Source organism: Chionomys nivalis, chromosome 15 (genome assembly GCF_950005125.1).
Source record: "Chionomys nivalis chromosome 15, mChiNiv1.1, whole genome shotgun sequence".
NCBI classification, from domain to species: domain Eukaryota; kingdom Metazoa; phylum Chordata; class Mammalia; order Rodentia; family Cricetidae; genus Chionomys; species Chionomys nivalis.
In genome coordinates, this window is record NC_080100.1 from 46580759 (window position 1) to 46724937 (window position 144179).

The 144179-nt window shown below is 39.1% G+C and overlaps 2 protein-coding genes across 3 annotated transcripts in view; both read left to right on the plus strand.

The window, feature by feature from the left end:
- The first annotated feature begins 10936 nt into the window (after window positions 1–10936).
- Window positions 10937–109817, plus strand: Fcho2 (FCH and mu domain containing endocytic adaptor 2). 2 transcript variants are annotated; one of them, XM_057789505.1, is made up of 26 exons: window positions 10937–11157; window positions 24560–24651; window positions 31120–31194; window positions 34162–34303; window positions 34389–34541; window positions 37280–37384; window positions 50457–50555; window positions 52219–52315; window positions 63646–63690; window positions 64542–64614; window positions 65273–65297; window positions 68541–68598; window positions 68865–69040; window positions 72459–72470; window positions 72853–72877; window positions 74411–74453; window positions 75963–76054; window positions 77991–78094; window positions 82750–82879; window positions 96292–96403; window positions 99829–99984; window positions 100318–100450; window positions 102608–102807; window positions 103446–103510; window positions 107056–107220; window positions 107502–109817. In XM_057789505.1, the coding sequence occupies exons 1-26, from the start codon at window positions 10975–10977 to the stop codon at window positions 107522–107524; spliced, it is 2583 nt and encodes an 860-aa protein (XP_057645488.1). In that variant the 5' UTR covers window positions 10937–10974; the 3' UTR covers window positions 107525–109817. The 2 variants fall into 2 exon arrangements, with proteins under 2 accessions (XP_057645488.1, XP_057645489.1); XM_057789506.1 differs by lacking the exon at window positions 72459–72470.
- A 33068-nt stretch (window positions 109818–142885) lies between these two features.
- Tmem171 (transmembrane protein 171) overlaps window positions 142886–144179 on the plus strand; it is a 7653-nt gene continuing 6359 nt past the window's right edge. The window contains exon 1 of the mRNA XM_057790132.1: window positions 142886–142923. The gene's annotated coding sequence lies outside the window, so the exon portion shown is untranslated. The remainder of the gene's footprint in view (window positions 142924–144179) is intronic.

Genomic DNA, 144179 nt, shown 5'->3' on the forward strand with positions numbered 1-144179 from the left:
TCGCCCAGCCATAACATACACTTCTATAATCTATTTTTCACATCACAGCGAAATGGTCCTTCTAAGCATTTGGTCATAACATTGCTGAAAATCCTCTGACTTCTCAAGGCTCTTAAAACCCCATCAGAAATATTCTTCCAGGTCCTTGGCCCTCTGGCCCTGACTTTATTGTTTGCCTCATTTTCTCCAGCTTACACTTGCTTTTCTGCCTGGCGGGGTCTTGCAGACACCACAGGACTCTTTCCTTCCCTCTCCTCCTATAGGTCTATGCTGGATACACTCTCTGAAATAGCCCCTTGCTCCCTGTTCTTAAAAGTACTGACCGCTTTCCATTGACATGCTTACATTACACAATGCAGGCACTATTTCAGAGCTTTACATGTTTTGATTCATTATAGCAACTCTTTGAAGTCAGCATTATCATCCCTACTTTACGGCTGTGCAGCCTGAGTCATACATGTAGTTAAGCAATATTCCTAAGGTCAGAGAGCTCACGAGTGGCAGCCTCAATATTAACCCAGGCAGTTTTATTTGACAGTCATTTCCTATCTGGTCCCTCATTTGCTATTTAAAAATCGAGACAACACAAAACAAAAACTTATTATTGCAGTGAAGGGGACTCAGGTCCTCACATATGCTTGGCGTGTGCTCTACCACTGATGCCATTTCAAAGCCCTCGACTCAACAGCCTTTGGAGACAGGTCTTGCTAGGTAGCCTAGCAAACTGTGATCTTTATACCTCAGCCTCCCAAGCACTAGGAGTGTGCACAGCAGAGGGGTGGTGGTGGCACAGGCCTCTAATCCCAGCACTAGAGAGGCAAAGGCACGTAGATCTCTGAGTTCGAAGTCAGCCTGGACTACAGAGAGAGTTCCAGGACAGCCAGGGCTATATAGAAAAACCCTGTCTTGAAAAACAGAACAAGCCAGGCGGTGGTGACACAAGCCTTTAATCCCAGCACTCGGGAGGCAGAGGCAGGCAGATCTCTGTGAGTTCGAGGCCAGCCTGGTCTACAAGAGCTAACTCCAAGACAGGTTCCAAAGCTACAGAGAAACCCTGTCTCGAAAAACCAAAAGAAAAGAAATGAAAAGAAAAGAAAGAAAGAACAAAAAGAACAGAGGGAAAGAGGGAAAAAGAGGGAGAGAAAGAAAGAGAGAGAGTATGTGTGCATAACATTCCTGGCCTACCTACATTACTTTTTATTTGAAAACTATGTATTTATCATTTATGTACAGTGTGGAAAGCCTAATATATGCATTACCTCACATTCTTATTTTCATGTGTCTAGTGAGAACAATTAAAATCTATCCCTGGGCCTGGGGTTGCAGCACACTTGCCTAACACTGATCCTCAGCACTGAAAGGCTTAGTGATTTTGAAAAGTACAGTGTATTGTTACCAACTGTCCCCACCCGGTAGGGATCACTATTCAATACAAAGCTATTCTGCTGCTGCCCTCTTATGTTTTAACATTGTACTTACTTATCAGCCTCCGAGGTATCCACTCACAGACATTATACTATGTATTCCCTTGTCTATTCCCTCTGGCTGGGAGAACTCTGGGAATAGGATTCACCTGTCCTGTCCACACAACTGGGATGTGAGAAATGTTTGTGGAACGAGCTGGCGGCTGGAGCTGAAAGTTGCACATAGTTTTACCCCTAAACACGGAAGCCCATGCATGAAGTGTAAAGTAGCAGATGTTGCATTTTTGTTTTGTAATTAATTTTATTTTATATGCATTGGTGTTTTACCTGTATGTGTGTCTGTGTGAGGGTGCTGGGTCCCTGGAACTGAAGTCACAGACAGGTGTGAGCTGTCATGTGGGTGCTGGGGATTGAACGCGGGTCCTCTGGAAGAGCAGCCAGTGCTCTTTAGAGCTCGACCCTGAGATGTTGAATTTTTAAGGAGCAAAGAAACAAGAACACCCATCAACATGCACACAGCAACACTGGTCAAATGCATATACATGCAGGAGGAGAGCATGAAGATATAAGCAGAGGCTATGGCTTTTGTCCCTACACTATCTATCCACTGAAGGGATGGATGCATCCATCGGCCACATACAGAGAAAAGAAATAGAAGGGACATTACAGCAAGAATGATGTTTCAGTGACATTCTTTTCTAGGAAGGCATATTTGAAGCCAACTTTGAATAAAGGAAAGAAGTGATTTTAGCTGGCATGTGGGAGGTAGGAAGGAAAAAACAACAACCTATATTTTATGGGCCTAAATGGAGAAAGGGAAAAAAAAAGTTGGTGACAGTGTATGTTCTTGAAACACAGTAAAGAAAAAATAAAGACAGATATATAAAAACTAGGACCCAAAATGTTATTTCCTTACTTTTCCTCTGTGTATGTGTTTGGTGTGTGTTGGTGTGTGTGTGTGTATGTGTGTGGTCTGTTTGTGTGTGTGTTCGTGTGTGTGTGTATGTTTGTGTGTGTTGGTGTGTGTGTATGTGTGGTCTGTGTTTGTGTGTGTGTTGGTGTGTGTGTGTTTGTGTGTGTGCCTGATAGGTGCTCTACGCACTAAGCTATACTTCAACCTTCCTGCATTTGAACCCAGTCTGGTTGACTTTGTGTGCCCCTACCTCCCTTGCAAAGGGTTATGTAAACAATGTGGTAGTTGTTCTTCAGGTTTTGATGAAGAGCAGCAGGCGCATCTACAGGCTGATTTTGTTTCCTTCCCTCAGTGCTCTGGACCCCACTTCCCAGCCTCCCACATGCTAAGCATCTGCTCTACGATGGAGCTGTGTCTCCAAAACAGGGACCAGTTTTCAGTACAATCACCAGATGTCCTGTTTAGGGTGGGTCGGCCCTATATTTTTATTAGACTTTGAGTTTTTGAACAATTACACTTTAGAGCCAACAGTAAGGAGACAAAAGCTTTTTAAACAGGATGTTGTAAACAAATGTCTTTATGAGATTCTTTTTAGCATTCATATCCACATCATATAACCTAGGTTTAGGGATAATAAAATTCAGAAATTAAAATCCCGGATACATGTTTAGTTTTCTCCCAATGCACCTTTTTCAGCCTGTTTTGGTATTCAAGGTCTCACTTCCCTGAGTAATACTTCCCCACTAACACTTTGCCTATGACTCTTTGTGTGTTCCTGTTGGGGAAGTGGTGTGGGAGTAGGGCACAGGTCATCCTTGGGTGTCCTTCCTTGGGCTGCTCCAGTGCTGGGCTTATAAACACAGAGCATCGTACACGGCTCTTTTTATGTGGGTTCTGGGGATCAAATTGTGGTTTATGTTTTGACAGCAAGCATTTACTGACTGAGCCGCTTTCCCAGCCCCTGTACTAGTCCTTCCTCACCCACATTTACTTGTCATGAACCCTTAGGCAACTCTTAATTTCCTGCAGCACATTTCTCAGTTCAGGAAGCATATGAAGCGACACACCAATATGAATTCTTGCCTCTCCCAAGGAAGGAAATACATTTAAAGATGCTTCCAGAAAGGAGCACACATTTATAGATAGTATTCTAATGGTGTTTACTTCAAGAAAATCATTAAAGACAAATACACTTAATTTTCATACTGAAGCTCAAGTTGCATGCCCAAATGTCTTTTTCTTTTGCGACTCACAGTGTAAGGGTTGTGAGTAGAAATGTGGGCTATAATACCAAGGAAAATAGGTCTGTGGAGGTGAAGGCAAAGAAACTCCAGGAGAGCGAGGGAGAAAGAGAGCACACATAGGTTCACGTGCCTGCATCTAAACCAATTTTCTTCCTAAACTCTTTGCTTCCTAATTCAAAAGGCCAGACAGAATTAAATGAAGGAAAATAGGACGTCTGTGCCACCACTTCTAAGGCTTGGGGATCACTGGAGAAGTGGAGCTGGAAGTAATGTAAGAGACTGAGGCTAGGGACGAGGGCTGGCAAATGCAGTCTTCTGGGCACAGTACAGTGAACCCTCAAGCAGCGGTGGTTGTCTGCAGTGGGACACAAGACCAGGCCTTCCAGCACTCGGAAGGAAGAGACAGGTGGACCTCTGTGAGTTCAAGGCCAACCTGGTCTACAGAGTGAGTTCCAGGACAGCCAGGGCTACACAGAGACACCCCCTACCCTGTCTAGAAACAAAACAAAACAGAACAAAGAAACAAATAAACAAGGTCCCACCCTTCCCACTGAAAGAATAGCAAGAAAGATTCTAGGGAAGGGGCAGTCATTGTTTTTGGCTGTGTATCCACTACTGAGGACTCTAGGGACAGCAGGGGCCTCACAGAATTCATCTGGATTTAATGAAGGATGGTTTTAATATGCAGAATTAAGATAGAACAGAAAGCCACCTTTCTCTGACTAATTATCAAGACCCTGAGATGCCGGGGAGAGTTTCAAACCCATGATCCTGGCTAAACTCCGTGGGAAAAAAAAAAAAAAAAAAAAAAAACAGCCGGGCGGTGGTGGCGCACGCCTTTAATCCCAGCACTCGGGAGGCAGAAGCAGGCGGATCTCTGTGAGTTCGAGACCAGCCTGGTCTACAAGAGCTAGTTCCAGGACAGGCTCCAAAACCACAGAGAAACCCTGTCTCGAAAAACCAAAAAAAAAAAAAAACAAAAAAAAACAAACAAACTTGAATCTGAATCTGGAAAAGGAACTTTGGGGGGGGTGGTACAGGAGTGAGGAGATATTAGAAAGGATGGAGTTACAGTAACCATAATGTACTTTATCCATGTATGGAGTTATCAAAGAATAAATTCAATAAAATGTTTTACAAAGAAAAACAGAAAACAAAGAAAAAGATCTGGGTATGGTAGTGCATGCCTATAATCCTAGTATGTGGGAGGTTGAGCCAGAGGACTGCAAATCTGAGTCCAGTTTGGGTTACACTGAAAGACCAAGGAAGAGCCTGGTGGTGGTGCACACCTTGATCCCAGCACTAAGGAGACAGAAGCAGGTGCATCTCAGTGAGTTCAAGGACAGCCTGGTCTACAGAGTGAGTTCCAGGACAGCTAAGGCTACACAGAGAAACCCTGTCTCAAACAAAACAAAAACAAACAAACAAACAAACAAAAAAACCCAGAGAGACAGGGAGAGCTAGGAAGGAGAGGGAGGAAAGGTTAGAAAGAGGGAGGGATAGAGGGAGGCAGGGAGGGCAGGCAGACCATATTTATAGCTTCCATCACAAGCCCTTGCGGAAGCAAGCTGGAGGAAGAAGGGTTTACAGAAAATCTGAGTGGGAGAGAGGAAAAGGAATGAAGCTAAAACAGTTCCCAGAAGCTGGCAGGAGAGAGAGAAAGAGCGCGTGAGCGAGCAAGCATCCATGTGCATCCCGCTGGTTAAATTAGGGTTGCTTGAATGAACAGGAGTTGGGGGCTGTTTTGGAGCAAGGGCAACCTACTAAAGGCTACAGCACTGAGGAAAACAAATCTCCTTCCCTTAGCGACCACTCAGCCAACAGTTCCCCAGGAGGAGATGGAGACCCGTGAGCCTTTCCCCCATCCATTATGGAATGTGGACAGGCTCCATCTCATGCCAGTAACTAGAGCTGCTGTGTGTTCATGACTGCATGATCCTGCTTAAATTCAGTTTCTAGCACTCCTCCTTATCCTCCGGATCTTCCTTCTTCTAACGCCCTGGTCCTCAATGCTTCCTGAGCTGTGCAGGGAGTGTTATCTCATGTCGGACTGAGCTTTCAGCCGTCACTTGTTCGCAGCACTTTGACCAGTTAGGAATCTCCTCAATACCCATTGCTCACTACAAACCAGAGTTCTCATCAAGGCCAAGAGAAGCTCTAGTCCATGGGAATAAATATAAGACAGTTGACACCTTGTTCATGTAGCAAAGCAATGGTAGGGTTGTCTCCCATTTACACCCAGGCTGCACTCTCCCTAGCCGAGGGCTTTTGCTGAGGTTTGCAGTATCAAGCACGGACTTCTTCCTGTGGAGCAGGCCTCACACCCAGTCAAGCCTAGATTTCTGGATATTGAAAATTGAAGCACGCGGCACAGGCAGCTGCTCCAATTAGTGAGGGCGTCCTGGTAGATGACACCCCAGTGATGGGGCGTCCGTCCTGATAGATGGCACCCCAGTGATGGGGCGCCCTGGTAGATGGCACCCCAGTGATGGGGCGTCCGTCCTGGTAGATGGCACCCCAGTGATGGGGCGTCCGTCCTGGTAGATGGCACCCCAGTGATGGGGCGTCCGTCCTGGTAGATGGCACCCCAGTGATGGGGCGTCCGTCCTGGTAGATGGCACCCCAGTGATGGGGCGTCCGTCCTGGTAGATGGCACCCCAGTGATGGGGCGTAAAGGAACAGTAAGCAGTATTTGAGGAAGGGGTCACAGAGATACCTGCCTGGCTCCTTTATAACATTCCTCTTTTTGTATGAACTAATCCAATCCCATGAGACCTGCTTTAATCCCTTCCAAGGGTAGTGCCCCATGGTCTAATTATTTCCACGAGGTCCACTTCTTAAAGGGTCAAGTGTCTTGACATCACCATACTGGAGACTGAGCCTTCAGACATGAACTCATGGGGCAGGACCCGTATCCAAGCCATACCAGCCAGACTCAGATCCCTGTCCAGATCTGTAAGGACATCTAAGTCATCATAGTTGAGCCAGTGGTGCCTCTGGCTCGGGCTGTTCTAGCCTAAGTCCTAGCGCTCTCCACTCAGCTAGGGAGTGAGCCCTGAAAGTCACTGTGGCTTCCACTCTTCACGAATCCCCAGTCCTGTGCTAACAGAGGACAACCTTAGTGAATCCGGGACAGTTGCTTGTCGCCCCTTTATGAAAGACAGTAAGAGGCGGAAAGACTGAGTTCTGTGAGAGTTGAAACATGGATGCGCTCTTTCATTCTCTGAACACACAAGCACTGTTACCAGCCGTGCGCCAAGCACTGCTCCACATACCTTAGTGGAGCCCTTCCACAGTCTCCACCACATCGGACGGTGACTTTCTCTTATTGTACAAATGCTGGGTAAGTGGCTACTGCCTACATAAATGAAGGAAAAGCGTGAGCCAGTGAAAGACAATAAAGAACATTAGGCCAAGTTACATTAAACAAAGAACAAGAATAGTTCTTTACTTTGGATATCGTCATTATATCAAACTAAAATTAAGTATTTAGCAATTATTAGTCTAAATGTTTTTTCATTTTTATATCTTATTCTTATTTTTTTCCCTTTTGTGAATATTTGTGTGTATTTGTAATTTTAATTTGCTTACCGTGCCATCTTCTGCCTGTCCACCTAATAGAATGACACCTGTGGACGTCTTTAGGTTTTTATCGCCTCTGTGACTCTCTGATTCCCCCTTAGTTGTGAAAGTTCTGTTGGGTTCTCTGTGGCCACTAGCCGTGTAAGTCCGAGCCTGTAGAGTGTTTTACACGTCTTCCACAGACAGCAAGGGATCCCTTGGGGAGAACAATCTCATTCTAGAGGGAGGGAAGGTGCTGCATCTAATGGCTGCCAGTCCCAAGTGCCCCGGAGAGAGAAATGTGCCTGGCTGTATTTTCAGAACAGAGGCGTCTCTGCAGAGGGTTGCATTTAATTCTCTTCTGCCATTGGATCAGCTTGTTTCTACCTCTCAGCCGTCACGGTGCAGCCTGCCTGGCTACCATCTGCTAAATCTTTGCTTTTTCTGTTTTGCATAAAGCTTTTGCTTTCAATATGCTTGTTCTTGAGCAGGAAGAAAAGAGAGACATAGAGAGAGAATTCCAAATCTCGGAGATCTGTCTTTTTCTCCTCTGCAGTGGGCTTAGCTCTTTTGCTTCTTGTTATTATTGAGTATGATATTGAGAAGGATTCCTGCACCTGCCACAGGACGCTGCCACATGGGGGAACAGCCGAGGACAGGTCCACATGAGCCTTTCCTGTGCCATTCTCATTGAGGAAAATTAAATAGAGAACAAATGGGGAAGTGCTGCTTTACTTTATGGCCATTCCTCTGAAATGAAACTAGTTTTCAACATGATTATGAGGAAATAGACTTTGCAACCGAATGTTGACTAACGTGCTTGGAGTTGTAAGCCGGATGGGAAGGTCGTATTCATACCAAGGAACGCAAAAGTGGGCGTGTTCTATTGCCTAATGGGTCAGGCCTCTGAACTTGATATCTGCCATTTTTATAAACCCAAGTATGTAGACTTATTTTATGTAAATCTTCCCATCTCTCATTTGCTACCACTCATTAAGTTATGATTTAACAGGGCAGGAATGCTTTGGGCTATGTCTATGCTTGGGTAAGAATTTAATGGAGAACAACAGCCTCTCCCCAGAAACCAGCATGGCAGGTGTAATGAAAAATCTTAAGTGGAAGGTAAAGCCGCTGAAGATACCTCAAAATGGGGGCGCAAAGCTCAAGCCCCTTCCCCAAAGGAGACCACCTGATAAAGCCTAGCTTGAATACTTTTTTCAATTTTAACTTAGTTTTACTAAAACTGGTACTGAATAAAAAGGATGATCAAGCCTGTAAGAATTTGCTTGGAAATATTTAAGCTAAGGTGAAAAGTTCAACCAAGCAGAACTTCATATTTTTTATAAGCTATAGGATTAGCATCAATTAAAGAGCAAGTGTAAAAGAATGGAGTTACTGCATAGCCAAGGACTCAGCCACCTTGACGTGTCTATGACAGGCTTAACGATCCATTTAGTCACCAAACATTAACTGAGTAACTGTCAGGTGGCTGGGGTTAGGTGGCAGGAAGAGCTGCGTATTGTTAGGCATGTTGGCTTTTAATAATTTCAAAATCTATTTGGAATAGAAAAAGCTAAGTGTGTAGATCAATAATACTTTAAGGCATACTACGCATTCAGAGCCTTAACTCTGCTCTGCTAGAATATCTCTGCATCCCTGGGAACATCACTGAAAGCACAGAAGGTGACTGATGCCACCCACATTCTTCTTCTATTATGCCATCTGCACTGAAATTCTGCCACCTTAATCATTGTTTATGAAGTTTTACAACTTAAATACCAGGTAATTGCAAAACAATGACCCCTATGAACTTGAAACACACCGAGGAGCATTTGCCTTCACGGCAGACATCCTTAAGAACAAAATGGTGGCCAGTGAAGCAGCTACAGCTATAGGGAACACTCTGCTAAACAGTCTGTGTTGTAACCACAAATTAGAACCTTGAGAGAAGGCAAATCTGCGCTTGACACTACTGGGAAACAACACTTTTTGTTATGCAAGAACCCACTGCATTCAAGCTGAGAGGAGGGATTTGACAAGTTAACCTCAGCTCTGAAAGCATTTCAGCTGCTCAGATCTGCCTGCCTGCTAAGGGCATTTGCAGTTTATTACAATGGAGGATAGAGGGGAGAAGACAGTTCTGTTGGGGCCTGAGTAGTAGTTTTGGTCATGGAAGGGGAGATTTATGGTCAGGGTTCAGTGTTAAACATTAGATCCCCATTAACAGTCACTGTGTAGGTTTCCTTTGGAAAGGACGTGTGGCTGTGGGTGACAGAGATACAGAAAGAGGAACACACACACACACAGATGTATGGTCATTTAACACCTAAAATTCAGGAGCCCTTCTAGCATCTAAGGGGGTAGCAATTAGTAATATTAGGAATTGGATGTCAACCTCTTTTGCGGGGTGCACTTTCTTACTCCTTTCAGCAGGATTTTCTTACATCTTCAGCATCAAAGATCATCTAACTAGACTGATTGTTTACAGAACCGAAGCAAATATTTATTTTGAAGAAACAGAAGAGTTAACATATAACATTTTTTTTTTTTTTTTTTTGCAGAGATGGCTCAGTGGTTAGGAGCATGACTGCTCTTGCAGAGGGCTCAGATTCAATTCCAACACCTACGCGGTGGCTCACAACTGTATCTTCAGTTCCAGAGGATTCCACACCCTCTCCTGGCCTCACCGGGCACCAGGCACACACAGGGAGTACACGTATAATAGGCAGACAAAACACTCTTACACATCAATCTTTTAAAGTAGTATATCAAACCAGCATTTTCACACCATCCAACCCCAGATGCCCAGTCTCGTTTCATCTGTACCCTAAGCCTTTTGTCGCACTCCTATGAAAGACTGAGCAGATCACAGATGTCTTATCCTTATGTGAATATTTATGAAGGATTATAAACGTATAACCGTTATCTAGTTATCTTTTACATTTCATCCATATGAAAAACAATGCAAGGTTTTTAGTTTCCGGGAGGAAAATAATTTCCCATGAAGAAAGCGACCTCGAACTCAGAGACCCGCCTGCCTCTGCCTCCCAAGTACTGGGACAAAAGGCGTGCATCACCACCCCTCGGCTGAAAAAACGATTTTAGGGAGGTGTGGTGTGCATACTGTAGCTAAAACTACACTAAATTATTTGTGGAGCTTGGCTTCAAACTTGTAGATTTTTGACCTGGCTTAATGAACTTGAGATCTCTATGCTTTTTTAAGCTTTTGGAAAGTAAGGCATGGAAAGGGATTTAGTTTCTCCATTAGGCCGAGGCATGTTAAAACTTGTGTCTTTTCCCTGAGTGTACAAGTTGGTAAGATTACCGTGGGTTTTGTGAGCGGGCCTGGAAGGGTCGCCTTTCGGGTCACGACTGCTCTCTGCAGGAGGTCGGGGCTGGCTGGCTCCCTTGTGACCCGCAGCAGAGCCTGAGTCTCGCAGGCGACACTGGGCGTTTCCTCCCTTTCCGGCCTTGGACAGTTTTGTTTTGGATCTTACTTCCCAGTCAAGGAAAGGCTCCCTGTTGACCAAAGGTTTCCCAGTCTCCTCGGGGTGGCCAGCGGCCAAGTTTCCTTACTCCCAGCCTTGCCAAGCCCTGGGTGTGTTGGAGATCCTCGAAGTCCCGGCCGGACGCTGGACTCACGAGGAGGAGAGAGTGGGCGGGGCCTTATTCGCTCCGCCCCCCGGGCCTGCCGAGCGCCCCGCTCCCGCCATCCTAGGCGACTCAGCTGTGCCCGATTCCCAGCGAACGCTCGGACCCCTCCAGGCCACGCGCACGCGCACTCGGGGCGCGGCGCCCAGGAGCCCGGCCCGCGGCGGCCGCTAGGTGGCGCATGCGCCTTGGAGGGGCGCGGGCGGTCTCTGGGAAGAAGGCGGCGGCGGCGGCGAGAGAGGCGGGGGCGCGGTGGGGGCCGGTCCGTGTTTACACAGCGGCGGGCGGGTGCGGACGCGGAACCCGGCGCGGCGGCGGTGGCGGCGGCACGATGGTCATGGCGCATTTCGTGGAGAATTTCTGGGTGAGCGGAGGCTGTCGGGAACGCCGGCGGGCTTCGGCTTCTTCCCGCGGCCTGCGTGCGCGGCGGGCGGCGGCTCTTGAGGCGTCCGAGCGAGAGTCGGCGGGGCCCGGGGCTGCCCGGCCGAGCTTCCCGCGGGGGGCCGAGGCTCTCCGGCCAGCGATTCTTCCGGGCTGGCAGCTGTGCGGGTCGCCGGGGCTGGCAGCGCGGCCCGGGAGCCGCGGCGAGGACTCCAAGGGCCCGCGGCGCCGGGCGGGGGGACAAAGCGCCGACGGGGCGTGTGCGGCGTCGGGCGCGGAGAGCCGGGCGCCCTGCGGGGGTCTGCTTCCCGCGGCGCAGGCCTGGGACCCCGCGCAGAGTCGGTGCGCGGCCAGGCGGGCTGGGCACTTCCTCCCGGGCGCGCGACTGGGCTCGTGGGTCTGCGCCCAGGACTTTGCCTCCAGGCCTGCTCACAAAGCCCGTGCAAGTCGCCTTGCTCGGACCTTCCTCATTCTCCCCACACCCCTCTCGCCTGCCCCGCGGTGTGCTTGCGTGCAGTCGCTGTGTGCGGGTAATGGCAAGGAAGCTTGACCACCACCCCCCTCCCCGGTACCGGAAAAGTAACGCGTTTCCTCAGGTAGCTTGGCCAAACTTGGCTTTTATGGCCCGACACTTGCAAATCCCGCGGTTTCATTTTGGTAAGGTGTAGAAGTGTCGAAAGGAGTCAGCTTCCAGTCACGCCAGCCACTGCTGCCTCAGAGCCTTAATTCTGTCTCAAGCACGGGCTTGCTCCATAATACAATAACTTCATAGTGACTTGTTTCGAAGGTTACTCGTTTCCCACAAACATCTGGACGCCCGCCGTGGTGTTTTTAAGAGAGCGTTTTTTTTTTTTTTTTTTTTTTTTTTTTACCGAGGTTCCCTTTCCATGTACACAGTGCATGCATGTACAGCGCATACTGTGAAGAGTTCCTCATTGTTTTGTGCAGACATCACCACAGTCAGTTTTAGAACAATTTCATAACCTCAGGAAGAATCCTGTGCGGGTCAGCAGTCACTCCCAGTTTGCCCCTTGCCTCAGCCCCTGGGCAACTGATCTCTCTGCTTCTACAGATCTGGCTTTTCCGGACCCAGCATATAAATGGAACTCTTATGACAGGCTTATTTCACTTGCCATAATATTTTCCAAGGTAATTGACGAGATAGCAGTGTTAATACTTAATTCCTTTTTATGGTCAAATAATATTCCAGTTCACGTTTTACTTACCCATTCATTGGTGACGCGTGTATGGTGCCTAACTATCCTTTGTTTATTATGAGTAATACTGCTATGGACACTTTTATACACGATAGTCAGAGCATGTGTTTTCTTTTGGGAATGGAATTTATAGGGCCACACGGTTAACTATATTTGCATTTGATTAGCCAAAGGGCCAAGAAGCAGAAACTAACTGTATTACTAGTTAGGTCTACTGCTAGCCTCTTCCTCAGAGAGGTAACAACATTGTGTAAATGCTCTACAGCGTCTCTGGATATGTTCACCAACATTTGGTATCTCTTGTGGTATAGTATTATGATGGTGGACATGGAGTAGCATTTTGTGGTTTTGATTTGTATTTTTCTGTGGCTAATGATGTTGAACTTTTTTCTTGTTCCTATTGCCCATTTTAAGTATTTTCCTTTGGGTAACTGTAGACCTATTGCCAGTTTTAAAATTGAATTATCTTTTTTGACTTTTTGCTGTTATTGAATTCTTTTTTATATTCTGGATTACCCCCACCCCCTCTTGGGCTCACTTTTTAAAGACAGTTTCCTGGTTTTCTGATCCTCCTGTCTCTGCCTACCAAACACTGGAAATATAGGTGTGTGTCATTTCTATCAGTCCTGGGTGCACATTTCTTTTTTGTTTTTTTTTTTTTGTTTTGTTTTTGTTTTTCGAGACAGGGTTTCTCTGTGGTTTTGGAGCCTGTCCTGGAACTCGCTCTTGTAGACCAGGCTGGTCTCGAACTCACAGAGATCCGCCTGCCTCTGCCTCCCGAGTGCTGGGATTAAAGGCGTGCGCCACCACCGCCTGGCTTTGTTTTTGTTTTTTGAGACACACATAGCTCTGGATGTCCTAGAACTCACTATATAGAGCAGGTTGGTCTGGATTCAGATTGCCTGCCTCTGCTTCCCAGGCACTGAGATTAAAGGCATTCACTACCATTTCTGGCCCATTTCTCCTTCCTTCCTCCCTTTCTTCTTCCTTCCTTCCTCCCTCTCTCCCTTTCTTTCTGAAGGATGCTTTATTTAATAAAGCAACAGGTAAAGTAAAACAGACATCAAGAAAAAAAGACAAGACAATTTATGTTTAACAACTTAAAATAACCTACTTGCAGTTGCCTTTAACGGAACTCTTGGCTGTGAAGAATACAGCTCATGTACAGGTATATATAAATAAGTACATTTTTCAAGTATTCACTTAATACTGCCTTATGTGCTCATATACATTAAATTTAAAAAAGATTAGGTGATCCCCGGTACTTCATTTTTGTTTGTTTTTTGGAGAAGTTGTCTAAATAGAAGAAAATGTGGTTCGTGAGCCATGTGATGAACCCGTTCTAGACTCTGGACACCCAGGCTCCTCCACTCCTCTTCAGACCTCAGATGAGTTTTTGATACTTTCTTGGAGAATTTTCTGAGTAGCATGGTAGCTTGTCAAAGTGCTTGCCCAAGTAGTAGGTCTGCTTGTAGGCCATCCTGCCATTGAGCTCCCTGGCCACCTAAGGCTGTTGCAACAATGCACAAGTAGATTCACAGATACATGGTATGGAAATAGCTTTTTGATTCTGAAGACTGTCTTTTTAGGGCAGTGGTGGCGCATGCCTTTAATCCCAGCACTCGGGAGGCAGAGGCAGGCGGATCTCTGTGAGTTCGAGGCCAGCCTGGTCTACAAAGGGAGTTCCAGGACAGGCTCCAAAGCTACAGAGAAACCCTGTCTCGAAAAACCACACACACACACACACAAAAAGACTGTCTTTTTATTTTATCAACAGCATCTTTTGTAGTCCAGTTTCTCACTTTGATGAAATCTTTGTGTCCATTTCCCCACTTCTATGCCACTCCTAAGAGTGTGTAATCTAACTTATTCCTATAAGATCATGGCTTAAGCTCTTTAGTTCCTTCTGTGAGCTATTTGAACTTAATCCTGGATGTTCAAAGAAAGGGTGTAGCTTCTTTCTTTGCAAGTATATGTTTATTTTGTTCTAGCATTTTTTTTTTTAAGAGTCTTTTTCCCTCCTTGTGCTTTAGTGACACCTTTTTCTGGTATCACTTGACGGTGAGTGTATGAGTTTATCCTTGGATTCTCAGTTTTATTCTATTGTCTACTTTGTACCAGCTGCTACTATACTGTTTCGTACAGCTTTGTATAATGAGTCAGGAAGCAGGAATTAAGCGAATCATACAAGTTTTTTTGTTTTTTTTTTTTTAAATTTTTGAACATTCTGGGGTCTTTTCCATTTCTGTATGAATTTACTGCATACACTTTAGACTTAAGTGGAAACTCACTAGAGGAGCAACAATATTTTGAATGTCTGAAATTTATGTTTCAGTCTTTGCCTTCATTTCCACTATTAAGGAACAGATAGTAAAATAGATTAAAAATAGATTGAATTTATTTCCCAGTATGGAATTGGGGCTGAAAGTTCTAAATTAGAACATGAAAGGCTCCCAAAGGAGGCAAAAGGACCTAGGAGAGCCTAGGAATTAACTAAGCAGCCAGCTTGTAAGGGTTTCAGTGTTCTGTGTTAAACATCTTGCAATTTTACATAGTTCAGGGCTATTTGTGAAGTAATTCCTTAAAGTAGAGAATTTAATATTTATTCCTTCCCAGTGTTCAGAGTGGTAAGAAAATAAAACTTGTTAAAGTTCAAAACATTGTATGTGGTAAACACACACACACACACAAGAGTCAGTGAGGTAATGGAAAACTGAAGTTTAAGTTTCTAAGCAAACAGCCTATGAATGGTTTCTCCCTACCTCTGTAAAGACAGACCTTCTTATTGTGGCGTTCTGCTAGAGGAAAGCTTGAGTCATTGAGACACCTTTCAGGTTCATTTGAAAGCAGCACATCTTCCTCCCCTTTTCTGTATAATTTTTCCTAACTGAAACTGCTTAATTAAAAATTCCTTAATACTGTAAAGAAAAAACATGCTCAAGACTTCCTACATAACAGATGTTTTGTTGCTGATAAGTCTGTTGCCATAAAGCGTAATGCTATTGATGATCAAGATGAAAATATTTTTCCTGTTAAAAATAATCCACACCATTACTCTTAATATGTAAAAACAAATGTTAGCTTTCTGACAGGTTACATAACTTTAAAAGGGTACTGTTCAGTGTTTTATTGTCTCTTAGGCTGCATATTGCTCAGAGGAAGAGTTAAGTACTAGTTTATGATACTGAGATTATTTGTAAAAACACTGCACTGTAATAATTAAAATGGCTGTTTTTGTATAAACCTAGATTATTCATCAGTAAAAACATTAAAGAAATAACTCCACAGATAATAATTACTTTCAGAGGAAATAAGCATGACAGACTTGTGCTTAGTATTTTACAAATGTCATTTTACACAGTAAACATAATCTGTATAACATGCCACGTATTCCTTAGTGTGTATCACTTTACAGTAAACTGGTGCTTTGAGTTAGGAAACTTTCTGCAGAGGGTATCTCAGTCAGTAGCAACAATGAACAAATAAGTGATGGTAGGTGTTTTGATCCCAAAGCTGTTCCTTTTAATCTTACTGTTTAACTTGGAAAGTCTCATCTCATTTACTGCTTCATGGGCACCATCATACTTTAGTTTATGTTGGAGCACTTGGTTATCCAGTCCCATCTATAGTTAATATGGATAAATATGGGAGGATTAAAATGCTTTTAGAAAATTTGTATTAGTCTATCAATAGGACTTTGGAGTGTAAACCATTATTATCTTTTTGTCAAATTTAAATCTAATATCTTAGATGAGTGATTAATACATTTTGGGTTTTTTTTATTCAGATTAAAATTTAAAAAATATGTATCTTTAGAAAAGTATTTGATATGACTGTGGAAACCCAAACTAGAGGCTTGTCTTTTCATTACTTCAAAGTTATAAATATTGAAATTTGGTATTCTTGCTTAGAATATGATCCCATCAGCTGATATACTAGAATTAAATATTTGTATACATATGTGGATGTGAATGTAGAAATATGTAGGTTTTTTTTTTTTCTTTTTTAAAAACTCTGGGGACCTACCACCCAGCTTCCAAATAAATATATGGAGATTTATTCTTACTTATGGGTGTCTGGTATTAGCTTGGCTTGTTTCTAGCCAGCTTTTAAACTTAAATTATCCTGATTCTTTTTAACTATGTTTGCCTCAGGCCTTTTTACCTTTCTCTATTTTATATATCTTTCTTTACTTCTTGCCCTGTGGCAGGATGTGTAACTGGGTGGCTGCCCCTGGCATCCTCCTCTCCTTCTTTATTCCCTCCTTGCTCTCTCATTGAGATTTCTTCTGTTTATTCTCTGCCCACCAGCCCCATTTGTTTACCTCTCCTGCTATTGGCTGTTCAGCTCTTTATTAGACCAATCAGATGTTTCAGGCAGGCAAAGTGACACAGCTTTATAAAGTTAAACAAATGCAGCATGAAAGAATTCAACATATCTTTGCATCGTTAAACAGATATTCCACAGCATAAATGACTGTAACACATCTTACGCTAATATTCCGTAACAGAAATATTTACTGTGTACTAACAGACTTGCAAATTGTTTTATGTCTGTTGATACTCAAAAGGTACAAAAGACTAAAATATAAAATCTCCTTTCTCCAGCTGTTATTATCTCTCTAAACATTGTCCCTTATTTTTAGCATTCCAAAGAAACTGTATATATGCAAGCATATGTATACACAAAGTGAAATGTTTTAGTGTATGACTGTTAACTAGTTATTTTCATGCAACAAACAGAATATCCAGCCACAGGTTCAATTAACTTAGTTCAATTAGGTTTGATTATTGGCATTCCAAAATTATAGTATGTTTTAAAAAGACTTTTATGTGTTTTGCATTGTCTGTTCACCATGTGTATGCAGTGCCCATAGAGGTCAGAATGTGTCAGGTAACCAACCACCATATGGGTATTGGAATTCGAACCCAGGTCCTCTTTAAGAACAGCCGGTGCTCTTAACTGCTGAGCCATCTTTTGAGCTCCATATTTAGTTTGTTTTTGAGATAAGATTTCACTTTTTTGCCCAGGCTCACCTTAAAATAAGATAAAACAAACAGAAAAAAGCAAACCTGACTCTCTGTAGCCCAGGCTGTATTGTAGCCGAGGCTGTACACAAACTCATGATCCTTTTGCCTCAACCTCTGAATGATGGGATTACAGATGTGATACCATGACATTTTAAAGTTATTTTAGGCTGCATTGAATTTTATTGTGAGGTACTTAGAATTTTGAAAAGGGCATTTTATTTTGTATTTTTACTTAATCTCAGGGGAAATTGGAAGTGAAAAGTTGATGGTGATTTAGTCTGCTTATTTCTAATTCAGAGGAGGAATTGTAGAACACTAACATGGAAGGATATAATTTTAATATGTTAGTTAATTTTTTTTTAGGTTTTTCAAAACAGGGTTTCTCTGTGTAGCTTTAGAGCCTGTCTTGGAACTCACTCTGTAGACCAGGCTGTCTCTGCTGTCTCTGCTTCCTGAGTGCTGGGATTAAAGGCCTGTGCCACCACTGCCTGTCTGTGACTTAATTTCTAGTCTATAGTCTCAGTGTGTAACCCTAGTTGGTCTGGAACTCACAGATCCATCTGCTTTTGCTTTTGGAGTGTGGGATTAAAGGCCTGTGCCACCGTGCTCAGTCTAAACTTTTTAATTAGAAATTTCAAAGTTACTTTGCTTGTTAACGCCATATTAGAGTAGAAGATGCCTGAACATTTTCAGTGACTTGACTTTATAGTGTATCTTTTAGCTACATTTCAGCTTAATTGATAATGTCAATCCAAAACTATGCATAATCAAGTCTTATTTTCACTAAACTGAATACCGAATAATACATGTCAAATTATTTCCTGCAGTCTTGGGAAATGTGTTTTCCTTTTAAGGGCTCGTATGATTCTAAGAATATCTTTTTAGGGTTTATCAAATGCTAGGCAGGCATTCTGCCAGTGAGCCACACCCCCAACTTGGTTTAAATACCTGCCTTGGTGTTTTTTTTTTTTTTTATTTAATTGAGTGTGTGTGTGTGTGTGTGTGTGTGTGTGTGTGTGTTTTGAGACAGGGTCTTTGCTTTGTAGCTCTTTTGCTGTCCTGGAACTCGTACAGATCCCCCTGCCTCTGCCTCCCAGAACTGGGATTAAAGGCATTGCTCTCCCAGCCCTTAGATTGGGCTTTAATAAATGTGGTTTCTCCCAGGACATGAACAGTGAACAGTGAGTGAATGAGAAGAGTACTACCTTGAGGACTATGGAGAGAAAATACATTTAAAATATTTACTTCGTTCTTTAAAAACAATTTTTTGCCTGTATGTCTACTTTTTGAGACAAGGTCTCCTGTTGCCCAGGCTGGCCTCAAACTCAGGATGACCTAGAACTTCTGATTTCCCTGCTGCCACCTCTCAGTGCTAGGATTAATAGGCATTTGACTTAATGCCCAGTTTATGTGATGTTGGGGATTGAACCTAAGGCTGGTGCATGCTAGACAAGCACTTAACCAGCTGAACTACATCTACTCCTCCCAAGGTGCTATTTATTGTTACGTAAAGTGACAGTTCTTGCAGAACTCTGAGTCAGAAGGCCTGCAATTGAATGACCAGTTCCATACAACCCTCCCACATAGATAATAAAAATGTGAGTAAATAAAGTGCAATTCGGGAGATTTTGGTAATATAGATGCATAGCTGTGCTGACTAGTTGTTATTGTCTGTAGTCTTCCGAGGGAAGAGGGAGTTTCAGTTGAGGAATTACCCAAATCAGATTGTATTGATTGGTGATTGATGTGCGAGGGTCCAGCCCATTGTGGAGGGCACCATCTTTAGTTAGGTGCTTCTGGGCTGTGTAAGAGCTAGCTGATGTGCTTGGTGGTGATGCACACATTTAATCCCAGTACTGTGGAGGCAGGGGAATCTCTTTAAGTGTTTGAGGTCAGCATGGTCTACAAAGAGAATTCTAGGACAGCCAGGGCTGTTACACAGAGAAACCCTGTCTTGAAAAACAAACAAACAACCCAACCAACCAAGCACTAAATAAATAAATAAATAAATAAATAAATAAATAAATAAATAAATAAATGATAGCAAATACTGGAGAGTTAATTGAGCATGAGCAGAGAGCTGGCTAGTAAGCAGTGTTCCTTTATGGTTCTGCTTCTGTTCCTACCCTGACTTTCCTCAGTGAGGGAGTGTGACCTGAAATAGACCATTTTGAGTCGCTTTTTGTCATGTATTTATCATCAGCAACAGAAAGCAAACTAGAGCAGCAGCCATCCTCTCGTATAATTTCAGAACATTTGCATCATCTCAAAAGGAAACCTTCATGCATTTGTTGTTCACCACACTGCCCCCCTCTGCGCCCCCAGCACCTATTTGTCTCTATGTAGCCTCTCCGCTTTGCTATAAATGAAGTCCTGATAGTACATGTGTGGTCTTTTGTGATCAGCAGCGTTCACTTACTGTAATATTTTCCTTTTTCTATTTTTATTTATTCATTTTTTTGAGATAGGGTCTCTATATAGTCCTGACTGGCTTGGAACTTGCTATTATAGACCAGACTGGCCTGGATATCCACCTGCCTCTGCCTCTGGGGTACTGGAATTAAAGGCATGTGTCGCCAGGCTTAGCTCTTACCATAATATTTTCAAAGTTCACCAGTTCACTGTTTCTTTCCTTTTTATGGCCCAGTCATCATCTATCATGTGAATATATTGATTTTTTTTTTTTTTAGTGTTTCTTTTTTTTTTTTTTGGTTTTTCGAGACAGGGTTTCTCTGTGGTTTTGGAGCCTGTCCTGGAACTAGCTCTTGTAGACCAGGCTGGTCTCAAAATCACAGAGATCTGCCTGCCTCTGCCTCCCAAGTGCTGGGATTAAAGGCGTGCGCTACCACTGCCCGGCTAGTGTGTTTCTTAGATAGACATTTGGAGTGCTTCTACCTTTTGGCTGTTTTGAATACTGCTGCTATAAATGTACATGCAAATATTCCTTGTGGACATAAGCATTGACTTAACTCATAAGAGTGAGTCAGATTATATAAGCCTGCTGAAAATGAGCTTACCAATGATGAGTGAATACTTATTTTTAAATTTAGCCGCTTGGATATGGATTTATTTTGGAGAACAAAAACTGATTGCTCTGAAAATTGGTTGCTACTCCAAAACTGATGGTGATATGCCTGTGTAGTTACTAAACTGTCATTGCTTACCAGGCCAGTACAGGAACTTTGTTTGTTGAGACAGTTTTTTTTTTTTAAAGATTTATTTATTATGTACATAGTATTCTGTCTGCATGTATGCCTGCAGGCCAGAAGAGGACACCAGATCTCATTACAGATGGTTGTGAACCGCCATGTGGTTGCTGGGAATTGAACTCAGGGCCTCTGGATGAGCAGCCAGTGCTCTTAACATCTGAATCATCTCTCCAGCCTCCTCTTTTTTTTGAGACAGGCCTTCTCTGTGGCCCTGGCTATGCTGGAACTCTTCTGTAGACCAAGCTGGCCCCAAGCTCAGGGATCTGTCTGCCTCGACCTCCTAAGTACTGGGATTAAAGGCATGTGCCACCATGCCCAGCTGTGCAGTAACTTTTTGGTAGCGTGAAAAGAAAACCTGTGTGTTATCTGTTAGACATCTCAACTTTGAAAAGCATGCTTGCATATATATGTATATCCTGTACTTAGAGACCCATTTAAACTATTTACAGTTTTGTTTAGTTTCTAACAAAGTGACAGTTCATGACCAATAAATACTGTATTAATAGTTTTGTGAAATTAAAATGGTTGGTCTGGAATTCTCTGGGCTGGCCTCGAACTTGCAGAGATGTATCTGTCTCTGTCTTCCCAGTGTGGATGTGTGCCACCATATCTAACACCACTACCTTTTTTTTTTTTGTAAACAAAAATAAAATTTGATATTTTTTATTTCTAAATAATTTTTTTTTATTGAGCTGTACATTTTTTTCTGTTTTTCTCCCTTCCTCCCCTTTCCCCTTGTAGCCTCCCCCATGTCCCCCATGCTCCCGATTTACTCAGGAGAGCTTGTCTTTTTCACCTTTCTGTGTAGATCCATGTATGTCTATCTTTGTTGTCTAGTTTCTCTGGGGTTATGAACTGTAGGCTGGTTTTTATTTGCTTTATTTCTAAAAGCCACGTAAGAGTGAATGCATATTATATTTATCTTTCTGGGTCTGGGGTTATGTACATGTGCAGCCGTTCTGACTTTTTGAATGGGTGTTGGAGATTCAAAGTTAGGTCGTGCAGAGCAAACACTCTTACTCTGGCCCACTTCAGGGACTTTTCATTTGGAACATAGATTCTGAATGTAACTCAGCAGCCTTTTATTTTATTTGCTTATTTTTGAGACCGAGTTTCGTTATAGAGCCCAGGTTTTCTTTGGCGTAGAGAGCCTTCTGCTCCAGCCTCTGCCCTAGTAGGAATGCATGCCATCACCATCACATCTGGGTCAGTCTTCTGTTTTTGTGACAACTAGATCAAATTCCAGGACTTTATACATATTAGGGAAGAACTCTACCCATGAGCATTGCCTTGATTAATGTTTAGGTGCTGTGTTGTTTAGGGGCTTAGCTTACTAGATGGTCTTCAAGTTCTTGTTCCCTTTACAGCGTGAGAGGTTTTTGTTATTTTCCTTGTGAGTCTAGTAAATATTTATCATAATAATCTGTGTTTGTTTGGTAGTAGCCCTTTGCTTCCAGCTCTGATTTGTCTTTCAAATTTGTGACACAGACATACACACATTTGGAGTGGGGGACTAGGAATTGAACCAAGGGTCTTATACCCTCCACTGAGCTTACATCTTCTGGCTACCTTTTAAATATTTATAGTACACATTGAGGACTGGGTAACCAGTCTTATGTATGAATAAGAACCTTGGGGCGTGAGGTCCTCAGACTGGGTTTTTGTGATTTTGTATTTCAGTAGTTTTGTTTCTGTTTATTTAAAGGTTTCTAACTCAGCTGTAAGCTGGTAGGTAGCTTTGTTAAGCACAAGTAGTTTATGTCAGGTGATGGAATCCCTTGGAAGATTTAGATCCTTTGCTTTTGTCTGTTGCTTCTAAATCTTGATGCTGTTAGGTTTTTCTTGTTGCAGGCTACTAACAATGATTAGCTGAAATATTCTCATTTTGACTGGAAAGATTGTTTGAAAACAGCATAAGTTTAAAAACCCCCACAAAAATCTAAAGTTAGTTAATAACATTGTTAAATATGAAAACCTGTTGAACCAGTGGAGATGTTGTATTCATAAACGGCAGTGATGTTTTATTTTTCTTAGATAAAAATGGATATTCAAAATGTATAGTGTTTCACGTAACATTTCATTTGTTGTATGTGTGACAAAGTACTTGATGTTACAAGCTAAGAGCTTATTAGAGATTACTTCAGCTTGATTTGAAGTTCCTGTTTCCTGTTTTTGGTGAGCTGTTGAAAACAGATTTCCGATCCTGTGATACTTGCTAATAGTATTACTTTTATATCCAACAAATATATTTAATTCTTGATTTAATTTTTATTCAAGGAAATTAAAAACTTAAGCTATAAATGTGGGACTTGTTTGGCTTAGTTTATTGGTCTTTATTTTACATGTTAAATAGACATTTTTGGGATTTCCTTTGTGATAATTTAATAATATAGAATTTACAGGGTTACATAGCTTAAAGATTTTCAAGACTTAAATATTTGCGGAATTCTATTTACATTCTATCCAATGGAGATAAAGCCAATAGCCTATTTCTTACCTTTCTTTAAATTGTTATATATGGAAATAAAAATCTTGGGGTTGGAGCTATGACTCAGCAGATAAGAGCACTGATTGCTTCTTGAGGACCTGGGTTCAATTCCGTGCACCTACATGGCAGCTCACAAACATCTGTTTGTAACTCCAGTTCCAGGGGATCTGATACCCTCACACAGACATACATTCAAGCAAAACACCAATACATAAAAATAAGTCATTTAAAAAGTGTCTGATTTTTTTTTCAAGTTTATTGAAAAATTTGAATAGGAATTACAAAATATTTGTAGCTACAAATATTCTTTATTCCACTGGTCCCTGTGGACTGGTTTCTCTCCCCCCACCAGGTCCCACTTATGAAGTGACCACTCTGACGCTTAATATTAATTACATATTCTTTAGCCTATTAGCTTAGGCTTCTTATTTTAACTGCATCTTAAATTAATTCATTTCTTTTTTAAAAAATATTTATTTATTTATTATGTATACAATATTCTGTCTGTGTGTACACCTGCAGGTCAGAAGAGGACACCAGACCTCATTACAGATGGTTGTGAGCCAACATGTGGTTGCTGGGAATTGAAACTCAGGACCTTTGGAAGAGCAGGCAGTGCTCTTAACCTCTGAGCCACCTCTCGAGCCCCAAATTTCTATTTCTTTATATTTTACCACAAGTCCTGTGGCCTCTTACCTCACATCTTGCTTCTCTGGTGGCTGCTGGCAGCTGCCTGACTCTGCCTTCTTTCTCCCTATATTCAGTTTAGTTTTCCTTCCTGACTTTATTCTGCCCTGCCCTAAGCCAGAGCAGCTTCTTTATTAACCAATGGTAATAAAATATATTCACAGCATACAGATGGCAATCCTACATCAATATTTCATGATATTCAGAGCTTATATTATTAGTAGTATGCTGTTTTGATTCAAAAGTCAGGATTTATTTTAAAGAATTTTTGTTTGTTTGTTTTGGCAAGGTCTCACTAAAGCTGGCTAGCCTAGAACTTTATACATAGACCAGTCTGGCCTTGAACTTGCAGAGATATTGCTTCCTCTACCTTCTAGTGCGGGGATTAAATGTGGGCATCACTATGCTGAGCTAGGATTTAGTTATTTTAAAGCATAAACTCTTGAGTTAAATAACGCAGAATCTCTTGATATGTATGATGGAGTTTTGTAATGTATTTTACTATGGTGTGTGTTTCTTACAGTTTCATATTTAATTTCATTGATTGTATACTTTTGCATATTTATAGAATGTGTGTATAGTAAATTATAAATGTTATCAAAGGTATATTGCTTTGATAGTATGTAATCATTTAACAGTTGTTAGCTTAAGAAAAAATGGCTTACCAGAGCATAAGAGTTGTATAATAATTAATGTAGCATTATTGTGCTTTCACATTTTTAATGTCTGGTTTTGTTTATCTCTTGAATCTCAGGGGGAGAAGAATAATGGCTTTGATGTTCTCTACCATAATATGAAACATGGACAGATATCAACTAAAGAACTAGCAGATTTTGTTAGAGAAAGGTATGTATTTTTATAAGTGGTTTAAGAACTTACCAATTTAAACTTTAGAGTATAGGTAATTGTCAAAATTTTAGTTGGATTTGAATAATCAAAGTTCACTTTTTTTTTTTTTTTTTTGGTTTTTCGAGACAGGGTTTCTCTGTGGTTTTGGAGCCTGTCCTGGAACTAGCTCTTGTAGACCAGGCTGGTCTCGAACTCACAGAGATCTGCCTGCTTCTGCCTCCCGAGTGCTGGGATTAAAGGCGTGCGCCACCAAAGTTCACTTTTTTAAAAAGCATAATTCTAAAAAAAAAAACATAATTCTATTTTAAAGGCGTGTTTTACAAACTTTTATCATTTCTACATCAAGGATTGATAAAATGGCTTAAAGTGGCATTGTTGAATCCCTAGTTTGCAAATTACTACTTTATAATATCTATACATTTTGCATTGAATGTATTAGCAAAATAATATAATAAAACAAGAATTTCATGAATTGAAACATTGCCATTTCTTTAAGCAAATATGCTAAAAAAATTTTGAAAGATTCCTCTAAACAGATTAAATTTTTTACTGAAAAGTTTTGTGGTTTTAAATGCTATAAATTAATTTACAAAATGTGATTTTCATTACACCTTTAAGATATAATCTACTTAAAAATTATTAGACATTAATATAATTTGATAGTGACAAAGCTACTTTTGTACTTGGGCTTTCTGCCCCACTTCTACTTTTACTTCATTCATTCATTCATTCATTCATTCATTCATTCAAGACAGAGTCTCACTATGTATGTCTGGCTAGTCCAGAACTCACTGTGTAGATCAGGTTGGCCTGGAACTCTGTTTTGCCTGTCCTTGCCGCCTGAGTGCTGGAATTTAAGACCTTTGGAAGTTAAGACCCTGTGCGCCCCTTCTCTCTCCCAGCAAAGTCAGGTTGGCCTTGAATTCCCTTGGTAGCTAAAGATGACTTTGGTCCTCCTGCTTCAGCCATCCCAGTACTCAACTGCAGGTATATGCCACCACATCTGCTCGTTTATGCTGCGTCTTAGCACTGTTTTGTGACTAGTTCTGTTTAGTTGTTTTTTTGTTTTTGTTATTTGTTTAGTTTTTTGTATGAACATGTTTAAAATCTTTAGATCATATAGGGACTTTTGGCCTTAAATATTATGTTAATTTATTCTTTACAACCTAGCTATCTCAATGTCTCTTTATTAAAGCATTTGGCACTGAGTAAGGATTCATCTTTAGTAAAAAGATGAATCTGTAGTTTTCATTATCTTGATTCTGTTTATTTGTATATATTTGCCTGAATGCCAGCAGCTGTTTCTAACTAGTTTATCTGCACTGATTCTTTTTCTTTTTGATTTTTTGAGACAGGGTTTATCTATAGCTTTGGAGCCTGGAACTAGCTCTTGTAGATCAACCAGGCTGTCCCCGAACTCACAGAGACCACCTGCCTCTGTCTCCAGAGTGCTGGGATCAAAGGCGTGCGCCACCATCCGGCTTGATTCTTTTTCTTTAAACCATTCCCGTGTTATAGCTAGAGGATTTTTTTGTTTGTTTGTATTAATTCATTTATTTTTGAACTACAGACCAGCTTGTTGATTTCTTATTTAAATCATTTCATGGGTTTAAGCCTGAGTTGTTTTAGCTCACACTAGGTTCCTTCTTAATTTCCATCCTAACAGTCTTGAATCGGTTTCCTCCACTCTAGGCATTTTATTTGCCTGTTCCTCTCTGCATTATTTTTCTGAGTTTTACAGTGTACCCACTTATCCTGCCCTTCCTGGTCTCTGTGACTAGGGTAAAACACACCTATTGTAATCTCTTATGGTGTTTATAACATCTTTTAGTTACTCATTTGTATTTGTTTCTGTGGTTTTGTTTTACTTATGAAACAGTGTCCTATTGAACCACAGCACTTAGCACTTTGTTATTGTCTGATATAAGTGCTATTTATTGTCTCTCTTTACTGAATAAATCCCACAATTCAGGGTGCTTGATTTGTCCTGTCATCTTTCTGAATGTTTTGTTTTTTGCATTCTATCATCTGCATTTATTTCCAGTAGAGCTATGATTTGTCAATCTCAGTATTATTTTGCTTTTTTTTCCTTCAATTTGTTGTCTGCTTTTGACTTTTGTAAAAATCTGTTTTCTTTTATTAGTTTAGAAGTAATGCCTGCTTTATATTTTTCAATAGTTATTATCCTAGGTATTACAACATAAATTCCCTGTCCTATTAATATCTGATGGCAGTTGTTACTTTTAGTGCTTCCTTGGTGTTATCTGAGGTTTCTGTTCTTCCCGGTTCCTAATCGTTAAGTTCCAAAGAAATCAAACAGAGGTCTACATTAGTTATAAACTGATTGGCCCATTGGCTCGGGCTTATTAACTCTTATAACATATATTAGCCCATTATTCTTCTCCATGCTAGCCATGTGGCTCAGTACTTTATTCAGGCGAAGCAGTCACATCTTGCTTCTTCTGTGGCGGGCTCACAACTGCTCACAACAGAATTCTCCTGTTCTCCTTGACCTGCCTCTACTTCCTGTCTGGTTGTCCTGCCTATACTTCCTGCCTGGCTACTGGCCAACCAGCGTTTATTTAAAATATAATTGACAGAATACAGACCATGGTCCCACACCACCCTGGAAATGTGCAGACCTCAGAACATCACATTCTCCTGAGTTGTTTGGAGGTCAGAAGACAACTTACAGGACTGGCTGTCTTTCCATGTTCCGTGTGTCTGAGATCACACTAAGGTTGTTAGCGTTGGTAGCCATCTTATTGGCCCCTTTCTTTAAAATAATTTTTTCTTGAGTCATGGTCTTGGCTGTATAAATTCTGACTGTCCTGGTCCTCACTATGTAGCCGAGGCTAGCCTTGAACCCATGGTATTCCTCTTCCTTTGGCCTCCTAAGTGTTAGGATTACAGATAAGTGCTACCACACCTGCCTGTTCTTTTACTTTTCAAAAACTTCATTATGGAAATACACATTTTATATTATTTTTGCTGTGCTTTTTTCTTACTATTTTTAAAATGGCTTAATGCTTTTGTTGCATGTACATCTGCATCACATACGTGTTGGTACCTGATGAGGCTCCAGAAAAAGGCACTGATTCCCTGGGAGTGAAATTATAGTATGGTGGCTTTAAGCTGCTATATGGTGCTGGAAATCAAACCTGGGTCCTGGAAGAGCAGCCAGAGCTCTTAACCATTGAGCCATCTCTCTAATCCTTTATCTTTTCTATTTTTTGCTTGTTTTGAGACAAGGTCTTACTATGTAACTCTGGCTGTTCTGGAACTCACAGTGTAGACCAGGTTGGCCTCTGCAACAGAGATCTGCCTGCCTCTGCCTCCCCAGTGCTGGAATTAAAGGTGTGGGTCACCATGTGTGACTCCTCCATTTAACTTTTTATTGTGAAAATTCAAAAATCAGGAAGCTTTACAAACCAACATCCATCATTCATTCATTCATTCATTCATTCATTCATTTTCAAGGCAGGGTTTCTCCGTGTACCCCTGCCTGTCCTGGAACTCTCTGTAGACCAGACTGGCCTGGAATTCTCTCTGTACACCAGACTGGCCTTGGACACGGAGGTACACCTGCCTCTTCCTCTTGAGTGCTGGGATTAAAGGTGTGTGCCACCACACTGGTCCTAGATTCTTATAAAGCCAATATCAGATTAACAGATGTTACGTTTTCTTCATTAAGAATGAGGTCACTCATGCTTTCCTTAACTCCTTATAAGTTTTGTTCATGAAAAACCCTCTTTTACTTCTTAGTTTTTTAGCTGATTTACAGGTGTCCTGTAGGAGAAAGCCGTGCCTGATACACCTGATGGGCTTCTCAGGATACCCTTACTGTTTGCTTGTTAGTTCCTTGATGCTCTTTTTTTCATATGTATCCTCACCCCGTGTGCCCCTCCCACCCCCACTCCAAAACTACTTCCTAATTCCAAGTTTTTCTAATTTTCTTTGACAGACATTTTTGGTGTGTAATTCATAGATATTTCAGTATTTTTCTTTCTTTTTTACATTTATCATTTTTATGTGTATGGATTTTTTTGCCTGTATGTACCATGGACTTGCAATGCCCATTAGGGCCAAAAGGGAGCAACAGATTCCCAGGACTGGAGTTAGGGATGGTTGTGAGCCGCTATGTGGGTATTGGGAATTGAACCCAGATTCTCTGGAAAAGCAGCCAGTGCTCTTAAGTGTTGAACCATCTCTTCAGTCTTGTGTTTTTCTAGTTAAACTTAACCATTTTACTAAAATAAACAACAGTAAAAACCTTGCCTCGTGGTTGGTGGCACATGTCTTTAATCCTAGCACTCAGGAGGGAAGGCAGGTGGATCTCTGTGTTTCAGAGATAGTTCCAGGACAACCAGGACTACACAGAGAAACCCTATCTTGAAAAACCAAACAAACAAAAGCTAGTATTTCTTTCTGTATTAACTTTTTAAAGACGATAAAAAGTTCTACTTATAGCATTATTTAAAAATACACAACAATGATTTTTTTTGTTACTGTCTATTTGTATGAGGTAGTCTTGCTGTGTTTCCCAAGCTGACTTTAATTTGTCATCTGCCTCAGCATACTGACATACTGAATAGATAGGTGTGTGCTCATGGGGGTGGATAAAGGAGAAAGGGTAAAATCGCAGTAAAGGGGTATTTTTGTTAGTACTTTCTGGGCAGTTGTGGGGTTTTGTTTTTGTTTTGTTTTTCGATATAGGGTTTCTCTGTAGCTTTGGAGCCTATCCTGGAACTTGCTCTGTAGGCCAGCCTGGCTTTGAACTCACAGAGATCCACCTGCTGGGCAGTTGTGTTTTTGTGTGTGTGTGCGCGCGTGCACCTAGGAAGAAATTGAAGATGAGTGTGGAAAGTTGAGGTGATGTCTAAGTATAGTTAGACTGGAAAAGCAGCGTGGAACTGTCAAACTAAACACACAGACAGGGACGGCTGTAGAACATTCTACTATTAAAGTTAGCACACAATTGAGAAGGGCAGGGGAAATTATAGAAAAGGTAAAGGTGTAGCATTTAGAGGTTATGTGTATAGGACAGTTTGTGGGTTTTTTCCTCATATCTGCATTTATTTTATATGTAGTAATACTAATTTGTGTGTGTGTTGTTTTAATTTTTGAATTTAATCATTTTGGTTTTTTTAGCCTAAAATCTTCACACTGTTGGTAGCTAATACTTTTTAGTGTAAAATACTTAAATGTTTTAGATCTATTTTTAAAGTAAATTAAACTTTTTTTTTTTTTTTGCTCAGACTTGATACAGGAGTAAATTAAACTCTTAAGGTTCAGGACCTCAGAAATGCCAGTGATTCAGTTTTGTGCAAATGATTGTCATAAGGCTCATTATTAAATTGTTTTAATTGCATCTTTAATTTGTGTGCATGTGTGTATATTTGTTGGGGTGGAGGTTAGAGGACATTGTGGGATTTAATTCTCTTCTACCATGTGGATTCCAGGGGATAATTCAGGTTGACAAGCTTGGTGACAGATATATTTAGCCATTAGCCATCTCACCAGTCCAGGTTCATTATTTTAAATATGTATCACAGTCTTGAGAAATAATAAAACTCTATTAAGTGTGTTAAGTACAGGGACTCTTCTTACAGCTCAGGCTGGGATTATTAAACTCAACTGTGTCCTGGTCTTGAATTTGTGATTTTCCTGCCTCAGCTTCCTCAGTGTAGGGATTATAGTAGGTATGTGTTACTATGCTTGGCCTTGCTGGTTTTATTGTTGTTGTAGTATTTTATTAGCTGTTATTGTTAATCTCTTAGTGTACCTAATTTATAAATTAAAATTTTATCGTTGATGTATGTATAAGGGCAGATTATTTGCTCATACTTGCCATCGCGATGACAAAATACTTGAGAAAGGCAGTATAAGAAAGAATGTATTTTGACTCCTATTTCAGAGCTGTTACCCATGGTCAGTCATTTGTATTACTTTGAGCCTGAGGCACAGCCATTTATCACAGCAGTGAGAGACTCTAGCGGGGACTGCTTATCTTATGATGGCCAGGAAGCACAGGGCTAGATTTAAAAAAAGAGGCTTAAGAGTGACATCTATCTTCCCAGGATACATAATTCCTCCAAGTAGACTCTACCACTTATTTTTTACCACCTCCCAATATCACTAGATTATGAATCCACTACAGGCTAATTAATCCATTACTTAGGGCAGAGGGCTCATAACCTTATGCCCTCTCAATGATTGGAATAACCAGCTGGAGACCGAACATTCAACATGGGGGCTTTTTTTGGGACACTACATATCCAAAGCATAACCATAGAGCTTCACACTTGTCTATGATTTCAGATATCCACTGGGGCCCCCTGCTGCTTTTTACCATTTATTTTGAGGCATGCTCTCATTTTTTCATTTTTAATCATATTTTTGTAACTTTACTATGTTTGGATTGCTAAACAATAGGTATTATAATACCACAATTTAATTTAACAGAGCTACAATAGAAGAGGCATATTCCAGATCAATGACAAAACTAGCGAAATCTGCAAGCAATTATTCTCAACTTGGGTGAGTTAATTTCTGACTTTTTCAAATGTTTATCTATTATTACGTTTTTCTTTTTTTCTGAGACAAGGTTTCACTGTGTTGTATAGCCCTGGTTGTTCTGGATCTCACTCTGTAGACCAGGCTGGCCTCAAACTCAGAGATCGGCCTGCTTCTGCTTCCCAAGTGCTAGGATTAAAGGCATGTGTTACTACTGCCCAGCTGAAATTATCTTAAGTAAATCTGTAAAAAGTCATGTTCTTTTTTATTTGGAAATTAAATTAAATAAAGCGCGTGTGTGTGCGTGCGTGCGTGTGTGTGTGTAAACAAATGCACTCATGCATAAACAATAACATGTAGAAAAGAGAAAAGAAAGAATAAATAGGAGAATGGTGAAAGGACCAGCTGCAAAACAAATTGTTAACGAGGATATAAAGCTAATAATTTTTCTGACTCTTAACTGTGTCATGGATTTTTTGGTTTTCATGGAAAAGTGCATAAAAACATTCAATAGTGAAAGCACGACCTTTCGTGTGAAGCTTTATGGCTTCCATTCCAATGGCTGCTCTAACTGCATAGAAATTACACTGAGCTGTGTCTTTCGGTCTGGTTAATTTTGTGAGTCATTTTTTCTTTAAATTTGCAACTTTCTTATAATAAAGTTTAAAATAAAAGTTAAAATATATTAACTTTTTTTAAATTTGTGGAATTGGAGAGATGATTTAGTAGTTAAGAACTCTTGCTACTCTTCTAGAGGACTCATATTCAATTCTTAGCACCCACATTGTGGCTAACAATCATCTGTAACCCCAGTTCCAGGGGACTCACTGCCTTCTGGCCTCCTTGGGCCCCAAACACTCACACAGTATGCAGACCTGCACACAGGTATGCCGACATACACACAGGCAAAGCACCCACACACATAAAATAACAACAGTTGTCTTGTGTAGACTGGTAGGAAGGTAGGGCAGAGGGTGCCTTTGTGGACTCGGTGCTCATCTCTCTATCTTTGCGTGGGTTCCAAGAATTGACCCCAGGTATTGGGTTTGCATAACAAGTGCCTTTGCCTGACAAGCCATTTTGTTGGCCTTAAACCTATTTTTAGAGAAATCTTGTATTGAATCCCCTTTTGGTGTAAAGAATACATTGGAGCTGGGCAATGGTGGTGCATACCTTTAATTCCTGCACTCGGAAGGCAGAAGCAGGTGGATCAGAACAGTCCTAGTCTAAGGAGTTTAATTAAACTCTTTGAACTTCTTTATAATTGCATATCATGATTGTTGCAGCTAATTTTTCTACTGGTTAGGAATTATAGCAGTTGGCAATAAGTCATTCTGTTCTCTGCCCTCTTGCCTTAGTGGCTGTTGTTGCTATTTGTTTTTTCTATTAGAAGCTTTATAGTAGAGACTTTTAAAACAAATACTTGAGCATGGAATTCTCTATCTTTAGAATATTCTACACTGGCCAGGTGGTTGTAGAGCACCCAGCACTCAGGAGCCAGAGTCAGGTGGGTCTCTGAGTTCAAGGCCAGCCTGGTCTACAGAGTGAGTTCCAGGACAGCCAGGACTGTTACTTAGAGAAACTCTGTCTCGAAAAACAAAAACAAAAACAACAAAAATTTTAAAAAGGGGACTGGGGAGATGGCTCAGCAGTTAAGAGCACTGGCTACTCTTCCAAAGGTCCTGAGTTCAATTCCTAGCAATCACATGGTGGCTCACAGCCATCTATGAGATTGGTGCCCTCTCCTGGCCCGCAGGCATACATGCAGGCAGAACACTATATACTTAATAAATAAATCTTTAAAAAAAAAAAAGAATATTCTACATAGACTAGACTGTTTTAAACTAACCATAGAAATTTTATTATTATTCAAGGGATGGTAAGTTTAGAAGTCCTTGGATGTATTTGAGCCTGGTGAATATTTTAAGTCTTTACTATTGAGAAGAAGTGGGAGGAAAATGTCACACATTCCATACACTGTGGTAGAAAGGTGATAGTAAGTTGTTTAAGGACACAGGTACAATTACAAAGCTCAGATAAAGGTTTCAGATTGCTGCTGTTAAATAATTTGTGTGAAATTATTGAAGGCACAAAGAAATCACATGTAAAAATTGATTTTTGTTTATTTAAATTCAGTCGAGAAGGTTTTATTGTTGTTACCTTTATTATTTTTGTGTTGGGAATCAAACCCAGGGTCTCTTACATATGAGGCAAGCACTCAGTGGAGCTATGTCTCCACCCCAGAGAAACTTTATTATTATTCTTTTTAATTTATTTATTTAATTTCATGTGCATTGGTGTTTTTCCTGTGTCTAGTCTATGTGAGGGTTTTGAAACCCCTGTAACTGGAGTTACAGGCAGTCTTGAACTGCCATTTGGGTGCTAGGAATTAAACCCGAGTCTTGGAAAAGCAGCTAGTGCTCTTAACCACTGAGCAATCTCTCCAGCCCTGAGAAACTTTATTTTTGATGAAGCATCTTTAATGGGCTACTCACAGTTTGAAAGTTTGATAAGTTAATTTTTAACACTAGTTGATCATAGAAAGGCTTATGATGTGCCTGAATACAATTAAATGGCAGGAACTCTGAAGACTTGTGACATAAGATTAACCAAGTTTAATTGATTCCTATGGTTCAAAGATACTTTCAATAATTAACCAAGGACAGACATACACAATCTATGGGTCATTTCATTATTTTAATTTCATCTTTTACTTTTGCTGAATATAGCATTGTTGATTCCATTTGGTTTAATTTAGAACCTTAAACTTTACTTTTTATTACGGTATGTGATGGTATGTGTGCATGTGACTGGACATACCTGGGCCATGGTACACGTAAGCAGCAGATTGGAAGTCAGTTCTCTCTTTCTGTGGTGGGCTCTGGGGATTGAACATGGATTTAATGGCAAGCCATGTTTTTCCTTATTGAGCCATCTCACTGGCTCCTTTTTATCTTAATGCTTTATCCCCATACTGTGCTTTTCCCTTAGAACATTTGCACCAGTGTGGGATGTGTTCAAAACATCTACAGAGAAATTAGCAAATTGTCATTTGGATCTTGTTAGAAAATTACAGGAATTAATAAAGGAAGTTCAGAAGTATGGAGAGGAGCAAGTAAAGTCTCATAAAAAGGTAACTTTTTTCTTGTTAAAGAATTGAGTGGTAATATGGTAAGCGCTTTATAACTCATTTCATTGAACCACTTCTTATCAAACAGACTAAAGAAGAAGTTGCAGGGACTCTGGAAGCAGTCCAAGCCATCCAAAATATAACTCAGGCCCTCCAGAAATCTAAGGAAAATTACAATGCCAAATGTGTAGAACAGGAACGTCTGAAAAAGGAAGGAGCTACACAGAGAGAAATAGAAAAGGTAATTATATAAAAATATCTCTATACTTCCAAATTCCTTTCTTCTTTGTATGTGTAATGTATGTGTGGTGTATGTAGAGCAGATGCATGCACTTGTGGAGGCCAGAGCTCAATCTATCCTCCTCTGTCGTTCTCCCTTATCTTTTGAGGCAGGTCCGCTTATTGAACCTGGAACTAACTGAGCTAGACTGACTAGGAGCCATTGAGTCCCTACTCCAAGAGTCTCTACTTTCTTCAGTACCAGGCTTACAGAAGTATACCACCATGCCTGGCTTTTATATAGATGCTGGGGACCTGAACTCAAAGTCTTTATGCATCCATGGCATGAACTTTACTGACCCCTCACCCCCAGATACTTACATAGTAAATTAACTGGTGAAATAATTTAGTGTATTTAGAAACACATAGCCAATTAAAGATAAGCTTTAAATGTATGTTGTTGCTGACCAGCCAAATTTATGTTACATTGTAGTGGACTATAACTTTTTCCCTATTCTATTTAAGCTGAAAGTAGGTCTTTTTTTCTTTTTCTTTTTTTTTTTTTTTTTGAGAAAAAAAACAGACTTGGCTAGTCTGGAACAGACTGGCCTCAAAGTCAGAGACACCTGCCTCTGCCTCCTGCATAAACCACCACACCCAGTCTTTCCCTTCCTCCTAAAACAGTTCAGCCATTCGTTTCTTTGACATGTGTCTCATTTAAAACTAATTTTGGAATCTTAGTAAAATATTTAATATATCTAGTTAGAAAAACAAATGTATACTTTCATATAGAAGTTAGTTGAGAAAAAATAAAAGCATTGATGGGATTTGGAGTAATAAGTCCTTTAAAGTTTATATAATGAGTAAAAATTGGGAGGCAAGAACAAGATGAGGTTCAATTAAATTTGTAGTTTGAAACCTTCTGTTTCGAACACAGCAATTATAAATAAACTATGAACAGAAAAGCCAAGAATGAATTCAAAGGAAGAGGATTGTTTTGGGGGGTCAGCAGCCAAGATGACATGAAAAGATTGTAATCAAAATTTGTTGGGCTCAAGTTCCTAAGGTAGATGGAATTTGACTCTTACATGACAAAGGAGAGCAGAAGTTCCCATTTCTGATAAGCCATAAAGAACTTGGCTCACAGCTGAAAGCCGTATAAGTGAAACAGCCATCTGAGTCCACAGACTCTGGGAGATTGGGGTCTTGGAGACGTAAACTATAGCTGCATAATCCTGATCTGGAGTCAGTTTATAGAACCTGTCCCTAATATTCTAAAAGGAGAATAGTTAAAACTATATTTTAAAAACACGTTAGATTAGATCTTAGAGAGTTGGCAGTGGATAACCTGAAAACTCAGTGGTTGAGCATGTGAATGATAAAGTAATTAGTGGAAGGTGTGAAGTGAGTGTATTTCACATCTACTGGGAAGGGAAAACCCAGAAACCTCCCATTTGGAATGAGCAAGCAGGTAAGATTCTAGAACACATTTAAGACATCTAATATTGAGACAGGCACTAATGCATTTAATAACTGGAATAAGAAATCTCATTGGATGAAATTTAAATTTAAAAAGCATCACAACAAAAATGTGTTAGGTTCTGCAAAGAAGTAAGTGAATATGAATCATACCAAGGATTAAGAAATTAATGAAGGCTGGGCGATGGTGGCGCACCCTTTAATCCCAGCACTCGGGAGGCAGAGACAGGTGGATCTCTGTGAGTTTGAGACCAGCCTGGTCTACAAGAGCTAGTTCCAGGACAGGCTCCAAAGCCACAGAGAAACCCTGTCTCGAAAAAAACCAAAAAAAAAAAAAAAAAAAAAAAAAAGAAAGAAAGAAATTAATGAAGGCATCATGAAACAAGATTTACTCAATAAAACCCAGCTAATTTTAAAATATGGAAATGAAAAAATAAATACTAAAAACATTATTTTTAAACCAAATAGCTAAAGAAGTTAATAGTTAAAGAAAAATTTGAAAGATAGGTTACTTTAATATTTACTCTTTATCCAAAATACTTGGAGCAGGAACTTTGTCATTTTTTTGGATCTTTTTTCAGATTTTTAATTATTATCGATAGTATTTATTATTTTTTGAAACTGTTTCACTATGTATTCCTGGATGACCTAGAACTCACTATGTAGACCAGGCTGGCTTTGAATTTAAGAGATTTACTTGCCTGTACCTCACAATACTGGGTTTAATGACTTGCACCAGCATGCCTAACTGGGTTTGTAGTATTTGAATATGTATAATAGGATAGTAGTAGGACCCAGGTATTTATACAAGGTAAATTGCTTTGTTTGAACTAGAGAGATGGACTGACTGCTCTTCAAGAGGCCCTGAGTTCAGTCCCCAGCAACTACTTGGTTGCTCACAACCATCTGTAATGAGATCTGGTGCCCTCTTCTGGCCTGTAGGTATACATGAGACAGAACACTGTATACATAATAAATAAATCTTTAATAAATAAATAAATAGCTTTGTTTATATTTTATATTTATATATTTCTGAGGAGTGGGCTCGCAAGATGGCTCAGCAGTTAAGAGCACTGGGTGGTCTTGCAGATGACCCAGTTCTGATTCCCGTGACTCATATGGTGGCTCACACCTATTGTAACTCTGATTTTGGAGATCTGATGTCTTCTGCCCTCTGAGGGCACTAGAAATGCACATCATTCACAGACATACATGAAGACAAACACTTGTACACATAAAATTAAAATAAATACGTTCTTAAATGCTTTTGTTTTGTTACAGGCAGCTGTTAAATCTAAGAAAGCTACAGATACTTATAAACTCTATGTGGAAAAGTATGCATTAACAAAAGCTGATTTTGAACAGAAGATGACAGAAACAGCTCAGGTTGGTATTTTCAAGGCTTTAAATTGAAGACAGAATGATTATATATACTGATTAAATAATAGAATGCTTTTATTTTTTTAATATTAGAAAAATTTAAATGAACCATTTTGGTGCTCTAATAATTTATATTATCTTCTTGTTTTGGAGATAAAGAGCTAACATGCCAGAGTGTTAATGCTTCTCATACATACTAGTTACTTTTCATATTACTGTGACCAAACACCTGAGAAAAAGGGCTGGATATACCTTGGCTCATGGTTTACATGTAGTCCATCATGATAGAGAAGAAAGAATATAATGTTATGTTCTTACATCTTAGAGGATCAGGAAACAAAGTTTGGTCTAGAACTAGAGCTAGATTAGACTCCTCAGGCCATGGCCCTATCTACATTGACCAGCTAGGCACATTTGTCCAAAGGATTCCATGCTCCCTCAGAACAGTGTTGAACACATTTCATATACAGACTGTAACATGTCATAAAGGTTCAGTTAAATAAATAAGAAGAGCTATTTAGAGATCGTTGAGGAAAATGAAGGCATTGGTAGATGGTAAAGACAGTGCTGGCCCCTCAAAAATGATGACTAAAACATTCCAGTCTCCTCATTAGCCTCAGGTCCAGAGCTGCAGCACACCGTGAAGGATATGATTTATGATCATATTTATGATTTACTTCTGTGTAAGAATACAACTGAAAGATAATTCAGTAATGAAGATACAGCAGTAAACAAAACAACGAAAAAGCTCTGTTCTCACAGTGCTTAAATTTTAGTGGAGGGCCGGGCGGTGGTGGCGCACGCCTTTAATCCCAGCACTTGGGAGGCAGAGACAGGCGGATCTCTGTGAGTTCGAGGCCAGCCTGGTCTACAAGAGTTAGTTCCAGGACAGGCTCCAAAGCTACAGAGAAATCCTGTCTTGAAAAACCAAAATAAATAAATAAATCTAGTGGAGGAAGGTAGGCAATGGCAATGTTTGTGTTCTTTTAACTTGGGTAAATTATATGTAATTTGGTATTCTTTCAGTCCTAGTTGAAGGCTTATTTTAAGATAGGTGTATTTTATGAATCCTACCTTATAACATTTTTGCTCCCACTCTTGTTTTATGTTCTTAGCACCTAGTTCCATTTAATACGTCAGGAATTTAATTTCGTCTAGTAGATAGTGAGGACTCTCCAGGTCACAGTGGCGGTTTACCATGTCATGCTGCATATCCTTCACGGTGTGCTGCAGCTCTGGACCTGAGGCTAATGACGAGACTGGAATGTTTTAGTCATCATTTTTGAGGGGCCAGCACTGGTGCCTTCACTCCTATTTGTTGTGTCTTTCCCCATTGAGATGTAAATTATATGAGGACAAGGATTGGATGCTTTGTGTATTCTTATTTTCTCAGAAGTTAAAATAGTTTTTCTCTTTTGGTGGACATATATTAGATACGAAAAACGTCTTGATAAGTCTGAAACTTTGATTGCTAGGGTTTTTTTTTTTTTGTGTGTGTGTGTGTGTGTGTCTCCTCTCAAGAAAAATGACTTAACATTTCACAACCCAGAAGGTGTAGGTACTCACTTTCATGTTTACCTATTATGTCAACGGCACTGTGCTAGGTGCAGGGTGCATTCATGTGACAGTACAGAGGATGGAGGCAGTCATGGAACACATGCTTATAAATGAGCACATTTTTATAAATGTTATACAGGGAAGGACTAGGCTTTCATGGGATAAAATAATAGAAGTGACTTAATTTAAAACAGGAGGTCAGGAGACTTCTTTTGGAGAAGTTACATTTAAAACAGACTTGGGACTGGCAAGATGGCTTAGCAAGGAAAGGCAGTTGCTGCCAAGTCTAACATGCATAGTTCAATCCCTGAAGTCCATTTGGTAGCAGGAGAGAATCTGTTCCTGCAAGTTGTCCTTTGACCTCCACATGAGTCATGGCACCCCTGCTTCCATTAAATAAATAAATAAATGTAAAATATAAAAATAAGGAAAAATGAGACTTGAAAAATGAGTAAGTAGAACAGCAGGATAGAAGTGTCCTAGGCTTTGGGGCCCAAAGCATAAAATAGATGCTGTATTCTAGAAAGAAAATAAAACTGAGAAAAATCAAAAGTATAGAAATAGTTAAAAGAAATGAGGTTAAAAAGATAGATGGAGACTGGACTACACCAACGATTAATGTTCTCCTGTGAGCAGCTGGAAGCCTGGTATTCACCTACGTTTGCTTGTAACATGATTGGGTCTGTATTTTAAAAGTTAGCTCTGGCAGTTTTATGAAGAATGCATTTTTCCCAGCCGCAAAGCTGGAAAAGTTTGGAAGTCAGCATCCTTCAGGTGAGAAAGGCGAGGGTCTGGTGCATTTTAGATGAGAGTTGCAAATGCTGTGGAAGTCGCAGGGGTTAGGGAGGGAGAGAAATTCTCAGATTTTCACTGTACCAAGTGCATTGGTAAAGAAGAATGGGAAAAGCTTCATGAAGCTCTTTGTTGACCCGTGGAGAGAAGGTCAGATGTTAGAGAGTATGTTGATTTTGATATACCAGGTGCTGTTACAGTGCCAGATGTAATTTGTTGTCATAGCCACAATTTTGAATCCTCAAAGTTCTGAAAACCCAGAATTGTTTTTATTTTTTTAATTTTTAATTAATTAATTAATTTATTTATTTTGGTTTTTCGAGACAGGGTTTCTCTGTGGTTTTGGAGCCTGTCTTGGAACTAGCTCTTGTAGACCAGGCTGGTCTCGAACTCACAGAGATCCACCTGCCTCTGCCTCCCAAGTGCTGGGATTAAAGGCGTGTGTCACCACCGCCCGGCTCCCAGAATTGTTTTTAATTGTAGCTCTTTTGACAGCAAAACTTGACCTGAATCTGTGGGAAGTTTATAATTTTGATTATTTTAGACTGAATGTATATGCTTATCAGTGTGATTGATAAGCACCAGATTGTGCTGATAGCACTAAAAATATGTCACATTTTTATAGTACCACTTGTCTTTATTTTAAAAATCAAAAAATTAAATTCTAAACATACCTGGCCCCAAAGATTTTGGGTAAGAAATTATAAGCCGAGCCTTTTTAAGATAGCATGAGTTCACAAAGCCATGATGACTTCCTGTTTGATTTGCATGGGTCACTGAGAACTTGATAGATGAAGAGAAGCTAAGACCCAAGTAAATGCCACAGTAAAAGAAAACTCAGCCATGCTGTGTCATTGCGGCCACAGGTAATGGCTGCAGAATGGCTCCATCATTTGTGTTACACGGAAAAGATGATGCTCCACGAGAAGGCTTTCGTTGTATTCAGTGAGATTCTCTAAAACTAGTCAAATTTCTGTTGCAAAGAAGACTGTCACAGACTGCAGCAAATGGTGTTTTGACATCTAAATTATTAAGAATGTGTATTTATCCTTGTGGCAGTGGTGGCATACATCTTTAATCCCAGCATTTGGGAGGCAGAGGTAGGCAGATCTTTGAGTTTGAGGCTAGCCTGGTCTACAGAGCCAGTTCCAGAACAGCCAGGACAGAGAAACCTATCTTTTTTTTTTTTTTTTTTTGGTTTTTCGAGACAGGGTTTCTCTGTGGCTTTGGTTCCTGTCCTGGAACTAGCTCTCCCTGACTCTGTTGAAACACACTGTATAGACCAGGCTGGCATTGAGCTCACAGAACTCCACCTGCCTCTGCTTCCCAAGTGCTAGGATTAGTAGTGTATGTCAGCACATCCAGCTTTGGAAATATTTTTAATAGTATTATTTTGAAAGTATTTTTCTGGGCTGTAGAGATGGCTCAGAGGTTCAGAGTACTGGCTGTTCTTCTAGAGGTCCTGAGTTCAATTTTCAGCATCCACATGGTGACTCAAAACCATCTGTAAAGAGATTTGTTGACCTCTTCTGACCTGCAGGAATACATGCAGGCAGAACATTGTATGCATAATAAATAAATTTTTTTATTGTATTTTTTTTTTTAAGTAGGGAAGTTATGGCACACACCTTTAAGCCCAGTACTTGGGAGGCAGAGGCAGACAGATCTCTTGTGAATTCAAGACTAGCCTGGTTTACAGATTGAGTTCCAGGACAGCTAAGGGACTATGCAGAGAAAACTGTGTCTCAGAAAACTGGGGGTGGGAAGGGGGCATTTTCCAGCATCATAGTTCCATTTCCTTATCTTTTTCTTCTTTCTCATTGCATTTTCTTCAAAATAGCATTTTAATTATCTACTCTGACATTTGCAAATGAATATTAATTTACTTGACCAGATGTGAGCCACATTACTTGTGAAGAGAGAGATAAGTTTATCATGATTTAAATAATCCTTGCTAGTGTGTATATTTTCTCTTAATGGTTTTCTTTTTCTTTCTGATAGCTCATGTAATGTGCACTTGTATGTAGGCACACACAACTGCCTAGTATTTTTTTTTTAAGATTTAGTTTTTAAAATTATGTAATGTGTCCTACAGAGATGAGAAGCGAGCATTGAATTCCCTGAAACTGGAGTTAGAGACAGTTATAAGTCATTGGGTTCTTTGCAAGAGCAGTACATGGTTTTAATTGCTGAGCCGTCTGTCCATTTCCTGTTATGTTTTTAAACAGGATTTCCATTGGTAGCCCAAACTGGCCTCAAATTCATGACCTTTTTGCTTTACCCTTCCGGCTCTGATAGTAGCTGTAAGCTGCTATATACCAGTAAAACTGATTCCTGCTATTTTTTTCTTTCCCTTTTTTCCTAAAGAAACCTCTATTTTTATTTGTGTGTGTGGTGTGTGTGTGTGTGTGTGTGTACACATATGTACCTACATTTGGTGAGTGTGCCATGTATATAGGTGTCTGGAGGAAGCCAGAAGAGGGTTTTAGATCCCCTAAATCTGGAGTTACAGGTGTTTGTGAGCTGTATGGTTTTTACTTACTCAAAGTGTGTGTGATTTAAGTTTTCTCATTTGGGTAGAGAGTAAGATGGCTGAAATTGTAACTTCTGCGAGAGTAGAATGGTAGCTGTTAGCGGCCTGGAGATGGGGAAGAGAAGTTCAGTGAGTACTAACTTAGAGTTAGATGGGGCAAGAAATCGTTATGTTCAAAGTCTCTAACATAAAGAATTGATAAATGTTTGAGGAGATACTGCTTTTCTTGATATAAACATATGTGGATCAAAATATTACATAGTACCCCACTAATATGTATAGCCTTTATGTTTTTGTATGTCAGTAACTTTGCTTTACGTTCTTGCCTCTTTTCCACAGTTATGGAATATTTTAAAAATAAGAAAATTTTGTTTACTTGGATGCAATGATATTGCTCTCTGTGGAAATAGATTCTGAGCAAGACGTTGCTTTTGGGTATCTTTGGTGGCTGACGAGATTATGATTTTTAAATGTAATAGTGAATGTAAGCATTATAAGGGGGGAAGTTCAAGAAAGGTCATTCATTGGGCTGGGGAGATGGCTTAGTGATAAAGTGCTTGACGCCCAGGAGTGAGGACTGGCGCTCATAGCCGCAGACCCCACACTCACTGTGTTTATGTAATCCAGTGCTCCTATGCAATTTGGGTGGAAACAACCTTGAAAACTCACGGGACCCCTGGCCTGTATATGCTAACTGGGTAATAAGAGACCATTTCAAGTCAAAGGTGAGGACTGACACCTTAGGTCGTCCTCTGACTGCATACACTCTGCAGCATGCATGTGCTGGCATTCAACACATTAATATGTACGCAGGTATGCAACCACCTTTAACTTCAGCTTCAGTGCATCTAAAACCCGCTTCTGACTTCCTCCAGATACTTCACACATGGCACATTCATCAAATGTACATACATGAATACATACATACATAAACACACAAAAAAATTTAAGCACAATATTTTTAAGTTTAAGAAAAATGTTTTCATTTATCCTTAAACAATAAGACAATATTCATATCCTACTGTTGAATTACCCTGAATAAGTAGCAGTTACTAGTTTAGAGTAATAACGTTAGTTAGCAGTGTGCTTTTTTTTTTTCCTGTAGCATGAATACTAGAAACCCAGAGACAGATATTGGGGTTCAACATGAAGATCAGAAAAGCAAAACAGCCAACCACTAGAGAGACCTTTTACTTCTACCAAATCTTCAGACCGAAGGGAGAGAGCCTGTCTCCACAAATCCTCAGGCTTCACACTCCTGAGTTGCTGTCACTTCCCCTTTATATTCCTTTCTCTGCCCGGCCATATCACTCCTGTTTCCACCTCACTAGTGCTTGGACTAAAAGTGTATGACTCCCAAACACTGAGATTAAAGATGTGAACCACCACCACTTGGATCTGTTTCTGGATCGATTTTGTGGATCCCAGGGTATCCTTGAACTCATAAATCCATCTGACTCTGTCTTTTGAGTCATGGGATTAAAGGTGTGTGCTACCACTTCCTGGCCTGTATGGCTGTTTAGTATGGCTGCTTTGCCCTCTAATCTTCAGGCAAGCTTTATTTATTAAAACACAAATAATATACCATGATATTTCTTATTTTTATATAAAACAAAGAAAGGTATAACAAATAGAACAACTACATACAATAAGTTCAATAACTATATGTAATATATACAGGCAATAAATACATCAACAATGTCTAGTCCATTTGTATTTGACAAATTCAGAGAAAATACTCCAATGTCTATCCTATCTTGCTGACTTCACGTTGCACCTAATTCACTTTCTATCATAACTTGCTTTCTGTGTCTGGTAAACAAGGAAAACTATATCTAGTCTTCAACTCCCTCAAGACCTAAGAAGGAAATATTATTAACTGAGTATGCAGGAAGTTCAAGCAAGCAACTTCTAAAACATGTGAGAAGCGACAAAAACAGCTGGCTGCCTGGACAGTCACCCAAAGTTTGTCTGCAGAGGTGGGCGTCCACCTTCAGCCTACAGGCCTAACATATTCGACAGACTTTTCTGTAAAGCAGGGTATTCTAAAGAGCTGTCCATCTTACCTAGATGATATTTTACAGTCACTCTCTTTTGTGTCCTGTGTGTCCCATTAGGACAGCATGCTGTCAGCAGTCGAGGCAAGGGCATTTTCTTGCCCAGTGACTTAGTTTTTGCCACAAAGAAAGTAAGCTCCATGTGGATGGAGTTTCTTCAAGTCCATTATCTTCTCTGAAGTAGATTGATGCTTCCAGGAGCAGGCATGTCTCATTGTCATAAAAAAAAAAAAAAAAGAACCTGGGGCTGGAGAGATGGCTCAGAGGTTAAGAGCATTGCCTGCTCTTTCAAAGGTCCTGAGTTCAATTCCCAGCAACCACATGGTGGCTCACAACCATCTGTAATGGGGTCTGGTACCCTCTTCTGGCCTGTAGGCATACACACAGAATATTGTATACACAATAAACAAATAAATTAATTAATTAAAAAAAAAGAACCTATGTTACTACATCTTAAATGCCTATGCTATAGATCAGAAGTATTTTAAGATGACATGTCTATCTAAAATATCTTTATTTGACCTTGAAAACATACCTAATGTGACTACAAGTTTGATTTTAATAGGTGATTAATAATAACCTGCATTTCCTTATTATCCTAAACAGTTGGTAATAGTAACTTTCAAGAACTAGCAATTTGGGAAGGTTTATGTCATGTTCTTAAATTTACTTCCCACTGTCTGGGTGTGACAGCATCTTTAGGGAACCCTGAAAAGAAAAAATTGGGTTAATTGTCAAGTCCTGGGAGAGATAGCTGTATCATTTGTTGTCCAGTCTCTGCATAGTGGGAAAATGCAGGGCTTATCTCAAGTCCTGGCTAGTCTATGAGGCTGGATCATCTCAGCTAGCCACCTCAAAATTGTTCTGAGCAGTTTCTGGGGTTGAAAGCCAATCTTTAGGTGGTGTTTTTCAGCTTAGTGGTGTTATAGTTCGGGATAAATTGTCACTGTGGGGCCCCGTCCTCTTTTCAGAGACTCCAAAGGTTACTGTTAGGCATGCTCATGTTTCACTACAGGAAACTGATAGAGACTCAAACCTGAAATCATGAACAGGAAGGTAGATGAAACCTTTTTCTAAAATTAGTACTCTGTATGACTATTAATATGACAAAAGTTTAGAATATATATATTAATCTTATAAATTTTACACCTTAAGAAAAACTGCTAAAGAGTCAATATAAAATCAATGGATTATGAGATTAGTGGCAATAAAATAGTCCTTAATTGTTTTTATTCTGTCCCATATCAGGTGGCTCTTCTGACATGAGACAGAGATTTTGGATTTTAATTTAATAAACACGTGTGGGTTTATAGACAAAAAGAGCCACACCCCCAACTCCAAAGCCAGCTTAATTTTTAATTAGACTGACTACAAAAAGACCATTTGCATTATATGTCTGTAGAAAATAGTAGAAACAAACATTTGGGAATATTTATGGAATTTTATCTTGTTGGAAATGTGATATACCATTAGGCCAGTTTTTTCTTGGAACAGTTTTTTCTGGATGATTTGTCTTTTTTTCTTCAGCTGTCTCATTTGTCCAGTGGTCTTCAGATTCCTTAGCTGGATTCCTTTATTCTCCTGAAAAGACAGAAACAGAATCCTTCCCAAGCCCTAAATTTTGGGGCGATTCTCTTTTGGCAAGTTATATCTGATCAAATGAAAAGCATTTGTTGGTTTTATAGGTTAGTTTAGATTAAACGTCATACTGTTTGGTCAGCTATCATCTCTTCTAATTAAGAGGTGTCTCTTGTTTAAATCAAATCTTTATCATTTTATGGTAGTCATAACTTTTCTTCTTCTGTGGAAACAAAAGCAAAACCTTTTCCTTAACATGACACATGTCCTGGTTTCCATTCTGAGGTTAGTACAACTTTAAAGTATATTGCCAGATTTAATTTTGTAGTTTTTTTTCTGCTATCTAATGTCTCTCCATAGCTGTTGTATCTTTCTCATTAGCATTAAAAAAAAATTCAAAGTTAACAAAGCATTATGCAGTCCGTTTCTATGGGGTCTTTGTCATCCTGTTCTTTTTGCTTAGCATATCTTTTCAAGGTCAGTGTGATTTTTCTATAACTGTCTGGCCTGTAGAATTGTGCGGTATACCTGTAATATATTTATATTATTATTATAAGTAAAAAGCTGTTTTATTTTCTTAGAGACATAATGCTGGACCACTGTCCGTCTTTATTTGTACAGGTATACCCATGATGACCATAACTTCCAGGAAATGTGTAATTACTGAATCTGCTTTTTCACTCAGAGCAGTTGCCCATTGAAAACCTGCATAAATATCAATGGTGGTGTACATATTTTAGTTTTCCAAATGCTCCAAAATGGAACACACCCATCTGCTAGATTTCATTCCTTTGAGTACCCTTAAGGAAGTGGTGTTTGGTTGTGTAAAGAACAAGTAGAACATTTCCTTATAATTTCCTTGGCTTGTTGCCACATGATGAAAAAAAATCATTTTTAAACTTTTGCTGTTGACACAAAGTTTTTTTTAAAAAATCAAATTCTGAGGCCTTCAGCACATTTTTGATCAATAGTTGATCAATATCTGTATTACCTTGTGCTAGAGGACCTGGCAGACCGGTATGGGATCAGATGTGTGTTATGTATATGGGATGATTCCTATTCCTGATTGTATCTTGTAACTGAATAAATAATATAATTAATTCAGTATCATTTGGCATAAATTCAGCCGTTTCAATATACAAACCAACTCTATATACTGTGAATCAGTAATTATATTAAGAGGTTCTTTTAAAATCTCTTAGTACTATGAGAATAGCATATAATTCTGACTCTTGGACAGAATCATAAGGACTTTGAACCACCTTACTTAAATTTTCTGATTTGTAACCTTCCTTTCCATATTTATTTGCATCAGTATGGAAAATAGGGCCTTCAATGCTAGGAAGGATCCAGTTAGTTCTCTGTATAAGTTGAATTCTCTTGCTTTTGGGATAGTTGTTGTTAATCTCTTCCAACAAATTACTCTAAGCTCTTTGCCAGGGTTCACTTTCTTCCCATAATTTCTCATTTTCATCATTATTAAAAGATACTATAATTTCTGCTGTGTCTATTCCTGCTAATTGATGAAGTTTCAATTTTCATTTTAGAATTAACTCAGAGACCTTTTCCACATAAGTTTTTAATTTTTTTACTCGCTTTATGTGGTAAAAAGAGCCATTCTAAGAAAATATATTCTCTCTGTATTAAAATTCCTGTGAGAGAATGTTTGGAGGGTAATATGACCAGAATGCAGTTAAGATTTGGATCTACATAATCAATCCAAATGTGTCTTCTGTAATTTCTCTTCAACCAGAGCCTATTCTGTCACCTTCATCTGATAATTTCCTGGGACTATGTAAGTCCTTGTTACCATAAGGCTTTGTTTAAATCAGTTCATCAGGTTTTACCCCAGTAGTGCACCATAGATGGGAAAGTAATCTTTGGAAGTCATTAAGAGTCTGCAGTCAGTCCCTTCTAATTTGCGCCTTTTGTTGTCTGTCTGTAAACCTATTTTATAGCCTAAATAATTAATAGAATCTCCTTTGTATTTTTGGGATAAACTTGTAATTCCCAACAAGGCAAAATTTTCTTTATTTCTTCAAACATTCTTTCTAAAGCAACAACATTTGAATCAGATAGTAAAATGCCATCCATGAATGGTAAACTACAAATTCAGGAAATTTCTTAAGTATTATTCCCAGTTGCTAACTTACAAAATATTGGTATGGGGTGGGGCTATTTAACCTTCCACGTGGGAGAACCTATTGATAACTCTTAGCAGGCTAAGAATTATTATAAGTAGGCGCTGGGAAGGCAAATTTTTCTCTTTTTCTTGTAAAGGTATAGTGAAGAAACAATCTTTTAAATCAGTGGCTATAAGTGACCATCCTTTAGGCAATAGAGAAAGCAGAGGAATGGCAGACTGTAGAGAGCCCATTGGCTGAGTCACATTATTAACAGCTCTTAGATCTGTTAAATCTCCCTTTTCCAGATTTCTTTCTAACAGCAAATACCGGAGAATTCTAAGGGCTGGTTGATTCTTCAGAATGCTGAGCATCTAGTTGCTCCTGTACCAGCTGTTCTAAAGCCTGTATTTTCTCTCTTGTTAAAGGCCATTGTGCAACCCATGCAGGTTTGTGTATCAATCGTTTTAAAGGTAGGGCTGTTGGTGTCTTTGGAAGATCAGTAGCTGTGGTACCTTGTTCTTTATAATAGCTTGTTGTATTTTTCCCAGAAACATGCTAATTTATGGTTTGTTTCTAAATTTAAGGGAATGTTAATCTGAGTATTGCATTGCTGTAACAAATCATGTTCCCACAAATTCATTGCTGTTAGCCACATATTGTTTTGATACTCTTTACTATTCATTTGACTGATCTCATGCTCTGCTTTACCTGAAGTATAGTTCCAGTTCCTCAAAACACTTTAATCTATTCTATCCAGTCTTTAGGGCTAATTCTATTACAGACTAACCACGAGTTTAACATTTGCTTCACAAAAGGTGAATGCATTCCATATGAGACTTGCTTCTTTGAATCTTCTTAACTCTAACTTTGGCACAGGAGTCCATTCAGCTCTTACTCTGTCATTAGGCAATTCCTATAAGGTTACTGGATATATTAACGTTGGTTGTTTGAAAACCTTAGACTGTTTATTATAATGAAACACTGAAATTGGTTTTCTGGTAAATTCCTCTGTTTGTATTTGAATGTCTCTGTGATCTGTTTTATTAAGTTTTTCTTAGGCCTTCCTTTTTGTACTCAGATTAACCAACTTTTTTAGTGATACAGCATAAATGATGAAATTGATAATGTTTACAATTGACATTACTTAAGTCCCATCTAAGTTATCATCTCATTTAATCCTTCCATTTTCAAACTGCCTAGCATATTCTCATACAGAGAGCCAAATTTCTCCATTGTAATGGTTTTTCACATTCTTTTCTATCCTTAGAAAAAGTCTTTCCATCTCAGAATTGTGTTTGAATTATTTGTGAATTTATGCTTCAAGATACTTCTAAGATGGTTCAGTAGTTAATAGCATTGGCTGCTTCGGAGGTCCTGTATTGAAATCTCAGTACCCATCCCCATGGCAGCTCACAGCTATCTGTAACTTCTGTTCCAGGGGGTCTGACATCCTGTTCTGGCCTCTTCAGGCACAGCAGGCATGTGGTGCACAGATAAACATGCAGGCAAAAACACTCATACACATGAAAAGTAAAAAGATACTTCTGGGTAGTTCAAAATATACCTTATTTAAGCCGGGCGATGGTGGCGCACGCCTTTAATCCCAGCACTTGGGAGGCAGAGGATCTCTGTGAGTTCGAGACCAGCCTGGTCTACAAGAGCTAATTCCAGGACAGGCTCCAAAACCATAGAGAAACCCTGTCTCAAAAAACAAAATATACCTTATTTGGTAAAGCTCTTAAAAGGGAACGAAGACACACTTTCCTTAGAAAATGGTGGGGTAAGCTAAGTGACACTGGTTCCATTATTTTGGTAATTCTGGAGTTTTTGATCATGAGTTTTGCAATGCAGGAGCTAGCAGTGGTATTCTCTGGGAAAAGATGTTATTATAACTGGGAAAGTTTCCTTCCCTGCAGCATTCCTACCCCAGACAACACCCTCAGCTGGTCCAGTGCATTCCTCCCTTCGGTAGAAAACTGCTGAGACAGTCCCTCAGGCTTCCCCAAGGTTCTCTGACCACATACTCTGCTAGCTTTTTAAAAGTTAGGCATGTTAGGAATCCTAGACCAGATTGTAAACTGCAGAATCAAGTGGTAAGGCTTTGTTGTGCTAGCATCAAGTTTTAGTTTCGGAAATCTCTCTGGCTTTTGTAATGCTCTTATCTTCTGGCTCTATTAATTTTTAAAATCCTGATTTTAGAGTTTAACTTCTAGTAGCTTCAGACTCTAAAAAAGTTTATACTTGCCCAAGAGAATGGGATAACAAAAAGTTAAATTATTAGGTTTTTGTCTAGAAGCATTTTAAACATAGTGCTAATTTATTTAATTTAGTTGTCTATTTTAAAATAGTTTCTAAAACTTATTTTAATTCTAAAGTATATATTTGTATGTATATATGTATTTTTTATAATCAAAACTTCTGTATTTTAAATTCAGAAATTTCAAGATATTGAAGAAACTCATCTCATTCACATAAAGGAAATTATAGGATCCTTGTCAAATGCTATAAAGGAAATTCATTTACAAATAGGCCAGGTAAATTTTTTGTTTTATGTTGAAGTGGTTTATGAAATTTTTATGTTCACTTATAGCTCTTTATTAAGTCTTTTATTAAGTTGTTATCAAGTCTTTTATCACATTATTTGGAAATCATACATATAATAATTATTTCAGATGAAGAATATGTATTTATATGTATTTTATTGATCACCAAGCATGATAATTTATTATTGTTGTTGTTGTTATTATTATTTGCTTTTTTTTTTTTTTTTTTTTTTTTTTGTTTTTGTTTTTCGAGATAGGGTTTCTCTGTGGCTTTGGAGCCTGTCCTTGAACTAGCTCTTGTAGACCAGGCTGGTCTCGAACTCACAGAGATCCGCCTACCTCTGCCTCCCAAGTGCTGGGATTAAAGGCGTGCGCCACCACCGCCCGGCTATTATTTGCTTTTTGAGACAGGGTTTCTTTGTGTAACCTCGGCTATCCTTGAGCTCACTCTGTGGACCAGGCTGGTCTTGAACTCATAGATACCCTTCTGCTTCTGCATCCCAAGTTCAGGGATTAAAGGCATATACCACCAGGGCCTGGCTGAAATTTATTTTTTTTAAAGTTTACTTTTGATGTTTTTTAAATTATGTGTGGGTATGTACATATGACAGAAGGTGCTTGAAGGTCAGAATTGCCATCTTGCCCTGGAGGTGGAGCTACTGGCGTCTGTGAGCCTCTTCAGTGGGTGGTAGGCATTGAATTTAGGTCCTCTGGACAAACAGCCACTAAACTATCTCTCCAGCCCCAATTTAAATTGTTTTATAGCAACTAAGTTGTATAATTATATAGTTACTATATAACTATACTTATCAGTATTACTATGTAATTAACCATATATTTAGTATATATTAAACAACTGGTTATTTTAAATAGTTATATACTTCTAAGAATTAACTATATAGTACTCTTCATACAAATTGGATGTTACCAACTTCTGATTATTTTTCAAGTTTTACTATTTTAAGTTTAAAGCAGCAACTTCAGTAATTAGGAAATATACATGTGAAAGTGTTCAGTGATAATCTGGGGTGTATTGAAGTAAGGAGAGAAAGGAAAGCCTTCCTTTGCTACTTAAAATGCAAACATTAGGTAGGCAGTGGTGACCCACACCTTTAATCTCAGCACTTGGGAAGCAGAGGCAGGCAGATCTCTGCGAGTTCAAGGCCAGCCTGGTCTACAAAGAAAATTCCAGGGTAGCTGAGACTTACAGAGAAACCCTGTCTTGAAAAATCATAAAAAGGAAGAAAAAAAAAAGAATTCTGTCTCTAAAATAATCAAAGTAGCAATAATAAATTGCCTATAAAGTAATATCTTAGTGGAGAAGGTAGGCAGATGGTTTCTAGAAATCTGCCAACATAGGAAACAAGAAACAACATGGGAGATTTAAAAAAGAAATCTGGTGTAACTTTTGTTTTGTTTTGTTTTGTTTTTGGAGACAGGGCTTCTCTTTGTAATAGTCCTGACTGTCCTGGAACTTTCTCTGTAGACTAGGCTGTCCTCGAACTCACAGAGATCTTCCTGCCTTTGCCACCTGAGTGCTGGGATCAAAGGTGTGTGCCCAGCTTTGTGTAACTTTTTAAATTGCTTTGTAAAGCAAGAATGTTAGTTAAAAAAAGAAAAATAAAGTAAAGAAACTTTATTCTTTTTTTAATAGGTTCATGAAGAATTTATAAATAATATGGCTAATACTACAATTGAAAGTTTGATACAAAAATTTGCTGAGTCAAAGGGCACAGGGAAAGAAAGACCTGGTAAGATGAAACAAGTACTTTCCTTATTATTGTTATTTTTAAAATTGTGATTTTATTATATCACGTATCCTGAACAACATTTTTAAACTGTAAAATGAGTGAATCAGAAAAAATGAGTCATGTTTGTTTGTTTATTGTTTATTTATGAGTGTTTTGCCTACATGTCTGTACGTGTACTAGTCTCATGCCTGGAGCTGGAAGAGGCTAGAAGAGGGTGTCACATTCTCTGAAATTGGAGTTGTGAATGACTCAGCCACCATGTGAGTGCTGGGAATTGAAGGAGGGTCCTCTGCAAGAGCCGCAAGTGTTCTAAAACCACTTAGCCATTTCTCCAACCTCTAAATTAAGGCTTTTGTTACAGCCTGTAGTAGTTAATAATTTAGTTACTTAAAATGGTCATTTAACTTTTACAAAATGAAACTATTTGTGGCTTGTTTGCATTTCTGAAAGGAGATTTAGCTATAGATACAGAAGACCTGTTTAATGAAGGAAGATGTGGAAATACCCTTCAGCACTGAGACTAATATAGGACCTTTCACAAAATTTAATGGCTTTCTTTTTTCATGTACATACATTTCTAGGGAGTGTTTTTTATTGAGTGCCAACTGTGCAAAGCATTAAGAATACACAAGTGAATGAATGTAGGAGTCTTGCTTTCTAGAACTCAGCATGTAGACCATGCTAACCTTAAACTTACAGAGCTCCTTCTACCTTTGCCTCTTGAGTGTTGGGATTAAAGGCAGTGTGCTACCATGCCTGGTCTCCACATTCTACTTCTTTCAAAAGGTGTATTTTATGTTTTATGTTCTAATTTTTATTTTTTTTTAAAATATTTATTTATTTATTTATTTATTTATTTATTTATTATGTATACAATATTCTGTCTGTATGTATGCCTGCAGGCCAGAAGAGGGCACCAGACCTCATTACAGATGGTTGTAAGCCACCATGTGGTTGCTGGGAGTTGAACTCAGAACCTTTGGAAGAGCAGGCAGTGCTCTTAACTGCTGAGCCATCTTTCCAGCCCCATAATTTTTATTTTTTTTCTGTTTTTTTAAACGGGTTCTCTGTAACTGTAACTGCCATGGAACTCTATGTAGACCAGGTTGATCTTGAACTCACAGTGATCCACTGCCTCTGTACTTGAATTTGAAGCCCTTGAAGATGTGTGATTCAGTACCCTCACTTTGGCCAGCTTGATCTGCTTGCGAGTTCCTGCACAGGCCTTTCTTTGTCTTTGATACTTTAGTTGTGTTATATCTCTACTCTAGAGAATAGTGCGTTCCACATCTTTCCATTTATTTAAGAAGTAAATGCCCTCTTAAAGAGCCAGGTCACATATTAACTCCTTTCATCAAAAATGTCCCTGAACTTCATACTTCTCCTTTGTGTACTTGTGGAAACATATCCTTTTCTGTTCATCTTTTATTTCTATGTTTATAAGTAGCGTACTGAATAGTTTTATTGTTTACTTACAAATAATTTATAAATAAAATGATGAATAAGATTAGACTGAAGTGGATGAATTTTAGAAAAATCTTCATTATGTGGACACAAATCATTATACTTAATACTTAGTGAACACTAGATTCTGTGTCCTGAACTGTTAGTCACTTTGCAGACACACTTTGGTTTCTGAAGTAGGTACTATATTTCAGTCTTATAATTGAAGTGAGAAGCTAAAGATAAGGCCCGGAGAGAGGTTAAGAGCTGATTGTTCTTCCAGAGATCCTGAGTTCAATTCCCAGCAACTACATGGTGGCTCACAACCATCTGTAATGAAATCTGGTGCCCTCTTCTGGCCTGCAGGCACAGATACAGCACAGAACACTGTGAACAAAATAAATAAATCTTTGAAAAAAAAAGCTAACGATAACCCTAAGTTAGTATATGGTAAAGCTGGGATATTAATTCCATGATATCCCCCCACCACACACACATATACACATATACCCAGACAGTTTTCTGTTTTGTTCGTTCTGTCTGTCTGTCTGTCTGTCTGTCTGTCTGTCTGTCTGTCTGTCTGTCTGTCTATCTATCTATCTATCTATCTATCTATCTATCTATCTATCTATCTATCTTCTGTATAATAGCCATGACTGTCCTGAACTCACTTTGTATACCAACCAGGCTGGCCTCAAACTCACAAGAGATCCACCTGCCTCGGCCTCCCTCGTGCTGAGATTAAAGGTGTGTGCTACTGCCTAGCTTCAGTTCCAGGATTCTTGATCTCAAGGTCAATTGGAGAAAATGGGGATAGACCAAGTTAAAGATAGAATGAAGATGATGCGATGTCTAAGTAAAGAAGAGATTTTATCTTTATTCTGGTCATGTCAAGCTGTAGTTTACCAAATGTTATCATTGTTAGAAATTGGGCAAGGTGTTCCAGAGACCTTTCTGTGTTACTTTTTATAACATGTATATCTACAATCACCTAAAAATACTCTGAAAAATTAATTGAAGCCAGTATATACTTGAATTGAAATCTGAACCTTAACTTATTAAGCAATACTTTCTTTTAAGTCACAGGTGATCCAGAGTATTATGTAAAAAACAAAAGAATCCAAAGAATGAGCTTCAAGTGTCTTGTTCTTAAAATATAAAGTCAGAGAATAATTGGAACATTAAAATGTTATGCTGATCTGTCTCAGCCTCTGGAGTGGAGCCTCTAGGAGCCTCCACCATTCTTAGCTTTGATTGGCATTTTTGATAGCTTTTTTGTGTGTGGGGGGTTGAGACAGTGTCTCACTGTATATAGACAGTCTACTGGTGATACTATGCTGGCCCCGATGTAATTTTTTTTCACTTTTCTTGGGCTTCTTGGCTGCTTGTTTGTGTATGTGCCAGTGTCATTTCCAAAGACTCAGTCAAGGGCTGACATGTGTGTGGCATGTGTATCATGGAAGATACTGCCACTAGACCATAGTAGTTTTCTTCCAAGGGGGATCTCAGAACCCCTCTTATTACAGGCTCCATGTAGTTACTGCCAGTATCTAGGTCTGGCTCCCATGTTGATACTGTCATCTCTGACTTAGTTGAATAGAGTCTTTGTTTCCACATGTTGACAAGCCATTTTAAACAAGTTTAAATTAAAAAGTCCTTGACTTTTTTAGCCTGGAAGAACAGGAATGAATTCAAGGAAGCAGATATCATCAGGATTTGTTTTACTCTCCCCTAACTACTTTCTTATTTCTGCTGTCTCTGCTTGGCTTCACTTTCATATGCTCCAACTGTAGATGTTCTCTGCATTGCTGTGAAGGAGTCTTCAACAGGCAATGACTGTCAGTTGAGAATCCAAGTAGGAAAAACCAAACTTTTGTTTACCTAGTGTTAGTATAGTAATTTTAGGGAAGGTGTTTTTATGGCATGTCCGTTTCAGTTCTGCATTGTAGTATCAATTTACTAACTACATTAGACTATCAAATAGAAACTTTTAAAACTAGAATGCATTGTATATATGTTTGAATTATAGGGCATGATCTTATTAATATTTAATCAGAAACATTAATCAGAAGGATTTATTTTATAATTAGGTAAACTAGAGGGAAATGTTACATGATTTGATTTGTATTACACTCAGAATTTTATTACTGAAAACTTGAAATAATCTAGTACAATGCATTTATTTAACATAAATATGTTGAAACTTATGAAAACATGCCTTTGTTTTCATTTCATATAGATACCCTAGTTTGCTTTCTGTTGCTGTGATAAAACACTTGACAAAAAACTTGAGGAGGAAAGAGTTTATTTCAGGGTACAGTTTATAGTTCATCATATAAGGACCTAAAGATAGGAGCCTAAACAGAGGCCACAAAGGAATGTGACTTACTGACTTGCCCCTCATGGCTCACTTAGTTTCCTTTTATATTACCTAGGTGTCACTGCTTGCAGTGGTCTAGGCACTTCTACATTAGTCATTTAATCAAGAAAATGCCCCAAGAGTTGCCTACAGGCAATGTGATAGAGTCATTTTCTTAGCTGAGATTCCCTTTTTTCCATTTGACCATAGTTTATGTCAAGTTGACAAAAACCTAACCACCACAGTGGACTGTAGGAGATGAGTAAAGTTTTGTTAGTTCTCCGGAGTTGCGGGACCTTTACATTCATCCTAGTTCCTACTGCCTGCCCACTGATCCACATTGTCTCTGATAAACTCAGCAGGAAGAACTTGTTTCATAAACTGCCTTCTGTTGTTGGCTGTTTAGAATAGCGCTCATCAGCAGTTGCCTTTGACTCAACGTGTGATTCTTTTTACATTCTAGACACATACAGTGCATGTGTTTTCTTACCTCTATTGCAGTACAGTAGCTTATGGTCTGATCTTTACCATCAGTGAGACTTTCTAAGTCCTCATCGGTTAAGTGGGCGTAATATAATACCTGACCCTTGGGACTATTGTGAAGTTTGCATGATAATGTGGCATTACTGAGTATTTAATAGTATTCTGAAAAGCTAGAACATTGCTTACTAAATGGTGAGCATCGATAGTTATCATCTCTTTATAAATTTACCTTTAATGCCTCAAGATGTACTGTAACATGTAGAAAATACCTATAATTTAGTTTTAGAAAGAGGGAAGATAAGCTTTCCTGGTATCATGAAATTAGAATTAGGCAGCTGTTTCAGGATAACTGCTGATACTGTGTGTCTAGGTGTGTTTGAAAACATTAATAAACAAGGGCCGTGTGGAGTAGAAAGGATCCGTGTAAGTGCTCTGCTTCAGTTGCTGTCAGTGGGTGAGTACAACTCCTTCCTGTTCTTGTTCAGTCTGTTAACACTGAGCAGAGGAGCCCAGGGGTCCTTACAGCTATATAACATTTATGTTTCTTAGAACAAGAAACTTAGAATTTTGTATGTGGTTGTATAAAATTCATATATTTAAAGTATTTTATTACCTAAGAAGTAATCTTGTCTTAGTCTCAGTCTAGACTAGCTGATTTCTGTTATTTGTACTATTTCGTAAGGGCCTCCCTGGTGGATGAGTTTCCTTGCTAGTTTTAGCTTTATGGGATAGAGATTTTAATGAGAAAATCAGAAGCTAAATTATTTTAAATGCATATACTTAATTGTTTAAACACTTCTCTGGGGAGAGATGTTTGTGATAGAGGCCAGAGATAATAGATAGTGTTTAGTTTTCTGTTATAATATATAACATGTCTTTTTAAGGTATCCTTTGTAAATTAAATATTTTTAGAGTGGTCAGCTGTTTCCCTACTATTCGAGATAATCATAAAAATTCCTTTATGTGTAGTTAGTACTACGTGGTTTCTTTGGAATTTGTATTGTAATGACTGTGTGCTTTGACTATCACAGCACCCTGTGTTTGAAATAGTCAAGAAGAAACAGGAGTTTTCTAATTTAGATCTCGACTTTATCCTTCTATTCTCAATTGTTCTCATGTCTTTAGTTTGCTAAAAGAGATATTTATATAGCTAGTGCTGGTCAGGAACTTGCTGTGCAGTCCAAGGTTCCAAACTCAGTCTTCCTCAGTACTTCCATGGTGCTAGGATTACAGGAGCAGCACTGTGTCCAATATAAGATCCACAGTTTTGTTGTTGCCTATTTTATAGTCTTCCTGTTAATTTTACTGTATGCTTTCATAAAAATTTAGTAACTGCCCATTTTAAAAATCGATAGGATAAATCACTTTAAAAATAAAAAGTTAATAGACCACAATGTAATGCTTAAAATAAAAGTTTTCTTGAAAAACATCTTTGTTTTCATTACATGCAGAGTAGGTTTTTGGCTTCCAGCTGGAGTCCTAAGTATTTTAAAGTCAACGGTCCAGATCTATGAAAGTAAACATACAAATGGGAGAACCTTTAGAAAGGGTAGATTTAAAAAAAAAAAGCCATGGAGAAAATGAGATTCCTCTGATCAGATTTTCTACATGAAAATGAATTAATGTGCTAGTTTAGCTGTCTGGAATACTGCAAATTATCATTTAAAACAAAAACCTGTTGAAAAATACAATCTATTGATTGTTTTTCTAGGCCCCTTGAAGATTTGATAAAATACCAAACCTAGAGAACTTGCTATCTGTGACTCTACCTAGACTTCTTTCAAGATTTATAAATTTATTATAAAAATATTTGCAAATAAATAAAAAATTTTACGCATCCAAATTAGCCAGACCATAAGTTTGTACAACTCTGTGAACCTCAATATAGTTAGAATAGGTATTTGAAATGGAAAAATATATAAATTTTTATACTAAATTTTACACTTTTAGTACGAAATATATTTTATGCCCTTAGTTACCACCAAAACCAAAAGATTTATGATAGAATTAGAACTAGAAAAACAATTAGATTTGTATCTTTTATAATCCAGATTTTTAAAAATTGCTTTGTTGTTACTGTTTTGTTTTTCAAGCAGGGTTTCTCTGTATAGCCCTGGCTGTCCTGGAATTCACCCTGTAGATCAATCTGACCTCGAACTCAGAGATGTGTATTCCTAGGCCTCCTGAGTGCTGAGACTAAAGGAGTGTGCCACCACCACCTGGCAAAAAAAAATTGAAGAAAATTTTTTGTGATTTTTTTTTTTTTTTTTTTTTTGGGTGGGTGGGGATGGTGGTTGAGGCAGGGTTTCACTGTGTAGCCCTGGCTGTCCTAGAACTCATTCTGTAGACCATGCTGGCCTTCCGAGTGCCAGGATTAAAGGTGCCTGGTAATCTTTTTATGTACCTAAGGCAGATTTTACAGTCAGCCAGGCTGCCGGCCTCCCTCCCTAGTTTCCCTCCCTCCCTCCCTTCCCCCCTCCCTCCCCCTCCCCCACTTTCCCCCCTTCCCCCTTCCCCCTTCCCCCTCAATTCTCTTGCCTCAGCTTCCTAAGTGCTGTTATTTCATGTCTGCTTCACCAGTAAAGCTTGGTGTCATATTGAAGTATTTGTTTAGTATGTGGTGGCCCATGCATTTAAGCTTAGCACTTGGGAGGGAGATACAGGTGAATTTCTGAGTTCAAGGCCAGCCTAGTCTACAGAGTGAGTTCCAGGACAGCCAGGTTATGTAGAGAAACCCTGTCTTGAAAAACCAGACACCTAGAAAAGCTCAGTGGTCATAGCTAGAATGACTTGAGCAAGTATTAATTAATGAAATGCAGTGTTATCCAAAGAAGAAAATCAGTTTATTGGAGTTCATACAGGTATTAAAAATGTTTGGATAAATAATTTAAAACTTTTTTGAAAATAAAGATGTATAAATCTTGTAATTTTACATTCATTTATGTGTATGTATGTACAACTTGAGGGAGTTGATTCTCTGCTTCTGTCTTGTAATCCTGGGAATTTAACTCAGATTGTCAGGCTTGGCAGCAAGCCCTTTACCTGCCTAGCCATTTCACTCACTAGCCATTATTATTTCTAATTTTTATTTTATTCTATTTTGAGACAAGGTTTAGTTATATAGCCCTGACTGGCCTGGGGTTTTCCTTGCTGAGCAGGCTGGACTCCCATTTAGAGATCTGCATGCCTCTGCATCTAGAGTCTTGGAGTTAAAGGGCTTTGCCACCTCAGCTCTATTAATTTTACTTTCAATTAGTTAACTTTTGAGATAGGCTTTTACTGTATACAGCCCAGGCTGGCCTCAAATTACAGATAATTCTTCCTCAGCTTTCTTAAGTGGTAAGACTACAAGTATGTGCCACTATACCTAAAAATAACAGTGTTTTGTTTTGTCTGTTCTTTTTTTGAGGCACTATGTAGCTTTGGCTGGGCTAGAACTCTATCATGTAGACCTGGCTGGCCTCGAACTCAAGAGATCTGCCTGTCTCTGCCTCTAAATGCTGGGGTTAAAGGCATGTGTCTCAGTGCCTAGTCCAAAATACATAATTTTAACAGCCAAAACAACAATAACAAAAAATTTAAATATTTGGGTACTTCAAGGAAAATAGGTGAATGCCAAAAATAAATAAAAGCCATAGAACTTTGTTAATTGTGAAGGATGCTCAAATTAAGACTATAATAAGATATTTTTTTAAATTACAAATGTGGGGGACTGGAGAGATGGATGGCTCAGCGGTTAAGAGCACTGACTGCTTTTCCAGAGGTCCTGAGTTCAATTCCCTGCAACCACATTGTGGCTCACAACCATCTGTAATGAGATATGGTGCCCTTTTCTGGCCTGCAGGTATATATGCAGACAGAACACTGTGTACATAATGATAAATAATATCTTAAAAATAGAGAGCTCCATTTAAGAAAAAAATAATTACAAATGTGTCACCTTAGAAATTTTGTTTTTACTGCTCTAGTTTGGGGACTATTTTTTAATTCATTTTATTTTAGTTACTGTTCCTCATCTCATTTAGCTTTCATTGACTATTGAGAAACTGTAGCATTAAATAATATGCAATCAGATTACTGGAATTGGAATAATAGGATTGTGAGCCACCATGAGGGTGGTAGGAACTGAACCCAGGTTTTTGCAAGAACATAAGTGCTCTTAACCGCCAAGCTTCTCTCCTCTTAAGGCAGTTTATAATGTGACAGTTGTAAATTTGTTGTTGATGACTTGAGATTTAGGATTAATTTCAGTATAGTGTGAATTGTTAGTTACATACTTTATATTCAACCTCATTTAACAGAACATTTTGGTGATTCAAGATTAATGAGTTTGTTTTTCCTTTTGTAATTTTTCTTAAAGATTCTGATCCAAATTAGTTTGGGTGAATTCATTGGGTTGATAGATTTTCTCTTTGTAATTTATAGGCCAAAAAAGCTGATTATTTGATGGGCATACTTTAGTTCCTTACCTTTATTGATCTTTCTGTCTGTTTTCATCTCATCGTAATGTTAGCAGATCTCTAAACGATTCTAAGGACAAGCCCTAAGTCCTTTTATTAAGTGATTGCCCAGTTTCCAGGTCTGTAGTGTGTGTTTACATAATCTCTTTAATTTCTTTGACCTTTTAAGGCTCTTTTGAGTATAAGTGATAAAACTTTTCTTAGTCACATGCTATAGAATATATATGTAGAAATGAAGTTGTTAATAGTTAATTGGTTAGGACCTTATCAGCTCTTCTTGTGAACTATTTTAGTTATTCTGGGAATAAGCAGTGGTAATCTGATTTGAAGAAAAACAAGAACTAAAGAAAAAGAAACTTTAGATTTGTGATAAGGGAGAGGGAACATTTAGTCTGTTTTTAGAGAAATATTTTGTATTAAGTCATTAACAAGAACTCTGGTCATCAATTAGCACATAGTTAAGTGTAACATCTCAGAATAACAAGGAAGGAAACCTATCATTATCTCTTTAAGTGAGTCTCTATAATTTCTTAATAATGAAGGTTATATCAGTTGCCACTCATACATTATTTCATAAAATATACTGGACTTTTTATAATCTTTTTAATTTTTTTGACTTTTTATAATCTTAAATATTACAAATGACAGCTAACACAGGGAGAGATAATTTTTAGTGTGATGTTTAACTGAAGTATTTTAGAAGGAGAATAATTCAGGCCATTTGTTGCTTTTCTGATCACGTAAACCGTTTGTTACTTCATATATGAAACATTTCTTAATCTATGACATGTAAAGCTAGTCTGCAGCTCTGTTATTCTAGGGCTATTTTAATTAATTTCTGTCTGAGTTTGCTTTATCATTTCTTATTCTGCAGTATATCCATCTTTGTTAGTAGCACTAAATTAATTTTTCTATCATACCACTTTGCCAGGTTATGAGTATGAATGTTCTTTTCACATTAAAAATATTTCCATTAGGTGAGATGTGTGGTGCACACCTTTAATCCCATCATTTGATAGGCAGAAGCCAGGCTGGTCTATATAGTGAGTTTCAGCTCATCCAGAGCTACATAGTTAAGACCCTGTCTCAAACAAACAAATCTTTCCATTGCCTGTAAACTGCACTTAAAATATCTTTTTCTTTTTTTTTTTTTTTTTGGTTTTTCAAGACAGGGTTTCTCTGTGGTTTTGGAGCCTGTCCTAGAACTAGCTCTTGTAGACCAGGCTGGTCTCGAACTCACAGAGATCCGCCTGCCTCTGCCTCCCAAGTGCTGGGATTAAAGGCGTGCGCCACCACCGCCCGGCTCAAAATATCTTGACCTTCTAATACAATTAGAGATTGGGATTTTTGGTCCTAGGGTGACCACCTTAATGAGGGTGTAATTATTTATGTAACTAAAGACAGTGTTTCCTAAGCATAATTCTAGAAATTGATAGAATAAAGAATGGGACAGATAAGGTGCCAAGCTTGTCTTCTAGTACGATTTTCTGTGTTTTTCTCCTTTCCCATGAACATAGCCAAGGATTCGGCGCCTGCCTCTTACTACTTATTTTTTCCAGTAACGGTGCTGCAAGGTCCTTGAAAGCAGAAACTACGTGTGTTCCGTGGTATAACTTAGAAAGAGTTTCTAGTAAAGTACTGTATTAGTAGTCTCAGTTTTTAATTTACATTCATTTATTGGGGGGAGGGCATGTACCTCATGGTGTACTTGTGGAGGTAAGAGAAAAACTTATTGAAGTCAGTTCTCCTCCTCCTCTTCCCCCCCCGTTTTTTTGTTTTTTTTTTTTGTTTTGTTTTGTTTTTTTTTTAGTTATAATTATTTAAACAAGATTATTACTGAGGGGCTGGAGAGATGGCTCAGTAGTTAGGAGCACTTGTTGCTCTTTCAGATGACCTGAATTTTTGTTTCCAGCACCCATGTGGCAGCTCATAACTGTCTGTAACTCCAATTCCAGGGGGGTCTGACACCCTCTTCTGGACTCCTCAGGCTCCAGGCATGTCTGTGGTATATATCCACACATGCAGGTACTCACACATAATACAAAAAATATTTTAAAAAATTATTACTGAGGCCCAGTGAGATGGCTCAGCAGGTAAAAATATAGAAGCTTGGCAACCTGAATTTGATCTTTGGGACCAGGGTGGAAGAAGCAGTTCCTGAAAGTTGTTCTCTGACCTCTGTATGTAACTGCCAGCTCTCTCGCTCTTTTCACCTATACAATAACAGCACATGTTATAGCATGATTTATAAAGAGTATCTTGTCAGTCTGGTGAGATGACTTAGCAGCTAGAAGCACTTGCAACTCAAGCCTGACAACCTGAATAGAAACCTTATGCAGTGGTGTGCATGAGTATTTATTCTCTCAAGCCAACCTGGAGTACAAAGTACAGAAGATATATGGAGGCCCTTCCTCAGCAAAATGGAAAGAACAAACCTCTGTCTTCCACATGTGTACCTGCGCTCACAATAGAAAGACACATATAGTCCATAGATAAAAAATTTGGCATGTCCAATTAAATTATCAAAGTTAAAATAGTTTTTCTGATAATTATTTTTTAAAGCAAGTTTTTCTTTTTCTACCTAGGCCTTATTGAATTTGAAGAGTGTGACCCTGCTAGTGCAGTTGAAGGTAAGTTGACTGCTTGTAATATACTAACTATATGGGAACTAGTGTCTCTGCTTGTTGAGCAGACAGAAAGGGACTGCTTTCTATTGATGTTATAGCCTATGGCCTCTCCCCCTCAACAAAGTTTTAAAAATGTGCTAAAACATATATTTAATGGTCTCAGATACTGAACTCAGGATCTAGCTTGTACTCTACTAGTGAGCCACCCATGTAACCTAACATAATACTTTTAAAAATACATGCAATGAATTACGTACTTTTTACCCCTGTATAACAGCTTTGCTGGCCTGGAACTCACTCTGTAGACCAGGCTGGCCTCGAACTCATAGAGATCCACCTGTCTCTGCTTCCCAAGTGCTGGGATTAAAGTGTGTGCCAATTTTTTTTTTTTTAGTTTTAATATATCTTCATATGCTCATTTTACCTGAAGTTACTGAGGGAATATTTACCAGAAGAAGAGAATTTCTTTAAGTGAATATTCTATAATCCTTTAATGAACCATATTGCATTACATAAAAGTTGAAACAGACTCTGAATATAAGTTGAAGGCTTTACTAATTGATGCTTTTTATGTCATTTGTTTGTTCATTGATTCATCCATCTATTCATTCATTTATTAGGATTTTGGGCATAAAAGAGTTTTGCCATGTATCCTAGGCTACCAACAAACTTAAAACCCTTCTGCTCCAGCTTCCAGAGGGCTAGGATTACAGATGTACACCACCACTCCTGAAGATGCTTTTATTTCTTTCATCCAAAATTTGCTTGTCACGAAAAATTTGTCTGAGTTTTTGTGCTTTATATCCTTATCAAGAACAGTTACATTTCTATTACAACGTGTTTTTATGTTAAAGGCATAAAACCAAGGAAAAGAAAGACTTTTGCTTTGCCTGGAATAATTAAGAAGGAAAAGGATGCAGAGTCTGTGTAAGTATTTTAAATATCGCCCAAATCCTTTTCATTGTTTCTGAATGACTACGGATTGCTTTGATTTTGAAAAGAAAAGGTCCTTTTGAAAGTATTCAAAATGTATGTCTAAACTGAAGGAAGAAAAACCTTTTAAATGACTAGATTCACCAATTTCTCTGATTTTAGTTCATGATAACTTTTTCTTATTTACTATGTTAAAATTTGAAGCTATTTTAGACAAAAGCTGATGTGCCCAGGACCCTCATGTAGAAAACCGGAAGCCAGTTCTGCAGGTTGTCCTATGGCCTCTCCCCCTCAACAAAGTTTTAAAAATGTCTACTGCTAGACAGCCCTATAGGGCAGACAGCTTTGTTATCACACTAAGTGAGTATGTTCCTAGAAAAGAAGTACACCTACAAGCATTTTAGATTATGTGTGAGCTGTTCATGTTTAGCAGCTATTTTTGAGATGAGAATGTCGACTTTTGAATTTTAAAATTTTAAAATAAATTGATACTATTTTAATCTTCATGACTTTGTTTCTCAGTATATTTTTGTAAAATTCAAACAAAAGCTATATTTAACTATTAAGATATCCTAAATATGATCTAATTAGCAGATAGTTTTAATAATTGAATCTTGCAATACTTTATTTTTTTGTCTTTTTTTTAAAACAGGGAATGTCCTGACGCAGATTCACTTGTAAGTAATTTTAATTTTATTACAGACAATTTAAAGTATTTTCATTAGAAAAGACATATTTGACTTTTTAAATCAATTGTCAAAGAAAAATACCATGTAATAATTTGCTGCCCAAATTTTTATAAAGGTGCATCTCAGTTTTACATTATAGTATACTTTTCTGCTAAACTGAAAACACTTCTCACTGTGAGAAATGGATTTGTGTGGCACTGTGTCATCCCTCACAAATGAGAAACCTTTATAACTTAGGTTTTGTATTTGTTTTTTATTTTTAAAGGTGGTTTCTTTCTTTCTTTCTTTCTTTCTTTCTTTCTTTCTTTCTTTCTTTTTCTTTCTTTCTATCTTTCTTTCTCCTCCTCCTCCTCCTCCTCCTCCTCCTCCTCCTCCTCCTCCTCCTCCTCCTCCTCCTCTTCCTCCTCCTTTTTTTTTTTTCCCAAGACAGGGGTTTTCTATGTAGCCCTGGCTGTCCTGGAACTCTCTCTGTAGACAAGGCTGGTCTCGAACTCACAGAGATCCACCTGCCTCTGCCTCATGAGTGCTGAGATTAAAGGCACGTGCCACCACTGCCCATCTTAAAAGATATTTTTACCTGTCATGTATCTGGTTTAAGACATTTTAGAAAATATAGCAACAACAATTATGGTCACTGTTTTTGTTGTGTTTGTGTGTGTGTGTTTAAGATTTGTTTCTATTTCTTGGTTATATGTGCTTTTTATAAGTAATTAAAGTAGTTAACAAGTTAAGCTCCCAGTGGGCTTAATGCACGAGTAGATTTACGAAATGCTGTAGGTAATGTGTAATAGATGTAGTTATTATTAGACACTGATTGTGTTGATTAGTGCAGGAGTTTGAGTAGTCTGTGTTTTTTCGTTTTTTATATGCTTCAAAACATTTTAATCTTAAATGATGTAGTGTAACAAAGAAATGAAAGTATTTTGATAAAACACTGTCTCTTATGTAACATAGATAGACTAGTATTTTCTATTTCAGCTTTTAAGTAAGAAAGCTGTGGTTTATTAATAGCCTTATTTGAAAATTGATGTTGGAGATACAATATAGCTCAGTGGTTCAGAGCATGTACTGCTTTCACAAAAGACCTGTATTTGGTTCCTAGCCCCGATTTCAGATAACTTCACAACTGTCTGAAACTCCAGTTCTAGGGTATCCTGTGCCCTTAGGCCTCCTCTTCATCTGCACAAACATGGTACACATAAACTCATGCAGGCACACTGAAATACACACAAATAAAACTAACAAATATTTTAGAAATGTATGTTAAAATTAAAGAGTGAAAAATCACCAGAGCTTTACCGATTAATGAAGTTAGCAGGTGTGTTTGATATTTACTATAGCTTTCATCATGTATTTATTTTGAAGTATTTATACTGTTTGATGGTTACAAATTTTAGTTAGACCTTTAGTTAGACCTATCTTAAACATCATTTTGAGTGAGGTAATCTAGACCCAAAAAGACAATTATCATATGTACTCACTCATAAGTGTTTTTTAAACATAAAGCTAAGAAAAACAGCCTACGATTCACAATCCTAGAGAACCTAGACAACAATGAGGACCCTAAGAGAGACATATATGGATCTAATCTACATGAGAAGTAGAAAAAGACAAGATATCCTGAGTAAATTGGGAGCATGGAGACCATGGGAGCGGATAGAAGAAGAGGAGAAAGGAAGGGAGGAGAGCCGAGAAAAGTGTAGAGCTCAATAAAAATGTAGGGCTCAATAAATATGCTGATGGGTACCATGCTTAATTCCATGTCTGTCTATTGAAACTAGCACTGCCATAAACCTAGGAGTACAAATGTCTTTTTAATTTTTTTTTAAATTTGAAATTGGATGAATCATTTAGAGCTTTTTAATGCTTGCCCTGAGTTACTCTTCACTACCTTCAGATAGTTTTATATATTTCCACCACACTTTGTAGTTACTATCTGCAGGTAGATTCAGAAGCTACCTTTTAGAAAATGGTTTTTCAGCCTATGTGCAGTTTTATTATTGTCTTCTAATGCTTTATTGCAATTTGAGTTTTTTAGAATGTCTAGTCTGTCTTCATGAGCAATCCTGTCTCTGTCTCCCGTTCTCCCTCTGTTTAACTTTCTAGTTATTTGCTGAAGAGACTAAGTTCTTTGGATTTTGCTGACTGCATTACCATAGTAAATTGTTTCACTTCTCAGTGTTATATAAATTGTCACTTAGTTCTGTAGTCTTGATCAAACTTAGATTCAGTGGGTTTTGTTTTATCTCCCCTGGATGCACATGGTGTTTTTTTTTTATTTTTTAATACTGATTCAATATATTAGGTTGTTCGTTGGCTAGCCAAGACTTTAATCTGCTCTAAAGAAGCACTGTGTCTTGTATTTTCATATAGCTTCTTATGGCATTGAGAGACTATTTAGCCTGACCATAGGTTTTTAAAAGTCACTTATTCCTTATTTTAACAGTAATGTCAATCTTGAGCATTCTGAATGTGCTTTCACCTTGGCTGTTTCTCTTTTTTTAAACATTCATTTTAAAAATTAATTTTGTGTGTGTGCGCATATATATCTATCTGTATGGGAATTTATGCATGTATATGCCCTCAGATGTGAGACTAGGGTGTCAGATCCTCTTGAGTTGGAGTTAGAAGAAGTTGTAAACTGCCTGATGTGGATGTTGGGAACCAGATTGAGGTCCTCTAGCCAAACAGTATGTGTTCTTAACCATTGAATCATGTCTTGTACCCCACCTTGGCAGTTTCTTGCTCTGAAATTATGAATCATGACTCCTATTGCATGCTGCAGGTTTTTCTTCAGATTTTTGAGGCATGGATTATGATTTGAAGCTAATTAATAACTGTAGAGATGTATTTCTTGGTATTTGATTAAATGATTTCATTTTCCTTCTTCTTCTTCTTCTTCTTCTTCTTCTTCTTCTTCTTCTTCTTCTTCTTCTTCTTCTTCTTCCTCCTCCTCCTCCTCCTCCTCCTCCTCCTCCTCCTCCTCCTCCTCCTCCTCCTCCTCCTCCCCCCTTCTTCCTTTTTTTTTTTTTTTTTTTTTTTTTTGGTGTTTTTGAAGAAGCTCTATCTGTCCTGGAATTTACCCCAAGACGAGGATTAATAGGATTAAAGGTGTGCGTGCACACCACACCTGGCTCTCAAGCAATATCTTAGACTATAACTGTTTGTTAATCTTTAGTGTCTAAATATTGGCATTGTCATTATATTAACTCTTTACAATTTTTTTCCTAGAATATTCCTGATGTAGATGAAGAAGGTTATAGTATTAAACCAGAAACAAATCAGAATGATATCCTTTTATGATCTGGGTGTTGTTAGTGGATTTGTTGATAGCATAGCTATAGAATTAGTGTACTACTTAAAGCCTTTTCTGTTCTAATTAACTAAAATATGACTTTTTCATTTTATATGCTTTGTTACTTAAAGCTAGTAGTTTTATTCTTGTCTCTATATGTTATTCTTGTAAGACTCTGTTCTTTTTTATATATATGTGGAAAACCAGCTAGCTATCCATGATGTTAGTAGGTTAAACTAAATTCTTTAATTCATACCCACATACCAAAGAGAACCACTTCTACTCATCCAGTGATTCTGACTCTGAAGATGAAGAACCAAAGAGGTACCGGATAGAGATCAAGCCTGTGCACCCAAATAACCTGCACCACACCATGGCTTCTTTGGATGAACTAAAAGTCTCCATAGGGAATATAACACTTTCTCCAGCAGTGTCTGTAAGTATCTGAACACAAGCTACTTTGTCCTATACATCAAAGCCTTGTTTCTCTTTCCTCATCTACCTATAGCCGGTTACTTTTCTAAAAATATTTTTTTATTTCTGTGTACTTGTGTATGTGTACGATGTATGTAGAGGGGACTGTGTACATGAGCCACAGGGTATATGTGGTAGTCGGGACAACTTTGTTGAGTCAGTTCTTTCACTTTATCTTATCATGGATTCTGGTGATCGTCTGACAACTCAGGTTGTCATGCTGTATGTGTGATAGGTACTTTTTCTTTAACCTTCTGAGATACTACACCATCCATGGTTAATTTTAAGAATAGTAAATAAGTTAAAAAAAAATGAAGAATTAAAACATTGAGCAACAGTACATTGGTTGGGGAATTTTTTGATTTTTATTTTTCAAATAATCATTGTATCTATCTCTGTCTGTCTGTCTGTCTATCTGTTTTTTGAGACAGGGTTTCTTTGTGTAGCCCTGGCTGTCCTAGAACTCTCTGTGTAGACCATGCTGGCCTTGAACTCGCAGAGATCCACCTGCCCCTGCCTCCTGATTGCTGGGCTATTTTGTACTTTTTACAAAAGATTTGGTTTTTTTAAATTTTGTGTATGTAAATTTTATTTTGTTGTCCATGTAGTATGTGTGTCTGATTTCCCTCCCACCCTGTACCCCTAGAACCAAGTACTATACCCAGGGCTTTGTGCTTGCTAGGCAAGTGCTGTACCACTGAATCCCCAATATTTCCTCCCCCCCCTTTATATTTTTATTTCCCAGAGCTGTTAGGTGTGTGGCTATTTGCTTGCATATATGTCTGTGTACCATGTATATGAAGTGTGCAAAGAAGGCAGAAGGGGAGTTAGATGCCCTGGAACTGGAGTTACCGACAGTTGTGAGCTGTCATGTGGATGCTAAGAACTGAATCTGGATCTTGTAGAAAAGCACCAGTGCTGGCAGCTGTTGAGCCCTCTCTCCAGCTCAGTTTATAATTTTTATATAGACAAATGAGGTCACTGATTTGGCTTAGTTGTACTCTTGAAAACATTTTTAAGAAAGTGAAAATGTATTAGCTGGAGAGATGATTCAGTGCTTAAGAGCACTGGCTGCTCTTCAGAGGACCCAGGTTCAATCCCAGTACCCACTTGTGTCAGTAACGTAGTTCCAGGGGATCTAGCACCCTCACATAGATACACATGCAGACAAAACACCAATACACATAAAAAGTTTTTTTTTTTTTTTTTTTTTTGGTGTGTGTGTGTGTGTGTGTGTGTGAAAATGAAGAACTTTTCGTTATTTGTTACATTTATAAATAACTGCTGTTTGTCTCTGGTAAAAGATTGTGAAAAGTTAATTGTTTTCCTCATCTAATTTCAAAGGTTTTGCTCTTGTGTTTTCAACTCTAATGTAAAAAGATGTCATGAAAATCAACTTAAAGGTTGATCCCCTCCCCCTTCCCCACATTTCTGGAGATTGAATCCAGACCCTAACTTATGCTGTCCAAATACTTTACCACTGAGTGACATTCCTGGCTCTTCTTTGCATTTTTATTTTCCTGTCTTTCACCATAAGATTTGCGTTTGAGGAAGAAATAAAATAATGATGTAGCCGTTGAGATGTCTCAAGTCCAGGAGTGAACTGACTTTCCAGAGTTGTCTTCTGGTTTCCATCCACATGTGTGCCTGCATCCATACACACATGCATCATACACACACAATAGTGATAAAATAAAAAAAAAAACTAAAGTCATAAATACACTGATAATATATATTATGAAGTATTACAAAAAGGGAAAATCGTGTTTTAGAATGAGAAGTGTGTGTGTATGCATATTGTCATTGTTTAAAAGTTGGGTGCTGGAGAGATGGCTCAGAGGTTAAGAGCACTGGCTGCCCTTCCAGAGGTGCTGAGTTCAATTCCCAGCAACCATATGGCGGCTCACAACCATCTGTAATTTGATCTAGTTCCCTCTTCTGGCACGCAGACAGAACACTGTATAAATAATAAATAAATAAATAAAAAAGTTGGTTTTCTTAATAATGAAGTTCTTGCCATTTTATGATATCTAATTTGTACGCATGTTTTAATTTTTTTTAATTTTAATTTATTTTTGAGACAGATTGACCTGGTATATGACATGTAGACCATGCTGGCCTTGAATTCACAGAGATCTGCCCGGGTCTTCCTCCTGAATGCTACGATTAACAGCATATGCCACCACCCTTGGCCTTAAGTATATGTTCTGTATAAAATATAGTAGTCTATATATACATATGTTTTGAAGGTGAAAGTTTTTCTCTTATACATGTACTCATATTCTTGGGCATCAAATCATGGATAGAACATCTGCCAGGCAAACACTATGCCCTTGGTTTGATACCCAGTAACACAGGAAGGGGAGGGAAGGAGGAAATAATTTTCGATGAAGGAAAATGGTTCTATAATTTAATTCTCAAGAGCATGCCTCAAAGATTTCAATAGTGGGATTTTAGTCTGTTACTACTATTTTAACATTGAGTGTTATGTAGTTATAAAGAGACTTACATATGTGAAGTAGAGAATTGTGAGCCATTGACAGTTTTTACTTGTATAACAGCACAACTAATTAATATAGTGATATATTATTTGTGTTTTAATAAATAAAGCTTGCCTGAAGTTCAGTGGGCAAAGCAGCTTTACACACCAGGGAGTGGTGGCACACATCTTTCCGGACTCAGGAGACAGAGGCAGGATCTCTGAGTTCAAAGCCCCCCTGGGCTACACAAGATTGATTCTGTCTAAAAGAGAAACAGAGTTCACACAGAGGTGATCCCAGCAGATGGGATCACACACCTTTAACCCCAGCACTGGGGAGGTGGAGACAGGAGTGATATGGTTGGACAGAGAGAGAAATATAAGGGGGAAGAGACAGCAACTTAGTGGACTGTGGAGTGTAAGGATTCGTGGAGACAGGATCTCTCGCGCCTTCGGTCTGAAGATTTGGTAGAGGTAAAAGATCTCTCTAGTGGTTGGCTACTTTGCTTTTCTGATGTTCATGTTGAACCCCAATATCTGTCTCCAAATTTACTATATGGGTGAGCCAAAGCTTAGAAGAATGGATATGTATTAAAATGTTACAGATCTCTTTAAGCAGTTGAGGTCATGAGTATTTTTTAAAAACTTGTGTCTCATCTGTCTTTTATAACTTCATACTCAGAGAAAAATTTTAGTAGTCAGTGTTGTATTTGGGAAGATTATCTTTGCATTTGTTTTGTTGCCCATTTGGTTAACTTGCATAATTTCTCCTCCTAACCATATGTTTTAAGTTGTATTTATTTTAAGTGGTATTTAGAAGGAAGAGATAAATTATTAAGTGCGAAGAGAATAGAATTCTATACTGAACACTGTCTTTCTCTTTCTTTCCACGCCCTGCTAGAGGCACAGTCCAGTAAGTGTCAGATTTTATATTTCACCTGTTGACTTTTAAAGAATTAGTGTAATTGAACATTTGATTTTAAAAATTTTGTTAAATTTGGATTACCAGTAAATTTTGTGGTATTTTGCATTAGATACTGTCTTAACATTTTAAGCACATTTTATTAAGTACATGTATTCTGTATTCTAAATTCAATTACTATACTATTGAAATCATGCTTATATTTAGAGGTACAATTACAACTACAGAGTTTTCATAAATGCAATTTACTGTTAAGTAGTTATAATAAAGACAACATAAAACTAGATTCTTATTAGCAACATGTTGGCAAATATTTTGTTACCAAGTTAAATTATTTGTTTAATAATACTTAGTTTTTGCATTTCTGTTTTAGGTGCAGATGAATCGGAATTCATCTAGTAAGTTTGACATAGGGATTGGTTATTTCATGTCTGTAAGAGCATAGGCAGCTTGTTAGTCTCAGCCTTGTGTAATATTCTTTTCATTTTACCAGTCTCACTGGTTGGCTAGAAGGGTATTTTATACAGGCAAAAAAATTGCCTGTAGTATTTCTGGTTGTATTAGGAGACATTTCTTAACCTTTCATGGAGCTTACAGAATTTCTTAGAAATCAACAAAGCCAGAGACTAACTTCTGATTAAGAATATGAAAATGGACTGGGGATATGGCTCAGTTGTTAACCTAATATGTACACAACCCTTGGGTTCAAACCTCAGCTCTTTGGCAGAGGGGATTATGAAAATGTTTTATAAAATAGTAATCTTGAACTTTACTTATTTTAAAGTCATATTACAATTGTAGTTTCTATTTTATATCTTCAAAATAGCAAGTTTATAATACCAAAAATTTTAGGATGGCAACAATGTTTTTTGCAGAATTATGTGCTATAAATCAGACTTAATAGGAAGCTTTTGTAATTTTGTAAACAGAATGCTTAATAAGAATCAGTCTTGATTAAAAGTTTAGCAAAATTGATAACACCGATTGAATTAATGATAAATACCAAAATTAAGGATTTTACCCTTAAACGAAATATTTGATGATAGAGGTTGTAGAGAAACTAGGCTAAGTGGAGTTGCTGTCAGGTGGAAGGTAATGCAGCAAACACGTTGAGACAGCAAACATCCAGAATAAGCTGAGGGAAAACTAGTGCAAAGAGCATAGTGTACAGTGTGCTAACTTCTCTGTAATGTGCTGCAGGCAGGACCCACTTTGAGTCACTGCAGTCATTCTTGTTGCTTGGTGATATAGAACATTTAAAGTGTGGGGAAAGTTTGTATTCACCGACGTGGTCTTTCATTCCATGCTGCTCTTGTCAGTTGCTTATGAAATAAGACATAGCACAAATAAAAAATGCAGCATAAAAGAGTAGGACCTCCCTCAGTAGCTCATCATTACTGATGATTATATAATAGTCACTAGTAGTATTCTGAGAACTTGAAAACTGATTACAGAATTCATGAATTAAAATTCTTAAGTAGAATACACACAAGTACTTAAATGTTTCTTCTAATTTTTCTTATCACTTGCTTATTTTTTTTTGAGATAAGATCTCTCTATGTAATCCTAGAACTCACTGTGTAGACCAGGCTGCCCTTGAACTTACAGAGATACACCTACCTCTGCCTTCTGAGTGCTGAGACTATATACAGACCTGAACCATCATGCCCAGCTCTTAAACTTTTTAAAGTTAACAGTCTATGTTTAGTTCTATAAAGTTAATGAAAGAAATCAAAAATCAACAGAAATTCAGCGTGTTTACCTTTTTTCTCCCACAATCATTTGTATTTAATTTTCCTATTACAAAATTTATAAGTTGTTCTTAGTATTGTCTTAGTACTGGAATATGTACGTATATAGAGGATCTTTTAATTAAAATATTTTTCTTCTAGGATTATTAGTTTTTCATAATATTTTAATTTTTTAATTAGATGAAGAATTAACAAAATCAAAACCATCTTCTCTACCCAATGAGTAAGTTTGCTGTTTATTTCTTTTAATAGACTTTGTTATTTTGAACAATTTTAGGTTAAGATCAAAACTGGGTGAAAGGTACAGAGATGCCCTTATATAGTCCCTATGCTTACATATACCAAGCCTCCTCCTCAAGTCCCTTACCAGATTAGTGCATTTGTTACATCTTGACACTTATCATCCAAAATACATAGTCTAGAGGGGACACTTTTAATCTTGTGCGTTCTGTGGGTGTGGGTAACTCTTTTCCCTTACCCCATCTTTCCCTCTGTCCCTCTTTTGGCAGTTCTTAAGGACTGATATTGTAGCATCATAGTCAGTATTTGTATTGCATGGAAATCTCATGCTTTGCTTAATCACTCCTTCTTTTAAAACCACATTTATAGTTTTTTGTATTTTTCTTGTCCTCTTTTTCTAGAGTTATGCAGTTAAGTTTTAGTTGTGTTGTTTTCTGAACTGTAAAATTTATGTTGGGGCTTTAAGATATTTAATAATTTCTTTTCACATGAAACGTCTTTTTATGGTGGTTTTTCTTAACTACATTTGACTTTGGGAGCCTTACTACCGCTTCTTAATGGATGCTGATATCTTAGGTTTATACACATCTGTTTTCAGATTTTTTTAATAAAAGTTTTCTCATTTGTGTTTCATTTTTCCCCTTCACTTTGGATTGTGACTTATAAAATGGACCATATGTCATGAGCTTCAAGATGAAGTACCTCAATTAAGATGGAAAGGCTAGAAGCCAGATAGTCATCTTTGTTGCTCTTAAAAAAGAAGGGAAATAAAATTGTTAAGCCAGTGTTCCATGAGTCCCTTTTCACTTCTCTACCACCAAGAGTACTTTCTTTGAGTTAATGTTTTAACATGAGTAAAAGTTTAGCTGAATGGAGTTAATAGTTAAAGATTATTTGTTACTTGTGAGGTACAAAATAAATATAGTGGTGCTGTTTTAGAGATAAGTTGTTTAAAGCTTAGTCTTTGGATGTCACTTAACATAGTTATAACAGAGTTTATTGTACAAGGTAGAACTCATTTGCATTGCTGCATGTTGAAATACTAAATATGTGATTTTAGGTCATGGTAATAATTTTAGCAGAGTAGGCTTACATTCTACTCAAAATTTCATACATATTTCACTAGGCTTGAATTTTATTCTAGACTATGCTAGAACTCAGACTGTTAGAAACTATTGGGTAGCTCATTTAGACTGCTGCCTGTCTTCACTTGTAAATCTGAAATCACTGTATTTCATATTCATTTGAGTGAGCAAGGTATCATCAAAGGAGACTAATCCTTATGACTTTCCTTGCCAACAATACAGTTAATATTGTAGATTCTGCTTATGCCCTTGGCTAAGTCTGTTGACTAGATTTCTCCATGTGCCCATCTATTTAATCACAGTCATTGAATTGGTATTCTGTGGAATAGAAATAAATGATTTAATGCTAATAAAATAATCTGCTAACAAAATAGTCTGCTAACCCGTTTTTTAATATGGTGTGCTAGGAAAGGAGCCAGTGATTTTCTTGCTTGGGACCCCTTGTTTACGTCACCTCTTGACTCAGCTTCTTCAGCTTCACTAGCTTCATCATCGTCAGGTAAATGAAACAAAACAAAAATGATAAAATGTATATGAGAAAGATGTCTTATTTTTGGGAGTATAGTAGCTGCATTTTCCCCTTGATTGATTCCATTTTTTATTGTGTTTAATCATATAAAGTTCTCTTTTTAAGTTTGTCTTCCAATAATAATGAGTTCTGTCACCACCACCACCAGTAAAAGAGCACTAAGACACTTAAGGATTACATAATAATTATAACCACCTCCTCGAGCAGCTTCCACACACACTGTCTGAGGGGTGCAGATATAGTATTCATTTTGAAATACTTGTGTAGATAAGTATTGTTATTAGTTTTCCTTATAAAATAATTCTGATTATTGGAAGGAAATGATTTCACACTTTCACTGGGCTCGACTTAAGTCCATTTAGAATAACACTTAGACAGGCCTTCTGATAGTAATTCCTGTATAGATGCCTATGCTGTGTTAAACTCATCCACAGCTTAAAATACCAAGTTCAGTTCAGTGCTGGTTTCACTTACATGGCCGTATCTTTACAATAGCCACTAATAGCACAGGGAAGTGCTGTAATTATTCAGGTTGGTACACGTTTCTTTAGAGTATGGGTAGCATGAAAAAAACAGTTATCATTTAAAAGGAGGCAGCAGCCTCTGAATTTAAACTTGGTATCTTCCAGCTTTTGGATGCCTTTCTGGAGCATGCACACATACTCTCATGTGACGTGCTTTCTGATGGTGATTCCTTCCTGCGAGTTTATTTTCCATCCTCTGCTGCCTTTTTCCCTCCTACTGCTTCCTGTCATGCCTCCACTTCTTGTTGATGACCAAGGAGTTTTAGCTTTGTATTTTATTTTCTCATGTGTTTACATAGGCTGGTTTATGTGTTTTTAATTTTTCACATCTGTGAATGTGGAGAACTTGGCAAATACACTTTTCCTACCCGCAGTTTTTTTTCAATGTTTGACTTATAGCACATATTTTTGAGTGGACCAGAGGTTTTGAAAATCATCCTGTTTGGAGATAATTTAAGGGCCAGCAGGTGGTATTGTGGCCAGGCCTAATGACCTGAGTTTGATCCCCAGAGCCCATATGGTAGAAAAGAACTGATTTCCATAGTTGTTCTCTAACCTTCATGCACATGCTCACATATGCACAAAAATAAATTAGTGATTTTATAATGATAATTTAAATATCTGCCTCTGTGATTCATCCCTACTTTGATTTTATACACATACACACATACATATTTATATATTTGAGTTTTGATTGTTTATACTTGAATTTTATTTAATATGATAAAGGTTTATAAATTAGGGATACTGATTTTTTTAAAGTTATAAAAATATTGCAAATGGCATTGAAGCAGTGAACACTATTCATATAGAATTTAAGAATTAAGGTATTATGAACATTTTAAAAATGAGTTGTACTGATTTGGTGCTATTTTTAAAAAAAGCATTTGTAATGCTTTTCATTATTTGAAGAATATTACAATGTGGTTCTATTTAAGTCAGATTGCAAAGTTTAATTAAGATTAAGTGTGTTTTGACATTCACATTATTTTGAAGGCAGAGCTGGAAAGCCTTGCTCTCATATTTGTTATTTTCTGTGAATTAGATGTGTTGGAGTAAACGACCTTTGAATTTGAATTGGTTTTTTTAATCAAACCAGATTTAATTTTTATATGTATAAAATAATTGAAACAAGAACAAAATTTCTTCGTGTGTCAGTTTTATTGGAAAGTTTAATGATTGTTTTCAGTAATATTGTGAATATCAGCAGTAACTTTGATAAAAGGGTACCTGATGGGTGGGTTTTTCACTGTTTTAGCAGATCCTTTTGATTATATTAACACAATTGAAGAATGGTCTTTGGATTCTAATAGCTCTTTTGTCTTTATCCAGGATTGCTACATACTAATGATTTTCTTCAAGTTCTCTTTTCTCTCCCTCAGCCAGACCCACAACTCCTCTTTCTATAGGCACCATTGTTCCACCTCCAAGGCCTGCTTCCAGACCAAAGCTTACTTCAGGCAAACTGAGTGGGATTAATGAAATAGTATGTATTCATATTTTTTAAATTATATAACTACTTTGGGTTTGTTTGTTTTTGAGACAGGGTCTCAGTATATGGCCCTGATGCCCTGGTGCTCACCATGTAGGCAGGCTACCCTCAAACTCACAAAGATTCACCTGCCTCTGCCACCACACCAGTCCCTAAAAATGGTATAATTCTTTTGACTTAAGATAGATATTTTTCTCTATGCCCCTGCTTAGTTAAATGCTTTTTTTCTAAAGTCCTTAAAGAATAGGAAGTTTCTCCACTCATACTTCTCTCTCTTTTATATAGTCTGAAAATCATACTAGAAAAGCAACACACTGCCTAAGAGGACAGAGATTGCCTTTTAAAAAGTTGGGCATATTACACAAGGCGGTGTCCATTGACTCAAAATAGGCAAGTTTGTGTAATTCTGCCTTAGTTTAATATATTAGAAAGAAAATATGGTATGTTTTAGACCTCATTGTTAGGAGATTCTCAGGGGGCATCTGTCTGTTCTAGCTGTATTTTTATACATAGGAGACAAGTCCAAAGCAGTTAGCTGACATAAAAGTACAAATAATAGGAAGCACTGGTTTTCAAAAGTCATCAGTAATGGCAGAAACACCTGTGGTCTCTACCCGGGTGAGTCCCAAGCCAGCCTTTGTGCCCTGTGTTCTCCCTTTTGTTTCATCTTTCACACTCCTTGCTGTTTAATCACCATAGTTACATTTCTGAAAGCCAAGCTTATTTTATTTTCTCCCTTCTTGGGTATTTTAGCTGAATGTAGAAGATACTTTATAAAGTTGTCTCAGTAGCCTGCGTCACATCCCAGCCACCCCTTGCCTATCTTTCCAGCCACTCAACTTTCAGCTATTCTCCAAACACTTTTCTTTTGTGTTCTTCTAAGGAGATAGGAATAGGATTGAACTTTGGGCCTCATCATGACATGTATACCCTCACACTACCATTGAGCTGGTTCGTGCTATTTGATACATCCATGTTTTCTTATTGTACTCCTTTGTTTGAAGTGACAGTTTTCTCTGAGGCAAAATGGCCTTTTTCTTTAAGACCATCAGCTGTCCATCAGCTGCCTGGTGGTTATTATTCCAGCAGATTGTATTGTTCTATGTTTGCTGCCATACACTTGACTTGTAGTTCTTGTTAATGACTGCATATCACACTGTGTAGACTTAGTATCAGTTCCCTCTTCTGGATTATGTATTAGCCTTTCATGGTCACATTGAATAAAGCCCAGTACATAGATTGGAAATGTACTTTGAATGGAGGGCCACTTTAAAATGGTAGCCTCTTTCATTTCTTGTCCCCGTGAACTGACTTACTGAAAATGAGAGAAGACTAGATGTATGCTGCCAAGGAGATAGCTATAATTTAAATAATATAAGAATCACTAAATTTGTTTGTCTGTCTGTCTATATATTCACTCATTCATTCATTTATGTTTTTTTGAGACAGGGATTCTCTGTGTAGCACTGGCATTCTGGAACTCACTCTGTAGACTAGGTTGGCCTTGAACTCGTGAGATCCGCCTGCCTCCAACTCCTAAGTGCTGGGGTTAAAGTGCTTGACTAGAATCACTAAGTCTTAACTTTTTTTTTATTATTATACAACTTGATTTGTTTGCTTTTTTTTTAACCTCTAAACATGTTAGAAAATTTAGAAAACAGAAAAATTTGGATCCCGTGTATTACCAAAGATAACTGAGTTAACAATTTAATATATATCCTTTCATTGTTTTCCTAATGCATAAATATTTGATCAAAGATGGTAGACTAACAGTTACTATAAGGACAGGCCTATTAGCTGTTCAGTGTTAGACAAGTTTTAGTAAGATGCCCAGGGAAGATGAAAATAAAAATTGATTTTGTAAGATTTAAGTGACTTTAACATATATATTACTGTAAGGATGTTATATACAGGTGATTGATTGCTCAAAAGGCTATGAAACATATATATTTTACATATTTTTATTGTTTTTACTTTAAAATATTTTGGAATTGTCTTTATTGTGAATTCTTTATAGCCTTCAAGCTTCTTTAAAAGTATTAGAATCCTGTGTCAAGTAATTAAAATCATTAAAAGTGAATTCAAAGTTGAATACTTCTATCAGTTTTCTTCCTTGAGATCCTTCTCGAAACTACTTCAGGGACTTCAGGAAGCAACATGTCAAGTAGCTGTAGAGTATTTCATTGTTTAAGTCTACATCGTAGAATTAAAGTCCTAAAGATTTTAGAAATTTGATAATTCTAAGTTCTTGTTGATATAGTAACTTAGTATAGCTATGCTTTGTAGACATTTCAGTATTTCCTTATTAAGTGATTTTTACAGTGAAATTCTTGAACTAAATGGTACACACATTTATTTTAGACCAGTGGTTCTTAGCCTTCCTAATGCTGCAACTCTTTAATGCAGTTCCTCATGTTGTGGTGATTCCCCAGCCATAAAATTATTTTCGTTCTACTTCATAAATGAAATTTTGATACTGTTATGAATCTTTATATAAATATCTGATATGCAGGATAATCTGATATGCGACCTCTGTGAAAGGGTCATTCAGTCCCCAAAGGCATCTTGACTTCTTTAGACTTTTGAGGATTGTTGTCTCATTGACCACTATAGAATGGCGCCCTCTCTGTGTATCCCAAGGAAACCCTCATTGTCTTATAGTAGTTACCTCAGATGGTGTCTCAGACCAGCAGCATTAGTACAGCCTGGGAACTCAGTAGAAATGGTCTGTGCCTGTACCCAGACAAATCAGGAATTCAGGGAGTGGTCATTCAGTTTGAATATAGAGAAGTCTTCTATTGGCGTATAGTTTTAGAGCAATTCCACCCAAGAGGAATATGTATAGCAACATACAAACTTTTAAATTTTCTTGTAGTAAAAGCACAGAAATCCATCTTATCTTTTACTTAGTATTGCAAAACATTTTTAATATACATAATAAAAGATTTTGAGATTTTTGCATTTTTAACATGAACATTATCTTCAAAGTTCACTTTTATACTTACAACACACCTCAGTTTTCACTAGCTGAATACCAGATTCTGTCAGTGACTGTGTTGGATAGTTGGTTGGATAGCAAGAGAAAATCACTTAGAAAAAAAACCACCTTTTCTTTTCCATTAAGAATTGTAAAATGCACTGTAAAAACCATCTTGCCTCTGGAGACATTTCCCCAAAGTAGTTGAACTGAAGATGTTTCCAAGTTTATAACTTTGGAACAGTATCTGTACCTCTTTTCTGTATAAATATACAGTTGCCTGCTGTATTTTTTCAACCTATTAACTGTAATGATTGATGAGTCATTAGAAAGCTGTTCTCAGCCAGGACTACACAGAGAAAAACCAAAAAAAGAAAAGGAAAAAAAGAAAAAGCAAGCTGTACCCAAGGAAAAAAGATGCTTAAAAATAATTATTAGTGTGTGTGTGTGGGGTGTTACAAATTGTAAAGTACTTCATATAGTTAAGTCTTATTTTTATGCCTGTAAGCTTTTGTTAATATAATGAAGATTTGATTAATTTAGTATGTAAATACTCACATGGTTTTTATGTTTGTTTTTGATATCTTATAGGTGAGAATAGTGTCTTTTTGTTTTTGTTGCCTCTATAAGCAGGGAATGACTATTTTTAATTAAGCTAAGTATGTTTTTAAAAACAAATAGTACACCGTGGAAAGTATTGCTAGTGTATTATTGGAATAATTAATTTGGAAAGAAAAAGTCCACTTACCAACATAAAAGATAAAAGAATTGGGCATATATTTTCCCTGTTTGATTTTTATGCTGTTTTCTAGTTGACCTCTTTTAAACAAGTAAACAACAAAATTAAGATTTTTCTCAAACCTTTGTTTGCTGTAGCTTTCTTAATAAGGAGGTATTTAAAAATTACAAAAGAAAATGTTAACAGATTTATAATATAGAAAGTAAAGGACAAGCAACATTTACAGAGGAAAATATTGCAACAAATAATATTAAGTGTTAGTAAAAGTTCAAATAATAATAATACCTTTCAAAAACATTCATAAAAATGAAAATACAGTGGCCAGAGAGATGACTCAATAATTATGAATGCTTGCAGCTCTTGCAGAGGCACAAGAATTGGGTTCCTAGCACCTACTTCGGGCAGCTCACAACCATCTGTAACTCCAGCCCAGAGGATCAATACCCTTATCTGGCTCCCACATACCAATTTCCCTGTAAACATAGTAAATAGTAAAACTTAGAAAACAAACAAACATGAAAATATGCTTTTCTAAATTTGTATTAACTAGAAAATTTACAATTTGTGTTTCCTTATTCTGTGACTATTGATGACAAACTAATCTCATATTTATAGAAATTATCGTGTACGTAATCTCTGGAAGGCTGTTCGATAGTAGATATGAAGGACTTTCATTTCAGTTCTGAGTACCTTAGCATATCTAATTTTTGAAATACAGAGAATATTTTATGCCCAAAACCTTGAAACCATTGTTTTAAAATAGCCTTATCAGGTTTCAGTATATTATTGGAAGTGATTTGACATAATACCTAATACATAGGTTAAAAAAAAAAAACTCATGGTAAAGTTATTTGATTTGTTATGACTTAAAAAATTTCTCTGACAAAGAAAATTTTACTTTAGCATTTTGTTAAATAACTGTTTGTTTTTAAGCCCAGGCCATTCAGCCCACCTGTAACTTCCAACACCAGCCCACCCCCTACCGCTCCCTTGGCCCGGGCAGAGAGCTCTTCTTCTATCTCTTCATCTGCGTCACTGAGTGCTGCCAATACTCCAACAGTAGGTAAGTGGCTGTTGTTGGTTATGAAAGTCAGCATACAAAGGGTACATTTACACACACACTCACACTCAGACACACTTTTTTTCCTCTTCTCCTCTAGTGGGAAGTAAAGAATTTAAAATTGGAAATTTTGTTTTTCTGGACATATATTTGTAAAACTGACCACATTTTCTCTTCTATTTTAGGAGTATTTTAACTATAGCTGAAACTATTGAGAATTGTCAGTTTGTAAACTGTTGGTCAGTATACATTGTTAAGGGAATATTGTACAATGGCAGTCAATTCTACTTTGAACTGACATTTTCATTCTTTAAAAAAGTTTGTGTTTTGGGGGCAGGAGAGGTGGTTCACTGCGTAGAGTGCTCTAGCAGAGAAATGAGGCTTCCATCTACATGCCAGTGCACAGCTGCCTGTAACTCCATTTCTGGAGGATCCTGACAGAGTCAGATTAATTTACCAATGCTGTACATATACATACACTTACACATGCACCAAATAAAATAATTAAATAATTTTTTTAAAAAGAAAGTTTGTGTTTGAAAATAATTTCTTGAAACTTTTTATTCAGTGAAAGTGTTGGGGGCTTATGGTGATCTATTTATTTCTAAAGGAATATATATTACAAATATTAAAAGTAATTATTAGACTGAAATTATTTATATAACCTAAACCTTCGTAAACAAAAGCAATGTTTTACAGCAGCTATAATTTACTCAAGATTTTTTTTTCTTTTTTTCTTTTTTTTTTGGTTTTTTGAGACAAGGTTTCTCTGTGGTTTTGGAGCCTGTCCTGGAACTAGCTCTTGTAGACCAGGCTGGTCTCGAACTCTCAGAGATCCTCCTGCCTCTGCCTCCCGAGTGCTGGGATTAAAGGCGTGCGCCACCACCGCCCGGCTTTACTCAAGATTTTTTTAGCTTATATCCTTGATCAGGATTTTTATATGTTCTCGTCCCCCCCCCCCTTTTTTTTTTAAATTTATGTATTATGTATACACTGTTCTGCCTACATGTTATGCCTGCGTGCCTGAAGAGGGCACCAGATCTCATTATGCATGGTTGTGAGCCATCATGTGGTTTCTCGGAATTGAACTCATGACCTCTAGCAGAGACCTGTGCTCTTAACCTCAGAGCTATCTCTCCAGCCTTCTCTCTCTCTTTAATTTTTTTAAAATTATTTTTCTAATTCATATCACTGTAAGAACAAACATAACCCCAGCTGTTTCAGGTGCAGCTGTTTCCGTCACAGTTACAGCTGGTCCTTTTGCTTCTGCTGGTATTGGTTCTACAACATCTATGCCATGTGGGTACTAAGAGAAATGTAGACATTTAAAGTCAGACACTCCAGGAGTGGGGACCAAGCTTTTACATGCTTTTCAGGTGATTATGATACATGCTGTTTGTGAGTGGTAACTATAATTAAGCTAGTTTAATTAAATCCATTTTAATTTGTCCTAGCTTACTTATAAGAAATGCATCTTGTCTGTTTGACGATTATAAAAATAGCATAAGTAGTGTAGGCTAGAAGAAAATGTAAATGGTTTGATTTCTAAATGTTCCAGTCTGACACTACCATCTTATTTCACACTGCATTTTACATAGCATTTTTGTGTTTTAAATTTATGTAATTGAGGATAACTAATAATTATTTTCTTTTAATGAACAACCTTATTTTTGTTTGTGTGTGTGGTTTTATTAATTTTATTTCCACAAAATCTATACTTCTAAGAATAGATTGGTTCTACTGGAAATTTATCATGTAGCTTGAATAACCAAAATAAACTTCAGTTTTTTCATTGCCTATGGGTATATCCAGCTCTTTGACATCTACACGATACTGTGCTCTATAAACGTGTTGGGCTGTATTTGCATTTGTCCTGGGATGCATGCAGTTCGTTTGATGTGCATGTTTCAGAAGGTTTTTTTTTTTTTTTTTTTGTGATGGCAATGCTAAGTTGATTTTAATTGAGCTGCTATGTATCCGTTTATTGTTTTAGTTCCTAATGTTGGCAATAGGAGATCCAGTGGCAAGTGGCAGAGATGATGCAGGCAAAGCAGATGGATACTGAGTTTTTACACCAGATAGTCTTCAGTTCACCTAAACAGTTCTTTGTTTGTTAGGGTTATTAAGCTTTGTTTAGATTTGAGGTTGTTGTTTTGAAATTTCTTCTTTCTTGAAAATGTTTTCTTTCCCTGCAATGTTTTATCTTATTTAAATGTGATAGAAGACCATAATTTGATTGGCACACTCTCTGAAATTGAAAAACACAGTGAGACATCACCAGGTATTGTATCAGAAGCAAGTATTTATGTAACTAATGCTTCTAAAGCTCTCTAAAATGTTTCACTTACTTTTTTCTTTCCAGCAATGTATAGTGTGTCAGCAGTCAAAAATAACCCTAATATTAACTATCTCAGTTTTGTGCTAATAATTATGTCCAGTCACTGTACAAGACCAGATCCCTACTTAGAAAAATGCATACTGTTTTTACATTTTCTTCCATTCTGCCTAAGCATTAAAAAAATCAATAGATTGGAACTCTCAAGGTGTCAGAATAGAGTGATTAGAAAAGAAACAAAACATGTCAGGTTTAAAAATGTTATTTAAAAAAGGCTGGAGATTTGGCTCAGTGGTTTAGAGCACTGGCTGCTCTTGCTTTCAGTTCCCAGCACCCACTTGGTGACTGACAACTAAACAGGCATACACATGCAGGCAAAACACCCACACATATAAATTAAAAAAATAAATCTTAAAAAAAATTAAATTATAATACTTATACAGTGAGAGCAAAGGCCACATGGGTACTGTGTTGAAAGAAATTACGTATGAATGTCTTGTGTTGAAGAAAGGTACTCTGTATCCTGTTTATCCTAGATACTCAGACTCTTTGTTTTTAGAACTTAAAGCTATCTAAATATGTAGCATTTAAACCAAAATTGGAAATGAAAATATTATGAAGACTACGAGTTGTTTTCACTTCTAAAATGTTTAAATAAAAATATAGAATAAGCTTATTATTTTAAACAAGTAAATATTTCCTTTATAAGTTTACCTTGGATGCTCAGACTCTGTATTTTCAGACCTTAAAGCTATCTAAATATGTAGCAGTTAAACCAAATTGGAAATGAAAATATCCTTGTTAAAGGTACAAATTGTTTTCACTTTGAAAAAAATGCTTAAAGATAAGCTTATTGTTGTAGACAGATAAATATTTCCTTTATAAGTTCATTATTTTGAAGTCTACATGCGCAATATGGTTTTGAAAAGAAAATTAGATAACACAAATGTGAATGTACCAAATGGTAAGGTGGTTTTGAGTCAATCTTCTAACTCTTTGCTTGCCAGTATTTCATAAGAAGCATGACAGTTTATGAGGAAATTAGTTCAAGAATTCTGATCATATGAACAAATTGGAAAATTGAAATGATTAACTGACTTGCTAATTTTTTTTTTTTAGTTTAGTATTGTTGAACAAATATGGGGCTTTGTAGCTGTTTATCAGTTGCTCTGTCATTGAGCACCGTATTTTTATTTTATGTGCGTTGGTGTTTTACCATGGGTGCCATCAGATCCTCTGGAACTGGAGTTGCACACAGTTGTGAGCTGCCATGTGGGTGCTAGGACTTGAGCCCAGATCTCTGGAAGAGCAGTCAGAACTCTTAACCTCCAAGCCATCTCTATAGCCCTGGGGATTAGTTTGTACAACCTTCAGTGATACAAAATAATTTGTGGATGCTCAAGTCCCTTATATAAAATGACAGTGTGTTTTTATGTAGCCTGTGTACATCCTTCTGTCTACTTTAAAACATTTTTAGATTACTTACAATGTGTAATACAAGATAAACACTATATAGGTAGTTGTAATACTGTTCTGTTTAGGGATTGGAGACAAGAAAAAGGTGTTTCCTCACATAATACAATCTGCTGAACCTACAAATGTAGAACCTCCAGCTTCAGGGGACCATATGTGTAATTCTCCTTCATAAAAAATTCATTGAACTAGGATATAGCTCACTGGTAGAACCCTTGCTTCTTATGCTTGAGTTCTTGAGTTTGATCCTCATTATTTCAAAACAAACAAATCACAAAAATCATAATTGCACATGTTGGTGAGAATTTGATGAAAATCAAGAACCTTTGTGCAGTGTTGGTTAGGACTATAAAATTTATAGCTGTTGTGGAGAATGGCAGCTGGTCAGAAAATTGACAATAAAATTAAATGTGTGATCTAGCAACTTGACTTCTAGACACATATCAAAAGAAATGGAAAACAGGATCTCAAAAGAGGTGGTTTTATTCCTAATTGTAACAGGACCAGTTACAGTAGTGTTACAGTAGCAAGAAGGTGGAAAATTAATATGTGTGTGTCATGGAAGATTTTTAGTGTTAGGAAGAGAATTTTGACATTGCAACATAAATAAGCATTCAGTACATTGTGATATCAAGTATTATTTGATCCTACCTTGTAGCACGAACTCTAATTGGTTTTAATAATAAAAGCGCCGAGACAGATGTTAGGGGGTGAAAGCTGAGAGATCAGAGAAGTAGTGCAACCAGCCTTTCGAGAGACTTTATATCTACAAATAAATGTTCAGACCAAAAGTGCGACCCTGCCCTTGGACTTGCATCCTCTGACCGCATCTGCGCTCCTGTCTTTTCCTTCCTTATATTCCTTTCTCTGCCCATCCATATCCTTTCTTGTCTCCAACTCCCTAGTGCTGGAATTAAAGGTGTGGCCACTACCCCCTAGCCTGATGCCTGACTAGTATGGCTAGCTCTGCACTCTGATCTTCAGGGAAGCTTTGTTAAAACACAAAGTATTGCTTTATTTCCCCTTTTTGTCTAAAATAAAAAGGCTATAGCTAGTATAAGAAAAACTATATACAATAAGTACAATAACTATATGTAATATATACAGGCAGTATATACATCAACAGTGTCTAGTCCATTTGCATTTGACAAATTTAGAGAAAATACTCCATTATCTATCCTATCTTGGTGAGTCCAAAGTATTGTACCTAATTCACTTTCTATCCTGTCTTGCATTACCAACTCAAAATTACCTTTTTATGTCTCTCGACCTTATATACTTTACATTTCTTTTGTGACTTTTTAAAAAAAAATTGAAGATTTATTTATTATTTATACAATGATCTGTCTGCATGTATGCTTGCACACCAGAAGAGGACACCAGATCTCATTACAGATGGTTGTGAGCCACCATGTGGTTGCTGGAAATTGACTCAGGACCTTTGGGAGAGCAGCTAGTACTCGAAACCTCTGGGCTATCTCTCCAGACTGTGATTTTTTTTTTTTAAATCTGAGTTTGGTAAACAAGGAAAATCATAATTATCTAGTCTTCAACTTCCTCAGAGACCTGAGAAGGAAATAATAAGTGAGAAAGCACGAAGTGCAAGCAAAAGACTTCCAGAAATGTTAGAAATGACAGAAACAGCTGGCTGCCTGGACAGTCACCCAAGATTCCTCTGCAATGTTGGCCTAAAGACTTAGAATATTTAACAGACTTTTCTATGAAGCAGGACTTTTGGATGATGGCCCTACCTTGTCTTGATAAGGTTTGTAGTCACTCTCTTTTATGTCCTGCTTGTCCGATTAGGACAGCATGCTGTCAGCAGTTGAGGCAAGAGCATTTTCTTGCCCAGTGATTTACTTTTGCCACAGAGAAAGTAAGCTCCATGTGGCGTTTCTTCGATGCCCATTATCTTCTCTGAAGTAGATTGATGTTTCCAGGAGCAGGCATGTCTCATTGTCATAAAAAAAAAAAAAAAAAGAACCTATGTTATTAAAACATCTTAAATCCCTTGCTGTAGATCTGAAGTACTTTAAGATGAAAACCTAGGTTGGCAACAATTGGGAAGTTTCATTGGAAAGAGTTGGACGTTATTTCCTATTTTTGATCCATAACCTGTCTCACTAATACTCTCTGTAATTTATAATTCAACACTTGAGCTGAGGGTTTTGTTTTGTTTTTTTTGTTACAACAGAAACATCTTTATGTATGAAAGTATAATTAATATGGTTCAGATACATGAGAATTGATGAAGGCAAGTAATCGTACTTTTTTACATGGTGCTGTGTGTGTGTATGTATATATACACACATTGTTTTAAATCTAATAAAATTAGGGACAGTGAACAAAAAAACCAAAAACACCACCAACAGCAAATTAAAAAACCTATGCTATTAGAACATCTTAAATGCCATATTCTAAAGCCGGGCAGTGGTGGCGCACACCTTTAATCCCAGCACTCAGGAGGAACTCTGTGAGTTCGAGGCCAGCCTGGTCTACAAGAGCTAGTTCCAGGACCGGAACCAAAAAAGCTACGGAGAAACCCTGTCTCGAAAAAAAAAAAAAAAAGCCATATTCTATAGATCTCTCAAGTGTTTGAAGACAATATGTCTATTTAAAATATATCTCTTCGATCTTGGAACATACCTAATGTGACTACCAAGTTTGATTGTAATAGGTGATTACTAACCTACATTTCCTTATTATCCTAAGTAGTTGGTAATAATAACTTTCAAGGGCTAGAAATTTGTATTGTTAAATGAGCTGTATAGGCACAGTACTTTGAGCAAGATTAGAAAAGTAGGGCCGGGCGGTGGTGGCGCACGCCTTTAATCCCAGCACTTGGGAGGCAGAGGCAGGCGGATTTCTGTGAGTTTGAGACCAGCCTGGTCTACAAGAGCTAGTTCCAGGACAGGCTCCAAAACCACAGGGAAACCCTGTCTCGAAAAACCAAAAAAAAAAAAAAAAAAAAAAAAAAAAAAAGATTAAAAAGGTATGTACAGTATGTTCTAACAAAATTAATCTCAAGTTTGTATCATTATACAAAAGTCCAATCTAGTGTAAAATATTTAAAGATAGTAGTTGCTTTTTAAAGGTAGATTCAATAATCTACCTTTTTGTCTTATATCAATATCTTCCCTTTTTTCAGAGTAGATTCAATAATCAACCCTTTTATCCTATCATATCCCCCTTCTTATCAAAACAAGAACTCTGAATCTAATCTCTGTTGTATAGCTTCTTTCCTGACCATTACCAGTAACAACTTGTAACCAATCCCCCTAAACAATGACAAATATCCATAACTCATTGAACAACCAAAAACCACCCACCCACCTCTTGGAAATGTGGGCATCGTATTCTTAAATTTACTTTCTGCTGTCTTGGGGGCAACGACATCTTTAGGGGACCCTGAAAAGAAAATTTTGGGTTAATTGTCAAGTCTTGGGAGACATAGCTGTATATAGTTGTCCCGTCTCTGCGCAATGGGAAAGTGCAGGGCTTGTCTCAAGTCCTGGCTAGAGTAGTCTGTGAGGCTGGATCATTTTAGCTAGCCCCCTTGAAATTGTTATGAGCAGTTTGTAGTCCAAAGCTGATCTTTAGGTGGTGTCATTCAGCTTAGTGGTGTTATCAGTGGAGCTGCATCCTGGACCCTTTGGAGACGTTAAAAGGTTATTGTTAGGTGTACTCATGGTTCACTGCAGAAAACTGATAAGAGATTCAAACTTGAAACCATGTACAGGAAGGTAGACAAAACCTCTTTCTAAAATTAGTTAGTACTCTATATGTCCATTAATATCATGAAAAAACTTTAAAATACATGTATAAATTTTGAGAAAATGTTTGTGCCTTTAAAAAAAATACTTCAATTATGTATACAATGTTTTGCCCCTGCATGTATGCCTACAGGCCAGAAGAGGGCACTAGATCTCATTATAGATGGTTGTAAGCCACCATGTGGTTGCTGGGAATTGAACTCAGGACCTCTGGAAGAGCAGCCAGTGCTCTTAACCTCTGAGCCACCTCTCCAGCCCTGAAAATAATTATACCTTACGAAAAGCCTTAAGGAATCAAAATAAAACTAAAGGATTATCAGATTAGAAGCAATAAAATAGTCCTTTAATTTTTTTCTTCTGTCCCATATTAGGTGTCTCTTCTGACATAAGACAGAGATTCTGGATTTTACTTGAACAAGCATGCTTGAGTTTAGAAAAGAAGAGAACCGCACTCCAGCTCCAAGGCCAGCTGTAATTTTTAATTGGACTGGGATGACAAAAAGACCATTTGCATTATATGTCTGTAGAAAACAGCAGAAGCAAACACTTGGGAAGATATGTTAAATTTTATCCTGTTAGAAATGTAATACACTAATAGGCTGCTTTACTCTTTTTCATGGGACAGTGTTTCTAGATGATTTGTCCTTTTTCTTCTTATATCTCGTTTGTTCAGTGGTCTTCGTACTTCTTTATTCTCCTGAAAAGACAGAAACAAAACCTTTCCCTAATTCTAAATTTCTGGAGGTTCCCTTTTGACAAGTTAAAGTTGATCAAATAAAAAGCATTCTTTAGTTTTATAGGTTAGTTTAGATTAAACAGCCATGCTGCTTGCTGAGCTATCATCTCTTGTAATTAAGAGGTCTCTCTTGTTCGTATAGAATCTTTTGATAGTATCCATAGCCTTTTTTCTTCTGTGGAAAAAGCAAATCCCTTCCCTAACATAACACATCTTGGTTTCCATTCTGAGGTCAACACATTTTTTAAAGCATTTCAGCTGATTTAATCTGAAGTTTTTTCTACTATCCAATGTTAGCTTTTGTTCCTTTCTCATTAGCATTTAGAAAATTCAAAGTTAATAATGTATTATGCAATTTGTTTCTGGGGGTTTTATTACCCCTTTCTGTTTATTTAGCATATCTTTTATTTTGGTTTTTTGTTGTTGTTGTTTTTCTTTTTTGATATTTATTGAGTTCTATGTTTTTCTCTGCTCCTCTCCCTGCTTCTCCCTTACCCCCTTCAACCCTCCCATGCTCCCAACTTACTCAGGAGATCTTGTCTTTTTCTACTTTTTACTTTCCATGTAGATTAGATCTATGTAAATCTCTCTTAGTGTCCTCATTGTTGTCTTAAATTCTCTGGGATTGTGGTTTGTAGGCTAATTTTCTTTGCTTTATGTTTAAAAACCACCTATGAGTGAGTACATGTGCTAATTGTCTTTCTGTATCTGGGTTACCTCACTCAAAATAATGTTTTCTAGCTTTATCCATTTGCCTGCAAAATTCAGGATGTCATTTTTTTTTCTGCCGTTTAGTACTCCATTGTGTAAATGTACCACATTTTCCTTATCCATTCTTCAGTCAAGGGGCATTAAGGTTGTTTCCAGGTTCTGGCAGTGCCTCTTGAAAACCTGAATAGGTATCAATGGTGTGGTGTTCATATTTTAGTTTTCCAGATTCTACAAAGTGGAACACACCCATCTGCCAGGTTTCATTCCTTTTGAGTACCCTTTGGTGTTGACCAAGGTTTCTGTCCCACCTGATCCTCCAGTTGTTCAGTCCCAAGAAATACAGTTTAATTATAAACTGATTGACCTATTAGCTGAGGCTTCTTATTAACTCTTATAACTTATATTAGCCCATAATACTTGTCTGTGTTAGCCATGTAGCTTAGTACCTTTTTCAGTGAGGCAGTCACATCTTGTTTGCTCTGTGTCTGGGTGACAACTACAGACTGAAACTTTCCTCTTCCCACAGTTATTGCCACACCTCTACTTCCTGCCTGGCTACTGGCCAATCAGCATCTTATTAAAAATAATACAAGTGACAGGATAAAAGACCATTGTCCCACAACACTTTGGGTTACTTCCTATAGGTAGTGGTGTTTGTATAAAGAACAAGTAGGATAGTCCCTTATAATTTCCTTGGCTTGTTGCCATGTGATGGAAAAGTCCTTTTTTTTTTTAAAAAAAAAAAAAATCTTTTGCTATTGATACACCTTTTTTTCCTTCAAATTCTGATGCCTCCAGCATATTTCCAATTAATAGTTAATCAACTTCTTCATTATCTTATGTTAGAGGACCTGGCAGACCTATATGGGATTGAATGTGTGTTATGTATATGGGGTGGTTCCTATTCTTGATTATTTCTTGTAATTAAAGAAATAGTAATGTCAACTCTGTATCATTTGGTATAAATTCAGTGGTTTCGATATGTATTACTTCTATGAGATACTTAGAGTCAGGCTCATGGAAACAGAAAATACAGTGGTGGTTGCCAGAGGTAAGGTAAAGTGAGGGTATAGATATGTAGGGTAATTGTAATGGGTATAGAGTTTCAGTTTTCAGTTATGGGAATACATGGTAGAAATAGTTGTACAGTATTTCTTGTTTTCTTTCTTTGTACTTTTAACTGTGCGCCTAAAAATTGCTAAGAACAGTGAGACCCTGCCTTAAAAAATAAAAGATAATAAAATGGAGGTAGAAGTAAGACCATAAATTTTGTCAACATGTTTTGCCACAGCTTAAAAAAAAAGCAGCAAAAAGGAGTTTTCATCTTTGCCTAAAAATGTGATGTCCTTAAATTCTGATGACTTCTGCTTAGAACATTAGAAAGAGTTGATGGATTCAAACTTAAGTTTTATAGATATTGCCTGTCTATAAACATGTATTTATAGTTGGAATCAGTGAATTCATACTTGGCAATTTTTCTTAACATTTTCTCGCTTGCATGCTCAAACTCATGCCTGTAGACTAATCCCTTATGTTTTACCTAATCATTTTTAATAAAGATTTAAACGTCTATCAGATACTCCTTTTCATTCGGGATCATTTAATACTTAGAGTAATCATATAAGATTGTTTCTCTTGAATTTTGACAATGGTATGTTCTTAAATATTTTATTTTTTATTATTATTATTTTGGGGGGCAGTTTCAAGATAGGCTTTCTCTGTGTAACAGTCTTAACTGTCCTGGAACTAGCTCTTATAGACCAGGCTGGCCTCAAACTTACAGAAATCCTCCAGCATCTGCCTCCCAGGTGCTTGGGTTAAAGGTGTACATCACCACTGTCGAGCTTTAAATTAATTTTTAAGTTAACATAAAAATTTCCTTGTGCCAATTTTGTATATTTTGTCCCCCTCCAGTGCTGTTCTCCCTGCCTCTCTCTTACATATTCCTTTATTTCTTCTCTGGTAGCCTCCTTTCTGTTATCATCCTCTTTCCCCCCTTCTGTCCCTTAAGCTCTCTTTGTCTCCATTTTAGTTTCATGACCTACAAACAAACATGCATGCATTCACACACACACATTTAAATATAGATGTCATATATGAAAGAGAACATGTATTTGTCTTTGAGTCTTGCTTATTTTTTTTAACATAGTTCCCTTTTTACCCATATTCTGTAAATGTCACTTATGTTTCTTTATGACTGTTCACACTACCACATTTTCTTTTTCTCCTCTCCTCTTGATGGGTGCCCAGGCTGTGTACAGTTCCTAGCTGTTGTAAACAGGAGAGTAAATGTAAAAGGATTTATGTGTTCTGATCATGAAAGCGCACTCCACTTCTTATCCCAGCCATCTATTCCTAGACCACACCTGTCTGTTCTGCAAAACTAGGACTTGTTATTTAAAAAGCCATCTCTTTATTTTTCTGCCTCTTTAGCAGAGTGCTTGTCACCTGTTACTTGAAAATCCTTGATTCAAATGCTCTGAAATCTGAAGATTTTCAATAAAGTTTCAGATTCCAGAGCCTTTTAGATAGCAAATATTTTAAGATTATGGATGGTCAACTGGCAGAGCTTACATAAATATTCCCAAATTGGAAAAAGCTAAAAATGGAAACTTTTCTGGTCCCAGGAATTTCAGATATTATTTAACCTGTAGTGACTGTTGTTATTTTGTGAATGAATTTTGGAATTATTTATTGTTCATTTTGGAAAATTTACTTTTCCTGAAGGTCAAAATCAGTAGTTTTGGTCTCTATGTAGTTTTCAGCACTAAAGATCTTTTCATAGCTATAAAGAACCTTCTAAATCAAAATTCCTTCCAAGTCTAGAGCAATAGATCTTCCTGGCCTCTTAAGGTTATGAAATATCTGTTGTCATTGTTTGTAAGATTAGGTTTGTTCACAAGGCGTCAGGCACTGTGGTTAAATGAGTGCCTAACTTAGGGAAGTCATTGCAGTGGTGGTAAAGCCTATGCTGGAAGAGCGCGTCTGTGCAGAAAAGCAAGGCAGTGTGTCTCAGTGGGGAGGTGGTTTGTGTAGATTAAAAAGACATGAGATGTGCCCTGCCGCTCCTGAGTTTAATGCTCTGCTCCCAAACTGGTGACAGTGTTTTGGAAGATTTTGGATGTTAATGTAAAGTGTCTAGGACCTACATAAATAAGAAAGTCATAGCCTTTAAAGGTTATGTCTGCTCCCCTATACCTTTCTCTTTCCTTGCTTCCTGTCATCCTCCAGTGTTTGCTTTTGTCACCACGATACTCTGCAGAAGCATATGAGGACAACCACTAGAAACTAAGTCCAGTGACTTAGCTGTGAGCCAGTGTAAATAACTGTTCTTTTTGAGTTGTGCCAGGTGTTTGGCCCCAGTGATAATAAACTAGTTAAAGGTAGCTTAACATCTAAGTTTAGTTCACAGATTTGTTCAGAATTTTATTATGCTTTTAAAATTCCCAAACTGTATTTGCCTATTTATTTATTTACTTATTTTGATTTTTCAAGGCAGGGTTTCTATGTGTAGCTTTGGAGACTGTCCTAGAACTTACTCTGTAGACTAGGCTGGCCTCTTGAGTGCTGGGATTAAAAAGGCATGTGCTGCCAGCCTAAAATTCCAATAGGATACGGTTAAGAAGGTGTTTTGTCTGAATGAAAATTAAATCAATTTTTAAAATAGTTATGTTAGTCAAACATTTATTCAGGCAAAGTAATATGGGACTGCAATACAAGATGAACACCTGCAATCTAGAAATTCAAAATCTGAAAATTCAGAACTTTGGTAATAATTCTCAAAGTTTGATTTTTGGAACATTTTAGAATTGGGGCTTCTATGTTAGGGATAAGGGGGTGAATAAAGATGCAAATACTCTACATGAAATAGTTCAAAATCTGAAAGATATCTAACCCCAACTGTTACTTAACTAAGGTTATATAAGCATCAAAGAGGAATTTAGAGAATTGTAGTAATAAGTAGTATATGAACTATTATTATTTGAGAAACGTAACAGACAAAAATCAAATATCATGCCTTGAAGTGACTAATAAACCTTAAAAAATATTTATATCTGAAGGGTTTTGGAGGCCACAGTAGTTATTTTAACTCTTTGTTTCAATGACTTTTACTTTTTGACATTCCTTAACCATCCTGTGTATCTCTTTCCATTTAAAAGTAAGTTTGTTCCAGACGTGTGTGTGTGTGTGTGTGATTCACATTATATTCTAATTTGTTTTATGATGTCTTTCTTAACCTCTAGGTTTATACTTGCAGCATCAATGAAACCAGTAATAAGGTCTTTTGTGACAACCTAACATCAATCTGTCTTGGTATTTACGGTATGAATCTTAGTATTTGGTGTATGTCTAGAATGATTTAACAGATCAATTATGTCTATTCTAGGTGTGTCACGGGGTCCCAGCCCAGTCAGCCTTGGAAACCAGGACACTTTACCTGTGGCAATCGCCCTTACAGAATCCGTCAATGCCTACTTTAAAGGAGCAGATCCTACCAAGTTAGTTTTAAATATATACATACGCACTTATGTTTGGGGGTGGGCACTGTTCTAAAGAGATGTACACGAGGTGTTTGGGTCCTTGTAGAATTGGTTTAGCATCTTGCTTTTGAGAAAAGTTATATCTGCTGTAAGGTTTTATTTTTGTTTTATGTGTTTATATTCTCTGTATGCATGTATACAGGCCATATGCATGCCTGTTACCCACAAGGCTGGAAGAGGGTATTAGAGCTCCTGGAACTGGAGTGAGTTTCCTAGTATAGATACTAAGAGCTGAAGTTGGGTCAACTTTAAGAGCAGCAAGCATTCTTACCCACCAAGCTACTTAATAATATTCAACATATATTCATTCACTAAGTACTTACTATGTGTAAGACTCTTTTTGGTTATTTTTAAAACAGGGTCCCTATGTATCCCTGGCTGGCCTGGAACTTAACAGAAATCCACCTGCCTCTGCCTCCAAAGTGCTGGGATTAAAGGCGTGTACCATCATGCCCAGCAAGACTCTGAATAAATACTAAGGCTACTTCAGAAAACAGAGGTCTCCTGACCATGCATTATAGTAAAGAAAACACGAGAGGAGCAAATAGTTGTGTACTCGTACATGTTATTGAAAAGGGCGGTGTAAGAGGGTGGGAAATTACAGTAGGGAAAAAGACTTTCGGAGGGTTTAAGCAGATACTTGAAAAATACGGTGGAGCAAGCCATTCACATATCTGGGAGAATAAGACCCTGGGACAAGGGCACTGTGGTAGAATCCAGGGGAAAGGCATGCTTGGTGTATTTGGGGGAGCGGAGTGAAACATGTCTCTGAATAGGATAAAATAGGAGTGTGGTTGAGGATGCATCCAGAGAGGTACCAGATCAGATTGGGCACTGTGGGCCGTGATAAATTGGGAATTTATTTTTAATAAGATAAGCCAAGTGGATCCCATGAGTTGAGAGGTGATGAGGTCATTTGTGTTTTTTGTAGTATTTTGACTACTTTGGAGGTGGGGAGGGAGGGAGGGAGGGAGGGAGGGAGGGAGGGAGGGAGGGAGGGAGGGAGGGAGGGATATTAGCAGAAGAAAGCCAGATAAGAGATGATGGTGAATAAGTATATTATTAGCAGGGAAGATGGTAAGTGTTGGTGATATTCTAAATATATTTGAAAGCAGTTATCAAGATTTCTTGAGAGAATAGAATGCCAAATTTGAGGTACTTGTTAAGTTTTGTTAATGTATACAAGTTAGTAGCTATGTACATGATTCTGGAGCTCACTGACTAAGTGTAGATTTGAGATAAAATATTTGGTGTTCTTGGTTTGTATGTAATATACGAAGTTGGGGTTTTAATAAGTAGACAGAAGAAAAGATCAGAGAACCAAGTCTTGATTCTGTGTTGAAAACATGAAGACCAGAATGACCAAGCATAGGAACTGGATGGAGATCAGAAGCAGCAAGAGAAAGACAGAACCAGTTGAGTGGTGTCTAGAAACTAAAAGTCATTTCATGAAGGAAGGTATGAAGAATTCCTTATGCTGCCATTGGCCTTGACAGTATAAAAGTCACTAGTGATCTTCAAGCATGTAATTGTAATGATGTGGTGAAGATGTGAGGCTGCTGGAGTGCAGGAGCAGATTGTGCACACTTAGGCAACTGTTTGGAGAAAACAAATATAGGTAATTCTTTGAATGTTTTACTGAGGGGAAGCTGAGAGATAGAATAGTGGCAAGGACAAAGGAATTTTAGTTTTAATATGTTGACTTAAAGATGATAGAGCTGTGTGTGGTAACCCACACCTATAATTTCACTTGGAAATGGGAGGCAAGAGGATCAAGAGTTAAGGGTCATCCTCAGTTACTTAGTGAGTTCAAGGCCATTTTCACCTTTGTGAGAGCCTGTCTCAATTTTTTTCTTTTCTTTTTCCTTTTTTTCTTTTTTCTTTTTTTAAACGCTAGGGACCAGGGAGATGACTTAACTTGATAAAGTGCCTGCACAAGCATGAGGACTGAGGACCTGAAATTCAGATCTCCAACATCCACATAAAAGCTGGGTGTGGAAGTTGGGAGGGAGTAGTGCATCTGACAAGAATTAGGAAGAGTAAAGGGTGAATATGATCAAATACATTGTATATGTCTATGTGGTTTTCAAAAGAGTAGTAAAAGTACTACATTAAAGAGAAAGACCTGGTATGGCCGCACACATGAGCTCCAGATTTAGTGAGAAAGGCTTTGGAAAAATCAGGTGGTGAGCAATCAAGGAAGAAATCTGATAACAACCTCTGGCCTCCACACACCAACCTGCCCATGCGAACAAGTCTTCCATTGAAACAGGAATGGTGCATGATAGATATAGGTTTGGCAGATTATGAGTTCAGTAGTGAAAAGAGAAAATCCTTTTCTGATTTTACTTCATTAAAAATAACATAATCACCTACGTCTAGGGTGAAGAAGTATGCTGTAAGAGGAGAAACAGAAGCTATGAGAAGACAGAGGAGCGAGTGACTAGACTAGATAGAATGGCCAGCCAGGGCATGCTAAAGGAGCAGATGGGAGGCTTGGCCATGTAGTTTAGTTTTCTCTAGTCACATTCAGCTATACGTTTGTGGGAGGGAAACTAGGTTTAGTCAAGTCTTCTTATTCAGCTGATCGGTTAGCAAAAGCATAAAGGAGCATGTCTAATGAGGAACCTGGAAAATCAAAGATAAGGAGTATAAGGATATGAAGTTAGGAAGTGAGGTAGCATGGTGAGGAACTAAGTAGTGCTACTAGATGGAATGACTCAGAAAAATGAGAGTCTGAGTCGATAAGTGCTCATTGTGCAACAGGTTGTTGAGGACCGTGGCTGAGGACAGCTAAAGGACAGAGCCCCTCGAAGAGACAGGTGAAGAACAGGTGACCAAGGATATTAAAAGGACCATCCGGATGGATATTGAACTTAATAAAAATTATGCTAGAAATAGTGGTGCAGAGATAAGATTAGTGGTGAGTCAGAAACTCAGGATTTCAGGAAAAGAAAAGGGACCACTGGAGATGATCTGAAGAGGGTAGAGTCTGAGCAATACAGTGTGAACCAAGTTTCAGAGGAAGAAGCAATGAAAAGAAGAGCAGCCATTACCAATCCTAGGGGTTCAGAGGTCTTAAGAGGAGAAAGAAGAGAAAGTAACTGTAACTGGTTACTGATGCTATTACTAGGGAAGCACTGCCCATACAGGTCTTCGAAGGACGGCTACCACACACAAAGAACTGTGCTTATGTGTGATAGCAGGAGTACGCCATTACAGTTTTCTATGTTTAGTCTGTAATTTTAAGAAAGGATATAATACATGTCTGTATGAACAGATGCACAGCTGTATGTATATGCATACATACATACACTTTTTAAAACCAAGCATACTTTTGAAAAGACATTATTTAAGCACTTGTCCATGTCCTCCACTGTCAGGTGCATTGTGAAGATCACTGGAGATGTGACAATATCATTTCCAAGTGGAATTATTAAAGTCTTCACAAGCAACCCCTCTCCGGCTGTGCTGTGCTTTAGAGTGAAAAACATCAGCAGACTCGAGCAAATTCTTCCAAATTCACAGCTTGTGTTCAGGTTTGTGTTGTGCTTTGCTTTTAAGATTAAGATTGAAGTTTCTTTTTAAGAAATGGTTTTTCTTTATAAAATAATTTTGATTGAAGACAATGCCAAAATTATTTACTGCAGTTAAGCAGCTTTGTGCCATCCTTTTGCTTTGTTTGATGCTAGTGCTAGTTACTTTTCAGGGAGCCTTTTCTCTGTTCCGTTCTTCATCTTCTAATCTTGGTTTTCCCTCATCCCACATTTTGACTAATTTCTAATAGTCTTTCCCTGCTCACCAACTGACTAAATAAAGGAAGGAAAAAGATAAGACAAATGAAATAACAAAAATGTTTCTTGTACATATAGTGATCCATCACAGTGTGATTCCAACACAAAAGATTTTTGGATGAACATGCAAGCTGTTACTGTCTACCTCAAGAAGCTATCAGAGCAAAATCCAGCTGCTTCTTACTATAATGTAGATGTATTAAAATATCAGGTAAGTGTCCTATCACTGTGAAAACCTTAAACTTACAGAGAAACAAATGGAATCTGGTAGAACTCCAAATGAGTAAATATGTAGCCAGATGATGTCCATTCCAAGAATGCAAGATTATTTTGGAATTTGAAACTCTTTTAGTAAGTTCATGACTATTGCAGCCAAAATGATAGTGTTTACCATCTGTTTTTTACTCAACCGCTGAGCAAATATTAATACATGAAATTATATTTAACCAGAAAACCCTGATATAGCCATTCTTCATAAAGAAATGCCAAATCAGTCAGTTAAAGTTTGATATGCCAAATCTCACTGTTTATATTAATAGCACAGAATTTAAGTGTTTCTCTGGATTTGTTAGTACTGTTACATAAGAGAATAAAATAAGAAGTAATAGACAGGAAGTAGTGGCACATGTTTTTAATCTCAGCACTCAGGAGGCAGAGACAGGCAGATCTCTGAGTTCGAGGCCACTCTGGTCTACAGAGCAAGTTCAGGACAGCTAAGGCTACACAGAAAAATTTTGCCTTGAAAAAAAATTTTTTTAATATAAAACTCTTAAGTCTACATGTATCAAATACTCAACAATAAATGAAACCATAAAGTGACTAAAATAAATTATGTACAAAGATGTATGTATACATAACATATACTTAGTATATCATTTTACTGTTGAGCTATGAAAACCATTTCTAAGTATGTTTAAAACCTGGAAGAGAGACTGATGGGGTGGCTCTGTGATTAAAAGTGCTTTTTGTGCAATCCTCATAACCTGAATTTGATCTGATGATTCAAGTTCAATTTCTAAATTCACATAAGTGTGGAATGGGAGAACTGATTCCACAGCACAACTCTAACCATAATATATGTGTGTGCGTGCGCTCATGCGTATACATGTGCATATGCACACACACATAAAATAATAGATTTAAAACCCAGGAGGTATGTCAGAAGAGATAACTGACAAAAAAACAGGTGTGTGTGTATATGAAGTGCTGGAATACATTAGACAAACTAAAAGGATTAAGAACCTTTATGAGTACAAGGTGGATAACTCTTGGATGCAGTGGTTAAGGCAGTAATGGTTGCTCTATCAAGTATTGAAAAGAGGCGTGACCACTTACTCCTGAATGTAAATTAATAGAACCTTTTAGAAGGAAGTTGTAGTAAATTAATTGGTTTAATGCGAAGTTCTTTATGAAATAATTACTCAGAAGTTTCATAACAGGCAAAAAAAAGGTACAAAATACATTTACTGTAGTATTGTTTCCAGGGTACCTGAGCATACAGCAGCAGAGAAATACACTACTTCATCAGTATGTTATAAAAACCATGTTTCATGTTCCTAAACTCGGGGAAGATGTGTAACGTGTTAACAGTGGGAGTAAAAACACCAAGGGGTGGGCTTGGTTACATCTCAGTAGTTAGAACACTTAATCCTACACATGTTAAGCCTGGAGCTTAATCAATTCTCCATTTTACATTTATGTTTGAATTTTTAATAGTGTAATGATATTAAAGATAGCCTGTGTTTCTAAAAAAGACATTTATCAGTGCTTGCTAATTCCTGGGAATAGGACAAGGAGATGGTAAACATGATCAGTAAATAGTATTATTAGAAAGTAAATGGTATAGACAGAAGGAAATGGCTTCAAGGAGTCCTTTGAAAAAGGAGCTGAGGAGTCGGGAATTGTGCCGTTCACTATGTTTAAACTGAATAAATGTTTGAAGTGTGTTTTAGGTTTTGGGAACCACATGGTGAACCTTCTTTTCTTATAGATGTATATCTAAATTCTTAAAATTCATTTATAACTAATGGGAACTCTTAGAGTCCTCCTTTGAAAGGCTTTAGACTTCATACAAATAAATTTTTAAAAATTGCCTAATTGAATGCTAATTTCTGGACATAGTGCCTAATCTATAAAGTCAGATTTTCTGCAGTTGGATCCAAGGGTACTGCACCATGGCAGTTTGCAGGTAGGCTGTCCCAGGTCCACACACAAGAGTGACCCTAGTGCTGTATTCTACCTAGCAACAGCCACTCTTCTTGCTGCTTAGTTGTGATTCTGCAGATTCTTAGGCACAGGTGTTTGTGTCATGAACATGGCTTGTTTATTCTTCAGGCAAAGACAGTTACTTGTTTGATTCTCTTTAAAGGTATCATCAAATGGCATTCAGTCCACTCCTCTAAATCTTGCGACATACTGGAAATGTAGTGCCAGCACCACTGATTTGAGAGTGGATTATAAGTACAACCCAGAAGCTATGGTCGCACCGAGTGTGCTTTCCAACATACAGGTGGTGGTACCAGTGGATGGAGGAGTCACAAATATGCAGTCCCTTCCCCCTGCAATATGGTAAACTGTTTTTGCATTCCAGTTGCATTTCTGTTTGTCTTCAGCTGCAACAGTTCTAACCTCTTAAAACTAACAATAATTGGTTAAGTGCTTGCCCTTGCAAATCTAATGACCTTAATTAAAAGGTTCCTGTGAACACATGTAAAGGAACTCTTCTGATTCCTACATGTGCCAGTGGCAAGCACATTTCTATACATACGTAGAATTTAAAGAACAATAATTATTATTTAATAAGGTTAAAAATTGCACTTAGCCTATCTACAGGAATATCTGCTTAGTGTTCAGTAGTATTAGTTACTACCATTGCTAACCACCTCTTGTACCCCTTCTACCTCTGTTAATACTATAATACAGATTCTGACAACTCTATAGTTATCATTAAGATACTGAGCCACATATACACAGGCTTCTTTCCTCTGGAAATAAAGGGAATCTTATAATTTGATAAACTTTCATTCCTTGAGAAAACTACGGCATTACATTTATTATGTATATGATATATTTTCACTAGGTAATGCCATTTAAAGCCCACACTGTAGTTTTTATAATAAAAATACTTGAGGTATATTTATTGAGTGTCCATTTATGTATTAGATATTGTAAGAGACTGAATTTAAAGATACTTGTTCTTATTACAGGAATGCAGAACAAATGAAAGCCTTTTGGAAATTATCTGGGATTTCAGAGAAATCAGACAGTGGAGGTAAGGGTGTGCTCCTTCTCATTCTCTGTATTGTGCTATTCTGCTTCCCTTGGCCTTAGTTGTTTTCTATTATATTACTGTTACTACCTTTATTAATTATGTGTGAGTGCTTACAGATATGATCAGAGGACAGCTGTTATCAATCAGTTCTCTTCCTTCCACACTGGGTCCTGAGGGTGAGACTCAGGTTTGAGGCATGGTGGCAAGAGCCTTTACTTGCTAGCCATCTTGGTTACTTTTTGTTTGTTTTTAAAGCATAAACTTTGAAAGTTTCCTTCTGAAATTTCATGGCTTCAGTTCTAGGACTGACCACTAGGTGGAAGTTAATCCTGTATGTAAGAATGTACAAGCTGAGATTCAGAACACTTTTTACCCTTCCCTTAAATATGCTTTCTTTGAGGGAAAATTAACTGTTATAATTTTATAACTGCAGGATAAGTGGTTTTTTTTGTGTTTGCATAAGAGAAATACCTAGTGGTAGAATTTATTAAAAAATAGAACTATCCCTCAGTAGGTAACTCAGATAATTGCACATGATTGAGCTTATTCTGTTCGTAGGGAGAACAGATGCTTTCTGTTAGAGCAGGTACCCTGCTTTCCCTCCCTAGATGCATAGAGACCAGCTGTGTTGGCATGAAACTTGTCTGCTCAGTCTAGCTGAGAGAACCTTTCTGTTCCTTCCTGTCAGAGTAAGCCAGAGATCTTCAGTTCTGTGTGGCAGTTTTAAAGAGAGACAAGTTAATTGTCTTCTCCTACTGACTGAGTCTGTGTTCACCATATGGCTAGTTATCACTCCACTATCTCCTGATTTAGTCTGTAAAACTAGCTTACGGTTCCCAGTTAAGTCCCTAACACGAGATATCCGTTGTCTCTCTTCCTAGCTAGCCTGCATTAATTTTTCTTATTGAGTGAATGCTTTAGCTCTTCCAATTTTGTTCAGCTTTTCGAACATTTTGAGCTTATCAATGGTTTTTCTCCTCCTTTATTGCTATATATAAAGGACTGTCAGCATATCTAGATTGTCTATTCTTTTTTTTTTTTTTTTTTTTGGGTTTTTGAGACAGGGTTTCTCTGTGGGTTTGGAGCCTGTCCTGGAACTAGCTCTTGTAGACCAGGCTGGTCTCAAACTCACAGAGATCCGCCTGCCTCTGCCTCCCGAGTGCTGGGATTAAAGGCGTGCGCCACCACCCACCGTCTGGCTTAGATTGTCTATTCTTGTATATCTGCTGTGTGGGAACAGATTTGTACTAGAGAGCCACACCTGAGGTAAGGTGGCTGGCTTCTAGTTCTTTTTCGTTGTTTTAGTACTCAGAGTTAGTATTTTTAGTTGGTAGCTAGCTTCACTGACGGTTTGTGAACCACATTGAAATTTCTAACTTAAAATCAGACATCCTATGTATTAGACTTACAGCCAGCTAGCAAGGAAAGAGAATATTTTGTTCCCTATTTAATAAAACGTATGATAATTGTAAATATAACAGAAAAGGAATTCTCTCAAAAACAAGATTCACATTTTGTATCACATAGTACTTTCCTTCTGTTATTCAGGTATGAAAATGTCTGCTCTATGTGAGGAAATGGGAGAATTTTATGAATGTGGTTTTGATGTGGTCATTCAAACCAGATTCAAATGCTGTAAAAGAGAAACATGTTTTCTATTCTAACTCAGTACCAGAAAAGGAACAGGCAATAGTTGTAGAGCTTAAGGGTTGCTGGGTGACTCCTCGTTGGTGCTGGTAGTGGAGCTTTCATAGAGCTGAGGTGTTGGGCAAGAGTGGACAAGCTTTCAGAACTGTGTGGACAATAGTTAAGAGTTAGGCAAAAGTTCTCCACTCTGGTATGTATCCCCTGGCATGATAGCATAGGACAGACCAGTTACTACATCTTGTTCAATATTTCTCTGTAGTGTTAAACTTTGTATATACAGGGGATTAAAATGTCTTCTTGGTGCTATTGAGCAAGGCTGTCTGCTTCCCCTGACACAATGGTTTTCGCCTTTCCTTTAATAGTTAGTTCCTCATGCAGTGGTAACCCCCAACTATAAAATTATTTTTGTTCCTACTTCATAACTGTAATTTTGCTTTATGCTTGCTGATATGCAAGATACTTGGTATGTGATTCTGTGAAAGGCTCATTAACCCCCAAAAGGGTCTTGACTCACAGGTTGAGAACCCCTGCCCTAACTAGAAACTCAGGTTAAATTAGGTTAGAAATCCTCCTGGACTTCTCCTTTTTTTCCTTTTAAATATTGTGTTCTTTGCTTATGCTTTGGCTCTCCTACAGAGCCCCTTTTCCCATCACCTATAACCCTAATAAATTTTTATTGTCTTGCCATTGGTCTCCTTACTTTGCATCTCGCCCCTCCCTTCTCTTCTAGGACACTAATCTGAGATGTTCTTGCCTGTCTTATCTTGGGTGTTTCCTTGTGGTTATGTCATAAACTTCTTATTGGGGCCTGGGCCTTGCTACTATTCTAGTTTCCTCTGCTGCTGTCCTCCCTTTGTGTCGTGTTCTCCAGATACTGTGGTGTGGATTTGATTCTCTTAAGCCTGCTCTCACAGGTCCTCTGTCTACATCCCAGTACCTGCCTAAAAGGCACACCATCATGCCCAGCAGTGTTAGAACTTTCAGCAGAAATGTATGTGTTCAGAGCATTTATCAGATCATTAGTGTCACTGATGCCCCCATTCTGCTGCAGTCAGACGGGGACATGTGAATAAACGGTTACAGCAGAAAGAAAGGACTTACAAAATATCTATGGGGTGATGTGATGTTGTGCTAGTAAAATCTGAAAAATAAGGGTGATGCAGCTAGCCAGTTAGCTCAGTTGTTTAGAGTATGATGCTAATAAGACGACTGAAAAATAGCGAGATTGATACCCTCCTCCCAATAGTAGTACCTGACTTTTCCTCTTACCTTGTTGGACTGCATGATCTGATATTCTCACTCACTTCTCTTTACTTTGTCTTGTTGCCCCCGTCCCCCATCCCTTGTGTCATGCCCCTGTGTTCCCTGTGTGCTGCCCTCATTCCTTACCTCATCCTTGTTAAGTCATTTTAACACATGCGTATCATAGGCATCTATCTAATCAGTATACATTTCTGAACATTACTGTTAATTAAGAGAAAATAGTGATTGGAATTACTTCGTAGAAGTTCAGGCTCACTGAATAGGGTTTAATTTGAAAACAGGACAATGGTTTGTTTGCTCTGCACATCTCATGAATTTACCATTGGCTGAGGTAGTTTTGGTTAGATTAGCAGTTTTCAGCCTATGGGCTGCAATGGCCCTTTCCCAGGGGTCAATTATCCGATATCTTGCATACCAGATATTTACGTTACGATTTGTAACAAGTAACAGAATTATAGTTATTAAGTAGCAGTGAAAATGATTTTATATTTGGGCATCACCACAACACAAGGGAGCTGTTTGAAAGACTCGTAACATTAGGAGGGTTGAGAAGCACTGGCTTAGGTGCTCATTTAATTTTATTTGGTTTGCAATGTAGTTTACCTTTTATAAGGTTTTGATTCTTTTCTTTGCAGGTTCTGGATCTCTCAGAGCAAAATTTGATCTTTCAGAAGGACCTAGCAAGCCCACAACACTTGCCGTGCAATTCCTTAGTGAGGGAAATACCCTCTCAGGAGTCGATATTGAGCTTGTTGGCACTGGCTATAGACTTTCTTTAGTAAAGAAGCGTTTTGCCACTGGTAAGTTGGGATATTTTGAATTCTGTAGTGTATGTGGGAAACACTTGTTCTCTAGCAGTTTATAATTTAAAAGCATGATTTTTTTTTCCCTTTCTACAACTGCAAGATAAAGACAGTCTTGGTAGAGTTACTATGCTCGGCATAGTGGACTATGTAATGTCGTTCTAATGCATTGTAAACAGCAGTTGGGAACTAGAGTTCTGTGTCTGTAACCAGAGAGCAATGTGGCCATTTAGTGTGTTTGAAACTGTTACAGCAAAAGTCTGCTTGGTGTTTTTCAGGACGATACTTGGCGGATTGTTGATAGACCTAGAGAGCGGTTTTCTCAAGGAACAGTGCGAGCCTGCTACTGCATCACCTGTTCTTTCCAAACACTATCTTTACTTGTATGATGTCTTTCAAACTTTGTTTTTGAAAGCTGACTACAAACCTTAAATTGCACTTTTAAAGTGAGTCATTGAAAGAAATAGCACTGAAATGACCTTGTACACAGTAATGATCAAATGCAATATTCAGGAAGCACATGTATTCAAATTGTCACTAAAATGAAGTTTATTATCTTCAGTATCTGTGTTTTTAAAAAGGTTAGAATGTAGTAACAAACCTAAAATTTCAGGAGAGCAAGCACAAAATTATTTAGCTTTCCATACATATTTAGACTCAGAGATAGGTTTGAAGTTCCATAAGTTTGATATTGAATGAATATAAACAGAACGTGAATTTTAAGTTTTGAATGTTAACTCAGAGCTCAATCTAATTGAGTTATGTGCCATAAGGTAATCAGACCAGAGTCCAAGTTGTATGCATAAAAAATCCTATAATCTGATTCTCATAAGCATATTAATAAAGTGTAAATGGTGTTTTATATGATTGTTTTTTTAAATTCTCAAGTGCAATGTGTTTTAAAATAAGCTTGCAAAGGACAGCAGAAAAACTTACTTCTGCAGTTGATTAACTTTATAGAACTTGTGATTGTTGATGAATTAATGCTGTAGATTTAATTTATTTTTATATGGATTACATAATGTGTGCCTTTTAAAATAATAACAAAACCAGAAATGTGCCTCTAGTCTGAGTTAATTCATGTGCCTCACTTTTTTCTCACGCTGGATCTTGTATTCAGAATCATACAGTGGTCAAGCATATTTAAAAGATAATTGCAATTTTTAAAATACCTTTGGGCTGTAATTGGAAAGAAAATTCAAAATAACCAAAAGATAATTTATACTTAAAAATCCTGGCTCATGTCCTTAATGATAAACTATGGCCACTAGAAAAACAAATAAGCCTAATGGAGTATGTTTACTGGGAATAAAATTATCTTCAGTTATTCAGCATTGACCTCTTAAGTAAGTGAAGTGAACAAGTGCTGAAACTGTGGTGATAAATTGGTAACTGGTATTTTAACTCTTAATTTAGCATTTCCCTTGACTGTATTTATCAAAAAAAATTTACACAGTTACTATTGTGTTGTGAATATGAGTTTTGTAGCATTCTATGAATAATTTTTCAAAAGATTGATTTTGGCAATGAGAGAAGTACTGTCACTTATGTTCACTTTAATGATTAGAAAATTGCCAAATTCCATATGGTAAGATTATTTGAAGTTAAGTGTTTCTTAATGTGAACTGCGCATACTGAGTAGTTACTTTATAGGAATTCTGGTTGACAAAAGAAATAAAATGTTTTAGACAAAGGTTCATAACTTACAAGTGGAAATTTATGATAAATACCAATGTCATTTTTCATAAAAGTGATAGTTTGTGTTATATTTGATAATTTATATAAACCACTAATTATTTTGTTAAGCTTTACAAAAGATAAAACCCCTATTACTAGACACTAAAATATCATTTTGCTCTACTAAACACAGCAGAGAATCTATTCTTCCACAGTATGTAATACAAAATGAGTATTTTTATATATTCATTGTTACTCCAGTTCTAAGTTTAGGTTTGACTTAAGCAAACATAAGGCAATTTATTGGATGTTAGTCTTTACTAACTAGCAAAATTAGAATTTCTAACTCAAGTTCTTTAAAATGCCAGTTACAATTACCCTTACTAAAATATTGACTAAATTTGCTTTTATTGGACAGCTAATGCTTTACTATTTGAATTCTGACACTGCTAAATTCACAATGTCTGTTTTTAATCAAGTATTACCTTATGTTGAAATGAGTGGAATGGCTAACCTTGTGCACTTTCTTATCCCCATAGCCTTCATACCTAGTGTTGACATGCAAGTTTGTATTGGGTACAGGTTACAGTTTTAAAGCCATATGAGTTTATAGTGATTTTCTTTTTTCACCTAAAAGTTCACTAATGTTGTTTTTCAGACGCCCAGTAGATTTCAGTGAGAGACTATCTAGCAAGCTGGTTCTTGCTGTGTACAGTGACGACTTTGTAGCTGCTTCTTTAACCAAGAATTTGTAAACAAACTCTTAACAAGTTTGGCTTTTAAGGAGTGTTATTTACTACTTTGGGTTGTAATTTGAGCACATCTATCTTCCAAAATTTTGTAAATATTTTCGATTTTTTTTTCATAAAATGTAAATTTTACATAAAAGTTGTATCCCTAATAAACATGTAATATATACTTTAGCAGTTTTTATGTGTCTTTGTATCCCTGTTAATAGATATGTTATAGATAGGACAGTCAAGCTGAGGAAGGAATGAGCAATTGACTTTAAACTTTATTAGAATGATGTTTCCTTTTTCAGTAGTAGGGGTTGAACCCAGAACCTGGTGGCTGCTAGGTAAACACTCTGACACTGAGCTGGAGTCCCAGAAGGTTTTGAACTTTAGATCACCATTTTTGCTAGCATACAGATTGAACTACTAAAGTTTTATTAGTCTTAGAAGACTTGGTTTAGTATATATCTAATTATCAAAAGTGTTTAATAATGAACTATTTTTAGCATATTTACAAATATTTTAATTGATTATGAATTTTAGTAAAGACTTTTCTTCTCGACCAGTTTTGTAGGAACAGTTGTATATCACTTAAAATCATGATGAGGCCTGAGAGGTGGCTCATCTGGGAAAGGTGCTTGTCATCAAATCTGATGACCTGAGTTCAATTCCCAGACCCACACAATGAAAGGAGGGAACTGACTCCCTCATGTCCTCCTCTGACCTCCGCACACGCACAGTAAGATAGCAAGTAAGTAAATGTAATTTTAAAAAATCATGTCAGAAGTTAGAACATCAAGTCTGAAAAACAAAACAAAACCAAAAAAGCCAAACCAGTGAATTTAGGAAGAAACAAAAGAATAAAATGAGAAAAGAAAAAAAAATTATATTAAATGGTGACAATTTTGTCAACTGCGTCATAAAATCAAGTAGTATAATTATTTAGGTTTGGTTGGGAAGCTGTGGGTGGTCTCTCCATGTCTACTCCCCTCTCTGCTAGACAAGTGTGAGAGTTGTGATGCCCTACAGTCTGAGGTAGAACCCATCCCAGAGTCCTAAGTAAAGGAAATATCTTTGCTTATACAGTAATTGAGAAACTCGAGGCCCCTTCCATTTCATGATTCTGCTAAAAGTATTTTGGCCACCAGATGGGAAAAAAGCAAAGTCTTCATTAGGTTTTTTTATGGGTCAGGCCCAGATATGGGATCATCTGCTCCACCCATTGCCCATGAGGTAGGCTTTGGTCTTTTAGCTGCAGTTGACTGCAGGAAGAGAGAAGAAATGAAGTATCCCTCTGTGCCCATGAGACAGACACCAAACTAGCTTCAGATAACAGTCCTCTGCTACTTACCATGCCCCTTGTCCATTTTATTAATTTTCCTGACCCTTCCCCAAACATGCATTTGATACACTCTTTGGCTTTCCATAAATTCTTGCTTTATATTGATGAATATCCTCATTTTTATGTATCTTAGTTTTTCTATACTCTCTCTTTTAAAATGACGTGTGTGTGTGTGTGTGTGTGTACTATATTGTGTGTGTGGCAGTCAGGAGACAACTTGGAGTCAGTTCTCTGATCTTTTTATTATGGGTCCCAGTGATTAACTTGCATCGTCAGGCTTGACAGCAAAGCACCTTTCCTAGCTAGCCATCTCACCAACCCCTCCTTTCATCCTTCTAGTGAATATTCCTACATGATCATTTTTGATAACTCAGAAATGATTGTTTATCTCTGGTATTCAGTTTTATCTGTTGGAAATAAAGGTTGACAAGATGGGTCAGGAGGTTAAAGCCTGATGATCATGCCTCAGTTCCCATATCTCCCAGTGGAGGAGAGAACCAACTTCCAGAAGTCCTGACTTTCATATGCTCACGTCTCGTCTGTCTGTCTGTCTCTCTCACACACACACACACATTGAAAAATGTTTTAAACAAGGTACGAAAAGTTTGAACTAGGCATATAGTTTGCTCGTTTCACATGGTCTGTAAGTTAGCTGATGTTTCATATGGTCTGTAAGTTAGCTGATGTTGGCACAGTAGAAAACTTTCGGTTTTTTCCCTGTGGCCACAGCTCCAGGAGGAGTATACTTATACCACAGGTAGACAGGAGGCAGTTCTATTATGTCTGGGTTTTATGTTGGGAGAGTAAAAGCTTTTCTAGAAGTTCCTGGCACCTCTTTGCTTTTGTCCAGTTGGTCAGATTATGTATAAGGCAGAGAAGGCAAGAAACCTTTATATAAGATGCTTGAGAGAGAAGTCATAACAATGAAAAGGAACTCATTGACAGCCAGAGATGTATTATACAGGTAATAATCCTAACCCAGATTCTAACCAATCAGATCTTTGTTCTTACCCAGTCAACTTTTTTTCTTTTGAGAAAGGATCTCAGTATGTAGCTCTGGGTGGCTTTATATGTAGACCAAGATGGCCTCAAAATCATATAGAGAATGCTGGAATTAATGGTATAAGCCACACCTGGCTCTAGTCAACATTATTTTTTCTTTTTTTGTTTTCTTTTTTTCTTTTTTTTTTTTTTTAATTTTTCGAGACAGGGTTTTTCCATAGCTTTTGGTTCCTGTCCTGGAACTAGCTCTTGTAGACCAGGCTGGCCTTGAACTCACAGAGATCCTCCCGCCTCTGCCTCCCGAGTGCTGGGATTAAAGGCATGCGCCACCACCGTCCAGCTCTAGTCAACATTTTAATCTGTTAGCAATGTGATGTTACAAATGAGCAAAATCAACTTGAAAGTAGATATCTATTGTTTTATCTTTAGAATAATAAATTCCTATGACCATTCTACATGGTAATTTTGATGTGATATACCCCTCTGTATATTGTATGTTTTATTACTGTTGGCTAGTAAAGAAGCTACTTTGGGCCTGAGCCATCCGCCAAACAATTATAATTAATATTAAGCCTCCAAATGATTATTTCATAAACTGACCGGCAGGCAGAAGAGAAATCAGTCCAATGGGATTGGGCAAGACGCAGAGAAACTTCCAGCTACATAATTTGAATCCAGTACCTTCCCCCCCACCCCAATATATGTATCATTTAGTAATCACTGAATGTTTTTCCTGGGAAAAAATGATGAACAAAAAATTCACACAAAAGATACTTATTGCAATATTGTTTCTACTGTGACAAAATTGGGAGGGTTGGCCAAAAAAACCCTGATGATTTCCATGTAGTGAAATGCTGTGTAGCTACAAAAAATACTGCAGAAGCTGGGTCTGCTGATGGTGTGCCTTTCATTCCAGAGCTCAGTGGGTAAAGGCAAGTGGATCTTTGTGAGTTAACCTTGTTGTATAGCAAGCCCCAGACCAGTCAAGGCTACCTTGCCTCAAAAAAGAAAAAAAGAAACCTGAAGATAGTTATTGTCTTTATCACTATTCTGTTGCTGTGAAGAGACACTATAATCATAAAATCACTGTATCATAAAAGAAAGCATATAATTGAGACTGGCTTACTGTTTCAGAGGTTTAGTCTATTATCGTCATGGCTACACACTGGCAAACATTGTGCTATATAAGTATCTGAGAGTTTGACATCTGAATCCAAAGGTAGCAAAAAGAAAAAGTACCCTGGCCTGGGCTTTTGAAACCTCGAAGCCCACCTTCATTGACACACTCCTCCAACAAGGCCACACTAATCCTTTCCAAGAAGTGCCATTCCTGATGACTCAGCATTCACATATATGAGCCTGTGGAGGCCATTCTTATCCAAACCATGACATTCTATTCCCTTGCCCTCATAGACTTATAGCCATATCATAATGCAAAACGCGTTGATTTCAACTTCTAATGTCCCCACAATCTTTTATAGTCTTAACACTTTAAAAGCCTAAGTTCAGAGTCTTTCCTGAGACTCATGGCAATCTCTTAACTGTAACCCTCAGTAACATCGAAATAAAAAAGCAGATCACATATTTCCAACACACAGTGGCACAGAATATACATTACCATTTCAAAAGAGAAGAAAGAGAGCATAGTGGGGGAAATACTGGACCAAAGCAAGACCAAAAACCTGCAGAGAAAACTACATTCTGCATTTCCGTGTTCAATGTCAAGTCTTCAGATCTCCAATTCCTTTTGAGCTTTGTTGACTGCATAACTTTCTTTCTGATGGGCTGGTTCCATACCTGGTACCCTCTGGCATCTCCAATATTTTGGGGTCTCCACACAATCCAGACTTTACCTTCACAGATTTACACAGTGGCCTCTCTGGGACTCCATACAGGGGCATCCCGGATACACTCCTGGCCTCAGCAGCTTTTCTTAGCCAAGAAGGCAGATTCCACAACCCCTTTCTTGTATCCTTGACTATAAAGCCAGAACCACAAGGCCAACACTGCCAAGTTCTTCTGCTTCCTGGGGCTGGAACTTGGTTCCCTCTTTCAAATGCATTTACATCAGCTTTCTGTTTTTGATAGTTTCTTTCACTGCTTATACTTTAACTTAATTCCTTATCACAAGTTGAAGACATAACTGGGTCTTGTCCTGAGGTCACCATTTCTTTTATTCCATTTAGTGTCAGGTTTTTCTGTACACCTTATCTCCTTGAACACTGGGCTTAGTGCCATTACAGTTCCTGGTGCTTCCTTTCTCTTCAAACTATATTCTTTGTATTTTTCCTTGCTCAACTTGTTCATTTTCATTGTAGATCTGCCTAAGAATGACCACTAGTAGCCATATGGCAGAGTTAGTACTAGGCTGTCTTGAAATCTCCACCAATGCCATTAATCCAAAAGTTGTCAATTAGGCGTTAGGCAGACTTTTAGGACAAGGGCAAAACACGCCACTTTCTTTGCTAAAATATCATCAGAATGGTCTCTAGGCTACTCTTTACTCTGAAACTTCTTGAGCTGGGATCCCACAGTTCAAATGACCCTCAGCATTGTCTTCCCTGCTCTAACTGATATGGCACATTAAGTCTCATGTAAAGTGTTCAACTCTCCTAATTCAGTATCTACATTCTGCCAACAAGCAGAATGGTCAGGCCTGTCATAGCAACACCTTATGTGGTAGTTTAAATGTAATTGGCCCCCATGAACTTCCAGGGAGTGACACTATTGGGAGCTTTGGCCTGGTTGAAGGAAGTGTGTCACTGTGGGTCAGGCTTTGAGGTCTCTTTTGCTTAAACTTCACTTAGCATCACAGACCATTTCTTGTTGCCTGCCTCCAAGCTGTAGGACTCCAAGCTACTTCTCCAGCACCATGTCTGCCTATATCACCATGTTCCCCATCATGATGATAAGGGACTGAACCTCTGAAACTGTAAGCAAGCCACCCAATTAAACATTTTCCTTATAAGAGTTGCCATGTCATGGTGTCTCTTCACAACAGTAAAAACCCTAAGTAACATACCTTACTTCTGGTACCAACTTCTGTCTTGGCCAGTGTTCTGTTGGTGTGAAGAGATATCCTGACTGTGAAATCTCATATAAAAGAAAGCATTAAATTGGAGCTTGTTTACAGTTTCAGAAGTTTAGTATGGCTGGGAGCATGATGGCACGCTGACAGACATGGTGCTGGAGAAGTACCTGAGTTCTACATCTAGATCCACAGGCAGCAGGAAGAAGAGAAAGCTACTGGGCTTGAAACCTCAAAGCCCACCCACAGTGATAGATCTCCTCTAACAAGCCCACACCTAATCCTTCCCAAGTACTGTCACGCCCTGATGACCGAGCATTCAAATATAAGCGCCTATAGGGGCCATTCTCACTCAAGCCTCCACAGTTACTGAAACACTGCTGCAATATTATCAAATAGTGATGAAGTGCCGTTTTAAATGGTATTGTTTTTGAGACAGCTGGCCTGGAACTCACTAAGTAGCCCATAGTACCCTTGGACCTGTAATCCTAGCTCTGCCTCCCAAGGGTTGGGATTACAAGTACCCACCACCACACTTGCCTCTTGAATTTTTATAAGTGTATACATTGAGAGCAGATTCTTCATGGAACCCTCACCAAGCTGTTACAACTTGTAGATGGCAGAATTTTTATTTTCTATAAATGTTTGCTGTTGTCCACATTTTATGGCTTTTTCATAAGAGCACATTTACATTTTTTTTTTCAATACAAGGTTTCTTTGTGTAGCTTTGGAGCCTGTCCTGGAACTCGGAGATCTGCCTGCCTCTGTCCCCCAGGGGCTGGGATTAAAGGCGTTTGCCACCACCACCAGATCCTGCTTACAGTATCTTTAGAAAATACTTTAGTAATACAGTGCAGGTTGAGCTTCTTACTGATGTGAACTGCACAAAACTCTTCATAAAGCTTTCTTCCTGTAATTACCTGCTTTCCTTGGTCCTGTCAGGAGAGCAGCAGTTCTTGGTGATGATCTATTAAAATATAGTTACTCTCTAATCTCAGGCCACAGTTCAAGTGAATCACAGAGACTTGAGGGCAGGAACCTGAAGCAAAGATGGTTTGTTTCCACGTTAGGTTGGTGGCATGCTCCCTTGGAAAACTTGATTAAGTTTCAGTTTTCACCAAGTATGAAAAGCTTAGGCCATGCATAGTGGCGCACACCTTTAACCTCAGCACTTGGGATGCAGAGAAAGGCAGATCTCTTGAGGTCGAGGCCAGCCTGCTCTACATATTGAGTTCCAGGACAGCAAGGGCTACACAGTTGTCCGGAGCTATGCAGCCTAGTCTCAGACCAACATACGGCTACCTGTCCGGCGGGTTTCCTCGGGCACCTGTGGAAATGGGCTCTCACTTGTTAAGTAGTCCACGGGACAGGAGAAATTTGCAAAATTTGTTCAGTTTGCAGGTTCTTTACTCGCATTATATTGTCGATTCTTTGGGCAGCTTTTATTTTTACTTTGTCAGTCACACATGCAACAGCTGCAATTTCCCCTGCAAATTCTGTTCTTTCTCAAATATTTTCCCCTAAGATTCAGCAGGGGGCTAATGCTTCTCAAATCTCTCATCTGGAATTACTTGTTACAACTCCTAATCCTGGGAGCTTTTCTGACTCAAGAGAGACAATTAGGGATGTAGGAGAAAACAGCACTTGAAATGTTAGCCATGTCTCACAGTTGGGGAAAGGAGAGTAAGATATGCACATACAGAATAGGAAAAGTCTCAGGTGTGTGCATAGTGACAACTGTTGAGAGTAAGTTCCCTGAACACAAGTGCATAAAGTCAGTGATAGAACTTAGTGTGATCCAATGGGGAAATGCAACATAAAATATGCGATGGAAAAATCCATCGTTACTATACACATGGGCTTATATTGGTGGGAGAAGTATGGTATAGCGAGATGGGAAAAGAGTGCCTTATCAAAGTCTGCCCTTGACAGAGAACGAGACATGGGATGCTCTGTAGAAAAGGGAACTATATAAAAGCATATCTTGCATCCCCTGAGTAAATTGAGACCCTGGGGACTATGGGAGAGGGTTGAAGGGGAGGGGAGAGGAAGGGGAGCAGGGAAAAATGTATGGCTCAATAAAATCAATTGAAAAAAAAGCATATCTTGCAGACAAGAAAGAATTGTTGGAAGAATGGAGTGGTGGCTCAGTTGTTAAGAGCACTGAATGCTCTTTTAGAGAATCCAGGTTCACTTCCCAGCCCCGACATGGCAGCTCACAACTGTCAGTAACTCCAGGATCCAATACCCTCACACAGACATACATATAGGCAAAACAATAAAATAAAAATAAATAAATTTAAAAGAATAATGGTTTGGGTTTGAACATTGTTGTCCGTAAAGCATTGTACATGTCTATTACGATTGCTACTTTTTAACTCTTAACTGCAAGAAGCTGCCCCTGACGTAAGTGCTTCAAGCAGGATGTGTCTGGCTCCATGTTTAGTTAAGCCTGCAAAAATGCTGAACTCTATCTAGAATAAGGTTACTTAGGGGGTGAGAAAGTGTATTTGGGAAAGCCTAAAGGGGAACGGGACTTTTTAGCTTTTAATGATTATGATGTATCTCTTGAAATACGTATTTTTTTTTAAAGTAGAAAATAGGAACCAATAATAAAGCTGTTTATGTAAGCCTGGTAGAACAAACTGTGTTAAATATAAAGACGGCTCAAGATATTCAGGACCACTTGAGTGCAGTCCACTTGGTCAGAATTGTTCCTTGCACTGGTGCCCCTTCCCTTGACTCAGGACCTGAACCCGAGCCGAGGCTGGACCCCGGCACATAGTGAGACCCTGTCTTGAGAAACAAACAAACGAAAACAAAAAGGAAGAAAAAGCAGACTTTGTCTCCATGTCAGTTTGCATGCACACCCTCACAGGCACATTTTCCACAGCCGTGTGACCATAGCACCCAGATGCAGTTACTGCTTGAGGTGAGGTGGCCTTTCAGCTTCTTGCTAGTTTAAAATAGTCATCAAAATCCTGTCTCCCCATTAGTGTAGCTGTTGGCTTTGCTTTCCTTAGGGTCCACATTGGTGGCACACACCGTACTTAGTGAAAGACGCCAGTCAGTTCTTCAGCTGGAGGACAGGAGACATCATCCCAGCGTGTGAGCCTGAGGACAGAAGTGCAAGCAGTTAGATACTCGCACATTCACCAGACTTCTTTCTAGCCCTTTTCTCTTGTTTGTGTGTATATATATTCTCTTAGAGCGTGTGTGTATGTGGGTGTGTGCATGTGCCTGCACACACATGTATGAGTGAACATGCCTCAGAGAAAAACATAAGATCCTCCTAGATACAGAGTTCAGAGTTACACATAATTGTGTACCTGACATGGGTGCTGGGAATCAAACCCGAGTCCTGTACAAGAGCAGTAAAACTACCCCCTGAGCCACCACTCTAGTCTCTATGTGTGTTTTTGAGATTGCATCCCATTGTGTAGTTTTTACTGGCTTTGGGTTTACTGGGTAGCTCAGGTTGGCTCTGACCTCACTATGTAATCTAGCCTGGCCTCAAATACACTGTGTAGTCCAGGCTGGCATTGAACTCAGGATTCAGCTGCCTTAATCTCCCAAACAAGGAGCAAACTTACAGCCCACATTTTCAAATAAGAGAAGCTTATATACTGGAAACTCAGCTTCTGCAAGAGGGCATTTCCATTGATTGGCATGTATGAACAGATTTTTCTTTCTCCTGAAAGAAAAGGCATTGTATGAAATATGCAAAACATACTATTGCAAATAACCCCTGAAAACAAGTCTCTTATTGGTAGGCAAACTATATGAGGACGGGAAAGACAACCCTATGTGCTTCCTGAAGTCTTAATCCAAATATTTTCAAGTTTAGTAATTAGCCAGAAGTAATGTAGCCTGTCAAACATTGCAAGGCATGCAGATTTTATATGGCTTAAATAAATTTTTGAGATATTATCTACTTTTATATAACAGTCCTAGAAGTAACAACCTCTGACTTTTCATGTGAATAACTGCAAACCATATCACTTAGAATATCTTTGAGCAGCCAAGGAAAAATGCCTAGATATCATCAACTACTCTGAAGTCAGTTTCCCAGAGGGGACTGTCCCACACGTACGCTGCTGCCTCGGAAGCACCAATTGGTGAATATTTTATTTTAGGGGGTGTGATGCCGGAGAGGATTGGACCCAGGGCTTCAAGCGTCTAGTTGTTTTGCTGTTGACATAGATGGCTGAGTCCCCCTGGAGATTTTAACTGGAAATACTTAGTGTAGGTGTGTTCTGCCTTCATGGCATTTTTAAATTCACCACTTGCAAGAAATGCCACTTCCTTGTCCTATAACCAAGGTGACTTGGAGTCTCCAAAGCTTTGCTCTGTCTTTTGAAGGTCTAGAAATGTAAACTTGTTGACCCAATACAGCATAGTTCTCTCTCAGTCATGTGCTTTAGGCACAGAGCCTGTCATTACTGGGTATGGTGAAGGGCATCTTTTAAATGTGAGATAACTTCTTGGCAGTGGCCGTTTAGTGGAACATGGCAGTCCTTACCCCTGTGATAGATGGTAAGATTAAGGAAATGGTCACCTCTAATGACAGCCTACCTGTGCTGTTCCCAATTTAATTAAAAACACCCTAGCTTGCCTTCTGTGTTCATTGCTACAGGCAAACTTAGTTCTAAGGTGCCAAACTGTACAGACAAACCTTGTGTGACGATTCTAGGGAAGTAATTTTAGAGGCAATGCTAGGAAACAGTCTTGAATCTTAATAGAAGCATGGCGATGCTCTGAAGTTCACCTATTGAATCTCTAGACCTTTACTTGGTGAGGGAACCCATCTCACGCACACATACTTTCTCCTAAAGTACATATGTGTATTATATATGTTTAGGATTTGTGTTTTAAATGGGTGTTTTTTTTTTTTTTTGGTATCAGTTCTTAACTATTGAGTGAGAACTAAGTCTGATAATAAAGACCTTACGAATTAGGAATACCTTTTTAAATTATAAGATAATGATGAACAAACATAAAACTCATATTATGACACCATGGTTTGTAATAGGAAGTCAATTTTGCTAATGATCTGTGAAATTGTGTAATTATTTCCAAGAAGCTTACTCCCATTCTCTGGCCTCATAAACTGCACTATTGACCAGGAAGAAATATCAGAAGCATAACTGATTATTTTCTGTCTACACCAGTGATCTAGAAGTGTTTAATAAACACATACCCAGCCTGCAAGCAGAGCATGTTCTATCTGAAGACATTATATTTTCTTTTTTTTTTTTTTTTGATTTTTCGAGACAGGGTTTCTCTGTGGTTTTGGAACTAGCTCTTGTAGACCAGGCTGGTCTCGAACTCACAGAGATCCACCTGCCTCTGCCTCCCAAGTGCTGGGATTAAAGGCATGCGCCACCACTGCCCTGCCAAGACATTATATTTTCTATCTGGTCAAGTGTCCTAGCAAAGTCAGGGGAAGCTAGTCAGAGATACTAGATATGCAGGAAACACGGATAAGCTTGTGTGTGCACCACCAGCATCTGGAAAAAACTCTGGCCTCTGTGAGAGGCATCTTTCCAGACCCTTATATGTATTTTAAAATAACAGTTTAACAGTTTTTGCAATTATAGTGTGACTAAGTCAGTTGGAATCTGTGAGTGGTATAACGTGTTGGGGGGTGGTGATGGTGTTGGTCACTCACCACTTTGTTCTGAATGTTAGCATCATCCTCCCACAGCTCTCTTTGCTGCCAGATGCCCCTTCGATTTTCAGCTTGTTCTATAAGCTACATACTGATTCCCTACATGGAAACTTCTAAAGGCTCTCTTGCCTTGCAACACCGAGAAAGCCCTACAACCTGGCATTGTCAGATGTCCAAAGTATCCTCTTTGACTCTTCCAAGCACCATTCTTATGTTCTTTTTGATTTCCAATAGTTGTGTGTATGTTGTTGTTGTTGCTGTTTTCAGACAGGGTTTCTCTGTGTAGCTGTCCTGGAATTCACTCTGTAGACCAGGCAGACTGGCCTGAAACCCAGAGAGCTACCTCCCTCTGCCTCCCTTAGTGCTGGGATTAAAGGCATGCATCACCACTGCCTGGCCCAATCTCCAATTCTTTAGTCCAACAGAGTTACCATTAATTCCACTGTACTCTTTAATGCCCTGGGTTCAGCCCATCATGCTCTCCGATCCCACCTAGAATATCTGCCTCTATGCCTTCATCACTGGCATTCAAAATCCTACATAAAAAGATTCTGTATTTGTGTACAAGCCTGCAAATCCACGTGCCCGTATGTGGAAGCCAGAGTCAATGTTGGGTATCTTCCCCAATTGCTCTTATCCTTATTTTTGAGACAGTATCTCACCCTGAACCCAGAGATTACCAGTTGGGCTAGACTGCTGGTTGGCCATCAAGCCCCAGAGATCCTGAAGTCTCCACCTCTCAGTGCTGGGATGAGAACTCGGGTCCTAGTGCTTGTGTGGCAGGCACTTTACCAACTGAACCATTTTGACCTTGACAGATATTTTTTTTTTTAATGGGATAAAAAGAATCCTGTAATCTTGGGAATTTTGCAGTGACTGTGCTGTATCTTAGTTAGAGTTTCTATTATGTGAAGAGATACCGTGGCCATGACAACTTTATAAAGGGCATAAATGATGATCCAGGGAGCTCTGGAGAAGAACGGGAGGGTGGAAGCCCTGAATGAGCAGCTAGAGATAAGTAGAATAAAATGATCACTCATAGTAAGAGCTAATTATGTAAATTCATTTCTAGACTTAGCTTTTGAAATTTTCATGACCTGTGCCCCATTTGGATCCTGGCACACCTGACCTGTCTTCTTCACATTGATCAGGGCCACCAGGAGGTCTGGTTGGCTGACCTGAGAGGGTAACTTCTACTTTGCCTGTTGCTCGGAATCAGGGTGTCACCTGGTTCTGTTTCCATTGGTTTCTGTTTCTCATCTCATTAATAGAATTTCAGTTATCTTCCTTCCAGAAAATATTCTTTGAGCACCTCGATGGCATGTCGGACACTTTGTTATGTGCAAGGGGACATAAAATTAGCAAATCTGAAAGGGGACATTACGATTAACAAATCCTATATGTCTCTGCCTCATGGAGCGCACTGATTTTCACACTAAAAGAATTGTGTTAGGTGGGCAAGCTGGATGGCTGCTAAGATTAAAACAACGTTTTGAAAAAGAATCCACTATTTAGTCATCAGTTCCCAGCTTCAGTCTAACCACCAGGTCACCAAGGAGCAGATCTGTGTTCTGGAGAGTCTCCTCTCAGCTAGAGAAAGTGCAAGACTCATCACGGGAGCTTGGCGGCTTGGAAGGACAGCAGCTCTGGATGCTCATGCTCCAAGGAGAGGCGTTCCCCACCTCCAACCCTAAGACAGTCCTGCTGAACAGGTAGTCAGCTTTTTGGATGACTTCTAAACCTATTTTTAAAAAGTACATACCTTTTTGTTCATGTCAAAGTGGACAGATTTTTGTCATAAGTTCACACAAAAGCATTTAGACTCTGGCACATTGCAAATGCCCTATTTTGTAATGTCATGGTGTTGTAAGTACTGGCGTTCTATCACCCAATGCTCCTGCTTTTAAAGATGGCAAGCTGGATAAGCATTTCTTAGTGATTTGATAGTGTTAAAAATGCTCATAATCTACTTTAAAATTCTGAGCTCTGTGATATTTTGCCACTCAGGTGACATGGGACCTGAAGTGACATGAGGAAGTTAGCTGACACAGCCCGGAGGCAGCATCAGCAGGCATCCTGCCAGCCTGAGACTCAGCTGGCTGACAGAACATCTGAGACTTTGCTAATATCCTTTTTATTGATGAAAACTGGGCTATTAATAGTAAATGGCATGTGACCGCTAGCAGTGGGTTTCCCCAGGGCGATCAGGGAGATCAAGACATGTGCACTGGCTTTAGAAATGCTCCCGACTCTGGCATGAAGGGCAACCTTCATTTTCCAGCAGGCTGACTGGAAAGGAAGAGTTGTGTGAAGGCCACTGTAGTCAGAGCTTCTCGACGTATGGGACAGAAAGGGGACCCAGGAGCTGGGCCAAAGCACGGGGAGTATGAGACTAAGTTCTGCAATGTTCAGCTAGCTGCCTCTAGGCAGTTGTTGGCAAACTGCTGTATAAACTACTTTGTAATTGTTGGTTAATATTTAATAAAGGCCTGTGTTTAATAGGACTTGATCTGTTTGAGGTGTTGTTCACACCCATCAGTGAGATTGTGGGCACTAGGTAGATTTTATTTACTGCAAGATATTTTTGGTTGCTACTGAAAGTCACCTGACATGGACACAGTTAAGTTATTATTTCATGACAACCATGATCTCTTTTTAATCATTCAAATTATTTAAAATAATATGTTTAAAGCATGGTAAATTTTTAGATCTATGTATTTGACACAGACTTTTTTCTGATGCATCATTGTTTTAAGTTTGTTATTATTTTATCGTATTTCTTTGAAATACATTTTATTTTGCAAAGTAAATCAAATCATGCCTCTAGTCTATATATCTTTCTTTATAGCCATTTTAAACTTCTTTGTAAATATTGGGTCCAAAGTATTAAAATGCTCTTGCATTACATGGTCAGTACAAATTATGAGTAGCATAGTTGATCAGACATTGATGACACATGTTGGTAATCACTAAACACAAAAGTGAACTTTTACTGAAAAGTTCTCCTTTGATAAGGTAGATGAGGACTCTCAGTGAATAGCTAGTACCAAAAATGACCAGTGAAAGACACACAGTTTGACCCTGAAACCAGAGCCATCTCTGCCTCTGACCAACTGAAACCAACCATTCCCTGAACAGGAAAATCTACTAATTCCTGAGGAGGAAATGAACCAATCCCTGAGCACTCTGACTGTGAACCCAGAGCCAGTGAAGGAAAAATACCCAGGATCTGAGACCTGAGCCAGTGAAAGAAACGCTTTATCCCTGAACCCAGAACCAAAGAAACACACCCTGACTCTGAAACCAGTGCCTAAGAATCACACTTTGGCCCTAGAATCAGAGCCAGTGAAAGAAATATGACCTGGTCCTAAGATTAGAGCCAAAAAGCTCAAAAGGACCAGTGAAAGAAACACAGTTTGACCTTGAAACCAGAGCCATCTCTGCACCTGACCAACTAAACTAACCAATCCCTGAGCAGAAAATCTTCTCCCTGGGAAAACTCTACCCCTAAGAAGCCCTATATAAACCCCTTTGCCTGTTCAGTTGCAGGCTGTCCTTTCCCACCCAGTATTGTATACATCAGTAACATGGTCTCATTAACTTCTCTTAAATCTTGTATCAATCATTATTTTCCTGATTTCTTTTTAATCACAAAAATAGGAGAATTCCAGGAGGAATTGGATGGCATTAATGTGCCCACTATCCAGCTGTTCCTGCACTAACTGCTGGGCAGCTTGTAGTTTTTCTTCTGTTAGAGGCCACTAATTTGCCCATACAGGCTTGTCACTTTTCCAAATAATTGGGTCTGCATGGAATGCAGGCTTTTTAGTTTAATTTTTCTAAAATTACCCTAAGCCTGCCTTTTGCTAGATATGACAGGATCAATCCTTCCCTCATTCTCCTTGCCCAGTCCTTGATTGGGTAACAACTCTTTAACAATGACTGTGTTTGGGGAATAGAAATATACCCCCATTCAGGTCATAATGTCTTGGCCCCACAAATTTACAGGTAAATGAGGAACAATGTATGGCTGGAAAGTTCCTTCATGATCCTCTTCTTCTCTTCAGTAAAGCTCATTGCTACTTTGTTCAGAATTTTGAGTTTGACCAATCCCTTGTAACTGTGTAGTAGTCTGTTTTTAGGCCACCTTGAAGGCCGTCGACTGGCAGTTGTGACAGAAATATCCCCACCAGTATCCAGAAGACCAGAGACACCTTTTCCATTTATAAACAAAGTGGGTTCTGGTTGATGTGGACCTATGGCTTGTAGCCAGTATGCATCAAATTAATCAAATCCAGCCTCTCCTCTCTTACCTCCCTTAATTTGATTTCTAATTTGTACCTTAGGAAGTAAAATTAATTGTGCAAGCCTCTGGCCTGTCTTTACTGCAGAATTCCATTGGGTGAGTGAGTTGATTTCTCCTTCAAAATTGTTGTCAGTGAGTGACTCCAGGAGGAACAAGGATCCTTTGCACAGTGATACTACTTCTACCCAATAATAATTCTATGGTGCCTTCCAATAAAGGCCCATGAACCCCAGTGGGGGAGAGCGACCCTGACAGATGGCACCCAGTGTGTGGCTACAACACTAGTTCTCCTTTTGCTGAGGTTGGACCCTGACAGATGGCACCCAGCGTGTGAGTACACTAGTTCTCCTTTTGTCGAGGCTGGACCTTGACAGATGGCTCCCCATTGTGTGGCTACAACACTAGTTCTCCTTTTGCTGAGGCTGGACCCTGACAGATGGTACCCCAGTGTGTGGTTATACTGGTTCTCCTTTTGCGACTGGCTTGTTTTTACTTTGCATCACATCCTCAGAGTTCATCCAGGCTGCGGCACGTGTTCAAGTTCCTTTCCTTTTAAAGGTTGAATATCATTCTCTTGTATGTGTGAAAAGTGTCTACCAAAATGGAAGTGCTATGTCAGACTCTAATGAAATGGAGCCGTGAAGAAAGAGCCTTCATGAGGATGCCCCTTAACAAGAGCTGCCACAAAAGGTTTTCCTAAGGGAGCAGAACCCTGGACCTCCCCGGCCTGGTGAGGGCCAGTGGCTGCCACAGCTGGTTGTGGTAGAGAAGTACTGCCCCCCAGAGAGGAGAGTGCTTGCTCTGCAGTCCTACGTCTATCCCTCTGAGGGGAAGAACAGATTCTCTGAAAATTTAAATAGAAAGGAAAGAGAAAAGAAATGCGCATTCCAGCATCCTGCACTGGGAAAACTCTGTTACCCCAGCCCACCCAGCTTCTGGAGATTGGCAGTAGATCATCAGGGAAGGAGCTTGGAGCATTTGTATCCTGAGGAATACTGTTGAGGGGTGGGGTGTTGTGATTTGCTTTCAACAGCACAATTCTCAAAGCCACTGCGTCAATTTCCAGAAGCATCTAGATGATTAGCTTGCTATGCACGGCAGATTCCTCCTGAACACGGAACTGTGGATGCGAACATGAAGCCACTGACAGGAGACTGTGGCCAGGGAGTTCCTGTTCACCTAAGCCTCGGCCAAGCTCCAACAGTAAATAAATCAGATCTGATCATGCCTGACCCCCAGAACCGATGAAAGCGGTTCAGAGGCGAAGTCAACTGTGGCTCGAGGAGCATGCATGGAAGGAATATGCGGCAAACACCGAAGCTACAATGTGCGATGTAGTACAAGCGTCAAAGAGTCGTGATCCCGAGAATGCATTTGGTTACTTGGAGAAGATGTGTCGATTCTCAGGATTTGTTTTGAAACCAATTTAATTTTGTGTGTACAGAGCTGTTTTTATTAAGAATCTGATGCAGGGACTGGAGAGATGGCTCAGTGGTTAAAAGCACTGGCGGCTCTTCCAGAGAATCCGGGTTCAATTCCCAGCTCCTCTATAATAGCAGCTCACAACTGTCTGTAACTCCAGTTCCAGGGGCTCTGACATCCTCACACAGACATACATGCAGGTAAAAAACCAGTTTACATAAAATAAAAATAATAAATAAATTATTTTAAAAAAGAATCTGATTAAGGGGATAGACAGATGGCTCACTGGTTACGGGTGTGGACTGCTCTTGTGGAAAACCGAAGTTGGGTTTGACTTGCTCCGTGAAAAATGCTCAATAGAACCTGGCAAGTTAAATAAATGAATGCTAGACAGAAACTCACAGGCGTATGGCAATCAGCAGGCAGAGACAGGGGTATCTGTGAGTTCCAGACGAGCCACAGCTACATAGTGAGATCCTGTCTTAAAAAAAGTAATGGTGTATGCATGTAATAACAACTAGGATACAGGAGGCTATGAATTTGAGGGACACCAGGTGGTGTCCTATAGGCAGGTCTGGGGGAAGGGACAGGAGAAATGTTGTAATCATAATCTCAAAAGAAGATTCAAAAACTAACATTCATGGATGATTCCAGCACCCTTGTCATGCAGCTCTGAGCCACCTACAACTATAGCTGTAGGAGAGCCAGTGTCTTCTGGCCTCCTCAGACATCTGTACCCATGTGGCGTGCGCATGCACATAAAACATCTTTAAAGAAGAGACTATGATCAAAATTTACTGTATGCATATGTAAAATACTCAAAGAATAAAAATGAAAAACACCATTAAATAAATTAAACACCATTATTTTATTTGTACTTTTTTATTAAAATAAATTAAATCCTATTTAGAAATAAAATGCACAGATTATATTGCTAAATTTAAGTATTTAAACATGCTTTTAGTTAAAACTTTTTTTGATATATGATATATTCAGCTTATACTTTCCCTTCCCCAACCCCTCCCAGATTCTTCCACTCCCCAACTCTACAACCTTTCTTTTTCTACCTCTCTCTTTAGAAAACAGGCGAACAAATAAAAAAATAAACAAAGGAAACACACACAACTACAAAATTAGAAGGTATAATATACAAGCAAAAGGTCAATAAAACAAAAGACCAAAAAACAATGAGAGAAAAAAAAGTCTACAAAAATACCATTGGGTTTGTTTAGTGTTGGCCATCTATTGTTGGGCACTGAGCCTATCCTGAAGGGCGGTTAATATACTCAGTGAGACTCTACTGGAGAAAACTGATTTTCCCTTTGCAAGCAGATGTCAGTTGGAGACAGCCTCTTGGTTAGGAGTGGAAACCCATATCCACTCCCCCCTCTGAGTGCTGGGACCCCATCTGACTTGGACCTGTGCAGGTCCTGGGTTTTCTGCCAGTCTCTGTGAGTTCATATTTGTTTCAGTCCTGTTTGTCCAGAAGACACTATTTCAGGGTCATCCATTCCCTCTGTCTCTTACAATCTTTCTGCCTCATCTTTTGCATAGCTCTCTGAACCCTGATTGGAGGGCTTTGACAAATACATCCTATTTAGGGCTACACAGTCTCTAACTCTTTGTACCTTGTCCAGTTGTGCATCTCTGCATTAGTTTCCATCTACTGCAAGAGGAAGCTTCTCTGATGATGTCTGAATGAGGGTATATATGAAGTCTGATCTATGGGTATAGATATAGCAGAATGTTATTAGGAGTTGTTTTATTGCTATGTTTCTTTAGCAGAACAATAGTATTTGGTTTTCCCCTAGGCCCATGGCCTATCCAGTTTCAGATTCTAGGCTACCTGAGCAGTGTCAGGCATGGGTTCCATCTTGTGAAGTAGGTTTTAAATTTAATTAGAGTAGTTGGTTACTCACACAATGCTTGTGCCATGATTGCACCAGCATGCCATGCAGGCAGGTCATTACTGTAGATTGAAGTATTAGTATCAGGGTTGTTGCCTACCTTTTTCCTTTGATGCATACAGAGTGCTTTCCAGTACTATGAACACTAGTTAGTAGGGGTGAGGGCTCTAGTTAGGCACCTATATTAGTCAGGGTTCTCTAGAATAGCAAAACTTACAGAAAGAACTTCTCTCCCTCCATATATATACATATATATATACATATACATATATATATATATACACACACACACATACATGCATACATACATATAGGACTTTTTAGAATAACTTACAGGCTGTAATACAGCTAGTTCAACAATGGCTGTCTACCAATAGAAGGTCCAGAAATCCAGTAGTTGTTCAGTCCATGAGCCTGGATGTCTCAGTTGGTCTTGAAATCCCAAGAAGAAGGCTCTAATGCCAGTGAAGGAATGGACTTGCTTTTGAAGGAAGTGCAGGTAGACAAAGAGTGAAGCTTCCTTCTTCCACATCCTTATATAGGCTTCTAGCAGAAGGTGTGGCCCAGATTAGAAGTGAGTCTTTCTAGCACAAAAGATCTGGATTAAAGGTGTGTTTTTCCACCTCAAAAATCCTAATTAGAAGTGAATCCCCACTTCAAGTTAAGCTAAAGACCCTCACAGGTGTGCCTTTCCATTTTTGGGTTTCAGTTCATTCCAATCATAGCCAAGTTGACAACCAAGAATAGCCAGCCTAGCACCAGTTCCACCTCTCTGTGTTCAAGTAAGATGGTCTTCAGTGATACAGCATTGCCATTAATTCATGGAGAGCGACATAGCCCGAATTGTTTAGGAGTTTCAATCAGGCCCCTGTGGCCAATGACTCAACTAGATGTAACCCATTCTGGGCACTGGAGGTTTCCCTTGGTAGTGTAGGGTGTCTAGTTGGGACTTTGTTGCCCTGTTATCAAGTGGCTCCCTTTAGATTTCTTCCATATATGTATATATTCTTCAAAGCCTCAATGTGGGACATTTGCACACCGTGTGAAGGTATATTGTCATGATTGGTGTACTAAAAAGATGAATAGCTTATAGCTAGGCAGGAAGTATAGGTGGGATTTCCAGGGAGAGAAAGGAAGAGGAAGAAGAATTGAGGCACACAGAAATTGCCAGCCAGACATGGAGAGGAAATGGGAGGTACAATTTGGAGGAGAGGCAGTGCCACGTGAAAGAACACAGATTTAAAAATAAGGGTTCATTTAAGTTATAAGGGCTAGTTGAGACAAGCCCAAGCTTTCATAATTAATAAAAAGTCTCCAGTCCATTATTTGCAGACTGGCAGCCCAAAGGTAGTCCTTGACTTAATTAAGGTTTACTATTGCTGTGAAGAGACACCATGGCCATGGCAACTCATAAAGAAAACATTTAATTGAGGGTAGCTTGCTTATAGTTTCAGAGGTTCCATCCATTATGATCATGAAGGGGAACATGGCAGCGTGCAGGCATACATGGTGCCAGAGTTGAGAATGCTACAGCTTGCAGGCAGCTGTGGTGTGGGAGGTCCTTCTGTCTATGTGTTGCTTTTATTGGTTAATGAATAAATCTGTTTTGGCCAATGGCTTAGTAGAAAAGAGCTAGGTGGGAAAAACTAAACTCAATGCTAGAAGAAAGAAGGCAGAGTCAGAGAGATACTATGTAGCCACTGCCAGAGACAGATGTACCGGAACTTTGCCCGCAGGCCACAGCCTGGTGGTAAATATGACCTAATAGAAATGGGTTAGATTAAGATGTAAGAGCTGGCCAATAAGAAGCTAGAGCTAATAGGCCAAGCAATGATTTAAATAATATAGTTTCTGTGTAATTATTTTGGTGCTGTGTGCTGCCAGGAAACAAACAAGTGGCCTCCTACAACAAATTGGCATTCCAATGTGTGCCAGCTAAATCCACATAAAACCTGAGAGGGTTTGGAAAGGAATTCTAGACACTAAAAAAAAAAAAAAGTTTAGCCGCATTTTTTTTTTCTGGATGGGTTCTGCTTGCTGGCAGCATGTTGCAGCTCCTTTAAGAGAGGTCTTCCTGATTCAGTGGTAGTGGCAAAAACAAATAAAAAACTCACTCGGTTTCAAAATGGCAGCACAAACCACTTTGGCTCTTTCAGAAGGCCAAGCAATTGAATGGTGTTTGTGGGCCCGGGTGCTTGTATGTCCACTCGGGGTCTGAAGGAAAGTAGCTGAGACTATGTCCATAGCTTGGCGCTCCCCGCCTGGGCAGGCAATGGGATCAGGTCTACCAGGCATGCACAAGCAGGAAAGCATGACAGATTCCTGCCACCATATACAGAGATATTTCCAGGCAATGCAGTGTGCTGCATGGCAGATTTAGCTATTACTTAGATTAAAAAGGGTTTATGTGCTGCATGCTCCTTCTCAGAGTTAAAGTGGTGAGTGCACCTCCTACCTGGTGGTCCCAGAGCTGGCAGTAATGGTACCTCTGCCATTTTGAAAAGTGGAGAGAGGTGGAGCCAGCACCCAGGGCTGCTCTGACCAAGCTGCTTACCATTTTAAAAGCTCTCTAGGACAGAAAAGGATTACAGATACACAATAGAACAGATTCGGATATAAAAGACCTCTAAATGAATCACAGTGTATTTTAAAAATGTACATAGGCTTGGAAGAGAGAATAAAAAGAGTAAAGAGACAGTAAATGTAATATAAAAGAGTATATACAGTCATAGTTTAAAGGAGTAAAGATAATAAAATAAATATTAAACTTGTAGAAAAAGTAATATAATAAGAAAAATAAGCTGTGTAAAGATGGAATATACACAGAGAGTCTGGATTATGTATATTATTGTGTTTTCTTTGAATTTTTTGACTGTTAAAGAGCTACATAATGAGAGACATTTCATTGTATGTATTGCTAAGTTAAACCAACATAAAGATATCTTGTCTTCAAAATTTGGGTCTAAGGATATGTTGCTTTTTTTTTAAATTATTTATTTATTTATTATGTATACAATATTCTGTCACTGTGTGTGCCTGCAGGCCAGAAGAGGGCACCAGACCTCATTACAGATGGTTGTGAGCCACCATGTGGTTGCTGGGAATTGAACTCAGGACCTTTGGAAGAGCAGGCAGTGCTCTTAACTGCTGAGCCATTTCTCCAGCCCGGATATGTTGCTTTGGAAAAGAGGTTCTTCTTTTGTTTCCATGGAGAATGAGAAGCTGTGGAGTCCTTCCAGACTAATGTGGTTTGATGGACCAAGACCCCCAAAAGTTCGCCATGAACACCCCCAAAAATTACTTTGCCCAACAAAAAGCAGGAAGCAGTTTGGAGAGAACTATGCCCAAATTCCCAAATATTGGTTATAAATGTTTCTTTACATTTAAAGGGGGATATGATATAGAGATTGATACTTTGCATTGGTATAGATCTTAGTTCATTGATACAAATTTTAGGTCAATTTTGTTATATGTATATTTCTGTTCTTGATCAAGGAATTGTGTTTGGGCAGCTCATTTGAAAATGTAATGCATAATTAAGAAATATAGGTTAATAGATAATAAAGTCAAGCTTGTAGTCATGTTAGGTTTTCTAGATATATAGAGATATATTTGTTAGATAGGTATTCTTCAAATCTTTCAGAGACCTTCAGAATATGGCATTTAAAATGTTTTAAGAAGTTAGGACTTTGCATGACAATGAGGCACATCTGCTCCTGACAGCACCAATCTACTTCAAGAGGATGATGGGCATCGAAGAGGCTCCTTATGGAGTTTACTAGCCATCTGAGCAAGAAATTGCTCTTACTTGGACTGCTTGATGTTATGCTGTGTGAGCTGGACATGCAGGACCCACACAGAAATGACTGCTGAAATTGCCTGAAGGTGAGACATCCTTTTGGGGTTCCTGTTTCATGAAAGAATCTGCCAGACATTCTGCTGGATACAGAAGAAAGTGACTGACAAACTGCCAATATAGGTGGAACTGTCTTTGAAATTTCCTGCTCCATGGAAAAGTTTGCTGGATACTATGGGCCTGTGGGCTGAAGATGGGTGCTGCAGCATTACAGAAGAACTTTGAGTGACTGTCCAGGCAGCAAGATGTCTCTGTCAATTCTAGAGTTTTGGAAGTTGCTTACAATACACTTTCTGTTTACTTAGGTAATATTATGTCCTTCTGGAGTCTTTGATGGAGATGAAGAATAGATAGTTATAATTATAGTTTTCCTTAGTTATAATAAAAGATAAAGTACAAATGTGGTAGCTGTGATTCTTGCTTAATACCTGTCTTGTTATATGTAATTTTACTGTTAAAGTTAAAATCTTCCCTTTTATTTAAACAGAAAAGGGGAAATGGTGTGGGAAGCCCTTCTGTCTATGTGTTGCTTTTATTGGTTAATGAATAAATCTGTTTTGGCCAGTGGCTTAGCAGAAAAGAGCTAGGTGGGAAAAACTAAACTCAACGCTAGAACAAAGAAGGTGGAGTCAGAGAGACACCATATAGCCACTTCTAGAGACAGATGTACTCGAACTTTGCCAGCAGGCCATGAGCTCGTGGTAGATATAAACTAATAGAAATGGGTTAGATTAAGATGTAAGAGCTAGCCAATAAGAAGCTAGAGCTAATAGACCAAGCAGTGATTTAAATAATATAGCTTTTGTGTGATTATTTTGGGAGTTTGAGTGGCCGGGAAACAAACAAGCAGCCTCCTACGACACAACTGGACTGACTGTCTCACTGAGTGAAGCTTGAGAAAAAGACCTCAATGCCTGTCCCGTAGTGACACATTTTTCCCAATAAAGCCACACCTCCTAATAGTGCCACTCCCTTTGGGAATCATTTTCTTTTAAACCATCACAGTCCAACAAGAAAGCTTGCTACACTTCTACAGTAGTAGGTTTACATATGGCTCCTTAAATGGCTCTTCGTGTTAGTTGTTCATCCCCATATTCCTCCCTTTATGCCCCTTTGCTGTGGGACAATGGTCTTGTATTGTTTTAATAAAACGCTGGTTGGCCAGTAGCCAGGCAGGAAGTATAAGCAGGGTGACCAGGCAAGAAGTAGAGGCATGGCGAGAAGAACAGGAGAATTCTGGGAAGAGGAAAGACAAGGTCTGCAGTCATCACAGTGGAAGCCAGACACAGAGGAAACAAGATGAGAACACCTCACTGATAAAAGGTACCAAGCCACATGGCCAGCACAAACAAGAATTATGGGGCTACTTTAAGAAGCAAGAGTTAATAAGAAGCCTGAACTAATAGGCCAACTAGCTTATAATTAATGTAGAACTCGGTGTGCTTCTTTGGAGCTGAATTGCTGTGGGATTTAAACCTCTAGCAACACTCATTTCCCCTCCCTCCCAATTTAATCCTCCCAATCCAGTCCCACCACCACATCTATTCATAAATATATAGTCTATTTCCCCTATCTTGGGAGATCCCCCATACCCCTCCAGTCCTTTGCTTGATACTGTGGTTATATGGATTATAGTTGGCATATTGAAGGTTTAAAAGCTAACATGTACATATAAGAGAAAATATACAATACTTGTCTTTTGGGTTTAGGTTACTTCACTCAGGATGATTTTCTCTTCCTATCTCCATCCATTTGTCTGCAGATTTCATTATTCAATCTTTAACAATATTTTAATGTTATTCTACTGTGTAAGTGTACCATATTTTCATTATCTATTCATCAATTGGACTCAAATATTTTTATGTGTATGGGTATTTTGTCTGCAAGTATGCCTGTGTCCCCATGTGTGCCTCATGCCTTTGGAAGCTAGAGAGAGCAGCAGATTCCCTGGAACTGCAGTTAGAAACTCCAGTTGTGAGTGGCTATGTGAGTACTGGGAACCCAGCCTAGGTCCTCTGGAAGAGCAGCCAGTACTTTTAATCCTGGAACCATCTAGTCTGTCTGTCAGTGTTTTTTTTTCTTTGTTCTAAAGATAAAATTTAAAGTTGGGTAATTAAAGGTGTGGTGTTGATACACTTCTTTAATCCCAGCACTCAGGAGGCAGAGGCCGACGGATCTCCACGAGTTAGAGGATAGCCTAGTCAACACAGTGAGTTCTGGGCCAACTGGGGCTACATTGTGAGACCATGTCTCCAATAAGTAAGTAATTAAGCAAATAAATAAATAACTAAACAAAATTTGCATGCAACTTTATTTCCTGCAAAAGAGAAATTTATATGCTAAATTATTTTTATGTTCATTCCCTCACTACAGACAAAGCACAAATACACAAAACATTCTGAGTCTCCAATAAACACAGAATTGAACAAGAGGAACAGGATGCTACAAAGCATCATGAACACAGAACAAAGCATGTGTTAGAGAACAGGGACTGGGAAGATGACTTAGTGGGTAAAATAGTTGCAGCAATGGTTGTGAGCTGCCTGATGTGGGTGCTGGGAACTGAACGCGGGTTCCCTGGAAGAGCAGCAAGTGTTCTTAACACTATGGCGTCTTTCCAGCGCTGTCGTCTTCCTGTTTAAAGCCTCGGAGGAGTAAGCAGACCACAGCCCAGGGGTCAGATCTGTCCTACTGTGGAACCAAGGACAACTATGCACTTAATGAAAAGAAAATTCTGGAATATGAAGCTTACACAAAATTCCAACTGAGGTGTGCATGCCTAAAGCTGTGTGCCCACAGCCCGGCCTCTTTGTTGATACATGGACTGTCTAGGGCTGTTTGCCAGGGAGGGCAGCAGAGTGGAAGAGCTGTTGTGGAGGCCAAATTGTCAGAGGCCCACAGAGCTGGCGGCACTTACTATAGGCCCCCTCCACAAAAAGCTGTCTCACCTGCTTTAAGTCCTGTGGATAGAGAGAGGCAGCTCCCACTAAGGACACTTGCAAGAATAGCGGAAGCTTTTGAGGAAGCCCTCATGGCAGGAGTTGGAAGAAGAGACTGTTGCCATGTGCTAACATCTGTCCAGTCACCATACTGGAAAAACCAGCACTACCCGAGCAGGAGGGTAAGGCTTGAAGTCACCAACTGGGGCTGCAGCCATTATGCCTGAGGAGCCAAGCAGGTGATAACAAACCAGGGAGCAACCTGGGATCATGCCAGTGGCATGACAGACATGGCAGGCTTGGCTAAGGTTCACCTACTTGCTGCCTGAGTGAGTTAGGTCACCTGGGCACAGAGAAAGGCTTGGGGGACTTTGCAACCGTCTGTGGAAAGTGAGCCCAGGAGTACTGTGGGGTTGCATAGCCAGACACCGCAGAGGCCCTACCTCCGCTGATTTTTGAGTTGCATTATTTAAAGATTTTATGCATTATGGATACAGTGTTCTATCTGCATGCAAGCCTGCATGCCAGAAGAAGGCATCAGATCTCACTATAGATGGTTGTAAGCCATCATGTAGTTGCTGGGAATTGAACTCAGGACCTCTGGAACAATAGGCAGTTCTTTTAACCTCTGAGCCATCTTTCCCTGAGCCATTTCTCTTGCCTGAGTTACATTTTTTTTTCTAGTATAACTCAGCTACTGAGGCAGAGACTTGGGCGTTAGGGTTTGGATCTTAAATATCCTCCAAAGACCATGTACTAAAATTTGGTGACCAACCTGTGACACTCTTAGGAAGGGGTACAACTGTTAGGTGTGGCCTAGAGGAAGGGAGTGAGGTCCTTCAAAGCAATGCTAAGCCAGTGGCCCCTTCTTCTTCTCTTTGCTTCACTTCCTGGCTGCTATCAGGTGAGCAACTTTGGTCCATACCGAACTTCACATAGGGATGTTCAGCTTTGCCTCAGGCTGGGGCCAAAGAGTTAGGGCCAAGTGATCAGGGATGAACTGTTGAGCCCAAACCTATCTCTGCTCTCTTGTTTATTTCAGGCATTTTGTCACGGATTCAGGAAGCTAACCCACACAGCAGGTCAATGACTGTCCCGCCAGATGGGAACCAGAAGATATAGACCAAAGATTAGAGTATCAGACTGTCCTGGACTGGTAGACCACAGAGCCGAAACTACTCACGAGGAAAGAGTTTGAACTGGTGGGCCACAGAACTAGATGAATGGAAGAAAAGAGAAGCAATGGTCTAGAGGATGTGAATGAAGGACAGCAGTAGCAGGGACGGCTGGATGTGCTGGGTCCGAGGCTGATGCTGCAGCAGGGAAGGCTGGATGTGCGAGATGCGAAGCTGATGCAGCTGCAGGGATGGCTGGAAATGTGAGAAGCGAGGTTGATGCTGCAGCAAGGATGGCTGGATGTGCCGGTCCGAGGCTGATGCTGCAGCAGGGACGACTGAATGTGCAAGGTCTGAGGCTGATGCTGCAGCTTCTTTTTAGCAGGGGAAGCTGTCCCAGCTGAGCAGGGGGATGGTGGTATCCAAAGTACACGGAGCAGGAAGGACTCAGGGGACAAGGCTCAGATTCTAGGTGGGTCTCCATGTAAAGGCTAAAGAGTAGCAGGCAGAAGGTGAGATTTGGAGTGAGGGAGACCAATCAGATGCTAAACAGCATCCAGACAGGCGGTCCAGAACACCAATGATGATGATGACAGAAAGGGCTGGGAGGTGACCCCATGGGGTGTGGACAGAGGGGGGGGGCTCTGAATGAGATAATGAATAACCACAGCTCTGACAAAGGGCCTTGAATGTTCTGTAAATACACAGGATCACAGGTGCCCTCATTTAGATTAGTCGGTCAAAGGAGGCCTCCCTGGGGAAGAGCAGCCATTGGAACTGTAAAGGCTGAATGGGAGTTTGTTAGTTAGCCCTCAACTGACTGGAAACTGACTGATAGTCAGAGCGGCTTCTTGCTGGAGGCAGAGGGTCCTGGACAGAGCACTGAGCCCGCTACGGGCCATGAATCTGTGCGGTGCATATTGCTTTCTGCATTACCGGGACAGGAAGCTGCGGCTGCACCCACCTCTAGGGTACCGAGCACACACAAAGCACTCACACCTCTGCAAGGTACCAGCCTGGGCTGCCGCGGGGAGGGTGAGCTGTTCTGTGGATTCAGCTAATCGTTTCTCCTGGACTTGCCCCAGCACACAGGACGGCAGCTTTGTCTTTCTCTGCGTGGTCTCAGCAAGCCTCTGAGTGAGGTTAAAAAAACAGCTCCTACGAGCGGTTTTCCTTTTCTTCTGTCTGAAACAATATAGTCTCCAGCCCTAGCTCTACCTACAGGCTATGGCTTCCACAAAAAGCCTTTTGTTGAAATGTGGGGCACTCGGGGAGGGGGGGCTGGCTCGCTGCCAAGCTTCCGTTTTATTTATCAAACCCTCCCAGCTCTCAGGTGTTAGACTGTACTTGAAAGATTTTTTTTTAGGTCAGAAGTTATTGTGGGAGAAGGTGAGGGTTTCCAGTGTGTCACCAAAGTGTGTCACTGAGATGATTAGCCACACCTGGAAAGAGCCTTAACCCACCAGACCCCTGGCCCGTGTTATGCAGCGCTTTGGAACAGCCAGGGCGTCCCACCCAGGTCTGTCTGAGTCAGTTGAGAGCTATCTCTAAGTGCATCACATAAGCTTCCTTGTCTGACCCTAAAACATCCTAAATATCTATATAGGTAGCATCCAAAGGATTCTACCTCCCCCCCCCACCCCCGTGCATTGTCCACGGTCTCTCTAAAGGAAGCAGGAACTAGAGTAAGGCTTCCTTTCTCCCTCTTTTCTTCCTTCCCTCCATCTGTTTCCTTGTTATACTTCACTGGGCTATAATTTCAGAGCATGGTAAACTGATTGGACTCTGCCTCAGAGTCAATGGTGGCCATCAGGGAGTGGAGGGGCTGGGCAGAGAATTTGGAGATGAGTCTACAATCCACAGGCAAGGGCCTGGGAGAAGTAGGGCAGGTGGAACCCGAGCTGCTGTAAGGTCACATGACCCTCTGGGGGAACCCGGCACCTTTCCCGAGTGCTATAAATGGAGATAACACAAAGACAGACACACAGGACGGATAACACGCTGATGGTGCAGACAGGCTGTGGCCGCTGTGTGTGCTGGGGTGGGTGAAATCTCCCCTGAATAAGTACAGAAATGTTGTCCTCAGTGAGGCCGCAAGGGCTCCAGGTGAACTCTTCCCTCCTGAAACACATGCATGCATTCCACACTCCTGGTGAGGCAACCAGGCACTCAGGCCGGGCTTGTCTCAGCCATGCAAAAATCTGCAGCACCAGCCAGGCTGTAAATGACTGCCAAGGGTCACCGTCGTGTAAGGTTCAATTGAGGTACTCAGTGTGAACCTTAAATTCTAACATGCCAACCAGTCAACTCCTACCCATGTTTTTAACTCCTGGGATGAGAAGAAATAAGAAAACAAACCAAAATAAAACAAAAAAAACGACCTCAGGAATACTGGCAGCATCAGCTGTGAAGCCGGGTGGCTGGATCCAGTGAGCCAGTTTCAGAGGAGTATTTGGGAGTCTTGGAGATGTATTGAAACATGGCTCCCAGTACCCAGGGTGGGTAGTTCACAACCACCTGGAACTGGTGGATCCAACACCTCAGGTCACTATGGGCTGCACTCACATGTGCACACAACCCTACACACACACACACACACACAGACACACACACTTTTAAAACTAAAAAAAAAATTATTTAAAAAAAAATCTCTAACTATGGCTCAGTTTAGAGTACTTGCCTAGAAAAATAAGGCTCTGAGATTGTTATCCAGCATCACAAAATAAATCAAATAAAATATTAAATAAAACGAATCAGCAGCCCTAACTTCTTTGAAGGCTAAGGCAGGAGGATTACTTGTGCCTGTAACCTAAAAGTTCCAGATTTGCCCTCGAGAGCCCATGCCAAGAAATAAAATCAGATCCTACACTGAGCTCAAAAGACAGCCCAGGTATCTCCCCACCCGCACTGACACTTCTCACCATGCTCTTCAAGGTCCCATGGAAGCCAGCAAGCTTTCTTCTCCCTATCAGTTCTGGCGTTCCTGAGCCGGCTGTGTCATTTGTGCCCCGTGGTCGTCTCCGCTGTCTTCACCCCTTTGCTCACCTGCTTCAACCACCCTGGTTCCTGCTCTTTTCCAAACACGCCCATCTCAGAGTTTTGCTGCTTGTTTGTTTGTGTGTTTATGGGTATGGATACTTTGCCTGCCTGTATGCTGGCACCAGGTGCATGTCTGGGGCTGGCAAAGGCCAGAAGAGGGCACCAGAGCCCCTGGAACAAGTGAAAGACAGTTGTGAGCTGCCCTACAGGTCCTAGGAACTGAACCTGGGACCTCTGCAAGAACAGCAAGTGCTCTTGATGGCTGGACCATCTCTCTGGCCCCTGCTGTTTTTTAAGGTTTATTTTTATTTTATTTATGTGTATGTGTGTATGCGTGTGTCTGCCACGAGGGTGCTGGTGCCTGAAGAGGCCAGAAGAGGGTGTCCAGCCCCCTGAGACTGGAGTTACATGTAGCCCTGAGCTGCCCAATGTGAGTGCTGGGGACTGACCTCCACTCTGGGTCCTTAGGAAGAACATCCAGTACAAAGCCATATTTCTTCAGCCCCTACACCGCTGTGATCTCTGCCTAAAGGATTCTTTTCTCCTCTTCCCAGATATTTATAAAACTTGTCCACAGATCCTTTGCTGTACAGCCGAATTCTCCTTCCCTTGATTTAGTGGCTCAATCCAGAGGACTGGAATGAGGCGGAAGTAGAGGCGTGGAATCTTAGAGGCTATTGCACATTTCTGCATATTGTCCTCCTCTGGTGCTTTCTGGCGTGACTCCCATAAGGAAACCCAAGTGCCCCACTGTAAGGACATTCTTGCAGTTCGGCTAAAGGGGTGGCTCTTGGCCACGGGGATGTGATTCACCCTGAAGATGCTGCTCCTGCCCCAGCCACACCTACTCATATCTGTCTTTCTGGCCCACACTGTGGCTGCAGCCTTGGGAGAGACCCCCAAACCGGAACCACCCAGCTAAGCCACTCCCAGAAACTGACCTCCTGTGTGACCTCCAGGAACTGTGGGAGACAGTAAATCTATTGTTTTCAGCTTCTTTGTTTGGGGGCTGTTATACAATAATAGACAGTGTGGCTTCCTCATTCCCAACGAGTCTGTGCCACTGTGCCGCCTGAGAGACACCTCCACTACTCGCCCCATTAAGAACAATCCTTCTCCACCTGCTGTTCTCCGTAGCTTTGTCTCCTCACTGAATTCTATAAGGCAATGTTTGCTGGTGAGTAACTGGTGTTCACCGCTGCTCTAATTCTCCTGTATTCAGGGATTAGATGGAGCTGAGGCACATCCAAGTTTTGTTTTGTACTGTTTTGTTCTCCAAGATCAAGTCTCATTGTGTAGACCAGGTTAACCTGGAACTTGTTATGTAGCCCAGGCTATCCTTGAACTCCTGCACTTCAACCTCCCAATGGGGCTAGTATTATAGGCCTTTGCTACTGTGCCTTGCTTCGCTCAGTTTTAAAATCTCATTTTGATGCTGTTTTTCTTAGAGGTCCATTGGATGTCCCTTTTCTCTCTGCCTCGGGCTGGGGAGGAGCACCAGCTTTGGATCAGGCAGCCCCTCTCCCAAGACCAGGCATGATCTAGAAACAAGCAGCTTGAAGTCATACTTGACAGACCATCAGTTTTCTCGGCTTTGGTTCAGTCGAGCAGGCTCCAAAAGACACAAATGGTGGCTGTCCCGAGGGAGAGCTAATCTGATTGTCCTTGGTGCCAGGACATTCAAGGCTGTCATGGGTGGTGAGCCCGAAGTCATGTGGCACCAGAGGGGCAGCTGAATCAACAGGCTCTTTGCAAGCTCATACAGGACTCAGCCAGAGACCGAAGGGAAGAAGGAGTAGGCAATGGGCGGGCATGGAAGGCTTTGCTCGGGGAAGAGCTGTTAGCCGGCCTGGGGTGGGGGGCGGCTAGTCCTGTGTGAGGGTGTGCCTGAGTTCTTAGAGAGCCCAGGGCTCACCATGATTGTGCAATGCCCACTGGCAGTTCTCTGCCCCTTAACTGGACATGCCTTGGTGCCCTTCCAGAGGATGACTGGTTTATCGTGACCCTTTGACCAAGATAGCTCCCACCCAAGACGTGGATGACTGCAATGTCCTTGGGACAGTTCCTTTATTGATCTGCACAGGTCCCTCCCTGGCATCACAAGACCAAGTAATAAAAGCATTCTCCAAGTTCACAGCATGTGTGTTCTCTGGGTGACAGGTGAGCACAGGGAAGAACTTTGAACTTTGGGCACATCTGGGAGCTCGCCCCCTTGCAGGCAGATGCGGTGGTCAGTTCAGCTCTGGGCTTCAGTTCTTCCACCGAGTCAAATGTTCTGCTAGATCCCCATGCACTATGGCCCCGTCCTGCCCAGGGAATTGGAGGCACACAGTAGGGAAGCACGGGCTGCAGGTATAAGACAGGAACTCTGCAGAGCCATACTGAGTGCTGGTATTAGCCCTTGTGTGAGACTGCCTTGCTAAGAGACTCAGTGCTCAGAGCACCCTGGCTGTGAGAAAGCCCACATCTGGCCCATGAGAAAAGGGCCCCCCTCCCCTACCATGGCTGTGAGCCTCCCCATGAACCCCCATTTCACTCTTCCTGTTCCACCAGTCCCAAAGCCCAGGTAACTCTCCAACCCTCTTAGACCCCCCGCTGTGATTCCTTTCCTCACCGAACTTATCATAGGGAAGCTAGCAAGAATGGAAGGGCTTCCAAGGAGACAGGAAGTTAGTGAGAAAAAGCGTGGCTGGGAAAGTCCCCAGAGCTCTGGGTGCCTCCGTGCTTGGGTCCAGAGCACACTTGACTCACTTCTCACAGCGGCCTGACCTCTGGTGTGGAAATTAGCACAGTTGGATACTTGTCAACTGTCACGGGGCAGGTTACAAATAGCATGGGGATTAGCAACCCCATCAGAAACTCGCGGTCAAGGTCAGGGAAAGTTAACAGTTTAATCCCTGGAGCACCAGGAAGGGTGTTTTATGGCTGCGTGCACATACATATATTGCCTGGACAGGACAGGGTGACACACTTGATGGGGGACCCACTTCAGTCTAAGAGCAAAGCTCTCAGGTTGAACGCTGGAGTACTAGATCCCCTGGCTCGCTCTCTAGCCAGCCCAGGTGTTCCCATACCCTGTTGTAGAAAGCTCCCTGCGGGGCTCTAGCTCTGGTGACTCCCACGTCAAGATCTCAGAGCAGTAGAAGGGCCATCTCTGTCTTCTGAGTGGCAGTGGCAGCGGACGGCGGGACCCGGCTCAGCCGCGGATTGGGGTCCTCGGCTTTTTCTGTTGCTCTGTCCTGTTCTCAGCTCTTCCGCAGCTCCAGGAGCTCGGCACCTGGGCTGCAAAGAAACCGGTGCCCCTCCCAGCTGCCCGTAGCCTCGGCTGCCAGGGGGACAATCTCAACTCTCTGGTACCCCCAGCTGGGTGGAGCGTACCGATCTGCTTCTCCACCCCACCCCCGTCCCTCTCGTGCACCGCCAAGTCTTACCGCCCCTAGTTCTGCGCTCGGGCGCTTCGCGCCCAGGCCCCAGGAGGGCAGCACCCGGCGACGGCCAGCTCCCACCGGTCAGCCCTGCCCTGCCCCGCCCGGCCGCCGTGCCCGCGGACCAGGCACCGCCCGGCCCTGTGCACACGGAGGCGGCCCTTCTTCCGCGCCCGGACGCGCAGAGGGTGTGCGTGGAAGCCAGGCGTGCGGCGGAGAGTCCCAGGATCAGCACAGGTAAGCGGCACCCCGGGAACTGCTGCAACTCCCCGCAGACACTTGCCTTCCCTGGCCTAGCTTTGCCAACTCTCCTGAGCTTTGGAAGCAGAGAGATACTGTTGATTTGGGACTGACTGACTTTTGGAAACACCAAAGGAGTGTTTATGAGCGGATTTGGCTTTGTGGGGTTGACTCTGGAAAAGTTTAAGGTAGAAAAGGTTCAGTTTCTTAGGTAATTTTCCATCTATGTGAATGTCCCTAGGGAAGACGTGTTTTAAATTAGCGCGATGCTTTAAGTCTTCTGTCTTAACAGCATCTTTATGGAATGTGACTTTTCCAAGTTTGAGAAGAAAGCTTACTTCATCCGTTTCCTTCTTTTCCCCTCCACTTCCTTCTGGTTCTATCGCACTTTCCCTGGGAAAAACTACTTCTCATGATGGCTTTAACCGATTGCTTTCTTTAGCCAAACTCACCTTCTTACCTATGGTTTTGGTTTGACAAGAAGGTCTCAGCCATGAACTCCTTCCTGTGATCTTGAATGTGAATGGCAAAGTACGTTTTAAAGTTTTTAAAAATTATTTTTGCCTGCATGTATGTCCGTATGTGGATACCCTGGAACTGGAGTTACAGACAGTTGTGAACGGCCATGTGGATGCTGGGAATTGAACTCTGGTCCTCTGGAAGAGCAGCTCAGTGCCCCTAACCACTGAACCATCTCTTCAGCGCAATGGTTTTTTTGTTTGTTTGTTTTTTGATTTTTCGAGACAGGGTTTCTCCGTAGCTTTTGGTTCCTGTCCTGGAACTAGCTCTTGTAGACCAGGCTGGCCTCAAACTCACAGAGATCTGCCTGCCTCTGCCTCCTGAGTGCTGGGATTAAAGGCGTGCGCCACCACCGCCCGGCTCAGCGCAACGTTTTAAAGTTTTTTTCTATTTGGATATGTCCTTCCTGACTTTGGATGGTGTACATGAGAGGTAAAGTAAGGACCCTTACTTCCACTTGCCCAAGTGAAACAAGATCACTTCAGAGAAACAAGATTGTTCAGAGACCAATGCTGTGTGAATCAACACACCATTTAACCATACTTAGCTACGTTGGCAGATAATATGATTTTATTTTATTTTGAGACAGGGTCTCTCTATTACATAGCTCTCTGGCTGTCCTGGAACTCACTCTATAGACCAGGCTGACCTCAGACTCAGAGATCCTCCTACTGCCTCCCGAGTGCTGGGATTAAAGGCGTGTGCTACACACCCAGCTAGTATGAGTATAAAAT

Coding starts and splice junctions, on each gene's coding strand:
- Fcho2 (XM_057789505.1), top strand. CDS start 10,975: ATGCGCCTTGGAGGGGCGCGGGCGGTCTCTGGGAAGAAGGCGGCGGCG. Junction 72,878..74,410: donor GATGAATCGGAATTCATCTA/GTAAGTTTGACA, acceptor TTTTTTAATTAG/ATGAAGAATTAACAAAATCA. Junction 102,808..103,445: donor TCCCTTCCCCCTGCAATATG/GTAAACTGTTTT, acceptor TTCTTATTACAG/GAATGCAGAACAAATGAAAG.